Source organism: Periplaneta americana, chromosome 2 (genome assembly GCF_040183065.1).
Source record: "Periplaneta americana isolate PAMFEO1 chromosome 2, P.americana_PAMFEO1_priV1, whole genome shotgun sequence".
NCBI classification, from domain to species: Eukaryota; Metazoa; Arthropoda; class Insecta; order Blattodea; family Blattidae; genus Periplaneta; species Periplaneta americana.
The window spans coordinates 47,274,816-47,382,103 of NC_091118.1; the positions used below are offsets into that span (position 1 = coordinate 47,274,816).

At 34.6% G+C, this 107,288-nt stretch overlaps 2 protein-coding genes across 3 annotated transcripts; one reads left to right on the forward strand and one right to left on the reverse strand.

The window, feature by feature from the left end:
* Positions 1-5,997: 5,997 nt before the first annotated feature.
* Positions 5,998-93,605, reverse strand: alpha-Cat (catenin alpha). Of its 2 annotated transcripts, none has more exons than XM_069816765.1 (19): positions 93,453-93,605; positions 88,891-89,029; positions 87,489-87,678; positions 83,199-83,365; positions 81,520-81,729; positions 79,941-80,117; positions 75,102-75,305; positions 61,750-61,865; positions 59,864-59,981; positions 57,588-57,837; positions 54,638-54,838; positions 53,948-54,099; positions 50,096-50,165; positions 41,881-41,948; positions 39,733-39,914; positions 36,760-37,000; positions 31,904-32,020; positions 11,713-11,905; positions 5,998-6,240 (listed from the first exon to the last, which is right to left on the reverse strand). In XM_069816765.1, the coding sequence occupies exons 2-18, from the start codon at positions 88,990-88,992 to the stop codon at positions 11,741-11,743; spliced, it is 2,730 nt and encodes a 909-aa protein (XP_069672866.1). In that variant the 5' UTR covers positions 88,993-89,029; positions 93,453-93,605; the 3' UTR covers positions 5,998-6,240; positions 11,713-11,740. The 2 variants fall into 2 exon arrangements, with proteins under 2 accessions (XP_069672866.1, XP_069672859.1); XM_069816758.1 differs by lacking the exon at positions 50,096-50,165 and adding an exon at positions 48,728-48,800 and having other exon boundaries at positions 6,103-6,240.
* Positions 93,606-100,695: 7,090 nt separating this feature from the next.
* Slbp (Stem-loop binding protein) lies at positions 100,696-106,787 on the forward strand. Its single transcript, XM_069816779.1, has 5 exons — positions 100,696-100,977; positions 101,130-101,810; positions 102,338-102,493; positions 103,798-103,932; positions 105,319-106,787. Exons 1-5 carry the CDS (start codon positions 100,853-100,855, stop codon positions 105,494-105,496), a joined length of 1,275 nt encoding a protein of 424 aa, XP_069672880.1. The 5' UTR covers positions 100,696-100,852; the 3' UTR covers positions 105,497-106,787.
* The last annotated feature ends 501 nt before the right edge of the window (positions 106,788-107,288 follow it).

Sequence of the window (107,288 nt, forward strand, 5' to 3'; positions counted from 1 at the left end):
GCATCCGCATTCTCGTTTCCCAGGATTCCACAATGGGATGGTATCCATTGGAATAAAATTCTTTTATTGAGTGATATTAATTGAGAGAGCATTGTAGGCAATGTTATGTAATTAACAGGAGGTCTTTTTTATTATTATTTATTTTTTGGAAGGAGGTAGGACAAATGAAGAAACTGGAGATAATTTATAGTTGAAATGAATTATTTAGTTTGGAAATGAGGTTTTCCTAGATTCATCTCTTACAAATTCGGAACAGAGTTAGGTTATAATAAGAAATAAATGCAAACAATGAATATGAACTTATTTACTTTATATAAAATGTCTGACATATCCAAGTCTACATAGCTCATTCATACAATACTGCCCATCAAGTCACAAAGCAACCTCTCCAATGCAACAAAGATCTGATATGTTCGGTTGCTTCTTGATGGCAAAATAAGCTCACAGTAAAAATATATCTCTACTTCTTACAGCAAGTAATCCTTCTGACTAAGAGGCAAGAATAAAAAAATATCTTAAGTACACTAATATATTAAATAAATCTTAACATGAAATAAAAGGAGACAGTTTGCAACTTCTTGCGCTCTCTATAGCTGCTTGTGCTGCGGTTTTTTACTAAGTGAATCACATTAGTAAACTGAGCACCTCCCAAGAAATAAAAATGCTGCTTTATTCATTAATATTTTAAAATCACAATACTTCCAGCAAAAACTATACCTACCATCTACATGACTAGCCTACAATCATCTTTCTGAATGGAACTATTAAAATAATTCTTCTTTTTTATTAATTTTTACATTAATTACTACGAAATATGTATATAGAAGTCACAAAACGAAATGGACTTCTATCTGTGTAGGATAAAGTTAACTAATACCTACAAGGCTGTTCAGAAATCGATACTCCAGATTTAATGTGTTATATTTAATGACAACACTCACAATAATGTGTTTTATACAAGTGACTATATTATATAAGATGCTATCATTGGAGACAGGCGATTTAACATCAGTAGTGCACTTCTATGTTCAACAGAAGCCACTAACAACTGTTCACCAATGTTGTGAAACATTTCTGTATTCATCTATACTTTATAATGCATATAATTTTACCACATACCTTCGTCTGATTTTAATACTCAGGAAATTTGGAAGTTGAACCCACAAAACAGCTCATGTGGGTAAGGTTTATTGTTGTTATTTTTCGTTATTCTTGGTCTCCATATGAAAATGCTGACATAACCTCCAAATAGTCCATGACAGCACGATCTTTCTCTTTTCATGTTTTATAATTCACCATGTTATTATTTTATCGACAGTTTCTGCAGTTTGGAGTACTGATGTAATGGGGAAGGACCACAACATCAAGCAGTATTAATTTAAATTACGCAATACAATTTTAGATTAGGAATTTGGATTAGGAATGCTGTACTACTGTCTGCTACAATAAGAACATTTTTATAATGAGGTTTAGGCTACATAGAATTAAGATGCTGATTTTGCTGCACATACTCCTTTTGTAAAATGTGTGTGAACTATGTAATAAAATGCTGATTGTTTTACTTTCAACATATTTATATTACATTATATATATCAACATAAAACTGACAGCTGATATAATATACAGTATTGAAAGCAAATATGCAAAAAAAAATTGAAGTTGAGGAAGCAAAAACCAAAAAGAAAAATGAATTTAAAAAAAAGGAGAAATGAAGAATAAATAAAAAGAAAACATATCGTATTTACTCGCGTAATTTCCCCTAAAACATTTTTAAGACATATTTTTCAGAATTTTATTTCTCTCGCGCAATTTCCCCCTTCCACATTAAAAAAAAACGGACACTCCTTTTCCTTTCAGGAGTGCCTTTTGTTAAGATTCTAAATACTGTAAAAATATGCATTATTAATTTCTTCTAGTACAGGGAAAAATGCTGATGATTTCCCTGATGGCACACATGATCTGAATTTATTCTCTCATTAAAGTAGTAGAGCGTAAAATATATGTACGTTTATTACCTTTACGTAATTTGCAGGGGCATAAGTTAATTTTCATACAAATATTTTAGGAGCAAAGTTTAACACGGTTATCTGTAGTCAGTCAGGACCAGGCTAACGGCATTAGAACTGATACACACCAGTACAAAGAAATGCTGCAATACTGCTCAAAATTTTAACTGTATATATTGTTATTTAGTATTAAGTATTGATTTTATTAATATATGAACCAGTGGCAAAGCCAATATTTAAAGAGTGGGTAGACAGAAAGCAGTACATTACTATGTTATCGATGGAGAAAATTATATTCCCATCGCTAAATTATATTTAAACAGTTCTCAATACAAAAGTTTCATTCATTTTGTCGCTGAAAAATTGTTCAAAGTAATTAGATCTAGCTACGCTCAATTGGCAACACTGACTTCAAGCATAGGAAAGTTTGAATGTTCTTGTTGGCCGAGAAACATGCCTCCTAGCAATGTGGAGGGGGTGCTAGAATTTCTTTCTGCCATCAAAGAGCCTCATGCTGTTTTCCATTCCCCTCAAACCCCCAGTAAAGCCATGACTTTTGAAGAGGCTAGCAAACATTTTTCTCACGGCGGATCCTTGTCACTCGGTCCAAGCACATCTGTCATTTATATGTGCCACCATCTCGTGGTCAATGAGAGGAGAACCCAGTACAAACAGCTCATCTTCACAATCACAACAATTATAGCAGATAAATTTTATTGCAATATTTATATTTTTTAATCATGATGATATTTTTGGATAGGCATTGCCTCAATTACCTCCAGGTAGCTTCTGATATTAACTGTATTCGTTGCATAATCCTCACACCCATGCCCCCCCCCCCACCAATTCTTCGCCTCCGAATTAAAAAAAAAAAACGGGAGAAATTACGCTATTAAATATGGTATATGTACAAAGATTTCAATTTTCGTTTCCACGCAATAAATGTTTTAAAAAATTTGGCTCCTTGCTATACTGGTATATATAAATAAATAAAATAATGTAATACAATTACAAAAACATGTATGTGAATTATATATGCGTATTACTCTAAGAATTAACGTATTTTGCAAACAAACTGAAAAATACAGAAGTGAATAACAAAAGCAGAATGGCCTGTCTCCACTGCTTACAAAAACATTTACAAAAAGTTAACATAAACAGCAAACCTTCAATAAATCTGGAGCCTATTTTCTTAAACACCCAATGCTTGTAATACTGCGCAGCAAGTTTTAAATATTCTATTACTTCGAAACATTTATAAAAGTATCAACACTCAACTAGCCCTATACCCAATACACTGCTCACTGTTAAAACTCAAATTGGACCCCAATAATTACTCAGAACTGGAAGAAAACAATATTAAAGATCTTTTAAAAGATATACTAAAAGAGTAGTAGGCCTACGTTGTATACAATCTTTCTCACCTCAAAAACAATAATTATCAAAGAGGCAAGGAAGAGGTTAAGTGGTAACATGATAAAAATCTGATCTGTGTCAAATCATCATTGAACAACGGATCCAGATTGCTAATACTATACATATGTAAGTGTACGAACTATATGAGAAAGAAAAGAGCACGAGGTTCACCAAAACACTGAAAGGACAGGACAAGAACACGTAACATTTTATTCAGACAGCAATATTTCTAGGGGAAGGAGGAGATATATCATTGTATCTACTGCCTCCCTGATTTGTATTATTTCTTGTATATTGGTGGTGAAACTGTAGGTCATTGTTATAATCACATGTTCCATCCTTTCTCATATATACATCATATGTCAGGTGTAAGAACATCGCAGAAGACATTTCACACAGTATTTACTCACTGATGTTATACTTAACCAATAAGTACAGATTATTTAGCAACAGACCTAATGGCATTGCCATTAATTCTCCATCAAGATCTTTTATTTGCTTGTTAATAATATAAAAACTTGAATCGGCATTTATTAAAGGATATCACACTTAGAAAAGAGTTTCTGAAAAACTACAGTCCAACAAAGCTATTATTCCCTCTGTTCCAAAATATGGTATATAAAGATGTAATTAATTCTGTTCCAAAATATGGTATACATTTGTTAAAGTTCTCAGTAATACAATGTAACTTTAATACATCTTCTAGATACTTATTTATTTGATAAATTAACATAAGAAAAACATAAAAATTAGGTACATTTTATTCTGTGTGATGTCAAATTAATAAAATAAAAAACAAACATTGTTTTGAGATAGGCCAATTATAGATTGACAAATCGAACTGAAACCCTGACCAAGTTACTATGTGAGCGCTGGCTGTCTTGGGGAGGAGCAAGTGAGAAAGCATGGGAGGAAGGGAGAGAGCACTATGCACTATGTACTTGCAGATCCACTCACAGTTTGTCAAACCTGCTAACAAAAGCATTAAAAGGTTGACTAGTTGCCTGCAATGCTAGCATAATGGAACCTTCCTAGCCCACAGTTGAGGCAAAAATGAAGAATCCGTTATTGTGGTAATACTGGAGAGTGGTTCTTCTATTGGTCGCGATGCCCACACACACCCTCTCAGATATTTACATGGTGATTGGTGACTGAATGACGAGGAGCGAGGGGGAGAGAAGAAAGAAAGAGAGAGATTCCAGAAGTTGGTGTGTTTTACGGGGTTTCACTTGAAGTTGTCAAACTATAACATAAAAATTGCACTAAATTACAACCCATTTTTGTAAGACTGTTGAGCCTTAGATGTTCTATTCAAAATTGACTGGGTTGGTGTTACGTTTTCTGCACCAGGAACACCATAGCAGGTGTTCTGTTCATAATGAACTATTTAAATATTATAGTTTGATGCACTACAGAAGACTAGAAACATTCACAACTGCACTGTCTGATAGTCCTTTCACTACTGAACAGAATATCACACCGCAAAACATTTCATGCATGCATGCGCAATAATCAAACTTGTTTTGTTTGTTACTATACCATATTTTGGAATGGAGGGAGTATATTAAATATTAAGTCAAAGGTAAAGTCAACCCCAAGACAGGCAAAATTGGCTCAGAGAGTGGTGAGACAACTGATATTTAATGGCAGTAGGGATGTCAATCCTATGTGTCCACCGCCTTTACCCCAAGAAAATGCCCTGCACCTGGTACTTATTTCTGTCAGAGACTGAGTAGACTCTAGGGCCATAGTGCGGCTGGAAGGATTAGATCACTGAAAAAATCCATGACCCCATCGGGAATCGAATCCACGAGTTTCTGGCTTGCATATTGAATATTAACAATTCTCATTGGAGCCTGAGATAATCATGTTATTATAATTTTTGTTTTCCTTTCTTTGCAAAGGGTCTTTCACATGATAGAATCTGTTGGATTGCTGTTACCCATTTCATCGCCATGCTACTGTTACTATAGCAACCTCGCTGTCTACCGCCATACTAACTACAGTAGAACCTCGCTAATTCAAGCTTCAGAAATCCGAGGCACCTATATCATACGCATGCTTGTTGCCGTAATGTGGATCCCCGCTGCCATAGGTCATGTCTCTGTCACAACAATGTCTGTTACTCAAGCGATGGCATGATACTGCCACGCAAAAACAATGCAACATTCTGATGCAGAAGTTGCTTAAAGATTTCTTAAAAAATACTCTCAATATGATTGGTTGGTTGGTTTGTTTCTAATGCTCGGCACAGTGGAGTTCTGCCATTTGCCTTCTTGCTTCCCAGTATTGTAATGACAGATCTGTAGCCGTTAAACTTTTACAGTTCTTCAGGTGTGTCTTATCCATTCTAGGTGTTATCTTCTTTACAAAGTAAACAATTAGGATTAGGAAAAATATTCATTTTATATAGATGAACAGCCAAACAGTTCAGTCAACAGACATCAGCAAAATACTGCAATTCATGTTAACCCTTCTATTATCAATTCATAATTTAGTAGAATTTGCACAAATGCTGTGATTGCTAAATAATCTGCATGTTATATTTATTTCTCTACAATCAGGATAATTGATATTCTTAAACCTGACATTCAACTGTCTTACCAATTTTTTACCTTCCAACATATGGAATAAAACTCCAAATTCTTTTGGCTGAGTCACACAGTCTTATGTGAACAGCTCTTCCACTTTAGGCAAAGTGAACATTAATCTTCATAGGATTACATCTTTATGAGCTGGACTTCAAGTGAGATCTCACTTCAGGAAAGGATTCAGCTGGCATCCATTTTCTGGATACAAACTCATCCCATGCAGTAGGCTTTAAAAACAAGAAAGCAATATATATAGCACTGAATAAACAAATACAAGGTGTAATCAATACATTTCTACCAGTAGCGGCCCGTGTTTACAAAGGTTGGCAGTTCTGCATGAAAAATAGTGTATTTAGCAAACGCATGCTGTTTATTACATCTAAATCAGATAATTTGTGTAATTACAACGCCTTCTCAAAGTTGACTGTGCCCCCGAAATTGTACTCCAACTATCCGCGCACCTTACCCACCTTATGTGCTACACCTCTCCCACGTGGTACAACTACACTTAGTGGAGATATGGTCCATATGTTGATACCGGAATGAACAACCATCAGGAACTTTCTATCGTTTGAATGCTTTTAACTCCTACCGAATTTCGTTACGCAAACTTTTCTAGCCTACTCCCGTACCAGCAAACGGAATTATAAGAATTGAGCGGGGAGTTCTCTATGCAATTTCCCTTTTAATTTAGAAAATGGTTGGTCGTTTAGGTTTTCATTTCATTCATTTTAATATAAAATACTTCCTTAGACACACTGACTAATCACATCACACCACCCACAGTACTTAACACACTTGAACTGTAATGATATATAGTAAATCCAGAAGCCTATAACGCAGGTCATAAAGAGATGAGGGTGTTGACGGTTCTTTTGTATATTCAGAGAGAGCTGCTTCGGTTGCAGCTCTAATGGGAGGGCGAAGGAAACAAGTTTTCTGCTGCCCACTACCCTATGTTGAGCTCCAGGAACTGCCGATCACAGAACCGAAAACTACACTACAGATAAAATTCTCGAGCAGTTCAAGGCTCCTACAGACAGTAAAATCTCGAATCGAAGGAGAATGAATTGGGAATATAAATGAAACAATGAACTAGATTACATGTTTTACGTTTTTAATTTTACAGGTCCATGTAAATGGCGGTTCTGCAGTTCTTATTGTACAGTCGCCCCTGATCTCTAGACTGAATTTTCCAGGTGAGAGTACAGCTTAGTTCTGCAGTGGGTTGCAGCACTTCTCTTTGGTTCTGTTGTATGGAGTACTGTTTTGTTTGCATTGTGAGCTGAACTACTTCAGCTGTTTTGAACATGTGCTGCTGGCTATCTGTGATTTTCACTGTGGCAAATTTTGGTAATCAGCATGTGTGCATAAATTTTGTTTTAAGCTCACAAAACAATTTCTGAAACATACGAAAATGTTAAAGACAGCTTTTGGGGTAAAGCGTTTGGAGTCATACCCTAAATCTTACATTCTTCAAGAATATGTGTTATCAGTGGCGTGTGGTGATAAATAATCCTGGTGGTGCACAAATATTTATTATGATTATGATTATCGTATTATTATTATTATTATTATTATTATTATTATTATTATAGGTACTAACGACGACATAACTACTAATATATGTTATATAGATATAGATAGCAAAGTAAAGTGTTCAATTTCTATTGCAGCATAACCGTAAATAATATTGTTTTCGCTATATTGCGTTTTATAACACAGTTCACACGTTCACAAGCATTCGATACGTGTGTCGTCTCATCAGCCTTAACTACTAAAAGTCAGCAGCTTTCTTTATTTCTTTGAAATCTCATCATGGCATACATCAAAATGGCTTGAAGGACTTTGTTCTGTATAGTGTTTGATGTGCTCTTAAACACTGTTCCTCTTTCCAAATGTTCCTTAAGAGTGCGTCTAATTCAGAACTAAAATTGATCAGGCCAAGAAAAATACTAGCGTTTAAAGATGAGTTTCCCTCTTCGTGACCTCTTAAAGCAACAAAACCGCACGCACATATCTGTTCTTGGTAACTTTATCATTGTGAAGTGCAACAAACCAATTGTGTCTGTATGTTTGTTTGACCCAACACTGCTAATTTAACATTATTGTTGAGTGTGCAGCTGAAGAATCGTGTTTTTATTTCTTTCATTCATGTGCTTCAAATCAATCATACCTACAAAACGATAATCAAAATTATTTAGTTACTACGCACAGTCCTACATTCAAACAGAAGAATAAATACAATTCATAACACGTAGCCTACTTGTTTTTGTCAATGAATGTTCGCCGCCGAACAATAGGCAAGGAAAACAAAATATAGCGTCTTTTATATTGCAGCCACATATTGTATTTTTCGTAAGTCCGAATGTTGAATTTTCTTGTCACTTCTCTATTACTATTCTTCGTCACTTATAATTTTAATTCCTGTGTACGTCTACCCATCTTTTTTATTTTTATCTTTTCGTGTTAAGTTCTTACAGAAAATTACATATTTAAAAGATTTTGCACACTATTCATTGTAATATTTATGATAGAACGGGCCAAACAGCGACTGCAGAACACATCTGAAAGTGCTCCTAACCCCTCTTACGCACATTGTACTGGCTCCCTAACATGCTCCAAAGCCTGCCAGTGAAACTCTACTACTGCGCATGCTCGAATGGAACAGTGTGCCGCAAGTGTCGAGTGGTAAACCTAAGTCCCAGGTGTCAACAAGACCAGTACACGCGCAGCGTTATTTTTAAATAGTACCGTATTATAATAAAAAATTATGTCGCTCACATAGTCTACTGCAGCTCATTGATATAACTTATAAAACGTGTGTTATTTGAAGAGGTGGTGCACTGCTCCTGTGCTCCTTAAGAGAAATCGCCACTGTGTGTTATACATTTGAGTACTGTAACACAGATTTCACAGATGGTTTAACTGTGAAGTTAACAATTTCTTTTGTAAAAATTTTACTAAATTCACTTAACTCGTTCTCCCCCATAGAGTCTTCAAATGTTATCTCAGATGTTATTAAATGTCATTTCCTTTATAAGTTTTTCTCATGTGTTTTTTCTTCAGACTCTAAAGAATAACCGAATCTGATTGGTGCGGCTCGACAAAGTTACCAATAGGAGTTTTGTCAGGATCCGTCTGTGCTTAACTATTTAACAAATATTAGTAGTTTACAATATTTGTCACATTTATTTTATTTAGTTTTTTAACGTTTTCGGCTTGAGTAAGCCATCTTCAGAAAAAAGTTTTATGCCTATAATATACATGAAGTGGTACATATGTGTATAGTACAAATAAATGAAACAGTTGAAAATATAAGTCTCTGTGGAGATGTGTGAACATACAATGATTAAAACATTACTGTATTAAAAACAAGGCCTATATAAGCCACGATCAAAAGTTATTAAAAAGTTATTAAATACTAAAATTAAAACCATGTGCGATGTGGTTGCGATTGAAATAGGTTGGTTTATCTGTAGTAATGTCCAGATCTGACTAGACCAAACACTTGTCTTCCCACCTCCAGCGTCTATAGGGATGTCTTCACAGCACACATGATATTGATTCCCCATATTCTAGTCAGATCTGGACATTACTACAGATGAACCAACCTATTTTAATCGCAACCACATCGCACATGGTTTTAATTTTAGTATTTAATAACTTTTTAATAACTTTTGATCATGGCTTATATAGCCCTTGTTTTTAATACAGTAATGTTTTAATCATTGTATGTTCACTCATCTCCACAGAGACATATTTTTCAACTGTTTCATTTATTTGTACTATACACATATGTACCACTTCATGTATATTATAGGCATAAAATTTTTTTCTGAAGATGGCTTACTCAAGCCGAAAACGTTAAAAAACTAAATAAATAAATGTCATAAATATTGTAAACTACTAATATTTGTTAAATAGATAAGCACAGACGGATCCTGACAAAACTCCTATTGGTATTGTATCTGCTTATCGGCCCTCACCATGCCTTTCAAATTTTCGACAAAGTTAACTTCCTCTGTGTGGCTAGCAATCAAAAGGATGCTGAATGTTAACCTTCAGAGAGCAACGATAATGCCAACAACCCCAGTTTTCCTCCAATCATCATTATGGGTGATGAAAGCTGGATTTACGCCTACAATCCAGAAACGAAACAGAAGTCCAGCCAATGGAAAGGTTCAAGATCCCTATGACAAAAAAGGCAAGGTAGGTCAAAGGCTACATGAACCCAATGCTGACGTATTTTTTCTTACCAGAAAGGAATTGTTCACATGGGGTTTGTTCCTCCAGATTAAACAGCAAATGCTGCTTTCTACATCGAGGTCTTTAGTGCCTATAGGAGAAAGTGAAGAGGAAGGACCTCTCAAATGACGCAACAAAACGTAGCTGCTACACCATAACAAAACATCTGCCCACAATGCCATTAAGACTTTTCAGTTTTTTTTTTGGTAGGGGAGGGCTAAGAATATGGTTGAGGTAATCTAATCCCCCTATTCGCCAAAGATCAAAATGAGACTAAGGCTGAAGATTCCAGACAGTAGACAAAATTCAGCTGATACCTACTTCCAGGAATCTTTTAGTCAAGGCAGTGTGCTGAGATCACTGTCCAGCCTTAGAAGAAGATGATGATAGTCATTAATGTCTGAGGTATGAGAATATGTTTTCACGCCATCATTCTGGGGATATATCGACAGCACCTCATATACTGGTATTACTTAATACTACTTTAAAATCTGACTACAAGTAGAAACTAAAGACTTTATTTATTACTTATATAACTAGAGCCCAGATGTTCAGGCATTTATTTTGATTAAAACAGGCAGGCATATAGGCACTAAAAAGTAGTAAAAATAGGCATTTATTATTCATGGAAACAGACAAAAAATAGACAAATACTTAATAAACTATCCTTGGTTACATGTCATAACAAGATGCTTTTTTAAGTTGTCAACTGTCTTAGTGAGCCGCCCGTCAGAGAGAACGTTTTTCATGGCGGAAAAAGATCTTTCTATTTCTACTGAAGTGATTGGAGCAAACTTAAAACAACTTATTTCAGAAGGACTGTCTATACTTTCTTTCAGAGACCGGGAAACACCGACTGTGTATTGTCTCAAAAAGAGGGATATGAGAAGGGATTAGAGACTTCAAAATACGCGTGACTTGTGCATGCAAGTGACAATAGTAAAGGGACCTGGAGACTTGCTTTTAATATTTACGTCATCCCTTTTCTTTCGCTGGTAAACCCAGAAGTGACCTGAGCACTGAGGGTTATACTGTTCAAAGATCAAACAGACATATAAGATGGAAGTTTACGACTTCTTGGAAACATGTATTGCTGGAGAATAAGATTCTCAGCAAATATTTGTGTAAGGTGAATACATATTTTTAATTTGTACAACTGTTCTTTTTTGTTTTTTGATATAATTTATGTGCGGTTTATTTTAAATGCATTAAAAATATAGAAAATGTACAGCAACAACGTAAAAAGGCTAAAAAAGGCATTTAACCTTAAAATAGGCAATGAGAGCTAAAATAGGCAAAAAAAAAGGCAAAATAAAAATTGGGCCTATCATCCCCAAATGTGTGGAAACGTGTTTACCTCTCATGGGTCAGGCATACACTCAGTTTAAAAAAAGGCATTTTGCCTAACATCCGGGCTCTACTTATAACACTAAGCATTTTTAAATGATTACCTGATGGATGAGAAGATATCAATTGCATTTAGATAGACTCAGTTGGACTCTGGAATTCACTAAGGGCTTTGATAGGATTCTGAGCCTTCTTCTGAGAACCCTTTCGCACCTTAGCACGGACTTCCTCTGGTTTCTCAGGCCTAACCAGAGGCTTCTTTTCCGGAGCCTTCATCTTCCACACCACAATTGGTGACTGCAAGAGTAATGGTACACAGTAGTGTCATGAAATTAGGTATCGGTACATAGATTAAAAAAAATATGAGGTTATGGTAGAGCAAATAATACAAATGTAAATGCAATGATCTTTCATATCAATAAACAACCTTATACATACATTCAAAAATAGTATTATAAAGGGGTTTGATACTTCACAATCATATTTGGTAGAACAGTAATGAACATGTATTTAATAATACTGCTAAAAATACTGTTTTAAATTTTCTAGAAATTAGGTTCAAAATTTGTTAGTAGTATGTATGTTTACTCTACTTGAATATGGAATCCTCTAATTTTAATGTCAAGAAATTATAGTATTTTTACCTCTAATTATAAAGAAGGAACTAATTACGCCACATTTGTGAGCAGTAAAAGATGACAGTGTACAGCTCTGACCGAACTATGTGCCCATAAATAACAAATTAATATAAATGAGGAAGACGTGCATCCTTTACCAACATTTGAATAATAAAAAGGAAATGTTACACCACAAGCAGAACATGTATCACACTTCAAAACCAGACAAGATAAATAATTTCCTAACTTAGAACTTCAAAATACAGTTCTTACACATTAGAAATGGAAGGACAAATTGTATATTCTGTAGCTTTAAATTTAATGTAATAAATCTGGATAATTGAACAATGTCAGGACATTAACCACAGAACAAACTAAAACAATTTTTATATTCTGGTACATCACAAATACTAATGACTATGTTTAATTGTTATATTGTTTTTAACTCCTGAAGTTCTATCATAACTTTGTCAATTTTACGACTAACAATGCCAATAGTTTTCCTTTTATCATTTTGATTATGTACTTTCAAAAAATTGTTTTCTTTGTGTATTATTTCAGTCCAGCTATATGCCTCATTTAATGCAGCATTAGTCAAACTGACCAGTGTCTCAACTTCCTACGATGACAACCAGTGTTCAAATTTTGACGATTCAAGTGGAATTTGTGGTGAACAAAAATGGTTTTGGGATAGGTTTTATCGAAGCACTCCCATTTTCCCATGCCATGGCCCTACCATTTCTTAGAATTCATAATCACAGTCATTAATACTAAAAGCAACAGAAAACTGCTGTATTGTATGACTTTACCGGAAGACCAACTATGTAATATTTATAAGGTTAATTTTATATTAAGATAGTAACTGAGAATCCTGAAGTTAGTGCTGACAATTGACAAGGGATCCTTTTAGAATCATCATGCCGAAAAATCTCTTAGAAAGTCGTACTTAAGTATGTAAGAAAGGAGATAATACAAAATATTAGTCGTCATTATGAACTACTGTGTAAGGTGTTACAAAAACAACTTAAAAAACAGCGTAGAATCTGTATTTGCCAAGCTACTAGAACACATGATCGACATTGCTATTCATGATTCTTCACCTTTCCTCATTACCACGTCTGCAGACAAAATACACTGTACTTTATCAATATTCTTGTCTTCGACCTTCTTTTCCACATTATAAATGACGGTTCAGGGCAATACTACCATTACTGGTGCTGCTAGTTACGACAGTATTGCTCTGACCCAATGACAAGTATTGGTAGAGTGGTGGGAAATTCTCACAAGTGTTCACAACACAACACACCTTTCATAACAGACGTTGCTATAATTAAATTGTCACTTAACAGTTGCTAATCTATCTCAATCTGTAGCATAAGGTGCGACCTATATGATTTATCTTCACTATACCCTTTTTCATGCGACTTAGTTCATGAAGTGTGCTGTTTTTCAACTGCCCAGAACAACGCCGAGTCATTTGTGCTCAAGCAATGTTGCCTGATTGTATTCTTAAGACCTAGTCGCTGTTAGTGGTGGTCATTTAAATATTGTAGCCAGTAAGAAGATAAGACGTATGAACTAAGTCGCAAGAAAAGCATTATAGCAATAAATGGAAATGCTAGGTCTACTCTATTATTGGGGCAACACAATATTTTATGCTATATTTCACACTTTTTAATTTAGTTTTAGTGTATATTAATGAGAACATTTTTGTAGGTCACTCTTGAAATTTTCGAAGGAGTTTCGACATGATGTTGCAAAAGGATCAGTTGTACTATTCAAGTAAAATACACAATAAGAATATCCAGAATTCACTTAGAGATTAAAGCAGTCCTTTACATATTCTTACATAGCCTATAAAAATTTTTCTGTAAAGAAAGGAAGCTGTTTGATGTACTGAAACATGAAAAAAATATCAAATGCTGATTAATGACTCTGCATATATTTAACTAAAGATTAATTATTCGGATAATTTTTTAAACTAAAATATTTTTAAGTACACTTGCATGCAAAATAAATTTTGTTTGTGATTCAATTATATGCAAATACAATTACACAAGAGTAGAGTCATAAGACGAAATGAAGTTAACAAATAATTAGTAAAGAAGAAGTCTCTATCTGTATTACACTAGTTACAAACAAGTCTGACGATACCGTTAACATTCAACAATCTGATTCACAATTATACATAATATCCAAATTTATACATGTAGTTCTGGCGGACTCTGTACATGACTGAGGAAATGTTCTTATCGAGAAAGTGAACAGAAATGATTATATACATTTTTCCCAAAAACTCCTTATACTAAAATAATAACAGGTATGGGTGATGAACAAACAACAGAAAATTATCAGATAAAATTGCACTGCACTTTTTTGAGGCACATTATATTTTACGCAAGAGAAATTAAGTTCCACAATGGACGAAGTACGATGTAAAACATGTGGAAAAGATATGACTAGCATTAAAACAGCACAAGTAACTCATCGTCTAAAACAAACTTTAATACAAGTACATGAGAGGATTTAACTACCCAGCAGAGAGAGAAAGAGAGAGCGAAAAAGGTGGAAGGGAGGGGGGGAGAAAGAGAGATGGATGTAAGAGAAGGGGGAGAGGGGAGGAAGAGAATGATGAAAAAATATAGGGGGAAAGGGAAGGGAGGGGAAGAGGAAAGGGGGAGAGAGGAGAGAGAGAGAGAGAGAGAGAAAGTGTGTGTCTACCTTACAGAAGTACAGAATGTTTCGGAAAGAATTAAAAAATTACAAAACCAATTTCCTGCCCCAGGAAAAAAAAGGCATTTTCGACAAAATACTGTTCTCAAGAACACATCCACAGCTCCTATATAGAGTCCACATAAAAAATTAGTATAACATCTTTTACAAAGTCTCACGTATTCTACAACAAACTATTTTAAAAAGCTGCTTTAAGCACAGATTAAATTAAAGTCTGGAAATCTAATACAACAGAGTAGATGAAATTTCAACTTCGTACACATCATGGCATTTTGCATAAAGAAGAGATTTAGAGACGAATACCAAAATGTATTTGTATTACGAGGGGGATCCAGGAAATAACTACCGTTTTGTTGTAATAATTAAAAAAAAAAATATTTATTTGAAAAAACAAAGTCTGTTACATAACTGAAGCTTCCTTTACTTCTCTACATAATCACCACCTACATTTAAACATTTGTCGTATCTGTTCACTAGCTTTAGAATTCCCGTGTTATACTCCTCTGCCGCCAATTCATTAAGCCAGGTGTTCACTGTCTTCTTCAACTCTTCATCACTTCCAAAACGCATACCACCCAGAAAGTCTTTCAGCTTAGTGAAAAGGTGAAAATCGCTAGGAGCAAGGTCTGGACTATAGGGCGGATGATCAAAGATTTCCCAACCGAATTGATCCAGCAATTCTCGAGTTGAAGCAGCAGTGTGCGGGCGGGCGTTGTCGTGAAAAAGCACAACTCCTCTTAAAAGCATTCCTCGCCGTAGTTTTCGTAAAGTCTCACAATAACGATTTGCATTGATCGTAGTGCCTTTTGGCATGAAATCCAGCAAAAGAACACCTTTGCGATCCCAAAAGACAGTAGCCATGACTTTTTGTGTTGAGAGAGTCTGTTTGAATTTTCTCGGTTTCTTGGGTGATGAGGAATGATGCCACTGACGTGATTGGCGCTTGGTCTCTGGGGTGTTGTGAGACACCCAGGTCTCATCACCAGTCACAATTTGATCAAGAAAGGCGTCTCCATCTGTGTGACATCGCATCAAGAATGTCAATGCTGAGGCCATTCTCTGAGTTTTGTGTTGGTCACTCAGTTGCCGTAGAACCCATCGTGCACAGATTTTGTGGTAGCCAAGATGTTGCGACACAATTTCACCAAGCAAACAACGAGAAATGTCAGGAAAGGCAATATGCAATTCGTCGAGTGATGTGCACCTGTCTTGCAAGATTCTGTCGTTCACTTTAGTCGTCTGTGATGAGTGATGGGCATCCGGGTCGAGTTTCATTGTGGACATTTGTTCGCCCATTGTTGAACATTTTGCACCATTTTCTCACATTTCTTTCATTCATTACAGTATCACCATACACTTCGTTCAACTGCCGGTAAATTTCTGCAGGTTTCAAATGTCGGGCATTCAAAAATCGAATCACACTCCTCACCTCACAGTCGGCGGGATTATCAATCACGTTGTTCATTTTGAAGTAACACAAAATGCACAATGGCGACTTGTTGCAACCAGTACTCACAACATTATGAGAACACATGTTAAGGAAGCCAGCTGACCTTCAAACAAGGAAGGGGAGTCAGCTGCGCGGCGGGTATGCGCGAACGGTCGTTATTTCCTGGATCCCCCTCGTATATAATACTACATTTAAATTCAGTTTCTTCTCATGCTTTCCCTTCTCCTCAGCTTTCTTCTCATTTTTTCCCTTTCCCAACCTACTGTTGCTACTTTTATTTGGTCTTTCAATAATGCAAGAAGCTACGGGTATGGGTTCGAAACCTATCTATGGCATCATTGGTCATTAATGGCGAAAAATTCGCTCCAGTGCTGGGGATCGAGCCCGGGACCCCCAGTTTTATGCACTGGGCACTCTAACCACTGAGCTACACCGAGGCTCACTCCACAACAGTGGATCGAATCTTTCTCCTTTGGTATTTTCCCTTAATGACCTTACTCCACGCACTGACTGGGGTCCCAGGTGATCCAACCAATTCCTTTTTCTCTTCCTGATCAGTTTCAGCATCATTCTTTCTTCAATCACTCTTTCCAACACAACTTCATTTTTTATTCTGTTTGTCCATTTCACATGTTCCATTCTTCTCCATGTCCACATTTCAAATGCTTCTATTCGCTTCTCTTCACTCGTCGTAATGTCCATGTTTCTGCCCCATACAAGGCCCCACAGTCCACACCTGTGGAGTAACAGCACGTCTGACCACAAAACCACGTGGCCTGGATTCGAATCCTGGTCGGAGCAAGTTACCTGGTTAAGATTTTTTTCCGAGGCTTTTCCTCAATTCAAAAGGAGCAAATGCTGGGTAACTTTCAGTGCTGGACCCTGGCATTATCACCTTCATTTCATTTAGACGCGAGACACTAAATAACCCGAGATATTGATACAGCGTCATAAAATAACACAATAATAATAATAAATAACACTCCACACAAAGCACTTCACTAGTCTCTTCCTTAGTTCTTTTTCCAGAGGTCCGCCGAAGATGCTCCTTTTTCTATTAAAACCTTCCTTTGGAATTGCTATCCTCATTTTGACTTTTTGGCAGCAGCTCATGTTACTGTTCATAGTACACCTCAAGTTTTTGAAGTTGTTCACTTGCTCTACTGTCTCATTTAGAATTCACAAGTTTACTTTCTTTATTTTGTGCAGTTATTAATGTACTAATATAAATTAGAACTTTAACTACACCACTGCCCAATTACATTGTGGGGTTTCATGGGGTGATTTGTGACCCACAATGTAAGACAGCTGAACTATGACTGATGGCTACAGATTTTCGTCAATTAACTAATTCTTACTCTGGGTGAAATCCAAAGATATATGCAAATGATATCTGGGGAGCATGTACTTTTTTTTATCGAGAGTTATGATGTATGTTTTGCAGGTGGAGTGATAGTTGTTGATGGCATGAAGTCTGCTTGCAAGCTGTTGCATAGCTTAAAATGGCATTATAGTATATATAATATCGACTTTCCATGCTTGTACCCGGGTTCGAATCTCAGCAGGTCCAACTGGAATTTGTAGTGGTACAGTAAAACCTGTTCAAGACGGAAGTGACATGGTCCTATTTTTTTTTCCGTTGTGGACAGGTTTCCATATTATTCAGATGTGAAATTAAAATGGAATATTTTATCATTCTTATACATGAAAAACAAAATGGCATGCCGCAAACTGCAAGACACTACTCACATTAAATCAGCCTTCTGTCGTTTATTCCATTGGTGAATCATTTTGATTAAAATATCATTTTCTGTATAAATGTTATCATGATTCCCCATTAGTCATTAAACACTACTAACGTTCACTAATCTCATTCAATTTAATATCTAACACTATACTATAATACTGGACTGTATATCACTGCACATTATTAATTTGACTAGGAGCCATCCATTAGAAGCCTTCAATTTTGGTTTATCTAATTTCTTTGACAGTTCAATGGCTTGCTTTACAGAATAGATCCAGAAATTGGCATGTTCTTTGAAAGGTCATGAAGAACCCACTCCCACCACAGTTAATTTATATCCACATAAACAGTTTCTTTCTGGTTCCTTTTATGTCATCAATATTGGACACAAGCCACTCACTCATTATGATCTTTATTTTTTAAAGTGTCACACCTGAGTTTTCCACAACTGAACTCCAACATTATTTCACATACACTTCGTTTCTAATCTTCCTTTAACTCGATAGCTTTTACTTCATCACTTAATGTTAATTCCACATATTACGCAACTTTTTTTCTTTTTTACCAGAAAATCACTACACTTCCGCTCTGTCTAGCTACGACAGTATATGGGTGTCAAAATCTTTGAAGGGACTCATCTGCCTAGTCAACAGGGTAATAAAATTTATGACCAACAGGCCAATACATCCTCGCACCCTCTAAAATTTTGCAAAGAAAACTTTTCATCTTAGTGACCTACATATTTCATATATTCCTTGAAATCACACTGTGTTTCAAAATATAGTTTACATGACATTAAAGCAGTGTATCCAAAATATTATTTCCGTTTTGAATAGTAGCAGAGTAGCAGGCAGTTTCCGTTTCCATGTTGGACATTTTCCGTTTTATTCAGTAAAAATTACACATAATAGATACGAATTTCGCCGGGACCAATAAACTGTTCCGAAATAGACAGGATTCCGGATTATTCAGGTTCCGATTTGAACAGGTTTCACTGTAGTAAGTTTATGCAGAGTATTCCCATTTTCCCTGCCAAAATTCTATCATTGATCCACTCATCATCATCATGCAGTGCCATATAGTTCACCTCCCATGACGCTAAAGTGGTGATAAAAAATAAATAACTATAGTTTCAGTGTGTCACTCCTAGATAGGAATGCTTGGGAGAATGACACAAAGTAAAATACCTGCCATTGAAAAAAAAAAAAGTATGCATACGAGATAATTACACTTTCTCTTAGAAGACTGATGTTGATAATGGTCCTAAAAGGCAAAGAAAATGCTATAGTGTATTTTCAAGCAGAAGGAATTAAACAATAACACACAAGTTATGAAAAATGAATTCTGCTGTTAATGAGCCACATTGCGCACACAGCACAGTGCATGCAGAAACAAGAAAGCTAACCAGGTTCACGCTGTAAAGGATAGCATATGACGGAGTGATGGGGAAATAAAAATACGAGGAGTCACGCTTCATAAAACCCGAGTCAGTAACTTCCTACAATCAAAACAGAAACAGCATCTCATTCATGCAGCTTTCAAAATTTTCAGGCCATTTGTATAGCATGACTGACAACAGCATTAAGGAATGTCAGGAGAAATCATAGTATAAAGGAAAAAAAAAACTTCCACAGCACTTCGTTGATCACTAATCCAAAGGATTAGTTTGAAATCAATCTGAATAACATCTGTGAGAAAACAATCAGTTAATAACTGACATACAGTTGGCCTGCATTTATAGTATGTCAAGAGACTGAGTAAAAAGTAATCAATTATGAACTTTTGAACACACTGCAGTACAATTCTCCTCCTTTTATTTGGGGTAGGAGGACCTGTCTGCTAACTAGAGATGGGATAAATTGTTCTTTTTAAGAAACCGTTTCGACTGTAACTGTTTCATAAACGAAGATGTTCCAAAATAACAGTTTCATAAGAATATGTTTAAAACATCGGTGCCAACTGTTCCAACCTCTCATCTGCTTCGGGAACATGTTTCAAAGCCCTTGAATCGTCTTTAAATCAGCTGTTTAGTGTATTATGACAACGAAAGTCATTTTTCGTAGGTTACTGTTAAGGGTACAGTAACTAACAACAATTCAAAATGAATCGATTTTAGTAAAAATAATGCATATAACCCTAGGAGGGTTTAATAACGATGACATTAGCCAATGATATTTTTCGCGGTATATTAATAATTAAAACTTTCAGAACAGCCCCGAGGTTCACTCAGCCTCCTATAAAATTGAGTACCGGGTCTTTCCCGGGGGTAAAAGGCGGTCAGAGTGTGGTGCCAACCACACCACCTCATTCTAGTGCCGAGGTTATGGAAAGCATGGGGCTCTACCTCCATGCCCCCCCAAGTGCCTTCATGGCATATTACAGGGATACCTTTACCTTTTACTATGTTTGGGAACCATGAACATATTCTTCATCAATGGACAGCTAATAATTAATATCAGATTTATTAGGGAATTTAATTCGTACAATTAAATTGCGCGATCCTATATAGACTACTGTTGAACGAAGGCCGTGTGGAACATGGATGATAATATTATATCTACTTTCGATTGGAGGTCAATGATAGCACTACACGTGGCCTTTGCAGACAGCAAAAAAGATAGAAACTGTTTAGAAATTGAACTGTTTATCTCTTAGAACCATGTGGAACGTTGAAGTGATCACTGGAGCAGTGTAACACTCTTTGGAACAGTTGGAACAGGTTATATCACGAAACTGTTTCAATTGTGAAACAGTTTCAAAAAAACTCTTCCAGCTTTTATTACCCATCTCTACTGCTAACCACCCCTGAATACAATGCAGAAGTAGTGGCTCAATTGTTAGGATTGCAGGCCTACACTGTACCAGAAATTTAAAGAAAAGTTGGACTAACTTTTATTACAAATGTTTTGTTGCTTAAATTTAAAAGCTTTGCATAGATCTTCGTTGTTCAACAGAAAAGTAAGCAAGCTGTGCTCTGCTATTGCTCACGAGATATACAAGACCAGCAAGCTTTGTAATGCAGACCGAAATATTTCTATAAAAGTATGGAAGAGGTCTCAACATAATGCTATCTAGACCATGGCAACTGAAATAAAATATTGTTTTAAAAGACGTAAATATAAATGCAGAGCTGAAAAGCAGCAATAAAACTTTTAAGATTTTATAATTAAATTTAATTATATAAATGCAATTTATATAGAATGAGTCAAACTTAAGTTACCAGCAATCTTACCAAGCAATGAGGTTTCTCTTTTAAGGTAAGCGTTCACTACATCATATCGCACTCCTCAGACAAATCGCATGCAACAGATATTTTAAGTGCAGTGCGTTCACTGTAACGGCTCTACTTTATCGCCTCATCGGATTCCCTATCAGCTGTTTAAAACATATGTCATACAATATTGACACTGCTGAAAACAGAGGAGTTGAGGTTAGGTCTATTAATCATGAGTGTTAGCGAATAAAAATTTGTAATTGTTTCATGCTTCTTAATTGAAGAGGAAGAAACAAAAGATATATTGGTTATATAATATTTATATAAGAAACGACTTGATTACTGTTAATGGGAATGCCTCAAATTATATAATTCTTCGCAGTTTTCTACAAGCAAAATAAGTTTTCCATCTGCCATTTTGGCGTGATACTGAACATGGCACAATGTAATAATAACAGTTTTGAGCAATTAAAATTGATTTATTAAAGAAGGCCATGATCGCACGCATTGGTAAAGTTGCTCATCCGAGAAACGTGGACAGATTTATCGAGAGCCGATGCGTGCAATACTAGTAGTGAATGCAGTTACATAACAATTACAGCAAAGATCGTCTTTTTCCAATCCATGCGATTTGTCCGAAGAGTGCGATACAATGTAGTGAATACCTTTACAGGTCGTATATGGGTTTTCCTGATTAGTTGTTCTCTCTAACCCAGTGCAGAATACGATGTATGGGTTTTTTCTTGTTAATTGTTTGTTTCAAGTTCAGCAACACAATTATTCTGCAGGCATTTTGCATTGTCGTTTTCCATTATACTTCGCGACAAATGTCCTGCATATGACTTTCTATGGTTTCACAACTCCCACGAATGAGAGAAGTATAGCACTGCCTAGTCAAGGAGTATCACTATCAAAAGAAACAAATGACGCTCAGAGATATTTTATTCTGAAATCCATTATCCTGTCAGGTATAAAGAGAATGAATTTCAAAATTCACCCAGAAAAAAAAAAATAATAATTTTAGCTCAAACCACTTCCTCTGTACAATTATTATAAATACGCAGGTTGTAATGCAATGTTCAAGCAGCAACACAATGAGAAAATGATTTCTCTCTCCTCTCGGATAGGACAGTGATATTATTACATAGCAATGATCTACTGTTGTTCTCACAATATGCAGGAGGTTTGTGTGTCTGAACTGTATTGAGAAAGATGTATTTTCAACCCTAATTAGATACACAGTAAAACAATGCATTTTCCTCGTTGAAACACGCCTACATTTCAAATAATGTTTCTTCTTATCGAGAATAGAACCTGTTTCTCTCCTCTTATTATTTAATAATTTAACATTCCCATGCTTATGTAGCCCCTGAAAAAAGCCAGGGAAATTTGCGTAAACACAACTACTTTTTTTTCCAGCACATACGTTTCAAAGAAGGAAATGTGTTCTTATGCTGGGTATCTAACTATGAGTCAATGTACCATTTTAGATAATAAAGACCAGCTACCATACACAATGTCCCTTTTGGAAAACTTCCGTTGATTCTGTAAGAACTTAGATTTACATTTGAACTAATTTCTTATGCACGTCTCTGCTCTGTTTTTCTTCGTTTTGTTTGTTTATTGCGTTTTCTTCTGTTTACAGATCAAGTATTATAACAACTAATCTGTAACAAAGATATATTAAAGGGGTATATTAGGTGCAAAATAAATATTCTTTCCTAGATCCAGCTGCTGCCTGGCGGACTTAAGACCAATTCACGTTACAGGAGATCAATAATTTTTTGTGTCTAAGACTGTACGTCTTTTTCAATAAATAATACGAAATATTTATTTTCAGTCAGTGACTTTACATTCTATATATGTGAGGTGCGAATCCTTACATTACATGAATTTAATATTGTATGAACGTTTTCATCGGTTTCATACCAACATTATCAGATACAACATTTTATACAGCAATATCATCTCTAATAAGTACATATGTCTCTACAACCAAAATACAATGTATATTAATGAGCATACAACATGATAAAAACAACATAATTTAGGACATCAATATATCTCTTTTCTTGTGTGACTACACCCTACTGTCAATTGATTAAAAAGCACACGTATGATTACAATACATGTACATATATAAAATTGCAGGTCTTCACTGATAAAATAATAAACCATGCTGTACGCAGTCTTCACACAGTCTTCACATAGCCTCTGCACAACCAACATCGAACGAATACACATGCTCGTATACAAGTAAGTTTCACATATTTGCTTTCTCAAACTGACTTTTCCTCAGATAACATAGTTCAAAAGCTTGATTTTACGTATTCACTAAAATTATAAACACTTTTTGTTATTTATTCAATAATACACGTAATTTATCCACTATGTAACTTAGTTAATTACCCAATCTAACAGTATGGAATTGTTCTTGTCATTTATTATTCATCTTAACTTAAATCACATAGATACAAAACCCCTGATACATTTGTCTTATCAATGTATTAATATGTTGTTGTTGTTGTTTTCTAATGCCAGGCGTTTGACAATAAAGTCATTTGACCTCTTGCACTCCAATATTTTTCAAAGATATTATCATGACTAGCCACTGAAGCACAGATTTTGAGGTGTTCCGAATCCATTTCTTGGTTTGAGTTGCACAATGGGCAATTAGGGGACTGATATATTCCAATTCTATGCAGGTGTTTGGCCAAACAATCATGGCCTGTTGCCAATCTAAATGCAGCTACAGACGATTTTCGTGGTAAATCGGGAATTAATTGTGGATTTTGATGCAGAGAGTTCCATTTTTTCCCTTGGGATTGAGTTATCAAATTTTGTTTGTTGAAGTCTAAGTATGTAGATTTAATAAATCTCTTCACAGAGTAATACGTAGATTTAGTAACAGGTCAGGTATCTTTAGCATTCATTCAGGAAGATATAGGTGGTTCTTACATATGGATCTCTGTAGATGAAACCTCAGACTCTATGAATAGATATATAGCAAGTATGATAGTAGGGAAACTTGACCCTGATGAACCTTCGATTCTGCACCTTGTATCTTTGTATGTGTTAAGGAACTTCCGAAAGTGAATAGCTAAACCATTGCTTATTTTGTAAACAAAGGCCTACAATCATTACACATCTTCCAGCTAAATTTGTATGCTGACTTTCACCTTACTATAACATTCCACAACAACTACAGTATTTGGACATCGTCTGTAAATTAACCATGTAAGTTTCTATCTACGCAACACGTCATATGAAATTTAATTAATTTTATAAAGTTAAGTCATTAACTTAATAATATATATACTTAAATTGATCCAATAATACACTTATCCAATGTCTTATCTTCTTCATGGGATTTAGTCACAATGTCATGATTTTTATCTTTAACAAACTCGTATTTGACAATGAATTTTGATTCTAGTTTATTTATTTTAATTACCTAACTTTATTACTTCTATCTTAGATTGAAGAGTATCACCGGTCATAATGCACGTTCAAGCATATGCCGCCAATCAACATCAAAAGACAACCTAATATTGAAACATATCATCTGTTACAAATGACGTCCACAACAACTTTGAATAATTAGGTCTCCAGGCATAACCTCAATTTATACATTATGACGTATATACATCTTTGGACGGTGAAAAGGCATGTAGTAGTGAAAACAAGAACATGGGCACAAACAAATCAGCTAGTATAGATCAAAGACTGTAATGCATCTCTTCACATAATATAGTATATAGTTTTTATTTTTATTTTATTATTTTATCAGTGAAGACCTGCAATTTTATATATGTACATGTATTGTAATCACACATGTCCTTTTTAATCGTCGACCTGGTTGGCAAGTTGGTATAGCGCTGGCCTTCTATGCCAAAGGTTGCGGGTTCGATCCCGGGCCAGGTCGATGGCATTTAAGTGTGCTTAAATGCGACAGGCTCATGTCAGTAGATTTACTGGCATGTAAAAGAATTCCTGCGGGACAAAATTCCAGCACATCTGGCGATGCTGATATAACCTCTGCAGTTGCGAGCGTCGTTAAATAAAACATAACATTTTTTTCCTTTTTAATCAATTGACAGTAGGGTGTAGTCACACAAGAAAAGAGATATATTGATGTCCTAAATTATGTTGTTTTTATCATGTTGTATGCTCATTAATATATATTGTATTTTGGTTGTAGAGACGTATGTACTTATTAGAGATGATATTGCTGTATAAAATATTGTATCTGATGATGTTGGTATGAAACCGACGAAAACGTTCATACAATATTAAATTCATGTAATGTAAGGACTCGCACCTCACATATACAGAAAGTAAAGTCATTGACTGAAAATAAATATTTCGTATTATATATCATAGACTTTTCTGAAAATTAATCAAAATGAATTGCAAAATATTTTTCAATACAGTTCAGACAATTCACTAATGCAAACAGAAAATGTTGATCTTGTTTTCTAATACCAGGCGTTTGACAATAAAGTCATTTGACCTCTTGCACTCCAATATTTTTCAAAGATATTATCATGACTAGCCAATGAAGCACAGATTTTGAGGTGTTCCGAATCCATTTCTTGGTTTGAGTTGCACAATGGGCAGTTAGGGGACTGATATATTCCAATTTTATGCAGGTGTTTGGCCAAACAATCATGGCCTGTTGCCAATCTAAATGCAGCTACAGACGATTTTCGTGGTAAATCGGGAATTAACTGTGGATTTTGATGCAGAGAGTTCCATTTTTTCCCTTGGGATTGAGTTATCAAATTTTGTTTGTTGAAGACTAAGTATGTAGATTTAATAAATCTCTTCACAGAGTAATACGTAGATTTAGTAACAGGTCTGTAAGTAGCAGTGCTGCCCTTCTTTGCTAAAGCATCCGCATTCTCGTTTCCCAGGATTCCACAATGGGATGGTATCCATTGGAATACAATTCTTTTATTGAGTGATAATAATTGAGAGAGCATTTTAGTTATTTCTGCTGTTTGAGATGAAGGTGTGTGTTTAGAGACGATTGATAGAATAGCTGCTTTGGAGTCTGACAATATAACTGCATTCCTAAATTTATTGATGTGGCATAGAAGATTCCTGAGACATTCATTTATTGCAATGATTTCACCATCAAAACTTGTTGAAACTGAAAATGTACACCAGCAGAATTGTTACCAGCTTAATGCAAACAATTAACAGGGAAAACCCACACATTGTATCTTGCACCAGGCTTAGGGAAAACAACTAAGTGGGAAAACTCAATGTGTTGTCCATCAAAAAGCAACCTCTTGGCTCGGTAAGAATGTCGATCAGTTAGGGTTTGATCTACTCTATATTATTAACGTTATACAATTCAGAAATTCTGTTGTAACTTGAATAATTTGAATAATTTCAAGGAAAAATTGTTCTGGGGCCAGGTATTGATCCCGGGACCCTTCGCTTAGCGCGCAAATGCTGTAATTACTGTAATTGTGTGCACTCACAGTTGAGTTCTGGAGTCTTGTCAGCTCATATGAGTTGTGTGGATATAAAAGGAAAAATTGTAACGGTGTCGTGTATGGTTCCTGGGGTAGCTCAGTCGGTAGAGCGTTCGCACGCTAAACGAAGGGTTCCGGGATCGATACCCGGCCCCGGAACAATTTTTCCTTGAAATTATTCAAACCTGCTTTACAGGGAGCTACTACCTGAAAGCTAGATTTGTATCTGTTGTAACTTGTTTATCAAATCACTAACATCTCTGATTTTGCATGCTTGGTTATCAAGAATTGGTTTCAATTTTTTTTTATATCATTTCTCTTGATTACAGTTAACACATTTAACATGAGTTTCGCAACTAGCAACACATTTCTTAGATACTTTAATGAATTGCATATGGAATTTAGAACATAAAAAAAATTCTTGACAGCATAGTGCTCCTTGTCTTTCATATTAATGAAGCACTTTATTTGAAAGTCATTTTCGTTTTGTGGTGCTTACAATAAAACCATATTTTTTTAAACGTAAATTATGAATTCTAGATAGTTTACTAGGTAACTAAAGAGACTGTAACTCCTCATGCTGGCTGGAAATAGTAATTTTTCAAATTCCCTATAAAATTGTACCTTTAGAAAAAAATAAAGACTCGCATTTTCCTCTTTTCTGACCTGACAGAAGGTGATTTACATGGTACACAACAATACACCACAGTTCTAAATTTTCATAAAACTATCTCAAACATAAATAACATAAATAATGCATACTAAATACTGATGTGACATCTGGTGGCTACGAACCCAGTAGGGATTTTTTTAGTTCAAAACTAGCATACCTTTCCCATCCAAGAGTATCTTGTAGGCAAGGGCCTTGCTTGGAGGTGTCAGCTATAAGTGTGGTGAGAGAGACAGCATGTTAGATCATAATCACGGGCTGCAGTTTTTGCAGTTAACTGAGAGGCAATTATTATTATTAGATGTCTATACTATCTATTTCAAAATTTAGAATTCTAATAATCATTTACTGAAACATTAGCCTCAAAGTTTGCAATGTTTCAATGTACAGTAGTTACAAATATATAGCACGAAGCAATTAAAACACGAAAAACAAGATTGGTTGAACAAAAAAAAAAAATCTCAATTCTCCAACAAAAAATTCCCATGAGCCACCACTGTCATGTAGCCTGTTGGCTTGTGTCAACTTGTCGTCTAAGGGCTCTGCAGTTTCACACAGAGTTGCCACCTGGCCCAGACTTGGCGAGATTATTTCGAAAGCACTTAGTTTGTTCTGTACCAACCTACTTACCATCGAATGTTATTTTGTCCCACTAGAATATGTTTCATAATCAGCAAAAACGAGGTACTATGAAGTAAAACCACCTATCTTAAACCATTATTTTGTATTATTCTTTCACGAAACAAATATTTTTTAGTCTTCAACAAAAATAGGCCATCCTCATTATACAGCGGTACAACTAAAACAAGCGTACCATTCATATATGGTTTCAGTAATGCCATATATAACCTAAGCTTTCCATAGGTTAGCGGTCAGTATGTCTAAAGATTTAATGTCTAATACAGTAGTCTAATTCCTTAGGTCTAATGACAGAAGGTCTACGAAAGCAGATCTAATACCAATAAGTCTAATGTAAAATGAAATTCATTACAACTGTTTAACTTACAATCATGTCCAATATCTCTATGTCTAACTTCCAATATTGTCTAATATCAATATGCCTAATGTAAAATGAAATTCGATACAACTATGTTTAACTTACAATCATGTCCAATACCTCTACACCTAACTTCAAATGTTGTCTAAGCTGTGAAAAGTAAAAAATGTGCAACAGATATCGACTCCTAAAATGTTTGAATAGAGAAAATTATATATTTACAGGCCTACGCAATAAAAATTCAACACAGGAAATTATATATTTGTATACAGTAAAAATGACATTTTTATATCTGTGATCATGATACATAATATACTGTCATTCCTGCAATAACTCCTATGAGACATATTTATTGATTTTCAGATTTTTGCTCTATTAAATAACTAAAATAGTGATACAACAAATAATAAAATCGCCTATATGTAATTATATTTCTTTCTTTCGAAAATGTAAGAATTCACAATCTCCTATCTACCACTGCTATAGAATGAATAAAATGCGTTTTTTCTTCCTACTGAAAAATTTTATATTTTGCACATAGGAGTTATTGCAGGAACAACAACGATACTCATATATTGAAAAGGTAGTTCAACCCTTCTAATTTTCCTCTAATGGTTCAGTTTGCAATTTGAGCCCAAAGCATAAGGTTCTTAGAAAGAGTGATCACTTACTGAGATTATTGAATAGACATTGTTTCCAATTAGGCAATGGTTTTTTCGGATCAGAGAGTGGTAACACTGATAATATATTGATAGTATTTAGGAGTTGCATTTTAATAAAATTATCCCGTTTTTCAAATTGCACCATCAAGTTAATGGACATGTTACTAGAGTATTAGATCATACTTCATTAGACATTACTTGTGTTTAGACTTAATTCAAAATTAGATATTTTGGCATGAAAACTTTTTCAATTAAACGATTTTAGACACCAAATAGACATTGTTTCCAATTAGATATGTCGATATTAGACTATGCGTCAGTAGATATTATTTGTGATTAAACTTAATCCAAAATTAGATATTTTGGCACGAGACCTTTTCCATTGTTCATGGATAAATTGTAGACTTATTTTTCATTAGACGTAATTGCTGACCAGACATTATGTACTTTAGACCTCGTACATTTCGATGTACTGCTGACCTAGTGTTGATACTGCCAAATTAATTTAAACTAGCACTTGCACGTTCGTTCATTCTATAATTTGATTAAGACCAGTAGTGTATACCGATCCAATTTATCACCATCTTACATACGCATACTTCATACTTGCGGCACATTTCTTTCGTACATTCATTCTTAGCACTGCGCCCAAGGTTTGAGGAGAGGTGGCAACTCTATTCTCACGAGATGCTAGCCTGTTGAGACAAATCTAACAGGGCACTTTGTGAGCAAGAAACGGCCTTACGAATTTTGACATACTAAGCATTTCTATTACACTTCAAAAACCCAATGCCCTTAGGATTAATCCCACAAACTCAGAATCTAATGGTGGGTATGGCCATCAATCACAAAAGACGAATGATGCATTCCTTAATACTGTTGCAGCATAATAGTCTTCTTTTAATTATTGTTATATTACAATTTTTGAACATGCTAATATATATTAACAAAGTTTCTGATAACGCAATAATGCCATTACATCTGGATGTAACTAATTCCTAAAGCTACAAAACAGATATGCAAAATGCTGGAATTCATTTGTTGGTTGGCTGTTGCTAACATCTTCAAGTGTAGTCTTTCAGTGTACAAAATTTCATATTCACTTTTTTCTGGACTGGGACTAGGTCTACTTGGTTAATTTAGTACAAACTAGCAATTCAGTGCGTTGGTTAAGAAACCTTAAAAATATATATTTATAAAAATAATATTTGTGGACTATTAATGTAAAATGTTGAAATGAAGACTATGTATACTATTTTAAATAGCAAGCCAATTTGTATTTCAATGTCATTTGTCAGATATAATCTTCTGAAAAAGATAATACAAATATAATTTATATAGAGTGAACCACAAGTGATATCATTAATTACAGGAGGTTATTCTTTGAGACATTTAAACAGAAACGTTTAATAAAATTATTTTGCTTGTTTTTGCTTCCTTCTGGAGATAAAAATTGTTTTATACGAAACATTTCATAAAGTGTTTTGAGAAAGCCAATGATTTAATTTCCAATATGCTCAGTCAATTTAAGAGAGAAATGTATTATGATAATAGATGACTGAAAGAATTTTAGTTTTGTCCTTTAAATGTGTAGAAATTTGATCCGAACAAATGTAAAACTGAAAAATTCCTTTCAAGACCGGAAAGTTACATTTGTTACAATCAAATTTCTACACATTTAAAGAACAAAAACTAAAATTCTTTTAATCATTTATTGTCATAATCCTGCTCTCTTAAACTGACTGACAATATTGGGAATTCAATCAATGGCTTTCCCAAAACACGTCATGAAATGCTTCATGTAAAACAATTTTTATATCAAAAGGAAGCAAAAACGAACAAAATTGTATTATTTTTTTGTTTGAAATATCTCAAAGAATAACCTCCTGGAATTAATGACAATACTTACCATTCACTCTGTATTTGTGGCATATTTAGCAGCACTATAATTTGTTGAAATAAATTATATTTTTAACAGCTAGTCATTCTGTAATTCAGTACCATTTGTTAAATATCTTTAAAAAAACTCTTAAGTAACCTTTGTGGATGATTTAACAATAATGTAATCTAATAAAGCACTATTTTTTAACAGTAAAGAAGCCTATTCTAGACTATACACACACTCACGCACACATACATATATACACCGAATAAATAATTGATGCATTTGTTTTGGAAGAGGGGATCAGTGAGTGGTAAGTTCTTAAATTCATCTGAGAAGTTACTCTTTAGGGGTGGGGGGGGGGAGATATGGGGAAAGTTGATAATAAATTGCATGTCTGAAGTAGGGATATGAGTAAAACTGAATTCATTACCCTAATGATGGAATAATAGTAACAGGGATGCATGAAAATGAGCAGAATTTTTAACAAAATCACAGGAGCTCTATTATTCAGGAACAAGGATTTTTTTTTCTACATGCTGTAAGCCTGACAGAGGCTCTCCAGCTCTACTACCCTGCTAAAGAATCCCAAGTGAAGGATTTTTATTGCCTTTGACTGGATTATAACCGTGAATCTCGACTATAATGACCTTTTTACAAGTTTCATACCATTAATTTCCAGCTCACAGTCACCCTGATCGAGTTAATTGACTTTCAGAGAGCCCCGCAAGGCATAACAAAACAAAAAACTCACTTCTTTGCAACCGATCTCCAAGTAACAAACGAATGCAAGCAGCTCACACAATATATTTCATCTCATATGAGAGCATTACTTACTGCGATGGTGCCTTGACGTGGATATTTCGTTGATGCAACATACGAAGACTTCACAGTTAGGACGACAGCATTCATCAAATTCTTTGCTGCCTGAATAAGTGATGTTGCACTATCCAACTGCAGAAACAAATAAAGAGAAGTATTAAATACCAGCAGAGTTCATATAGGTCAGTTTCTGTCAGATGCGTTTCCAATTCACTGTGGGCTAAAGCAAGGAGATGCACTATCACCTTTACTTTTTAACTTTGCTCTAGAGTATGCCATTAGGAAAGTGCAGGATAACAGCGAGGGTTTGGAATTGAACGGGTTACATCAGCTGCTTGTCTATGCGGATGACGTGAATATGTTAGGAGAAAATCCACAAACGATTAGGGAAAACATGGGAATTTTACTGGAAGCAAAGTAAAGAGATAGGTTTGGAAGTAAATCCCGAAAAGACAAAGTATATGATTATGTCTCGTGACCAGAATATTGTACGAAATGGAAATATAAAAATTGGAAATTTATCTTTTGAAGAAGTGGAGAAGTTCAAATATCTGGGACCAACAGTAACAAAAATATATGATACTCGGGAGGAAATTAAACACAGAATAAATATGGGAAATGCGTGTTATTATTCGGTTGAGAAACTTTTATCATCCAGTTTGCTGTCCAAAAATCTGAAAGTTAGAATTTATAAAACAGTTATATTACCGGTTGTTCTGTATGGTTGTGAAACTTGGACTCTCACTTTGAGAGAGGAGCAGAGACTACGGGCGTTTGAGAATAAGATTCTTAGGAAAATATTTGGGGCTAAGAGGGATGAAGTTACAGGAGAATGGAGAAAGTTACACAACACAGAACTGCATGCATTGTATTCTTCACCTGACATAATTAGGAACATTAAATCCAGACGTTTGAGATGGGCAGGGTATGTAGCACGTATGGGCGAATCTAGAAATGCATACAGAGTGTTAGTTGAGAGGCCGGAGGGAAAAAGACCTTTAGGGAGGTCGAGACATAGGTGGGAAGATAATATTAAAATGGATTTGAGGGAGGTGGGATATGATGACAGAGAATGGATTAATTTTGCTCAGGATAGGGACCAATGGCGGGCTTATATGAGGGCGGCAATGAACCTCCGGGTTCCTTAAAAGCCAGTAAGTAAGTAAGTATTAAATACCAGTATTTTTATTAGAAACTTTCCTCATTAGAGAATTGTCACGAGGACAAAGTATACTCTAGCAATTTGTTTGATTTTGTAAAAGAAAATTATTATTACATTACAGTAGAACCACAGTCTAGTATATACAATCACAATGCTTGAGTTGTTGAAGTTGCTAGGAACAACAGACTGTGCAGGTACTATTTCGCATTGTCTGTAATGAGGCGATAGTAGCGATCCTAGTGGTTAGCAACTATCTATGGATGCATATTTACTATATACTAAGCTTCGTGACTGTATATACTAGACTGTGGTAGAACCTCTATTATCCGTGGTAATGAAGGGGGTGGACTGAGATAACCCATATCATAAAAGATTTTCATAAATTAAGTGCATAATACTTAGGCCTATAGTTTCGTAATTTTCTCCATAGTCTTGTGTTTAACATGCTAGTTAATTGACCAAAAGTTCTCTAATTTAAGTCTGGTTGTCATGACAGGTTTTAAGGGCCCAAGGGAACTCCTTGTGATGGTTGTCTCAGCGAATATAGGAGTAGAGGTCTCGTGTTATAGATTTACACACTTGTACTGTATACACTTTACCCTTGTTTTACTTGCATTAAATAGCGCACAGTTGTAACGCCAATCTCGTATTCTGATTCAATATGAGATACTGTACAGTTTATCCTTTCCCAAACTACTCAATTATATTATTTACGCTTTTTTTCGATACTTAGCATAACAAGTTTTCTTTTGATACCCATGGAAAACATTTTACATATAAGTTATACAGTACGGCAACTCCAACAGTAGAACAAGGACTGATTGGTACATGGGTTTTACAATGGGGTAATTTCCTTGAAAGCAGGTAGCAACTATTTTAAAAGTTGGGAAAAACACCCCCACCCATGAGGAGAGAGAGAGGGAGAGAGGGGCAGATGGGGAGACGAGAAGAGGGGAGAAAGAGAGGGAGGGAGAGGGGAGGGGAGGAGGGAGAGGGGGACAAGGGGAGAGGGAGAGAGAACAATCGGATAATCAGTTGATCGGTTAATAGGGTGACGGATATTCGGGGTTCTACTATATATAAGCCTTATCTAAAACTGATAAGAATGTGACAAGGATTTAAACAAATTTACAAATACTGAAATACAGACATTTACAATTGTAAGTTATATCAATGGTTTCTTAGAAAAGCTATGGATCCTTCAAGAGCTAACAACACAATAAATTTGAATGAATGGATTTTTAGATTATGCATTTGTCAAAATAATTTTACAAAATGAGGAATAGTTCTTCTGGTTCGTATCATACGGCCTATTACTTTAATTTCTCTACGTTTATATTTTTCTAAATAATAGGGAATGATGGGCTCGTAAGTACTTTTCTTTTCTTTGTTAACATCATCAGATTGACCACTGTATCTTTCAAAGCGAACAGATCACTAAGCTAATATCAGAATTGTTTTTATAGGCCATATATATCAATTTATATTGCTTCCATTTTCTGCCAAACTAAATAGTTCCTCATGTACTGTGAATTACGATTCTGTCAACCAAAAAATCTTCATCACCACGGAAACGGCAACAAATAGGCCTAGATATAAAAATAGTATATGAAATGTATCACCACGGAAATGGCAACAAATAGATATAAAAAGGTATATGAAATATATCACCACGGAAATGGCAACAAATAGATATAAAAATGGTATATGAAATATATGTAGGTGAATTTGTGTATGTAAAAATATGTATGTGAAACGGAGTATGCCAAGTGTCAGTAAGTGAATTGCTTGTAGACTGAATGACAGTGTGTCAATAGACAGTATGTGAGATGTCTTGTAGACCAAATCCTGTCTGTGAAGAGTCATGTAACCGAATCCTACATATTATGTCCTGCTTGTGAACAATTTACTGCAAACAGAAAATTAATAAAACGAGTGCATATTGTACAAACATTCCTTAAGTTTAGTACAATAGTTTGTCGGTAGTACTGAAAAGCTATAGAGATCAGAGGTAACTTGGGGAGTTTCGTGTCTAGATGTTTTGGATTAGCCAAGTATAACAAACCCAACACTTTAGGTATGGTACTAAAGGGTGGCTATAAAGTCTGGAACCATAGGAGAAATGATGAGCAGCGCATTTCCATATGTTCATCACCATTTTCAGCATACTTCCTAAAACATTTTACCATGTTTCCTTGAATCCACTTCAACTTGTGAGAATTCAGAGCAGCCGTTGTGATAGTTATCCTTTTCCAGAGATGATCCAGATTCCTCATTTTTGCAGCATATACCCGAGCTTTAAAAATTTTCATATGGCAAAGTCAGATCAGGTGACCATGCAGTCCATTCCACAGGGTGATCAGAAAACAATATAAAGCACTACGGTTCCAGAATTTATAGCCACCTTGTACAGTAGAATCACTCTTATCCAGCACCAAAGGGACCAGGCTAGTTCTGGATACGAGATTTTGCCGGATAATTGAAAAAATATCAGTATATACAAAAAAAGTTCATATTTCATGGTGCCAAATGTTGAAACTGCAGCTATGTGAAGCTTATTTCTCTATCACTTGCTCATAACTGAATAAACATAAAAATTGTGTGAATTTTCCTTATTTTTTTTATTTATTTCAGTAGGTTATTTTACGATGCTTTATCAACATTTTAGGTTATTTAGCGTCTGAATGAGATGAAGGTGATAATGCCGGCGAAATGAGTTCGGGGTCCAGCACCCAGCATTTGCTCATATTGGGTTGAGGGGAAAACCCCAGAAAAAACCTCAACCAGGTAACTTGCCCTGACCAGGAATTGAACCCAGGCTACCTGGTTTCGCGGCCAGATGCACTAACCATTACTGCACAGATGTGGACAATTTTCCTTATTAAAACACATCACACAACACAAATAATACACTAATAACAGGTTCGAATATTCACTGAAAATTAAACTTCGTGCGAACTTCCTAATGTGGCAACACTGACGGCCCGAACATAACTAAATAAACATAAAAACTGTGTGGATTTTCTTTTACTAAAGCACATCACACAACACAAATAATACACTAATTTTAGGTCGAATATTCACTGAAAACGGAAGTTCGTGCTAACTTCCTAATGTGGCAATACTGATATCCAGAATATAATTAAAAAAAAAACAAACATAAAACTGTGTAGACTTTTTTTTTTATTAAAACTCTTAACACAACACAAATAATACACTAATTTTAGATTCAAATATTCACTGAAAATGAAAGTTCGTGCGAACTTCCTAATGTGGCCCAGATTGTAGCAATGTGACAGATTCAAAATTTTTCTTTTTGCACAGCCAAAAGTGCCGTTGTTTTGGTATTGCTGGTTATTTGGGTGCCAGTTACGATGGGATTTTACTGTATATTAAAATTACAGAAAGAGATACTCAAACCATTATAAAACATGTAAATAGCATAATATAAAACAAAAGTACGATCATTAGCCAAATGGTTAGTACACTGGCCTTCCATACCTAAAGCTTGAGTTCAAATCCCTGCAAGTTCAAATGGAATGTCGTATCGTCATCATCATCCCATGGTGCAGAGAAGAGACATTTTATGATGACATTATCTACAGTTTTAGCATATTCCTTTTAAAGGTATGACTAGAGTCAATAATGAGCAATCAGAATACCAGCCAATAAGAAGAAAATGGCAAAGAATATCACATATGTTCCTTACCCCAGACACAATGAGCTCGCCACTGATGTTCTGGACATCAGCCTTTACTTTGGAAGTAATGTTCATCTGATGGCAGTAGAGGGCAATCCTCTGGAGATAGGCCAGTAAATCCTTCTTTGTGGAAGACTCTGGACATTGATCTGCGATCTGGCGTGTCAGCTTGTCTAATTTAGTACCAGCCTCTGAGATCTTCTTTGCTGCATTGATCACATCCATTGTTGTTTTCAAGGGACCGCGACCCCTGTTAAAAGTAAAACCAATACTTGAATTAAGATTGCTGATGATATGGCGTTGTTAGCAGAAGAGGAGATGATACTAAGGGATATGCTACTGAAGCTAAATGACAGCTGTGAGGAGTATGGAATGAAGATAAATTCAAACAAGACGAAGATCTTGGTTATAACCTTAATAATTGTTTTATTAATTGAATATGTACAATAAGACTACAAACACTTTATCACTTTTCAACACAGTATAACAGAAACACTTGCATTCAACATAGTGGGGACTATGTTGAAAAGTCATGAAGTGTTTGCAGTCTTATTGGACATACTCCATTAATAAAACAATTATTAAGGTTACTTTTTGACTCTCCCTCGTAGAAAGAAAAATAAAGAATGTAAACTTGCAAATTGGAAATGAAGCAATGAAATAAATGAATACTTAAATTTACCTGCACAACACAAAAATGTTTCCTTTCTTTTGTTTTCTCTATATCATAATCGTAACAGATGTAAGCGCACTCTTAATGGAAGAAAATTTCAACACTTGTATAAAGTTATTAAAATGTCACGAAAGATTTCACAGTCCCGTAATTTTGGTAAAAAGTATGTATGTATGTATGTAATGCCTACCAACTTCACTTTATGTGATTCGGGTTTTGCATATTGCGGATAGCTGGAAGAACTGTGACCCATTTTCTAGTTGCACACCACTTCAGCAGGCCATGCTGTACATGATGTGTACCGGTATCTGTGGAGAGTTATGTCGTGTACTAGGGTGAGTATATGTGTAAGTGTAGTGTATGGAATGAGGATGATGATGATGAGGAAGGGAGAACAGGAAACCTGGTGCCAGCACGTAGCCTACTCTCCTGTCAAAAAACACCAAGGGGGCAGACTTAACGTCCCCATCCGAATCACTATCAAGTGACATAATATGGCTTCTCTTCATATGCACTGCGAAGAGATTTGGGATTTAACCCAGGCATATTGGTGCACAATGTAGTGATTAGAAGTTGTGCACCGCCATCTCCCAAAATATAAATTTTACATGAAAATTTCTGACCCTGCTTGGAATCGAACCCGGGCTGGTTAGTCTGGAGGTAGACATGCTACCACAGAGCTAACTCGGTGCAGCGATAAAAAGTAAGTTTATAGAAAAATAGTAATACAAAAGAATGAGATTTATTTATAAAGGAACTTCTGTCTCAAATGTTTCATTAATGTTGTTATGGCAAATGAAATAAACAGCTATTCAAGCTATTCTTGAATGAATTAATATGCGTTTATAAATTCAAAGCAGAGAATAATAGTTTTGGTCTCTACAATTGCGAATTACTCTTATTCATTGCTACTATGAAAGTAACAGAAATTGTTTACTGAGGAGATTCAGAACTCTAAATGAATTGATGTATGAATCCTACAATTTGTCACCATTGTGGAAGCTTGTAATCAACTTTGCTTTACAAACAATAGTAGAAATCCAAATGAACTTACCGTTTGGTGAAGTTTCACATCATATTCTTCATTGGTCTGTATTTTTTTTTTTTTGAGGATGAGCCCCAGTGGTGATCAATGGACAGTGAAGTTTACGAATGTTATAGAATTACATGTTATCACAGTTGTAAATTCATTAAAATGAAAACATATTGTTGTTGTTGTTAACTAATACTGAGTTCTTTGCAATAAAGCCTTGCTCTCCAATATTTCTCACACACAGTAAATTGAAAACATATTCTTTATGCAAGATGATGCTTAACTCATATAATCTGATGAAAAAACTACTGACTAATTCTTTTGGAAGTCACATCATAAGCAGACACTTTCAGAACCTCTGACCTCCACGATCGCCAGATTTTAATTCTGTTAACTGACTCTTAGGATATCTAACAGAAAAATTTAAATTATGGTTTATTTAACGATGCTCGCAACTCCCGAGATTATATCAGCATCGCTGGTGTGTCGGAATTTTGTCCTGCACGAGTTCTTTTACCAACTACACTACCTAGACCGATTATCTAAAAGAAAGAGTTGCTACTGCTGTAGAACTGAAGCAAGTAATTATTACTCAGGAATCCAGGATATTCGTAAATATCTTCTTCTGAATACTGTTCACTCCTTACAAGAGAGGCTACTAATGACAAGAAGGAGAAAAATTATAATCATACCTAAATATTACGAAATTAGTTTATATGTGAGTTAACCCCATTCTTTTATGAGCAAAACTGTATTATATATTTTTTTTCTATAAATTTGCTACTTAACGAAGTTAGAAGACTTACAAATCTTTCGTGACTTTTGGATAACCCAACATTGGATTTTGTTGATATAGTTGTTGATGTGAAATAAATAAAAATGTGTGTGTCTATTTTGTACTGAATAGATTTAGAACTATAGCTAGAAATTCACCTCATATACTAATCAAGAAATGAATTATAAGTTCATGTATCATTTTCGACATAAAATACCACCAATTTGATTGATTAATGAGAATATTATAACAAAAAAATACCATAAAATATCTTGTATGTGTTTGCTAATAGTTTCTCAAAGAAGGTGCTAGAGTTTGAACATGAGTAGATCCTGTATGATAGTTTGTGACAAGCAGAGCAGCTAAAGAGTAAGTTTTCTTCAGTAACTTCAGTCTCCTCTGCCACATTCATTTCACCACTGCCCCATTACTACCTCATCTTCGTCTCAATACTCTTTATAGTTGAAAATGGATGTTGAATAAATAATCATACCAACTTACCTCGTGAAGTCTGTCATCTCCATCATGATCATGCACATATGTTTTGCCAACACAATGATATCATTTCCAGTATCATCCCATTTGGCTACTTCACGATCAAACTTCAGTTTTTCACTGCGGAAGTATTCTACTTGCTGAGCTATCTTCTGCTTGTCTTCCTCTGTCATCTTACGCATGGCTTCCTGTAGGAATACAAATAACACTTCACAATATGTCAAACAAGCAAAACATCGAATATAAATTCAATGCAAAAATTATTACCGATTATTATTTGAATTGTCCGTGTGTTTTAATTTATCATCTATCAACTTATGTACATACTGTAGGTGGTTAAAATCTGATCAGGAGTTAAACTTTTATTTGAATTAAAATATATTTACTCATAATAACTCTTGGTAGGTTTGGTCTACAACACAAAATTTTATTTTTCCATCACCATTCTTTTGGCATAATGCAGAAGGGTGATTTGATTAAAACTATGCAAGAGCAATGTAAAAGTAAGAGCCAGAGTTGCATCAACTTCAACTGTCAATTGCTCGGTAACAGTGAGTATGAGGGTAATATAATATATATGCAAAATAATCACAAAATAGAGAGAGACTAGTTTACTGATTGTTGTCACTTTTGAAATCTCTTTACTAACTGCCAATCGCATACTTAAAATTTCTCGCAGATACAATGAGTAAATGTTTTTAATAATAATCTTTATTAAACGCGAATATGTGCAACTTTTAGTCATTTTTATTTGTTCTGGAGGCCTGGCTCAGTATCTCGCAGAGTGAGGGTGATCGTGGAGTAATAGTGGAATGAAGATGATAATGAAGAGGAGATTTACCTCTCACACCCATTTTGTCTACCGCAAATTCCTTCATAATCCAGATGGGGATCGAACCACTCAGTCATGGGCGAGGATAAAGAAATGTTTTTTGCTGTACGTATCTCGGAACTTCTTAGCCTTATGCAGGAGATAAATGTCACTTAAATTTTGTATCACATTATTATTTCAAGTCAGAAATCTTAGAATCAGTTTATTACTTATTATCAATGCACTATACGGGTAATTCACGAGGATTTACCGTCACTTACAGAGCTTATTTCTGAAGACATTCTGAGCAAAAAATGCCACATAAACATTTGTCCTAATCTCAATATTTTCAAAGTTACATTAATTTGAAGTTGTTAGTAAAATACCTTTTTTCTTTAGTTTTAAGGGTAAAAAATTATTACAAATAGAGAATGAACTATTCAGAAGTGTTATTTCTTTAATTGGATAGTGTTCTGAAGCTGAAAATGTGTTGTTAATTGCCTTATACAGATTTTGTTTCTAAATTTTTAACTAAAAATGACATCATTCTTACGTACTTAGCACAAAAATTGTTACAAATCATAAGACTTTAGGAACTTACAGTTTAATTATGCATCCCAATGTACAGTCTTAAAGAATTTACAAGAGTGGCGTGATTTGTAACAATTATTGTGATAAATGCGTAAGAAAATATAATTTTGTAGTTAAAAATAAAAAAAAAAATCTGTACGAAGCAACTATGAAATTCACAACACATTTTTAGCTTCAGAATACTAGCTAATTAAAGAAATGATACTCCTGAATAGTTCATTCTCTATCTATAATATTCTTTTACCTTTAAAACTCAAGAATAATGGTATTTTATAAAGAACTTCAAATTAGTGTAATTCTAAAAATACTGAGATTAGGACAAATGTTTATATGACATTTTTTGCCCAGAATGTCTTTGGAAATAAGCTCCGTAAGTGACGCTAAATCCTCGTGAATCACCCTGTATATACAGAAATGAATGCCAATTCATATTTAATATATTAAAATTGCTATTACAACAAACAAAATAAAGAAATAATAACAATAATAATAATAATAATAATAATAATAATAATAATAATAATAATAATAGGTGGGCCCTTCGACATTTGCAAGTCCAGTCACCCTGTAGTTATGCCCCTGTTACAGAGTAGTAATCTAGTAAAAATGAAGTTGTCTAATCGATAATCAAATGATGTGCATTAATTGACAATGAAATGACCTCATGCTCTCACCATAGAAAACCTTCTCTTTTAGTTTCACATCCCATGCACAGCCTGATCATATTGTATAAAGAAACTGGCACTACTTACTCTGGCTGTGGTGATGCCACTGATATCAGGATACTCATCCACACCATGCTCGCCAGTCTGGGCACTCGCTGCAAGGAAACAACAAAGCTAGCTTAGGACTTGTATGTTCACAAAAGGAGTTACAACATTCCACAATTTTCAAGAATAAAATATACATTGCACATTTCGTACAATGTTGCTTCAGTATCAACTTATCTGCCATCTTAACCAGACAGGAATGCACATCTTCAGAGTTCAAGTGAACTTAACTCAACCAAATACGTGCACCTGATTCAGGTCTTGAAACCGAAAATCTTTAAATCTACTACCAGATTATATTTAACACAATCGCTTCTATCACCGATATACTGTTACATGTATATACAAAGACACATGTACAATGTGTTCTAATGGGTTCTATACAGAAGCTGTGGACGTGTAATTTAGAAGGAAGAAAAAAGTGTTCAAGTACTATTATGTCATATCATCTTAGTTTTCAATATAAGAAGTTTCTGTAAGCGAGTTTACATGCACACACAAACACACAAGAACTCAATGATTAAAATATTACTTCCATGAGTTGTATGTTAAATACATTATACCTATAATCATTATTTAAGAACGTGTATCTATATAAGCATACTTCATTTCTTTTGGGTGTAATGTATCTTTTCAAGTGTAAGCAATGATTATAAAAGAGCTATTCCTGTATCAAAAGACGTTTATTATTTACTCCCTCTGTTCCAAAATATGGTATAGAAAGATGTAATTAATTCTGTTCCAAAATATGGCATACATTTGTTAAAGTTCTCAGTAATATAATGTAACTTTAATACACCTCCTAGATACTTATTTGTTTGATAAATTTACATAAGAAAAACATAAACATCAGATACATTTCATTCTATGTGATGTCAAATTAATAAAAGAAGAACAAACATTGTTTTGACAGAGGAAAATTAACATAAAAACTGCAATAAATTATAACCCATTTCTGTACGACTGTTGAGCCTTAGATGTTCTATTCAAAACTGACTGTGTTGGTGTTACGTTTTCTGCAATAGGAACACCATAGCAGGTGCCCATTTGATTTCTGTACCTAATGAACTATTTAAATACAGTAAAACCTCGATAAGACACGCCCGCTTATTACGCTATCACGTGTAATACGCTTTTTTTTCCGGTCCCTGCACATTTCATATATAACGCCTTTATAAAATACCTGTTTGTTGCGCTCAAGTCCCGCATAATACGCTATTTTTGTGGAATATTTTCGATGTAATTTTCAGCAATGTAGTGTAACAGCAATGAATCATTTTGGCCATTGAACTTACTGGTGCCATTAACCTGAAAAGTATTGCATTCGACCCTTTACCTACGCATTTAAACCTTCATACTATACAATACCCCACCCTCTTGTTACGCTCTCTTATTCGACCCTTTACCTGCGCAGCTTACAGTTACAATAATCCACCCTCTTGCTAATCTTCTCTTTCTCAAGCAACATTCCTCACTCGACCGTAATAAAATTCTGGAAATTTTTGCTGGTCAGTTTGTTATATTTTAGTGTATTGAAGTGTCTGTGAGTGTGATTACAATGATTGTTAAACGAAAAGCGCTTTTTTGTCTCAAAAATTGGAAATCTTACAAAAGTACAATGAAAACAGTACTCTTCATCAGAAAAAACTGTCTGATTCATTAGGAATCCCATCATCGACATTAATAAAAATAATAAAAAATCGCGACTCAATCACTGCTGCGACGTCGGGAGGGTGTAAGCGCAAGAGAGTGAACTGTGGTAAACATGAGGACTTGGAGAACACGGACATGGCAAACAACTACAGTAATGACATAATGGAGTAATACTGTAGGCCTATTACTTTTCATGAATCATGTATTTCAATAAAGAAAAATGCTAATTGTATATAAGTCAACATTAGTATACCCGCGTAATACACGGTCCCGGTTAATACATGGTTTACACGCGGTCCCTTGAACAGCGTCTTATCGGGGTTTTATTGTATTATAATTTGATGCACTATAGAAGATCAGAAACATTCACAATTGCACTGTCTGATAGTCCCTTCATTACTGAACAGAATATCACACCACAAAACATATCATGCACGTATACACATTAATCAAACTTTTTTTGTTTGTTACTATACCATATTTTGGAACGGAGGGAGTATTAAACAAAATTGAGGAATTTTCGAAAAACTACTCTACAGATAATTTTATTTTCTTCCCGACAACAGGTCCACAGCTCCTGTAAATTGTTTACTGCAACACACTGTGTCCATGTGTGTGTCGGAGGGAATGTGTACTAAGGGTGATTCATGAAGTTATACCAGCGCTTATAGGTTATTTCGAATATTATTTTGAGTTCAAAAGGTTGAAATGAGCATTGATTTAATTTTGAATAGTTACTCTGTTATTTTCCAATATGAACTTTTCATAGCTGTGCTTAAGTCTGTTGTCTAAATCTTATACTGAATGGCAGAGAGCGGAGAGTCAGACAAGTCTATGTACACTTAAGCATTTAGATTACAGGCACTGAAGAGAAGAATGAATGTGAATGGCGAACAGATTCCAATAGAGAAGAGGTCGGCTTTGCTGAAGGAAGAAAGAGTAAAGGCTGGTTCACAATAAACCGGGAACGAGAACCAGAATGAAAACGAGAAGTAGAGGACGTGAATATGAAAATTTTTGATTCACAATAAACCGAGAACGTAGACGATTATCCATATCGATATGCATGTCAATAACGATATGTAAAGTCGATATTACGCATTCTGATGTTATTTGTGTATAATTGACCAATGGCGTTCTCTCATGTGTACAAGGCAGCCAACATAAACACAGGTTAACCAACGTCGAAATTTCAACTGAAACATTTCATTAGGTACGGTACTATAAATGTGCTCATGCATCTTTACTATCACAACCTATTTTAAGTCTACCATAACGTAAAATAATTAGTGAAGAAACATTTGTAATAGAACAAAAATGAACACAACAGTAGTTATTGAATTGAAGCATGAATATGTAGTGTGTAATACAACCAATGCAGTAATAAAATATGATTCACTTACGATCGTGTTCAAAGATGCAGCTATTGAAAGCCACGTATTCTCCTTCATTTTCTCATCTTTATACGAGGTGCGCCGCTTATCGTAAACGTGAGGATTTTCCTCAACACTCAATATTAGAATCTCATCAAATAAAACTTGCTCCATGATGTACAGCACAGAACAAAATAATGCATAGGTTATGTCACAGTCTCCTTGCTACAAAATAGCTTTTAGATGGCAATAGAATGAATCTAGTGGGCTGTGATCGGAAACGTGAACGCCAAAGTTGAAACTTGGCCAACTCTCCGTTCCCGATCCTGGGCTCCGGCAAGCTTTTCGTTAATTGTGAATGCTCACATTTAAATGTACACATTTTAATAATTTTACCGTTTTCGTTCCGATTCTCGTTTCTGGTTTATTGTGAACCAGCCTTTAGTCAGCCGACATCGAGAATAACCAAACCAAGAGAAAGAACAGGAATGGTGAAAAAACAAAATTATCCCAACTGCAAGGACAGAACATCAGATATTCAAAGGTCACCACACTGAAATAGGAGATAGTAACAAGGTTAAGAACTCACATGACGATGACCAAGGAAGTATAAACATGATGCCTCGATATAGACGGGAAAGCAGCATTAAACTGCAGAGTAAGAGGAAAGCAAGTCTGCTAAGAAAGCACTTGAATGTTAGGATGAGTGGAACAAGGAGCATGGGAAAAGGAAAGACGACGAATGATGGGGAAAAAGCAATCCAGAAGTTGGGAAGTGATAATAATAAGGGTGAGATTGAAAGAAGTAATTTAGAAGACTCAAATGCAGTGTCTGTTGGGGATATTGAAGATTTTAGAAGTATGAGGATAAAAAAAATCGAGGAATTAAGTCAAATGTTGAGTCGATGAGGATAACGAAAGTGGTGAAAAACTTGGTGGGGGAGAAGAGGTTGATAGAACTGGTATAAACAGTAAGGTATACAGTGAAACTTCCCTTAACGGACACTTCCCAATAGCGGACATTTTAAAATTCCCCTGCAAAATAACATTGGCCCTTATGATAAAATTCTTCCAAATAGCGGACATTCTCAATAACGGATGCGGACACTGAAATGTATCTCCCGACAACAATTAAAACTTCCAAATAATGGACAACGTGAAAGAAAAAAAAAAAAAAAAAAAAAAAAAAAAAAGATGGTTGTAAATTAAATGGAATTCTAACGGGATTCTTTGCAACAATCATTATCGTGGATTTGAACATTCTTGTCCTTTACTGAAGGTAAGCAAGCAGCACAGTTGTTAGTTGTGATACTGTACGTGAGCAGTCCGTACTTTCTTAGTTTTAGTCAAGTTGAGAAAATGTCACAAAAACGTAAACGTTTGTCACTAAAAGAGAACATGGATATTGTAAAGCATAGCGAGAAGGAGAAATTAAGTGTTCGTGAGCTGGCCACAAAGTTTAATGTGGGAAAAACTAAGGTTAGTGATGTTCATTTCATTTACAAAACATTTACTGGTACGATTTCTCTCTGGATGAATACTGTAAACAATCTCACTGTCTACTATACTGTACCATAAAATATAGTATTGAATATGTATGAGAAATTTTAATATACTGTATACATACTAACGATTTTCTAAATAGTGGACACTTCTCAATAGCGGACATTTAATTTTTCCCCGGCGGTGTCCACTATTGGGAAGTTTCACTGTATATGTTGTCGTTTTCTAATGCCAGGCGTTTGACAATAAAGTCATTTGACCTCTTGCACTCCAATATTTTTCAAAGGTATTATCATGGCCAGCCAATGAAGCACAGATTTTGAAGTGTTCCGAATCCATTTCTTGGTTTCAGTTGCACAATGGGCAGTTAGGGGACTGATATATTCCAATTCTATGCAGGTGTTTGGCCAAACAATCATGGCCTGCTGCCAATCTAAATGCAGCTACAGAAGATTTTCGTGGTAAATCGGGAATTAACTGTGGATTATGATGCAGAGAGTTCCATTTTTTCCCTTGAGATTGTGTTATAAAATTTTGTTGTTGTTGTTGTTTTCTAATGCCAGGCGTTTGACAATAAAGTCATTTGACCTCTTGCACTCCAATATTTTTCAAAGATATTATCATGACCAGCCAATGAAGCACAGATTTTGAGGTGTTCCGAATCCATTTCTTGGTTTGAGTTGCACAATGGGCAGTTAGGGGACTGATATATTCCAATTCTATGCAGGTGTTTAGCCAAACAATCATGGCCTGTTGCCAATCTAAATGCAGCTACAGACGATTTTCGTGGTAAATCTGGAATTAACTGTGGATTTTGACGCAGAGAGTTCCATTTTTTCCCTTGGGATTGAGTTATCAAATTTTGTTTGTTGAAGTCTAAGTATGTAGATTTAATAAATCTCTTCACAGAGTAATACATAGATTTAGTAACAGGTCTGTAAGTAGCAGTGTTGCCCTTCTTTGCTAAAGCATCCACATTCTCGTTTCCCAGGATTCCACAATGGGATGGTATCCATTGGAATACAATTCTTTTATTGAGTGATATTAATTGAGAGAGCATTTTAGTTATTTCTGCTGTTTGAGATGAAGGTGTGTTTAGAGACGATTGATAGAATAGCTGCTTTGGAGTCTATAACCGCATTCCTAAATTTATTGATGTGGCATAGAAGATTCCTGAGACTTTCACTTATTGCAATGATTTCTCCATCAAAACTTGTTGTTCCATATCCAAGTGATCTATAAAGTGAGAAGAGACAGCACGTAACACCTGCACCGGCACCTTGTTCTCTGGAGATCAAGGATCCGTCGGTGTATAAATGAAGCCAGTTTTGTGGAGGTACCCAATATTAATTGTCTCTAAAGACAATTGTTTCAGTATTTCAGTGTTTACTTCTGATTTCAGTATTTCTTCTGTTAAATTTAGATTATATTCTATATTTAATAGAGTTAAAGGGTTTGGTTTAATTTGTAAGTTTTCTTTTAAATTCGGGATATTGATTTTCTGTTTTAATTCTTGAACAATGGATATGAAACTTTTTTGAGTTTTCAATCTACAGAGAGGACTGTATGAATGCCAATTGTTTCCTGGTATAAAATTTTGTTTGTTGAAGTCTAAGTATGTAGATTTAATAAATCTTTTCACAGAGTAATACGTAGATTTAGTAACAGGTCTGTAAGTAGCAGTGCTGCCCTTCTTTGCTAAAGCACCCGCATTCTCGTTTCCCAGTTTACAGTTTCACTGTATATGAATTAGTGAATAAATAATGAATAGCAAGAATAGAGTAGGATAAGTACTAAATAGACGATGGACTGAGCAGCAAGAGGGGAGATAGCTGGTGGAAATAGGATAGTTTTAATAAAGTGTACTGCAAATAAGTTTTATTTGTAATGACTGTTAATGATGAAGTCATATATGTGAAAATGAGGTTCACAATTACATGTAAGAAATGCAGTGACGAAATATATATCATGTACCACATCATGTGCACTTAAGTCAATCAAATGGGCCATTTATGCTGCCTCCATAAGTTCTTCAGTGACTCTAACACTGCTAACCATACAACATTATGTTAACTGCTGTTAGGGAGACAGGAAATGCAGATTCTGGCTCACAAGAAGTTTCTCCTCAGGCCAGTTATAAGCAGTCCCATCTGCCTATTCATAATCTTGATTACCAAAATTTCCTTTCATCCATATAAATGAGAGGACGTATGTCCAAAACTTAATATTTTCCTGTACGTCTTAAACTAAATATGCAAATATTTTAAGCAACAATGACAGTGGAGTTTAAACAATCTTACGTCTGCTGCTGGTAGAGTAAGTCTGGTCTTCTGCAGGCTCAAATTCAGTATCTGTGTCTAAGTCTTCTGAAATCTGAAAAACATGCACAAATCTTACTGCTAGGTGACTAAATTCAGCACAATGAGGTACCAATATGCTCTGTCCATGACTTCCAGTGTCTGTCGTATGTGATGGGCATAAAATGGGTTAGTTCCTACTATCTCCAGATAAGGTAAACTAACAAGGGGAGATTTTTATTTTTTACACTGGAAAAGGAAGAAGTCCAATTGAAACACCTTCTGAGCATGTAAACACTCATAATAATTAAAGATCCCACTGATACATAATTCTCACAGTGATTTTTTATTTGCCATGTTATCTTCAGTACAAAATACCCACCATTTTATTTTTATCGCTCTTAAAAAACTGGATCACTCTTTGTTCATATTAAACCTGTGAATCTTCGATGTAACAGAATAGTACATTATGCAACGAGCCTATAATGGTAGTAATTAAGACGCAAGTATGATTGTTTATGAAACGAGCGCAAGCGAGTTTCATAATTTTCATATGAGCGTCTTAATTACCATTATAGGCAAGTTTCATACGACTTTTTATGCTCGACCATATTTCTAACTTGAAAGTATTGAAAATTAGGTCTTTTTATGGTTATGTGCGAACTGACCTGAATTGTGAGAGTGCGCAGACGCGAAAGTATTGAATTTTTTCCGAGGCCAAATGTCATTCACCTTGGCACAGAATAAGAATGAACATTAGTCTGATATAACCTGGAAATTGATTTAGAATTGAAAAACGAGATGACAAATTGAATTTATTTGAATATTATTTACAATTAACGCTAATTATTATAGTAACAGAACATAACCTTCTGCGACAGTATTGGATTTCCAGCCTCCGTGACTTTTCGCTAATTGTCTGTCGATTGCATATCCGAGAATAATCGATATAACTGTACAAAGCTGACTTGTGATTGGCTGAAGACCTGTATTTTAATGAGTAGGTGTACTTTAATGACATGCATTAAAGGACTGCTACCAGGTGTATAATTACTACATTTCGGCATGGTCGAGCACAAAATATAATAACCACTGCTATGGAGAAGCCATAATCTGGAAGCAATACTGGTATATCTCATTACACGAAGAGTATCCTAAAAAAAAATTAATGCACCCAATCAAAACATTAGAGAGATAATAATGCAATAGTAAATAAAAGTTCTGTCGCTTTGCTTTAATTCGAGTTTTTTAAAAGAATTACTGCCATAATTTCAAACTTTTTTCTTATATTTTCTTCCAATGCATGGACAAGAAAGCAAATTCTACCTCATTGAGCTTCTAGATCAAAACGGGGACGAGCTATACTCTTACATTTGCTCCTTGTTTCTATGGTGTAATGTTCATCGAACTCAACATCTTCGGGGTCGAGTTCCTCATCCGTCTGAAGAGAGAAACAATGGTGACAATTAGTCTACCAAACTTCAGTATTCTCTGCTACAAAACAAATTTCTTTCCATGATTCCAAATTTAAGTTTAAATGCTCAATATATCCTTCATTTGAAAATGTTCTATTCCGTATCTGTTAACAGCTATTTCCAGGAAAATGTTGAATTTACAACATACTATTTAATTTGTGGTACAGAATTTGTCTCACCTAACAAATTACCTTAAGATAGTTAAAGGCCATTCTTAGATACTGTATAAAAACAATCCTTAATTGATGTAATCACGTTTGTTTGTTCATTCCCAGTACCCTGAACTCTTAGTTATGAAATATACGAGGATGAATAAAATTGCCAAGGCAAATTGAATACCCTCCTCGAACAACACTGTAACTCTCATATCTGTATCAAGATAGATGAACATTGTCTGGTGAAACTCTCATGACAATATGGAACAGGGTTTAATTGATGACAGCAGCACATTAATTTACAAACGTGCAAGTAACAGTAATATGAGAGAATGGCATAAGTTGTACAGAATGAACCATAAGTAATGTCATTAATTTAGGAGGCTATTCTTTGAGATATTTCAAACAAAAAAGTTTAATACAATTTTGCTCGTTTTTGCTTCCTTTTCGAGATAAAAATTGTTTTATATGAAACATTGCATAGCATGTTTTGGGAAAGCCATTGACTGAATTGCCAATATGCTCTGTCAATTTAAGGGGTTAAGTACAGCTTACAGCAGTAAAATTTTGAAAATATTCAACATATTTTTCCTCCATTATTGTATCTTGTACAATAATGAAAATTGGTATGTATAAAACACTGTCTTTCTGCTATACGAAAAAAATATTTTTACGATAAAAAAAAATTTTTTTTTTCAAAATTCAAAATGGTGGTAGTTCACTGTGCAGTGATTAAGCATTTCCCTCCTAACTCAAAAACTTTTTCATGTTCTCTCTTTTTTATTTTATTGCTGAAACTCATGTTTGCAATATCATGCTCAACTATATTCCTTAATAAATTACATATTTTTTTATTTTGTGTTAGAAGAAAATACTTATTTTTGACCATTTTTTAAAATGAATTTATTTTTTATCAGACAATCTATCAAAGGTAGAGAAGTGATCTTGCATCATATTGTAAATATGACATTCATAAATACACATAAAAAATGTAATCACAGAATGTTGGATAGTTTTTGAGTTATGTGAGAAACGCTTCATCACTGCACAGTGAACTGAATTTTGAAAAAAAAAAAAAAAAAAAAGTAATTTTTTTTAATCTAAAAATATATATATATTTTTTTCATATAGCAGAAGGAAGTGTTTTACACATACTAATTTTCATTATTGTACAACATACAGTAATGGAAGAAAAAAATGTTGAATATTTTCAAAATTTTACTGGTATAAGCTGTACCTAACCACTTAAGAGAGCATTGTTTTATGATAATAAATGATTTGTCCTTTAAATGTGCAGAACTTTGATCCGAACAAATGTACATTAAAGAATTCCTTTACAGAACAAATTTCTGCACATTTAAAGGACAAAACTAAAATTCTTTCAATTATTTATTATGATAATACCCTGCTCTCTCAAATTGACTGAGCATATTGGGAATTCAATCAATGGCTTTCCCAAAATAAGCTATGAAAAATTTCATATAAAACAATTTTTATCTCGAAAAGGAAGCAAAAATGAGCAAAACTGTACTAAACTCTTTTGTTTGAAATATCTAAAAGAATAACCCCCTAAATTAATGACATTACTTATGGTTCGCACTGTATATAACTTTCAGACCAAACAGATGAGAATCTAAACCAAACTTTCAGTATTTTATGGTTAACAACTAATGCTATTATAGTAGAACCTCTATTATCCATGATAGTGAAGTGGGTGTGCTGAACGATTAATCGAAAAAATCAGATAATCCATACTATAAATGACTTTCATAAATTAAATGCAAACTGCAGTTTTGTAATTTTCTCCGTGGTCATGTGTTTTAACATGTTAGGTAGTGCATCAGAAGCTAACTAATTTAAGTCTAATTATCAATGTCGTGTTTTTAAGGGTCAAGAAAACTCCCTATGAAAGCTGTGTGGAAAGATAGGAAAAGTATAAGTCTCATGTTACAGATTTAAGTAATTCTAAACTTCATCCTTGTTTTTTTTTTTTTTAATTAAATCTCGCACAGTTGTAACTCCAATCTCGTATTCTGATGTGAGATGAATCAGTTCCTCTTTTTCAAAACCCTGAATTATTTGCACTTTTCTTCGATACTTAGCACAACAAGTTTTCTTTTGGCACTTGTGGGAGACGTTTTGCAGAGAAGTTAGACAGGTCATTCAAAAGTTGATCATACTGTGTAAGGACAAAGGCTTGTAATAACACTGTCTAGAAAAAATACGTACTAATATGATGTACAGTACTCAATATTTTTTCTGCAGCAAAAAAAAAAGAGAGAGAGAGAGAATGACAGACGGATAATCTGCCAATCAGTTAATAGAGTGATGGATAATCGGAGTTCTACTGTGTTAACAAACTATACTACATGCCGTTACAAGGGCTTTGGTCCACTACATTTCGTCCACTTTTTCTTTTGTATACCGACACATTTGTCCATTTCATGATTTGTCCATTAAATTTTGTCCACTGACCACTTAGCCCATTTTCATGTTTCGTCCATTATGTTTTCGTCCACTGACTATTTCGTACACTATGGCAAAAAAATAGATGACATGAAACATATTTCATTCGGTGAAAATGTAATTTATTTAAATTTATATGTGTTGTTGATGTAAATGCTGTTTGTATTCTAAACATGATTAGTAATCATTTTCTTCTTCCTGAAGATCTTCATCAGGGTTGATTAATTTTTTATTTTTAATCTATATGAAATTACTCTCAGATATGTTTCCAGCCAGCCGCCATTCTTGTAGTCTTCATACCGTGTAACCATTTCCCTGATGCATTCATGATTATCGACGTATGTCTGACTTAATGGTGCACGGACTACGTGTGTCCTCCCAACAATTGAGTATTATAATGTAACATTGGTTGCCACCGACGTGCATATACAACCTCTGCCATAATTTTTAATATCCAAAATAGAGAAGATATACAGTATATTCCTACTTTTTAATATCCAAAGGAAAATGGAACGTATCTAAGAAACAGACGACAATGATGACAATACCTTGTGTTGTATTTTATTGTAGGTGGGAAACACAAATATGCAATCTAAGATAGACGAAAGATTATGGACATAAAAGATGTGGATGGACGTAAATTGTATAGACCAATCGGTTGTGGACAAAAGAAGGTGAACGAAAGGTAATGGACGAAACAAGTTGTGGACAAAAGATGGTGGATGAAAAGCCCACAAACCCTACATGCACATGGTATAATCACATGTTGCTTAGTAACAACGAATCACATTGCATATTACTGTTGTGCAATACGTTATGCATAAAATATCTATCTGCTTCAGACTTTGTCTACTCTGGGATTATTTAAGACAATGTTCAACCTTTTGGAAAATATAGAACATCGATTATTTTTATAAATAATCGTCATATATTTTATATTAACATGTTATCATATTTGTGGGATGTCATTTACTTGGGGAAACCATCTTTATTGTTCCTGAAATATTCTTCAAGACAATTTAAAACTTTTTAGCAAATATGATGTTAATATTGTATTTGTAACTCCTCAGAAAAAAAGACTGTGCAATTTTACTGGAAATGAGACATATAAACTCTCTTTTACATACCCTGTTCATAAGAACAGCACGACGAATTTCCCTCACACCATCATAAACAAGTCTGGATGCATCAATGAATTCATTCTCGTCTACATCTTTCGGTGGATTGGAAGACAGAGCATCTACTGCCACTTCCACACGCTGAGCAAAATTGGGCATAACTGCAAAAACAGAAGACTTACGTTACACAAGACGACGTAGGCATTAAAGTTTCATCACTTTATACAATTTGAATTAAAACAGATAAAATAGCGAAAAAAACTGCCAGATAATAATAATCATCATCAGTGTTCAGTGTGAGTTAAAAAAGTCAGCATTGCAACATGACTTATACTTTCTCATATAGAACAACTGGCAATATAACTGTTTTATAAATACTAACTTTCAGTTTTTTTTAAAGCAGACTGAATAATAAATAAATAAAATAAAATAAAATAAATGGAATAAAATAAAAATTTAAGAAATAATCCACTTTTATTTGGATGCACTGTTTCTATCATAGTATTTTTTGTTCATGCAGCATACGAGTATAATAAGAAAGTAAGACATAATTCCCCAGACAATATATTATATGCAAATAAACAATCAGAATATATCCCACTGAAAAGTATTTTTCAACATAAATACAGAGCTATTACTATATAAAAAGTATTAAAATGTTCGGATAATTGCAGGAATTTGCCATATTCAATTTCATACCTTGATCCCTCAGCACTTTGACTGCTTCAAGTACTCGTTCGGTGTAAATTCCTGGCTCGTAGTTATCCATCTCTGCTCCAACCACATTACACACTCTCGAAGACCTTCCACGAATAGCACCTGCTGTTCTGTCAAGTGTGTCAGCATCGCCTTCCTGGAGGGCCAACACACACTTATTCACATCTTCCAGAATGTGATTCTCTGAAATATGAAACATAAACAAAAATTGGCAATTATGATACAACTTTGGGTTTCTTTACACTAACTGATTTTAATTCCTTACACAGCAAAGCTTTGATTACTCTTGTTTCTACTAATTCTCATTTACAATTTAATACTATTAAATTCGACTACCATAGAAATTTTACCAATCATCAGTTCAGCTTAATCATGTACAAACCCAGAAAAAAAAGGGCCGCTTTATTTTACTAAGTTCAAGATAAAACGCATTGCATATGTACAGTAAACATGAGTGCCTAAATGTATGCTACATGTGGATACACATGCACGCATGCGCACAGAGAGAGAGAGAGAGAGAGAGAGAGAGAGAGTTGGTTTCCCATGTTTTAATGCCCATATTTTTTCCTTGTGGTTCTTGAGTGTGTTTTTGAGTATTTCTGTTTCTGCTCTTGTTTTAAGTATTGTTGAAAGTGATGACTGAGAATTTTATTTTGTTTTTGCAGTTTTGTTCCTTTTTACCAACGAATCTGCAGTACTGTTACAGTACACAATCATATGAGGGAATCATAGATGTGTATTTTCTTTTTCCAATATTCTAATTACTTTTCTTACTTCTACTGCTGCTTTTTTTTGGCAGGATTATTGTTTGATGTTATTAATTGTAGATGCTTTTGAGTCTAACAGAATGATGGCGTTGGTGAACTCTTCTTGACTGATTATGAGATGTTCTGGGACAAAACGTATAGCTTCTGTTTCTGCATCAAAATTGGTTTTATTGTGGCCCATAGGCGGAATAATGTGGGGGGGGGGGGCATGGGGTGGCACTGTCCTCCCCAAACTTGTCTGAACTCTTTTTTTTTTTTCTATTAACGTTAGAAAATATTGAATTCAAAAGATCTTTTTTCCTTTTGTCTATGAATAAGTTTCTGTGCTTAAATTGACGAATTAATGTCTGCAGATAATGCATCTGGACTATAATATTTATTTTAAATTTCTGAATGTTTAAGAATTTCTATATCTCATTTGAGGAATGGAAGCACTATAATGTTTCTTTTGTAACAGCCTATACTCATGTGTTACAAGTCTGCAGGTGTTCAGGCCGCCACTTGGAGAAATATGAATAACATACTGCACAACAATGCAGAAAAAAGAAAAGTGATCCTGGTATATAATGTGTAAACTTAAAGACGAGATTAAATAAAATAATTAGAGTTTACATTTCATATGATATCTTCAGGAAGGTAAGCTCATACAAAAAAGTTTCTGTTAGCACTGTTACGTAGTTTTATTGATGTATGCATGTGTTTCTGTACCTACGAGAGAGAAAAAGAGGGAGATTGTTTTAAATTATGCCCTATTCTAATTTGTAGTAGACCTACAGTTCAAGCCCTAAACAACTCGGTCCGAAACATTGCGGATATGGATGTCATCATCATCATCATCATCATCATCATCATCATCATCTTCCTAACAAGTATTAGGCCAAGTGGCCTGTTACGGTCTCAAACTAGAATTTTCAGTCCATCTCTTCTTTGGACAGCCTAGAGATCTTTTGCCATATGGATGGTAATGAAGCAGTGCTTTTGGAATTCTGCATCGATTCATTCGTTCGAGATGACCCTTCCACTGCAGTTGATATTTGCTGATGAACTGCATAATGGGTTCTATTTGAAGTTCTTGCATTAGGTCCTCATTTTTTTTATGATCCCGGCGAGTATATCCAGCTGTTGCTCTCATAAACCTCATCTCACTTGCTGTTATTCTACTGACATCTTTATTCTTCACAGTCCACGCTTCGCTACCATAGCTTAATACTGGCTGTGCTAAGGTTTTATACAAGCCTATTCTTGTGTGTCTTTGTACTAGTGAGGGTTTCATGATTTTATTAATGATCCCCATTGTTTTATTATATTTACATATTTTTTCAGCAATATCTACTTCATCATAAGGTGATAGTGTATAGCCAAGATAAGTGAAGGTATTTACTCTTTCTATTATTTTATTATTCAAACAGATTTTGCTTGGTACAGAGAATTTCCCACAAAATGACATGATTTTCGATTTTTCAATATTAATTTCCATGTTATATTTTTCACTGACCTTATTTAAATTGTGTACTGAATATTGTAAATCATCTTCAGTTGATGCCATGAGAACTAAATCATCAGCGAAAAGTAAAGCATCAAGCTGCAAATTTCGATTAATTGGAATAAATCCATATCGTGTCTGTCGCCAATCTTGAATGATTCTATTTATATATATAATAAACAAGTCAAGTCTCAACAGAAGCGGATATGGATGTAACACTGAAAATACCTTTATTAAATGATCATATTCCGATATACTGTACCACAGTCAAGCTATAACGGGGGAGGAGGTAAATGTTGTCCTCCATAACCCCATTATATGGGGATTCTATGGTTTAGCTTTGCCCCTCCAAGGAAACGGTTCTCTCTCTGCCTATGTGCCCTACTGTTATATAGTGTGAAAAAAGTGTATTCCTGCTTCTGCTTTATCTGTTCTGTCTACAAGGAATCATCTATTTATATGTGTAGCCATGTTGCTGGATATCGTTCTTCAATTGTCTCTAATGTCATTTGTTTTAATTCTTCTGCATTTGTGTTCACCTTTTGTTTTACTCTGTATTAAATCCAGATGCATATTGTGTTACATGCTGGAGTTAAATAAATAAGATAAGTCTTATTTCAGAAAAAATAATAGTAATCTCAAGAATCAATAACTGAAACCTGAAGTAACAAATGTAGCTTACCTGACACAGCTAAGAAATCATCAATTGTGGTAATGTCATCCACAGCTTCCGTGAGAATACGAACTTGGTTCTCCCAAGCATCACGGAACACATCCATATTTTCTTGGGCCACTTTGGAGCGGGGTCGTGCAGCCAGGATACGAGCAGCATTTATCACTTGTGGACAAAGGTTCTCGATCTGGGCAGCAGCATATCTCACCATCTTCACTCCATCTTCATTACCAGACATGCTGCATGCTAAGTTAGCTACCTGTGAAATGAGACAGCACATTTCTCAGTAATCACAACACACACAGCACCAGATTCAAAGCTGAAACACATTACTTTCGACTTTATCTCATATTTTCTTCTAAATCCCAGAAATGGAACGAAGTTATGTGCGACAAGTGACCATCAGACTGCTCCTAAAACCTCAGAGCTCTATGTACGAAAACATTATTTCGTGGTTCTTATACAGTGGAGCTTCAATTACTGTCATCTACAACTTTCATAATTTTTGCAAGCCCAAACGTCATTTGCTATATGAACTCGTTAAATTTGATTACCATCTAAATTTTAATAATTTTCATATTTTCCAGATCACAACACACACACAAAGATAAATAAATTGAAGAGAAAATTAAATATTTATTTTTATATGACGAGGGCTGGAATGAAAGTAATGGTAACACTTTCATACTGCAACAAAGAAACATTAGATGTGTAATGGGGGTCTAGGACGTTTCGTCACCGGCTAGTTTAGTCACTGGCAGTTCGTCACAATGAAACTTTGGTCACAAGTATTTTTTCGTAACATGTGATATGTTCGTTACAATGACAACTTGGTCGCAGTATTACTTGCTGCCAATATGAATGAATAAATATTGTAATCTTAAAATTTTTATTAATTTTATTATGTTTTCAATATAATATAAAAGTAAAAAATGCCCTGCTACGTTATGTCCAAGAGACCGTAAGTGGCTCAATATATCATCATTGTACTCCCCATATTTTTCAACAATTCTCTGAATTCTTTTATCTAAGTCAATGTATTTCTTCTTTTCTTGGGTGGAGATATGCCACTTGCCATTCTATTACCACGCTGATTTCTGCCATCTCTCTCAGAAGGAGTGCCCGAAGATGATATAGTGAGGGGTGCGCTTTTCCCATTAAAAGGTTGAGTCGCCTATGCCAAGCCTCACAGTTTGTTGTTTTTGGTAATTACATTAAGGTCTTATCATAGCAGTTCCATATGTTCGGTGGGAAAAGGGGCTGTTGTCTCCAACTACGTATTGTTATATGAAAATATCATGTGATACGAATCGCCCAGAAACAAAATTATAATGTGTTATGGATCATCCAGTAACAAAATTGTAATGTGTTATGAATCGTTCTAGTGGCGAAAAATTTGTGGCGAATGATCCGGATCCCGTGTAATGGTACTTTAATAGCTTGTGTGGCAGTCAGATGCACAGACAGACAAAGTTTTGGCATCATTACACGAACCTATGAGGCAGTGATGTTATGTCAGCAAAGAGAATTGCTTTAAAGAAATGTCTACTGAACATAAAAAAAGAGTTGTCGCAAATATGCAATGCTGAAGATTGCTGACAATATCTTTGGGAGAGGTTTGCACTGCCCAAGTATTATCCTACCAGACAGTGGCATGATAGGTACCTACATTTCGCTACAGTGTGATGAATTAGATTTGTTCAAGATAATCTGACATCATTTTGAGATAATGACGACGAAAAATCATTGAAAATCAACCATATTCTCCAAATACAAACCCATACGACTTTGATGTCTTAGTGAAGATGAAAGAATTCCTATCCTGCGTCCTGAGAGTCTAGTATACTATACCATACTTCATGATTATGATATAAGATGTTATGTGCAGAGACACGAAGTATAGTATAATATACTTGTATTGGTGCCTTAACTGTAACCTGCAGAATTTTTTCAGCATTTCTCCTCATGTTAGTGACTTTCTTATAAGTGTAGAATTATACTGAACTTTAAAAATAAAACAACAAATGTCTCAGGACTCAGGAGGTTATGTGACAAATCTGCAATCAGTATGGTTCTTTTTTCCTAACATGAAAAATAATGGTTGTTGAGGGCATTCATTACATTCCCAAAGTTAGACATGCTGTGGACATGGACTGAGACTAATCACTAATCTTACAGACTCTGTCTCCAGTCTCCTTTGGTGAGAAGTTGTCAGCTGAGTCATAACTCGGACATTATATATAAAACCAGAAGAGTGGAAGAAAATACATGTACTTATCACTCACCTCCACAAGTTTGTTGGCATGTTCAGTGAAGACCAGTGCATACTCCTCCACTTCTTTCTCATTGCCTGCTTTAGCAGCTTCAATTAACACCAACAGAGGAACATTTGTCTCCAGGAAGCTGCAGAACAAAAAGAATGCTTTAATTTACCTATCTACCCAGCTGACTAATTTCAGTCTATCCTCATATAAAAGGAATTAGAAATTTCATTTATCAAAAGGAACTTCAGTCACATGTGTATGAAATCAATAACTATGAACATGAGAAGAGGGAGATGGAGGAAAAAAAAAAAAGATTTGAAACTCAGAGAATAGTGATGAGATGTAAACATGAGTAAATAAGAAAAATTATTAAGATGAATGGTGGCACTTTACAATTAAGTCACTAGTGCTTCTCCTCTTGTCTCAGCGTAATTGTTACCAAAATTATCAATTTGCTAATCTTGTAATAATATATCTTCAGCTTCAGAATGATACCTCGTAATAAAGCGATTCTTGTACCACTCCATGCCTGCACTCTTTCATCTCCCTTGCAGTTGAGCTAATGTTTTGTCTGATATTATAATGACGAAGACATGTTTCTTTTCTATCTTTCTGTTACAATTATTCGTTAATAACGATGGAATGAATTGGTTTTAGTTATGTTATAAATTACAATACACTTACTTCTCAACAATATGTTGGTTATATATGAAGTCCACTGTAAATGAAGTGTGTTATTTTCCAATATGTGGATTGGTGAGAATTTATTTTAGTGACTAGATTTTTGTCAGTGTTTTTCTGCATTTGATGAGAATTTTTTCTACTACAGTGCATCTTCACCATCATGCCCACAATGATTGACTGGCCGTGTGCCCGGTGGGAGACAGTGTTTCTGCTGCTGAGATGGCAAGCGTGCTCGTGCAACTTAACTCGTTAAAATATACAACGGAGCTTCATGCACAACATCTAGTTCTCTGATGATCAATATCTGTCATTCTGTGATACTGCATGTTCATGCAGATGAAATCAAACTTCATCATAAAAAAAGATCGATCGGGGATCAAGTTCTTCATTACTTACCTTTTCTATGTATTTACCTAATTACAAAAATTAAGCCCGAAATTGCAATCTTGGGGCTGTAATTCATGACACGATGGAATTCTGTATGGTTTTCAATAATTTTGTTGCCACTCCCACAGATGCTTCAGAAATCCCCGTCTGCTGTGCTAAACGTCTGAGAGACTTGCATAGGCTACGCTCTAATTCCACAACAATTTCATCCAGTTTTTCCTCTGTAAGAACATAGCACTTTTGTAGTCTTTTTCTATCATTTACAGAACCTGTTTCGTTGAATGTATTAAATAATAATGTTTTTCTAGGTGGTACTGCCTATCAGGAAATTTATGTCTGAACTTTCGTCTCGTTGAAGCGCACGATTTTTTATTCTTTTTATTGTATATGTAAATATGTTTCCTTAATGAATATCTGTTTACCAGGACGAAATGATTTGTTCTCTATCTCAACTAAACGAATACTGCCAAAGGCCAAGTTACAGATAAACTGTTTTATTTCTAGTCTTCGTAGTGTTGATAAGAATGGAAATGGTCTTGACTAGCTGCGTCAGCATACATGTCGTCTTAGCAGCAGAAGTGCGGCCTTCCACCAGCAAGTAGCTGGTTAATCATTGCAGACAGGACAGCAAAGACGCACTGTATTTAATTCTCTGTTAAGCATTTTTACATATTAGTAACTCTAATCACTGCAGCCATTACAGCATTAACTACTTAAAACCTAGTAAACCTAGTAAAATAAAGCAACTACAGGAATACAAGAACCTTATAAAATAGAAAATACGTTAATTAGTGAGCAGAACAAACATCTGCTTGTTTGTGAAATGCAATACCCACCTGTCAGAAACATGGTCAACAACTGCTTTCCTCAGTTGGCGCCGCAGATCACGTGTTTTGCGGCACATGTGATCCAGAGCTCGTTCCAAACCTTCACTCTGCTCTTTAGTTCCCATCTGCACAACAGAGCAACCATTTAGAGTTCATTCAATACAACCACACAGAACTTCGACATTTGTTTAGCATTATAATGTTTAAAATTTCAAAAATAAAAAGACAAAAGAAGAGTAATCGAGAATTACAGCTAGAAGTTTATTTCCTGCGGATTTTTTGTTTCACTCTGAACCATCTTGACTTGGCATACTTTTAAACATTACGAGAGAAAAAATATCTTTATTAATATTGCTTTGAAGTGATGGCTCAATATGTAAAAATTAAATAAATTTCAGATTTATTTTCATTATCAGATGACGGATTATCATCATTATTATGTTATACATTTAAATTAAAACAGGGGAAGTATTACTTCCATGGACCTAGTACCAGTACCTTATTTTTAAATAGCTTTTGTATGTATTTATTTACAGAAATATATTTATAGGTAAACGTACATACATAAATAATGCAAATTATAATTCTCATTAGTCTTTCTTTCACATTTTGTGCAGTTGCCAGGAAAGCTATTTCTCATTATTCTGTGGTGCTGTGTTTCCAAGAGGATCTTTCTTAAGTAAATTTTAAGTAGAAACGTTATTTTTATTATTATTAATTAAGCTAAGTTTACATGACACTAGGTTTCCCAACTAATTTTCTGAAACTGATTTCATGGAAGTAATTACATAGGAAGCTCTTTACTTGGAGACATTTGTGTATAGCCTACTGTAGTTTCATGACAACTTTTGTACTTTTATTCACTGCTATTCATTTAAATGCTACAGTAGTAGCAGCGATGTTTTAAAAATTAGAAAAGAAGAAAGAATATAGTCTGAACTAGGGCATGGATAAAGAGAAGATCACATTTAGGATGTTCTGCAACCTTATTAAAAGAGATAGTTGTAGAAGATCCCAAAAGTTATCATAATCATTTAAGATTGACTTTGGAACAGTTAAATTTTTTGCTTATTTTTAATGTCTGAACCAATGAAACCCCACAAACACGTTTGTACTGCATATAAATCAAGACACTTAATAATTTCTTTACTTCCTCACTTCATTTTGTAAATCAATCCACAGATCAGAACGTGTTTAACCTCGAAACTACAAGTTTCATTTCACGAAAAGCTGAAAGCAGCCAAAGCTTTCTAGTGTCGTAACTCAGTGTCACCACTACATTTCACGTATGCACATACAAATAAAAACCAGTTGCGAAACCTAGTGTCATCATGTAAACTAGTCTTTACAGAAACAAAATCTGGAAATACTATTAGTTTCTTGCTGTTAATATGAGAATACGATGTCAGATTTCTTTATTGTAATAGACATACCTCAAATTATGAACATCAAGAGTTTTGGAGCCATCTTCTGAATAGTTAAAATCTCTTTAAAATTTAAACCGTTACAAAAGACTGTCTCGTCAATTTTGTCAAGAAGGTGAAGAACAGTTACGAATGCTGATGGCTACGAATTTTATTTCGTAAACTTTAAAATCACAGAACAATTTAGAGAGCTATTTAACAACGTATTCAGTTGCTAATACCAAGTAAACAGTACAAACTCTTAGCAATGCAAAATCTAATCAATATTGTAAGTTTATTAATAAAAATTCACAAATGTTTTAAGTCTAATTATGTCAGTTGTAGTAATTTTTTAAAAACACAAGTCAGAAAATAAAAGTACTCAAATTGGAGGAGGAGTAAGATTTGCCTGGATTTGCGTTTTCCATAATGAATCACATTATTGTAACATTAGTTTCATAAGCGGTCATTATATCTTAAAACATATTATATCAAAGACTTATTGTATGAGCTGTAAGCTGAACGTATTGGAAGTTCTGTGTCTTTTAAAAAAAATAACCATTTCCTCTACGTAAAATATCAACTAAGATTGTCCAAATACAATACCTATATCGTAAGTTAATTTACAACAGATACATATTTTTCTTGTTATCTCTAAAAGAAAGTCAACCATCCATGAAGCTTCAATGTGTTTCATTTGATTAATACTGAAATCTAAGTTACATGTTTCAAATGTTAAACATAAACATAATTGGAGCCATGTTTGTTAAATTTATTACATCCTAGCTACATCTGCAAGCTCTACAGTATGGTTACCACCACATTTTCAACATGTGACAACACTAAACCAACCACTCACACAACACTACAATCATAATACTACAGCCATGTGTTTAAATACCCTCTGCTTAGCATACAGTGTACAGGTTTCATCTGTCTTATAAGTGGCAGCAGATGATTTTGGTTTATTGGAAAATTAACGTATTTCATTCTACGAATATTATCATTAACATTCACCACTACACTGAAATGACACCAGACTTGTGGTCTTAAACCATTTGCCTTCTGATATTCTAACGTCACTTGGTAACAGATAGTCCCTATTCATGAATCAGGGGAACTATCTGTCCAAAAGATGCATTAAAATGCACTTAGAAAAAAAAATAACATACGAAGCAGAAACAGCAGTAAATTGTAGTAACAATCATTTCTCTCCTCTAACACGCTAACTTTATAACCAAAATCTTCCACTTTTACTAGTAGGGCTCTATAACAATAAAAGAATGTCAAGAAAGAAATGCTAGTTGTACATAGGAAGCGGTGCAACTCTGGAAGAATCACAGGCTATCTGTGTAAGAATACAATACTGTACACATATCACAACTGTGTATTATAGGAAAGCCTTCTCCGTTCTTGAGGCATCACCAAGACATCTAAAGACAACATTGTAAGTGTCAGAAGAGAAACAGTAAGTGTATGTTCAACAGTAACAAAGAAACTTGGTTCTGGACAAAGACGGTTTGTTCACAAAAGTGCAACACAAAGAGGCATTCACATATGATTCCTATAGCAAGTCACAGAAACCAAACACACACACACACACGTGTATACTTACTGAACACAGCATCAGTTACTTATAGTTTAGAGACAAGTAGCGTCAAAGTTAGTCTTTAATGATGAAGAGTTAGATACTTTGTTGATTGTTAACACTTCCAGAAACCTGAAATCATACACTTTACCCGCCAATGGAGAAGAATAAATTTCCTTAATATAAAAAATGTCAACAAAATAACTTCACTTCTATTCACAAGCTCTGCTGAAAGTGAAATAACATTTATTTTGGTTTCTGATCTAACTAGTGTTTTGGAGCTAAATTAGCTCTGTCAATAGTGACAGACTACAAACTACAGAAGAGCTTGCGTTCCAGAAAGACTATGGAGTTCATTCAGTTTATTATGTAATTAAGTAGTGAATCTTCCCATGAGGTAAAAAGTAGTCAGAGTGTGATAACTATATCACCTTCTAGTGCCAAGGTCAAGAAAAACTGGAAGTTCTATCTTTCTGCTGTATGCATTTCAATGGTACTGGTAGAGAAAGAAAGAAAAAAGAAAGAGAAAGAAAGAAAAAGAACGAAAAAAAGGGAGAAAGAAAGAAACGAAAGAACAAAAACAAAGAAAAAAGGACGATGAAAAGAAAAAAAGAAAAAGATAAAAGGGAAGAAAAGAGAGAAAGAAAACAAAAGGGAAAAAACGAAAAGAGAAAGAATGGAAGGAAAAAGAAACAAAGAAAATAAAAGAAATGAAGGACTGATATGAGGAGAAAGCAAAATGAAAGAAGACAGTAAGAAAGATAGGAAAATGGAAAGGGAATGGAAAAGAAAAGGAAAGAATATGGAAAAGAAAAAAAGGGAAAGGGGGGGGGGAGAGAGAGAGAGAGAGAGAGAGAGAGAGGAGAGAGAGAAGGAAAGAAAGTTAAGACGAAAGAAATATAGAGAAAAGAAAAAATAATTAAGGAAAGAAAGAAATAATATTAAAGAAAGAAAGAAATTAGAGAAAAAATAAAGAAAGAAAGAAAGAAAGAAAGAAAAGGAAAAAAAACTGGCAAATTGTTTTTCATTATTTTAAAAAGGTTTAGTTTGGACTACTTCCATCTATGTCAGAAAATTAGTCAATATATAATTTTGGATACCCTTTTGTCCTCTGTTTTCAAACACAGCTCAGATGCTCCCACACATAATGAAAAGATTACAATAAATAAAGGGTGAAAGGTGTTCTTCTATGCACAGAACTCTATTTCAATTTATACTGCAAGGAAGAGCAAAAAACGATACTTAAGTACATTCAATCTCGAATTACATGTTAAACTTTTCCACAACACACGCAATTTTACAAGTCTATCAAAAAAATGACTACGATTTTTTTAAACTGTTAACTAATAACAGAAAAAGCAGATATTTTCAGTGCTGAGTTCAATTTAAAAAAATTAACTTTAATTAAACTTCACAATGATATTCTTTCCTACTTCATTATATTCAGCATTAATACTGCATACAACGTGGTTTTATTTACCAGGTAAATTATATCTATATTAGATTTGAACAACTCACTTGCTACACAAACAAAAGAACAACACTACTTGAATGCTATCTGAAGAAACTGACTTGAGAACTGAGGGATGCAATGGTCAGTCACAACAGTCACGTAATGTGAAAGCTGTCATTTAACACAAAGCCTTGCCTCCAGTCAGCCAGATTTTGTAATGTGTGGTTGTGGTAGTGGGTGACTGCTGATGATCTCAGCTACTGCAGTCACCTCGTGTGAATGTTCCCATTTAAAACAATGCTTCATGAAAAGTTGCACGGATCAATTGTAAAATTGAGCAATTGATCCCTTAGTGAGAAAGAGCCCTATTACTACAAGGAATTTATATCGAGTAAATGTGAAACGGATGAGGAACAGCCAGCAGAAGTGGATAATGAAAAAAAGAATATCTACAATCCTACCATTCCCTATTACCTCAAAAAATACCAGCTAAAAGAGCTTGAAGTAATCGGAGCAAGAAGGTACCGCTACTCTCTTCATGAAAGATGTGTTTAAGAGGCTTGGAATACCTACATCTATTATTCCGATTGTAACCTTAGCTGCATTGAAAGGATCAATTGCTCTCCTGAAGAATCACCTATATTCGAAATCAAACTAAGTTCAGTAGCATTCTTTACTTTTTTTGTAACACTTACCTTTCTAAAAATAGGTATATTTTCACTAATCTCAAAAAAAAAATTATTTGCAGGAAGTTATTTGTAGGAATTTCATTGTTAAAACAAAAATCAATGGTTTTTCATGAACTTGTAAAAATTTCTATGGTTAAGTACTCTTTGTCCCTTGTGGCAGTTCACGAATGGTGAGAAGATATATAAATTAAATTAAATGTCTATTCAATTAACCACAATAAACATCCATATTTCCTTGTCACTGAATTTTGCATTAAGTTTTAATGTTCATGTGTCAAATGTTGAACAGTATGAATAAGTAAAATCAGCAAAAATAGGCAGGGAATTGTATTTTAAAAAACCAAAGGGAATTCAGTAGCTTATAAAAGGGAGAAGATAATTATATCTTCTGAAAATAGAAACTATACTATAGCTACAGCAAGTCTGTATAAATTTAAATACACTCCATAAGCCCTCTGTTAAGAAAAATGCCAACAAACAGAATTACTTAAGGTATGTACATATTATTTTGGCGAATTAAGTTCTCGAAAACTCTACAGTAGTTACAGAGAACAATAGAATATTCTCATTCTTCAAGCAAAATTATTTCTACTAAATCATACTTTTTAGAAAATTTAGAACAAGAAAGAAACAGAGGACTTCACTAAATTTTTTATAATTCAGTTACATTAAAGTGTGTTTAAAATCATTCTGGGCAGAACTGTAAATACAAATAACAGCATTTGGTTCATACAGTGTTAGCACATCAAAGTTATCTTTTTAGAGAGAAGTTCATGGCAGAATCTTTGCAAGTATTTTTATGAATTAAAAATCTGTGTTGTAAGAAGAAGACTCCAGACAAGACGACAGCACAAACTTCAACTAGTAACATAAAAAGAAATTAAACAATCTCACACGTACAACACAGGGGTGCAATGGGGTGCATACATGGAAGAGACCAAACAGTGTAAGTGATGGTAACAGTAAGTGACTATTCATTCTAGGAATGTGCGAACATTTAGAACTTCTAAACAAGTATATCTGACAACAAATACTTTCCCTCTGCCAAACAAACTTACTTACATACAACCAGCAATCTAATGGGTTAACATTTTTATTTTTAACTTACTGGGTAAAAACTGTAAAAAAAACTTTTTAAAAATTAAATTTTACTCAAGAGGTATTAAAATATAGAAATTTCATTGTTCAAAATGTTCAGAGAGTAATTCTGTACAACGGTTAACATATGACTTTGCACTAGCACAGTATACCCAGTGGAGATAAATCTGACCAATTATATTATGTGAACTGCTGTTTAAATCTGAATAATGTTGTAATGGAAGTCTCATTTTAAGAGCCATAAATTATGCGGTCTTCAAAAGTTTTCTACATCCCAATCTGTCAATTTCCTTTCTGCCTTGTTGTCACAGGCCTCTGCAGTCTTATGACATGAGAGACATATAGTCTCAACTGAGGCAATGGCGAAGAGACACATCACAAAGCAGGAAACTTAAATGGTGAGGAATACAATCTTGTAATTTTTGGTCTTAATTTTTTTATGCTCGACCATGCCGAAATGTAGTAATTATACACCTGGTAGCAGCCCTTTAACGGACCTCATTAAAATACACCTATTCATTAAAGTTCAGATGTTCCACCAATCAGAAAAAACATTGTAGCAATATGAAAGCGCAAGTATCGATTATTCTCAGATATGCAATCAAAAGACAACTAACGAAACGTCACAGAGGCTGGAAATCCAATACTGTCGCAGGTTATGTTCTGTTGCTATAATAATTAGCGTTAATTGTAAATAATATTCAAATAAATTAAATTTGTCATCTCGTTTTTCAATGTCTAAATCAATTTCAAGGTTATATCAAGATTAATGTTTATTTTACTCTCTAGATTATATCAAGGTCAATGACATTTCTTTCTCGGAAAAAATCAATACTTTCGCGTCTGCGCACATCTCACAATTTACGAGATATTGCACAAGGTCAGTTCCGCTCCCGAGTCAGATAAGAATAACATGAACACTTATGAATAATTTCAAGTTAGAAATATGGTCGAGCATAAAAAGTCGTATGAAACTTGCCTATAATGGTAATTAAGACGCTGGTATGAAAATTATGAAACTCACTTGCGCTCATTTCATAAACATACTCGCGTCTTAATTACTACCATTATAGGCTCGTTGCATAATGTACTATTATGTAGTATGGAACCTTTGGTTTTACTTCTCTTGCTTGGTCAGATTTCAACTATCGATTCTTGGGTCCAGAAACGAGAACAGTAATCACTACATAACAAGAATTACCCACAATTTTGACATTCAATTTATAACTTCGGCATAAAATGAAACATTTCACTTTTTAATAATGAAAGAGAGGAAAGTGATTATATGAAGAGATATTACGGAATGAAATTCAATGAACACCTGAGAAACGAAAAAGTTTAGACAGAGGAAAATGTACTTTTTCACTCTTGAATAAACACAGTTCAAATAAATTTAGAAATCAAAATGTTCCCACATTCCTGAACCTGGATGTTGACAGTCCAGAAATGCAAGCACACACTTGTAACACACTGGGGTTCATATTTACCCCGCGCTTCCCTCCCCTCGCTGCTTGTAACTGGTTTAGGCCGGGAGAAAAGAAACAGAGGAAAAATATAATAAAAATCAAAGCTTTCAATTATATTCAAATCACAAATTATTCCCTTAACTATTCACTAATAATGAACTAACACATGCTTTCTTTCTGAGCTTGTAAATAAAAATTTAACAGAAACAATATACTAAACACATGTTGTCAAAATGGACTCTTTAAAGAACTCTTCTATTATGTACAACCCCATTAGTCAGAAAATAAGGGAATTCGTGCATTACCTAATGATGTCAAAATGCTGAACGAAGACTTCATCATGTAGAAAGGCACTAAATGATGAAAATCGTAAATACCATATTACAAAGACGTTTTGCTCAAATTAGATTACACCCATCAAACTATAAGTTTCTGTTTCAAAATACAAAACTTTTGTCACTCAATGTTATATGTTGTTCAGGAATTCAGAGCTAAAACCAAAAGCCTTGTCCTAGGCTACAAACATCACGAATATTAAGTTGCATTATTCTCATTCAAAGAGCAGAAATAATTTTAAAAAATCTTCTGAAAATAGACTATAGGCTACTTACCCTACACATACATTAATTTCAATTTTCAGGCTAAAAGCATATTCAGATCTCACTATATTTTTCTTTTTGTAAATATATATATATATCTATATTCAGGCCAAAAACCATATTCAGACTTTCTTAGCCTAAGTACGTCAATGCTACAGTTAAAGATAGAGTCAGATGTCACTATTTCTTTCTTTGTGTTCAGGCTAAGCATATCCAGATCTCATAATCTCTTTCTTGGTCTCCATATTTAATGTTGAGGCCGAAAGCACACCCACCTGCCCGCGCACGCACACACACGCACACTATTTTACTCCGTATTTCTGTTTTCTACAATACAGTAAGTAGTCTTTTTTTTTAATGAAAACAAGAACTCTATAAAATATTTTGCTCTGGATCCTTATCTAGACAGGCTTTGCTACATAAATTTTTATATCGTAGATTTTAGCAATGATATTGTGCTAATATACTGGTACAACTTCTGCTAAACTAAGAGAGTGAAAAGAAAGAAAAATGATATAAAGTGAAGATTCATAAGTAAGCAGGAAACAAATTAAGGAAATCAAGTAAAGCAAAAGGAAAAGACGAAAGATGAAATTGTGGACAGAAGGAGAGAAGGATGGCAATGAATGGAATAAAAAACATGCAGTAAGCATCTTCCAACAGACAGAGTAATATCTTGATATCTAGTCATAAACTGCAGATTGTATGAAACGAGATCGGTAACGAAGACTCAAGTGGAAAATGGTATAACTAAGTATATGCATACAAGATTTAATTTTTGCGAAATTGCAAAAATATCATAAAATTATTTCAAGTTAATAAAGCAAAAATTAATTTCTGATGTTCTCTGAGAATAATATTACTTCTATCCGTACACAGGGTCCAGCCGAGGAATTTTTTTTGTGGGGATACTTGAAAAGTGTTGTACATATCAAGATCACCTACAAGATATTGAAAAGTTAAAGGCAAATATCCGTTGTGAAATCATCTATGTTCCATAGGATATGCTGCACCATTCTAAGCATGACATAAGCTAGAGATGTGAAGAGAGTTTGTGCGTGAATGGAGGTCACTTGAAGGACATCCTTTTCAAAAAATAAATGGCAGATTATGATCACGATCACATTTTGAAAATACAAATTCTTGGGCCAATAAACAACTGTTTATATTCGCACATTTCTCTGTGAGACCCTGTATAATAGGTTTCTTACTTATCCCACTGAATATAAAATAAATTCCTTCAATTAAAATTCATAGCTCTAACAAGAAGTCTTCTCCCATATCTGAATTGTGATTCAAAGAATAAATTAAGCTAAAACAGCATTTGCTTTCTAAAGTCTGAAAGTTCAGCTTAGTGACATCACATGACATTTCTTTTCAACTTCTCATTAACTCAAATTTAAGGGGAAACACATGCATAAAAGTCAGCATTCGAAAATAATTATTTATATATTTGGAGGAATGGGACAGCTTTAAAAATATAGTCAATAAATTGAAAATACAAGTGAAACATTATACTACACAGCAATAATTATGATTGGGGTGTGGGGGGGGGAACAAAATTGTAAACAGTTACATTTAATTTTCAAGAATTTCTCACCTGCAACAAATTTAAAATTCCATTCTAACTTAAATTAATTTCAAATCTATTTACCCAAATACAAAATCAGTGAATTTAAAACAACTCCATTTTTACATTTACAAATCAAATGTATTTCTTCTTTTTGTATAAAATATTTGATGTCTTAGGTGATATAAAAATGCTTAACTTGAACTAACTCGAAATAAAGAATTCTAATCTATATTTTATTTATATTTCATTAATGTTAACTTACTTTTTACATGGAAGAGTATGTCTGCTAATTCAGTGAACAAGGAGTGAAAAATTCATTTCGAAAACTGTGTGACACAGAAGTCAGTTGACAAATGGGAAACATTACTAATTGTGAAACTGAAATAATTATTCCACAAAGTAACATAATGACGTGTTCCCTCCAAGATGTTCGTAATCTGAGTGACTTTATCATTTTTTACTGTTAGGTTGGAAGTACATATTCCCCTTTTGTACTGCTAGAATTCTCCTAAATTAGTTTGGCCGACAAATTTAATTAGTGTCTTCTACGAGGGATAGGGTTCCTTCACATGCTGTAAATGTACAACATGGATCCCATATCTTTGCTTCCCTTTTAGAGGAAACCATGCTAGTGATTTTATTGCCTTTTAAAATCCATCATCCTTTGCCGGCTTTAAACCTGGAAACTTTGAATCCTGAATCCCATCATCACAGACCATCGAGGAAGACTACAGAACAATAACTCCATATCCCAACTTCCACCATATGTCCATCTAGCACAGGTTGGAAAGCCCAAAATAAGGGCTTACAGTAAACCTATGCATGAGTAATAAAAACCTTCCAGAGAGACATACATACAAAATTGAAATTTTTCGTAGACTGACTATATAATGATTTGTGTGAAATAGTGTCAATTACATCATCACGAAGCCACTGTGTCAACATTTTTTTTTTCAATACAAGTGCAATGCATATACGTGAAATGTGGTTAAATAAATATAAGCTTTGTGATTCTTTAGATGGAATATTATCTTTCCAAATATAATGTTTAGTGTCGACATTTGAACACAATTATATAAATGCTGCTGTGTTTGTGAAACATGGATCAAAGCAACATGTCAAAATGGTGCCTATATGATTAACATTTACATTAATAACTATCAATGATCTTTTTAGTATTGTTACTGATGGTTTCTTTCTTGGTAAGTCAAATCATACCAATATTACTAAATACTAAATTCTTTACAATTCTGAATGAATATGAAACAGTTGTGTTACAACTATGACAATACTGTAGCTGCACCAATAATAGAAGCTAGAATATCATCTTTTTATGCCAGAGATCTGTATCCAAATCCCAAAGAGCAGCAATGAAATTTACAGTAGCCAGATATGGTACTGAGGCAGGTTTTCTTGTGATACTTTTGCTTTACCTCCCATCATCGTCATCATCATAAACACAGGTAGAAATGGAAAACAATGTAAGCCATATGACCAAATGATCTATATTTTTGGCACATATTTCAAAGAATGATGTTTATTTCTACAATCGCACAATTATATAAGAATAAAAAATAAATGAACTTTTAATTTTGTATATTTTACACTGATTTCATATTTAAAAGGAACAAAAATTAATATCATATTTGATATTATATGAATTTACATATACCGATAATTATCAATAAGATAATAGAGCAATAATAATAATATAAATGTTCCAGGAAAATGTGTAAATATCAAGATAGAATCATTGGAAATCATCATGGAAATATCCTCCAACAGCGATTTTCAAACTTTTTCAACATGTGGCACACTAAAAGTGTAATTTGAAATCCAGCGACACACTCACATATTCTAAACTAGTGGTTCCCAGCCAGGGGAAATTCTAAGAGTTTTCAGAGGGAAAGTGTTGCTGAATGTTGACTTGTGCTCTGTTCGCTGAATGTTGATTCTTGTGATTTCACTTTCTTTACTACAACTTTTCAATTTTATTTTTCCAATTTTTGCTACAACAACCTTTACTATTCTCATTTTCTTGCAGCACACCAGTTGAAAATGGCTGTCCTACAAGATAATATTGTAGAAGAATTACGTATGCAACCAATTTTGGAATTTATTCAAAATTATGGATTGGAAACATCACATGCTGGGATGGAAAACAACTTGTAATATATAGTATACCAAATGGAATGAATTTAGTAAAAATAAAGAAATTATGGATTGAGACTGTAACATGGTCAAAGTCTAAATTGTAGGATGATGATTATGATGATGATGATGATAATGACAGCAGCGAGGACACATGAAACTTTTCTTTCAATTTCATTACAAGCAACATTATTACTTCTTTTTAATGACTAGTTTATAATATAATTTGCGAGATGTCAAAACATGTCATCAGTTAATATGTTTAGATTTATCAAACCTGATCACTATTTTAGTAAAGAAAGTGATTGCCAAAAAGATAAATTTAATGATACTGATTTAATGTTCGAAATAGCACCAAATTCTTTAATATTTTTATGGGATAGTTACAGCATCTTATTTTTGTGAAGTTCACTTTACCTCATTCTTTCAGATACTATAAGTGCAAAATAACTGATTTTATATTTGGGTAAATATAAAAGTACAGTGTGGTCCAATTGCAACAGGATGATAAATAACTGCATTTTTATTTTATAGTCTCCTAACACCTGTTAACCCTATCTTCCTCCTTTCTCTCTTTTTTCTTCTTCAATAAAGCAATGGTGTAACTAACAATATAGTCAGATTTCGTTTGAAAATAAATAATGTGAAATTATTTTCAATGTTGTGGCTTTTTGATGATACATTGGAAAGACAAACAGTTATCTTTCTATAGAATTTCTCTATTCCCATTTCCTCTTACATGCAAATAGATCCACATTTTGAATAATGACTTTGTATCTGAGGCTTCATTCAGTTAGGGAATTGTAGTTTCCTGTTCATATCTGCATCCATGGGAGAGAAGGGGAAATGCTAACAGCTGCAATGCAGCACTCTTAACTGTACCTTCCATGTGCTTCAATAGTCGATTCTTTCGTTGCAGTAATTATAATTATAACGAACTAAAAAAAATCAACTTGTTTTCCCCAAGTGTGCCTTACATGTGTTACCACCCCTGTTGTAATATGTTTGTATGGGAAGGAAGAAGAAATTACTCATGTTAATCCACCTTGGTAATTTAAATAGACATCTGCATATATTCTGAAGAACTACGCAAGTGAATTCCGCTTTGTTCGTAAGAACTCATAGTTGAAAGTTAATCTAATCGACAGATGCAAATGAACCACACTGTGTGATAGATAAAAAGAAATTTCTTCACATTACCTAAAGGAGTATATAACATAATAATATCACAAAAATTTTGCAAGCACATTAAACTTGCATGGGAAATGTATTGGAATGCATGTGTCAATTAAGCACAACAATTTTGTTTCAGTTTCACAAACAGACAAGGAAGATACTCACGTTGGACATGTATTCTGACAGCAGGTCTTGAAGAGCCTGCCGCACAGCATTGCATTCTGCGACAATTCTTTCTCGTCTCTCATCTCGTGTACAGGATGAGTCGGCCATAAGAGCTGCTCCACTGATGATGCTTTCCAGACGCTCCTCCAGAGATGGTCTGGTACGGACTTCGTTGTAAGCCAATGGATCCATTACAATATGTTCCTACAAAGTCATAAACCTATTAATCACTAGACCACGGAATTTCATGCATACTGGAAAAGTAAAAAATGGATCTTTGCCGATCATGATTTTATTAGTGATGGGACTATTCGAATAAAAAAATACGAATTATTCGATTCTTGTCAGTTCTCGAGATATAGTATATCTCGAATCTGAACAGGTATTCAAATAATTTGCTCAGATGGTAGATGCTGCGAGAAGTGAAGAATGAGACTACAGACTACTTATCAATTATATACGTTCAGCTAACCTCGCCCACAAACATTAGTTGTGTGCAATAAAGACTTGTTCCAGATTGTCTCTGTCTCACCTGATCATCTCTCTTCTCTTTCTTTCTCTCGTCTAATTATGGAACGTCTTTATCGAAAGTTGCAGATAGCTGCAGCATGTGATTAGAATAAAAAAAATGTAAACTCCTGTGCTTGCACAATACACTGCTATAGTGTTATCGTTATCGCTGTCATACTCGATGATGGATAAAAGAACCGAGAAGCAAGAACCTGCCGATGAGTAATGAAATCGTTATTTGAATGATAAAAGTATTTGAGAACTTTTATTCGAATAAATTATTCGAGAGCAGATTATTCGATTCTGCCCATCGCTAATTTTTAAGTAAGATGAAGTTAACTTTAAATTAGCGTGCAAATTAATCCGAACACGACATATTTTTACATTTTCTGTCATTGTTGGCCTCACAGCTGCTCACACCGCTTTAATTGACATCTGTAGTACGTTAATTCCATTGTTGAAGGTCTGTCATTATTTTTTTATAATATGTGACATTTTGCCTGTCGCTTTGTACTTATAAGCATTTCAGTTGTGTTGAAGACTTAATACTGCAATCCTGTGTACATTCTGTCGTCTTCACAAATGGATACAACTCCACGAAAATGGTCTAAAATTATAACATTAGCAGAGCATTCTTCTATGACACAGAGGCAAATTGCTGCAGAATGTCACATCGGTTTGGCTACTGTTAATTCGATCATAAAACGATACAGGGAGACTGGATCCATCACACCCCAGAAAAAAGGAAACTGTGGCCGGAAAAGGAAGACTTCACCTGCAGATGATCGTTTAATTGTCAGAAAAGTAAATTAAATCCTAGACTAACTGCTGTTGACTTAACCCGCGAGTTAATGGCTACCACTGGGGCGAATATTCACATCACAACAGTGCGGCATAGGCTTTTGGAAGCTGGACGAAGGGCTCGTAAGCCTATTAAGAAGCAACTGCTAACTCCTGTTATGTGCAAAAAACACTTCATGTGGGCAAAATTACATCAACACTGGACAGTGAATGACTGGAAGAATGTACTTTTTTCCGATGAGTCTCATTTCGAGGTTCACGGACACCGTGTTTCTTACATACGGAAAGGATCCGAAAAAGTAAGAGCAGCTCATCTCCAACAAGCACCCAAATACTCCCCTAAAGTAATGTTTTGGGGTTGTTTTACACATGAAGGGCCTGGAGCATTAATACCTATCAAGAGAATGATGAATTCTGACAAATATATTCACTTATTGGAAACCAGAATCGTACCCCAGCTGCAAATATCATTTCCAGATGGCAGAGGTGTGTTCCAACAAGACCTGGCACCATACCATACGTCTCGAAAAACTATAGAATTCTTCAACAAGAAGAATATTCAGGTACTCCCCTGGCCAGGCAACTCACCCGACATTAACCCCATTGAGAACTTATGGTCAATTTGCAAAAGAAGAATGCAAAAAATGGATTGTTCTACATAGGAGAAGATGATTTCTGCCCTCATTGGAGTATGGTTTCGCAATGAATAAATGAAGAATATTTGTGGGAAATTAGTGAAATCCATGCCAAATAGTCTCAGAGCTGTTATTAGGAACAAGGGAGGCCACATAGATTACTGAGGTATGCCTTAGATCCTTTTTTTATCCAGTTTGAGTGTTTCTGCATAAGTAATTACCAGGGAAAGGATTTATATGTAAATACATATTTACTTATAAAGCTAATATAATTTATATTTTGCATTATCTTTATGTTTCACAATGTGTAGGGTTGAAAAATCCTACTTTTATTTTCCATATTTTTCCATATTTTAGAGTTTAGTACATATTTTCGTTAATTTCCATATATTTTCCATATTTCATATAAAACAGTCCATATTATATTAGGTTTAACAATAAAACAAAACAAAATTCCATTAACTTTTAAAAATACATTTCAACAATAGAGATTTAAACACATGTTCAGTAATCCCTTTAACATCAGAGTTATTTGAAAATTAGCAGTCCTATCAACAATGGGAAAGTAAGTTACAAAACTGTATTAATTTAATTTAAAATTTTTAACAGACTTCAGTTGTGCAGCTCAACAGTTAAATGCCAGTCAGAGTACACATAGGTTCAGTTTTGTAAATCATACTATAAAGACGGTAAATATGCCAAAAGTACGTCATTCAGTCAATTTAAAATCAAAACTAACAAGTTACATTTCAGAATTTAAAGAAGATGGTTTATCAACTGACAATAAAATATTATTTTGTAATTTGTGTCAGTGTGCAGTATCATCTACACAAAAGTTCCTGGTGCAACAACACATTACAACTAGTAAACATCAGGCCAACAAACAACTAAATTCCAAGCAGAGACAATTGTTTTTAACACAACCAACAACATCGAATGTAAGATCTGAGTTTAACATCGACCTGTGCCGTTCTCTCATCTCTGCTGATATTCCTCTCTACAAACTAAAGAATAAGGTCTTCAGGGAATTCCTTGAAAAATATACTCAACATACAATCCCGGATGAGTCAACACTTAGGAAGACGTATGCTCCATCCATCTACGATGAGACAATACAGAAGATAAGAGATGAAATTAAAGATAGTTCAATTTGGGTTTCCATTGATGAGACTCCCGACAAAGAAGGTAGACTTGTTGGTAATGTAGTTATCGGTTTGTTAAGTGAACAATATTCTGAACGAATTCTTTTACATTGTGATGTTCTAGAAAAGTGCAATAACAAAACTATAGTTAAACTGTTCAACGAAGCTATGGGTATCCTGTGGCCAAAGGGTATTATGTACGATAATGTGTTATTCTTTATTAGCGATGCTGCCCCTTATATGGTCAAAGCTGGACAAGCATTATCTGTTGTATATCCTAAATTGACTCATTTTACTTGTGTGGCGCATGCATTTCATCGTGTGGCAGAAGTGGTCAGAGACAATTTCCCTAAAGTAGATTTGTTGATTTCATCAGTGAAAAAAGTATTTCTCAAAGCTCCCAGTAGAGTTAACGTGTTGAAAGAAATGTACCCTGAAATTCCATTGCCACCAAAGCCAATTTTAACTAGATGGGGTACATGGCTAGAAGCAGTTGAATATTATGCCGAACATATAGACTCTATTAACAATGTTCTCCTTGCATTGGACTCTGAAGATGCAGTCTCAATTGATACTGCGAAAACAGTTACCTGTGACATAAGTGTGAAGAATGACTTAGCTCACATTCAGCATACATTTTCATGCATCATAAAAACGCTCAAAAGTCTCCAAAATAGGCACCTTTCACTATCTGAAAGTTTTGAAATTATAAATAGTACTGTGGAACAACTGAATCGTGGTAGAGGTAAAGTTGCAGATGCAGTAAGAGCTAAGGTGGACACTGTACTTTCAAAAAACCCTGGATATGAAGAACTACAAAAGGTTGTTGCTGTGATGAGTGGTGAATCAACAGTGAAGATTAACTTGGACTTATCCCCAGCAGACATTGTGAAATTGAATTATGTACCAGTTACTTCTTGTGACGTCGAACGCTCTTTTAGTCAGTATAAATCTATCCTCAGAGACAATAGAAGAAGATTCACTTTTCAGCACTTGAAAGAAATGTTTGTAACCTATTGTTATGGTAACAGACAATAAAAATTGTGTTTTGTTGAAACTACATTGGAAGATAAGGTACGTCCATTATATTTTTTGTTTAGTTTGATTAAAATGTACCAATATTTAACGTACATAGTCATTTTTTTATAATTTTAAGTCCATATTTAATTCCATATTTTGGTAAAAATAACTACATATATATTTACATATTTCATATATTTTTAGTCCATATAAATCCGTTCCCTGGTAATTACGTTGTTCGGATTAATTTGCACGCTACTGTATTTTGCATAAATGCATATTTCCAAGATTTTCTCCTTGAAATGCTTACAGATTTTTATTTTGTATATTCAAACGCATAATTAACAACTCTCCTTGTTTTCTCCGATTTATTATCTAATTTCACAATTTCTCTATAATAAAAATAATAATTTTCAAGAAATATAAACATTCTGTGAGAAATGTAAAACCAATGTAGAGGTCATAAAATTGCTGCGACAACAATGTATACTTCCTGCTAGTACATTCTGATTTCATAGAACCATAACTGAATATATTTAAACACCTGCGACAATGTATTGTTGAGGTCTGATTTCATAGAACCACAATTGAATGCATTTAAACATCTGTGACAATAAAGTCACGTGGGATGTAAATTTTCATTTTTTGTATATTAAATTTAAATCAATAAAAAAGATTTTACTGCTTCAATTTCTCTCGAAATCTCGAAACCATTCTAAGAAAATTCTTACATCAAAGTCATCCAATGCTGCAGCCAGTTCACCAGGACCATCATAAGGATGCTGAGGCACAGTCGGTCCTTTCCCTTGAGCCACGTCCGAAATGGTGTTCACTGCCTCACATACTTGCTTGAACACGTAGTCTCTATTTGCCTTGGCAGCAGCAAGTTCGGGGTGACGGACGTAAACCTAATACATCAGAACAAAAGTAAATGAATATCTGTTTGCTATAAAAATTTAAATGTTATACTAAAAAAATTAATTTTACTATCTGCTACCTAAAATTACACTTTCAGTGTCAGGAATATTGAATAGGTGTTGCCATGAATATCAGAAAATTCACTCACTCATTCATTCATTTACTCACTCACCTATTTACTTATTTCATTACTTATTTACTTACTCATCATTTACTTACTTACTCATTTATTTATTTACTTGCTCACTCAGTCACTTATTTATTTATTTATTTATTTATTGGTGCATCAATATATTTTAATTCCTACATCATACCAGTATAATTTACCTCTGACTGAAGTTCTGGCTATGTACATCTATTATCAGGCAGTACATCTCATTTCACTTTATGTGTCAGGAAAAGAACAATTGTTTGTATACATCTGAAGACTGACTAGTGGAATATGTAACTATAGGGATATGTAAATGCAGTTGTAATGCGCATGCGCTAATCTTCTCTCCCGCAATTCTTGTTCATGATGAACACTGAATTTGTAGGGAGTACATCTGTGCCAAAGTGAAATGAAGTGTAATGAAGTGAAGTATAAAATAAATAAATCAATACTTGTAACAGTGTTGTGTGTTTAAGTTGTAACCAGAGTATTGACATGTCTTTACGTGAGAAACAATGTTTGATCATAAACTCGTGGATGAATATTCACCTGAAAAATGGAGGAAATTATGTGGGTATGTGCGGAAAATAGAGGACAAATATTCTTCTTCTTTCTTCTGCCTGACAAGTGTTAGACCACAAGGCCTGTTACGGTCTCACATGAGGACAAATATTTTGACCAGAAGTGTACAGTTGAAGCGGAAATAAACAATGTAAGCCAATGAGAGTCACGATAATAGCGGCCTAGTACCGCCAACTTGGGTTAAGATACAGATTCTGATTGGTGATCGACGTCAGGGAATGCACAAAGGGGAAGACGCAACGAGTGTGGGAGGCCACCATAGCTGCATTTTCTAAGTGGTCTAGCTATAGTCAGCAATGTATTGCAATGGAGGGGGACAGGAACTGGCCACCCTACCCCATCATCTCCTGGCTTAGTTGTCTCACGAGTGATGCCTTATTGGTGTCACTTATGAGGTTCAGACCTGTCTTTGAACAGTTCACTAAGTAATAATCATATAATCGTGAATTAATGAGATGGAGAGGCAAGGGAAGAGAGAGTGAGAGGGAAGAAAGAGGAAAATGAAGGGAGAGGAAGAAAGATAGAGGAAAGGAGGGAGTAAGGATCATAAGAACAATTGAGAATATACAGTACTTTCAGAGATGTCTGCAACACATTACAAAACAAGGTTATTAGGAAGGATTTAACTTTGACTCTTTCTATTGCTGAGAGTATCATACCTTGGAAGCTGTAAGCAGCATTGTGGAATGTTTCTTGAGCACAGCACGAGCAGCTGCCAAGTCATCTCGAAGCTGTGGATCCTTCAACTCCTGTTGTCGCTTCACAGCCAGACTCATCAGTTCTGAAGCATTGCGGCCAAATGTCTTAATGTTGTCAAGCAGCTCCGACTGACTAGAAGCATTCTTCAGCTTTTCAAGATCATCTTCAACCTGAGAGGAAAAGACATACATGTTAAAAAAATGACAACCAATTTTGTTTTATATTACATTAAACTGCATCCTGAGTAAAAGGAGTATGCACAGTGTTGGATAATACATCAACATTTTACTTTTTATACATATTTCAATGCTTCATATTATTATCTCAGTTCTGTTCATTGCACAAATCGCATAATCTAGGTATTAATGTCGCATAGTGGAATCAGGATCATTTCCACTAATCATACAAGACATTTAGAATTTATAACTCATGCTCTTCTCACAGCACACCATAAATACCAATATCGAAAAACGCAATACACAGGAAAGCGGGCTGGCAGAAAGAAAGTGTTCATGTATAACACGTGAAACACAAGCAAGATTCTTCTATATGTAACAGAAATACCATATATCGTCGTTGTTCCTGCAATAACTCCATGTGCAAAATATAAAATTTTTCAGTACAAAGAAAAAAGGCATTTATTCATTCTATGGCAGTGGTACATACAAGATTATGAATTCTTACATTTTCGAAAGAAAGAAATATAACAACATAAAGGAGATTTTATTATTTGCTGTATTACTCTTTAAGTTATTTAATAGAGCAAAAATCTGAAAATCGATATTTAAATATGTCACATAGGAGTTATTGCAGAAACAACGACGATATTCTCGAATAATCCCCGCATATTTTTTGCAATAATTGGCAACTGAAAATTGGAGTGCAGGTATTATTTGCGGCAAGGTTGGTACCCTGACCTTGAAGTGATAGCATGTGTAGCTTTAAGAAGTGTGGGGTTATCAATTCATTGGATGGAACAGAAGACGATATGCTGTGGCAAAATGGCAACAATGATGATTCAGACACCAACAACTCTTTGCCAGCGATGACAAAAGTAATGATGAAAGAGGTCAGTTATTTTTCTATCAATATTTTGCTGGTCTTACTCATGCAAGACGCAAAATTAAAATTATTTTTCTTTTATTGCAGGTGCTGTATTGTCTTGCAACATGACCAATATAATAAATACATCATGTAACAATTTTTCTTTGTACTTAAAGAAGAAAAAAAAAACAAATCAAGATTTCTTTCCATAAAATTAGGTTGCGGGGATTATTCGAAGGTGAGAATTATTCGAGTATATACAGTAATATTTCTGTGATGAAGAGTAATCCAGGAACTTCTAGAACAGTGATGCACAACCCATGGCCTGCGGGCCTCATGCAACCTGCCACTATGTTTGCTGTGGCCGATAGTAAAGTTTCAAACTTAAAATAATGTTTGAGCAGACTTATATTATTAATTGCTATAAATTACAGCAATTACTAATTAGTAAGACATTTAATTATGTCAATTGTATTTATTATTGGAGGATGTCTGTGGCCTCCAAAAGAACATTTTTTAAAATATTGGCCTGCAATATTCATAAGGTTGAGTACCTCTAATCTAGAAAGTGACTGTGCAATCTGAGATACCATACCACTCTTAAAGACTTTAACAGGAGATGAACGTCCACCATGTCTGCCAGAATCAGGAGCCGGGTGACAGCAGAAAGGAGGTTCCTGGCTGCTCGTACCATATTTCCCCTTTTCAATGAAGAACATGGGTCATCTGCAAATTCTCTGGCTGCCATGCTCATGGCCTCCCCTAAAAATTTAAAAAGAGGTTGAGCATATGGCGTTAAAATTACTAAATGTCGATTAACTTACACTAAATTTCACTAACAGCCAGGTCAGATTTATTGTGAACACCTAGTCCCAACAGTCAACTATGTTTGAAGTCTATCGAAAGTAACTATCATCCTCAATATAAACAAATTCATGTGTTACATTCACTGTATTTACATGTATATAAAACCATCTTTTTCCGAATTTTTATGCCAAAGAAAAATTGAGGACGGTTTTAAGCAATAAATAACCTAGGGAATCAAAACATCAATTAACTGATAGAAATCTAGAATGCCCGATAAAAAGGGTGTAAGTCATAAATTGGCGGTTTTCAGTTATGACCTCCATGTGAATACAGAAAATGTAACTTCAGATGGTGTAAAGGGCATATCTCTATCCTTTTCCGTAATAATGTAGATTGTCAGATTTCCAGTCCATTTTAATGATATTGGTCCTCATTTCAAACTTAGCTTTTGCTCTACTGAAAACTTGCAATTTGTAACTTATGCTCTTTTCACAGCACACCTTAAGTGCTGTATATACAACACCCTTGAAAATATATTCTCAGACAATAATAATAATAATAATAATAATAATAATAATAATAATGATAATAATAATAATAATAAAATAATAATCATCATCATCACATATACAGCTGGCACCAGCGTTTTTGGCGTGTGTCCTAGATATATAGTGTCCAGTTTGTGAGCATGTTGCTAGAGTAGCTGAGAATGGTACCACTACCTATACACGTCACATCAGCCATTTGCCAAAAACAGTTGTCTGACTGCGGCAAATGTAAAACACTCGAACTTAACGTTTCCATTACTTTTTCACACGCCAAAAACGGTGACGCGGACTGTACCTAGAGTGAAGGGGAGAAAGTGAATCACTCATTAGGAATGTGGCTAGGTGCAGGGGAGTATGAGTTACTGTTACCAGTCAGCACTTAGTCATTCAAGTATCAACAAGTAGAAGAAGTGCAATTTTATGGGACAAAATTGTTTCACTTACTGCATACAGAATAACAGTAATATTCTGTTCATATCGGTCCAACACGCAAGGCAAACTATCTTTTCACTCAAAAAATTAGAGAGGGAAGGTGGATCTTATTTGTGAGTAAATAGTATAGTAATCATAATTGGTTCTAGGTCTAAGATCAACTGTCACTAATGCGAGTAAACATTTCCATTGGAACTAAGTTGGAATCTTCCAGTTTTAAATCAATTTTGGCAGAAAGAGAAAAGATAAAATTATCTGTATCTGATGGGGCATATCTCCCACAATAGCATGATGTCAATGTTACGTGATTAAACCAAGCAAAGCCATGGAAATGTATGTAGAAGGAACATAGATAGCAAAAGACGAATAACATTCAGAGCATGTCAGGAAAAAATTGTGCCATCACCTGAAAGACAGTGCCACACAATTAGGGAAAGGATGTTTATTTTGCATCCAATTTAGCCATTGAATATGTCTTTGTTATGGATCATTTATAACATTTGATCTATAAACAGTCAGAAAAAGCAACAAACAAATAAAACAAAGGAAAACCGGAGCGGAGTCTTCTATAAGAAATTCGTTAACGTGTAAACCTAAGCTCTTACGGAATCAACTGAAGTCTTCCGAAGGGGACTTAGCATATGGCACTGGTAATTTTTTTGTGACTAAGACTGTGCATAATGGGTACGAGTATGTACGAAGCAAAAAAGGACTGTTGGTTTATTTTTTTCAAGAACTAATTGTACAATATTACATTTTCAATATTATTAGTGTATCTGAGTATTTACTTTATGTTAAATAAGTATATGCGCTGTAATTCTTGGTTTTCACGTAAGTACTATATATAATACATACGCAATACAGTATGAAAATATTATTTTGTTTTCAGAATGAAATTGATTTGAGAGTAGACAGGCAAATTTTGTGTGTACTATTGTAGAACTGTGTTACAAACATTTTTTTTTTTCCAAAACTATCTCATGCAGACATCTCTCTTTAAGACACTTTTCAGTCTGATGACGTGTATATTATGAAGAGTTTTTACTGCATACAATATAGAGTGCACACATGTCCGTGTATGTACAGTGAAGCTTTGATTATCATCATCTTCGGCTATGTTATTTTTACTGACCAATATTTTTTTATTTAATACCATTAAATTTGATTACCGTCAAATTTCTACTAATTGCCATGTTTGCAATATCATGTATCAGATGTTTCTATTACATGATTAACATTTGCATTATCTTGAGCACAGATTCTGTATCTAAGTTTCATTCTCACTGTAATTATTACATGGGCACTTAATAGCGAGTCATCTATTAATTTCAATATCAAAGTTGGTAAAAAAAAATGGCATCCCATTGAAAAATATAACAGAAAAAGAGACAGAGAGAGAATATGTGTGTGTTTGTGACAGGAGGAGAGAGAGAGAGAGAGAAAGAGCGAGAGAGACGGAAGAGAGCAAGGTAGCAAATAAAGGAAAGAGATAGGGAAAAGAAGAGAATGAAAAGGAGCGAGAAAAAGAGATAAGAGTAAGGTTGTTAATGAAACAAATCGAACATTCGTAATTCTACAATAGCCATAATCCATGTATATTAAAAAAAAAGCTGTCAACAAATGATGACTGACATTTTTTAAAGCACATGAAACGTATGTAAAACAATTAGGTACTATTAAAAATGCTAAATGTTTGTACCTCAGCCTTAAAAAAAAAAAAAAAATTGCAGTACCTCATCTGTACTTAATAAAATAGTTGCTAGTAAAACTCTTCTTCCTTGACACTTACCTGGAATCTTTCCTGATCCAGCACCATATTTTACTACTAATATCTACATATCTAGGAAAGTTCAGGATAACAAAGAGGGTTTGGAAATGTCAGCTCATTTGAGTTGTGTGGATACAAAAGAAAAAATTGTGACGGTGTCGTGTATGGTTCCTGGGGTAGCTAAGTTGGTAGAGCGTTCGCGCACTAAGCGAAGAATCCCGGGATCGATACCCAGTACCGGAACAATTTTTCCTTGAAATTATTCACAGAATAAATAGTATGCCATTAAACTACCTAATTTACAAATGTAATCTTCATCTTACGATGTTTGGGTGACGTATATACGTCCGTTGATGTGACATATTAATGAATACTATTATAGTCACAATCATGCCATGGTATGAAAGAAAAATTTCACAACCTCGAGCGGGAATCGAACCTGCGACTTCCTGGTCTCCAGTCAGGCGCTCTACCACTGAGCTATCGAGTTTGTCTCACGCCAAAGGCTCGGAATTATCCTTTCATACTGGCGACCGACGTATATACGTCACCCAAACATCGTAAGATGAAGATTACATTTGTAAAAGTTTCTTTCCAGCCATAAGCAGTGCTGACTAAGATCAGACGCTATGGACAGTACTCTATAACAGAGTCGCCAGTATGAAAGGATAATTCCGAGCCTTTGGCGTGAGACGAACTCGATAGCTCAGTGGTAGAGTGCCTGACCGGAGACCAGGAAGTCGCAGGTTCGATTCCCGCTCGAGGTTGTGAAATTTTTCTTTCATACCATGGCATGATTGTGACTATAATAGTATTTAATTCATTACCTAATTTAATTAATTCATTCATTTATTCATCCTTTAAACATAGTGAATAATAAGCAATAAAAATTTCAAATTTGCTTATACTGTATATAAAAATGCATTGAGTTATAAAAATAACATAGTTATTCAAATCAAGATTTCAGGTATAACTCCCTGTAAAGTGGATTTGAATAATTTCGAGGGAAAAATTGTTCCGGAGTCGGGTATCGAACCCTCTAGAGCGTTGGTACGTTAAACCAAAGGTCCCGGGTTCGATAACCGGCTCCGGAACAATTTTTCCCTCGAAATTATTCAACATAGTTATTAACAGCAAATATTCTTGGGGTCAAAAAAGACCCCAGATAAGTAGCATAAAATTGTAGAGCAGCTAAGTTGCGAGTGTTAAGCAAGAAACCTCATTTAATTAACGATAATTATGATAATTAGAAACATTAAGTAGGTACACACTTATTTGATCTAGAACATACAACAAAATGAATAGAGGCAAACTGAAATCATGTATGTACCTGTCTTGCGGACTTCTTCTACTGCTGATAACATTTCTTGCTTGATATCTGGATTTTCGTAAGCAATCAATTCTCCTTTCTCGATAAAATTTTCTGTTGCCTTTTCCACAGCAGCCACAAGTACATGAGCCCGTTTTGACCTACCTTTCTTCTTTTTCGAAGGACCTTTAGTGTTTACCAATGTTGTAACCTAGAAAATATTGAATAACATTTAAAATAAATCCGATGAAACCTTAATCACTTTTTAAAATAATATATCAGTGATTTTTGTGACGACTTAAAGCTTAATACAACTCGAAGAAGAAGATGAAGATGAAGATTTCAAACTCGAAGAAGAAGATGAAGATTTCATTGTCAAGACATAGGGAATATTTTTTTTTTAAATAAGGAAGAGTTAAGACCAGCGCTTTTTCTGACTGAACGTGCCAGAACAGCGTTCCAGCACCTTTTTGTTGTATGTTTCATCATGGAAACGAGAAATGTATCAATAATTATGTCTAACATAATTTCTCTTTGAATTCCGCTTAGGCCTTGAAAGTCTTAAAGTTGGACGAAGAGGAGGTTAAAAATGGCAAAATTCCTATGTACTGGGCAGTGAACATCTCCCTTTCTCCAAAAGAAAACCATTGGTTAAGACACACACCATTTGTTAAGCCACATTAAACTTTTATTTGAATATAAATTAGCCTTGTATATCCTTTCATGTATTAATGAACTAGTCAACAAGGTAACCTAATTAACATGTGAAAGCATATATATAATTTACATTCCGAAGCGATATAGTGTTAAAAGTTGTGTATATTTTATTTGAAAGTAAGGAGTCCTCAAAAACAAAAAGTGCATTATTAGAACACTATTTTTAGGCACATGAAACATTTATTTTAAAATATATAAGCCCTCTTATAAGGGTCCGCACTTAGTTTCTTTTGCACATAGAATAACCTTGAAATAACCGAATAAATTTACAAATAGGACACAGATTCTGACGACATCTTTTTTTTTGAGTCAGAGACATTGTTTCATACATTTTATGGTCCCTACATCCTAAATCTGCAGAAATGAGAGGTCATTATTTTGCCATTTTCCAATAATTTTTGGTAAGCTTATTTTGTTTTTAATTTATTAGCATAATGAGGTATTTCTTCAAGTTTTAGATCAATATTTACGTTAAAAATAACATTTTATCAATTTTTAAGACTCATATCTATAAAATTTAGTTTCAGCATTTCTCATAAAATTATGTAGGCCTACCTACATAGCAACTTACATATTAATTCAAATTTACAGACATAACCAAATCATATCAGCAAATGTAACCAATAGTAACAAAATCATGGAAAATTCAAGTTGTTTGCCATATAATCCACAGTATACCAAGCACAATCCTGAAATACATACACACCTGCAACACTAAAGGTTCCAGAGTCTTCTCTACAGACATTGTTCGGATCTCTAGGTTTTTGGGATCCCATTTTAGGGTGATTGGGCCAAAGTGATCAGCCATATTTAAAACTCTCTAAAAACTCCTCACCGTCTCTACTCTGTAAAAGAAAGAGGAAAAAGCAATTAGGGCCTACTGTATATAATTCGTGTGTTAATAAACTCGGACAATATAATTCAATTAGATCTCACTCTTCTTTCCTATAGCAAGGTTTCTCAACCTTTATGATGATGAAGTCCCTCTTTTCCGTATATAGGCCTATAACTTCAGTGCGGCCTACTGGCCTAAGGTGTAGAGTAGAATGTAAAACATTGTAATGTGAAATTTGATATAAATTTAAAAAGAAAACAATTTAATTATTTGTTTATTTAATACAAACTGGTCGGATATTTAAATTTTCATAAGAAAACTTTTAAAAACGAATTAAGGCCAGTAAGGGAAAGTACCAAAGGAGAAAGATTCAATCCGGTGCTCTGGATTGAAACTCAGCATAGCTCAGTGCACCCAATACGTAGAACTGGAGATCCCGAGTTCGATTCCTGGCATCAGAGCGAAGTTTTCTCCATTAATAGCCAATGGTGGTATTATTATTATTATTATTATTATTATTATTTTGTTTGCGACCCCAATTAAGGAAGGAAATTTGTGAAACTTTGGTCATTTTTCTAGGGGAAAAAAAAAACATTTTCGATCTTTGCAGAAAAATACAGGTACTGTAATCACCTTTAATTTATGTAAGATTGGCCAATTTTATCAACATAATCGTCCTCAAAATTCATGCTTCTGTTATATTTCACAATTACAAACAGTTTCTCGTGACGGAAAATCGACATTTTAAGTCATTTTTTCCGCATTTTTATTTTTGCTGCATTTACTCACATTCAAATAAACAAATTTCATGCTAAGAAGTTGAAATTTTTACTGCATGTTCTGAAATGTATGGTCAACATAGCTACAGAGCCTTTTTTGATAAAGTATATATTTTGAAAAGTACAAATTAAAATATATTATCTGGACACTAAATAAATTCATTTTTAAACTGACTTTCAGGTCACTTACAGATTGAAAATTCAAATTATGGCTTTGCTGTTAAATTACAAGCATGTCAAAGATGCTGTTCAATTTTTTCAGGCATATAACTTATATTTTGTGGGAGTAGATATATTTTGCAAAGAATAAAAAATAAATAAAACAAGTAGTCCTAATCTCAAAAAGTATTAAATCATTGATACTAATGAAGCTTGGGGACATTAGTATAACAAGAGGTTACTGTATAGAAAAAATTAAGTCTCTAGCTCAGATAGAAAATAAAAATTTCACCCATTTCAGTCTTTAACACTGCTCTCTGGCCCTCCAAAAGGGTCACGGTCTCCTGCTTGAGAATCACCGTTCTAATCTACATCTTAGGTTAGAAGGCAGCACTAAAGCAAAGTGAGGAAAAGGGCGCCTCATCATCAGGAAGGTTGAGAAACACTGTTCACAGAATAGGTGTGGTGCTGGTAAGCACAATAAGACTCAGGCTGTAGTTTTGGCCTTCGGGTCCCTCCTCCATAAAAGAGAGAGAGAAAAAAAAAGCACTGACAGTACAGAGTATCAAGCACGTGGTTTTACTTTCCGGCACCCAATACTTTCCACAGACTAACCTAGAGCTATTCATCTGTTTTATGTAATAATGAATAGGCCTAGATGTATCGTCACCATATTGTCCACATGAACGAAGGTGCAGATGCACTTCAGATGTTTCAAACAATATGACGGTGTGGTCAGATATTTAAAGCTAATTATTTGGAGTTGAAATATTCTGTATTCCCCTTCTTCATAATGCGAGTCAGCATTTCAGAGTTTTTTTTTAATTACTGGTACTTTACAATTTTTCTTTTAGTCGCTTACTACTAGGCCTACCTTATTTAAAATTTCTGATATTCAAATTTTGAAATTTGCGGTTATTAGCGGAGAGAACCTGCATTAAAAATAATAATAATAATAATTATTATTATTATTATTATTATTATTATTATTATTATTATTATTATTATTATTATTATTATTATTATTATCAAGATGCGGTAATTATGAAGATTGACTACTGTGCGTATTTTTAAATAAGAACTCTTGATTATAGGCCAGTTTTATGAGGTGACAAGAATGTTCTGCTTTTTATTTGTCGGAAATGACGGGAAAATGTTTTTTTGTTTGTTTTTTTTTATTAGTAATTTGTTATGATTTATACGGTTGAATTTGGCGGGTTTTGTAGTGATTGGTGGTTCGGTTTGAGTGGGAGTTGTGATTGGCTGCTCGGTGGGTAGTTCGAGTAGACGATCGATTGCAGTATGGTTGGTCGGTGGGTAGTTCGAGTAGACGATCGATTGCAGTATGGTTGGTCGGTGGGTAGTTCGAGTAGACGATCGATTGCAGTATGGTTGCTTGGCGGGTAGTTCGAGTGGACGATCGATTGCAGTATTGTTGGTCGGTGGGTAGTTCGAGTAGACGATCGATTGCAGTATGGTTGGTCGGTGGGTAGTTCGAGTGGACGATCGATTGTAGTATTGTAGGATCTCTCTTTTCTGTGAATGACTTCGATCGAAGTGGATTATCTTATTTGTTTCGTCTGGATGGCTTCGATGGAAGTAGATCGTGTTTTGTGAGGAGGATGTAAAATGAGCGAGGTTCAGTTTGTTGGATTGAGGGAAGAAGAATTGAGTGATTTTTTTAATTAATCATGGTGTTTTATCTGAACGTTGTGCGTGTGGGAATTGTGGACATATTTTGCAAGCAGATTGGAAGAGGAAGTGTTTTAGATGCCAAAGAATGGTTAGTTTTGCGAGAAAAAAAAGGCGTGTGGCTTTTTCATTCTGTGGTACCTTTTTCAGTACCGGTAATAGTTCGTTAGGTATGGAGAAAGTGTGTTTATGTTCTGGTTGTTTCGTGATCCTCCTCGACAAGTTTTTATAGAGCGAGAATTCGGTATCTCTTCAGGGACAGTTGTAGATTAGTGTTCCTTTAGCAGAGAAGTCTGTTTGGACTGAGCAGTTAGAAGTTGTAAAGATAAACTCTGAGTGAATGTTATTGTTGAAATCGAGACTAAAGTGGGAAAGAGAAAGCATGAGAAGGGAAGGACATTCGGACAGTGGATATTCGGGGGCGTAGAGCGAGATAATCCAAAGAATATGTTTGTTGTAGCGGTGGAAAAACGGGATTCAGAGACTTTATTACGTGTGATTAAGGAACTAATTTTGCCCGGTACGACAATTGTGATTGCTGGAGAGCTCATCGCTGTTTAAGAGAACGAGGTTATCGACATTTGACAGTAAATCATAGTATGAACTTCGTGGATCCGGATACGAAAGCTCATACACAGAATATCGAGCGCGCTTGGAGGGAAGTGCGGTCAAGAGTGCCGCGTTATGGTAGGAAGAAAGCCCACTACAACAATGGCTATTTGACGGAATTTCTGTTTAAACGAGCTTTTCCGGATCATCGAGACAGACTTCATGAGTTTTTCAGGGCAGCTTGTATTCTCCATTTCACGTGTAATTGGTAAGTTGTGGAGTTGATAACTATGGATTTTGGGTAATTTGTTTCAAAGTTTCATTTTCGCTTTATTTTACCGTTGTAAAAACGATAGAAATAATTTCAATTGTCGGAAATGATCTATAATAACGTGTTCTTACGTTAGGTTAGTTTAGACTGTAGTTCATTTCCGACAAATGAAAATATTTGTATAGTTTTTACGACGGTAAAATACGGCGAAAATGAAGTTTGGAAAAAAAATTGTGCAAAAGTAGTCACTCTCCATAATTACCATATTTTCTATATAGGATTCTATCCTCCCCCCATCAGAAATCTTAATTCGCATCCTGCGTATAGGTAAGATTTTTACCATAACCTTAAATGCTATCCAATACTCGGGAATACCAATAACCGTAACCATCTGTCACCTACTTTTGTTTTATCCTAAATGAATCGTATTAAGCCTATAATGAAAACTTTAATTACAAATACAAGAATTATTCACAATATTTTTAATATTTCTATTTTCAAGGTTTGTTCCCTACGAATTCTGCTATGATTGTCTTCATTATCTGTCACCTTATCAGCTACGCTCCCTCTTTTCCGAGTAAGCAGGCCTATCTAAGTAAAATAAAGACCGAAGCGTGCAATACCTTCCAACTCCTATAAAGATATAACTCAAGCAATGTATTACAATATAATATAATGGAAAATGTTTCCTGTTTCTTCTTCCCATAAATTATCGTATGGAGGAACCGTAACAATTCTCCGTATGTAACTCAACTCTATAACACATTAAAATTAACAGACACTTGCGACACTGCTTTAATATTTACAATCATTACACATTTCAGTACTGTATATTGTTACATCTTCCATAATATACAGGAAATAAATGCCTCATAATGTTGTATATGATATACACAGCCACAATCATGGATTAACTGTCTCACTATTCTTAACACACATTACTTTTGAAATATAGCCTTAATTTTTGTTGAGCGATCCCTTACCTGAATATAAATTCGTTCCAAAAGTCAAAATTGTATTTATAAAAACAATGCAAAATATCTAATCAAATCGTTCACATACACACATCAATCACATACAAATAACAGCCCTTCCTACACTTCTTTCACATCCTACTCTCTGCTGGGTGGGTCCGTGATTCACAACCCACGGTTGATGACATCTGTCACTGCTCAGAACACAAACTTCGACTTTGCACAGTTCAAACACAAACGCTACCGCTCACGTAGCACTATGAAGCGTAAAAGTAACACCACATCAGAGCCACCTACCACACTATAAAGAAGATCTTCTTTATACAGTACTGTGCACCTATTTTAAATTTATATATCTTCTCACCATTCGTGAGCTGCCACAAGGGACAAAGAGTACTTAACCATAGAAATTTTTAGAAGTTCGTGAAAAACCATTGATTTTATTTTAACAATGAAATTCCTACAAGTACATAACTGCAAATAATTTTTTTGAGATTAGTTAAAATATACCTATTTTTAGAAAGGTTTCGAATATAGGTGATTCTTCAGGAGAGCAATTGATCTTTTCAATGCAACTAAGGTTACAATCGGAATAATAGATGTAGGTATTCCAAGCCTCTTAAACACGTCTTTCTTGAAGAGAGCAGCGGTACCTCTTGCTCCAACCAGAAGTCCGATTACTTCAAGCTCTTTTAGCTGGTATTTTTTGAGGTAATAGGAAATGGTAGGATTGTAGATATTCTTTTTTTCATTATCCACTTCTGCTGGCTGTTCCTCATCCGTTTCGAAACGCACAGTGGGATCAATTATGTATCCAGATCTTGTAGATTCCTTGAAAGCTATTATATCTATGCGCTGTGTACTGCCAGTGACGGAGAGACCATGTACTTCTTCAAAGGTGTTGTAATCGGCATGTTTAAGGGCAGTGGCTATAATTGATCGCACTTGGTGGTGTCTAGCGTTTCGCAGAGCTTCGCCGTGCGGACAGGATCCCAGGACGTGTGCAAGAGTTTCAACCTCGTTGTGGCAATGCCTACAACGGTTGTCCTGAGATCTTCCCGGCACAGCACGTACTGCAGCAACATTTCCAACCAGTCGCTTTGCCCAAATACATTTGTATATTTGGTAACACATTTCTATGAAATTGCATCAGATTCTCCCGAGATGCCGGAACAGGAGAAATACCCACAGTTTCACAGTGTTTTCTATAATCGTCATCATCGTGACTAAGTAGGTCTTCCTCTATCTTGGTGTTCTTTAGGTTGATACTGGAATGCCTTCTTTGATAAACGCGTTGATTCCATTCTTTGTACATGATCTGATTAATTCCTTTGATATACGAGGGTCGTTCAATAAGTAATCAACACATTTTTTTCTCACAACAGGTTTGTTTTATTCTATAGTTTGAAATACGTAACTTTGTACCTCAACTCTTTGGCTACATAAACCCATTTTTCAATATTATCTCCGTTTAAGTTTATGGCCTTACGCAACCTAGATACGAGACTTGTATGTCTTCATGGTACCACAGTCTAGTATATAGGGTAAAATTGCCTATTTCCGTGATACCCCTAATCCCGTGATACTTTTTAAAAATTGAATGTCAATCAAAGCTTTGCCATTCGACCACAGCGACAGACATCTTTCTCGAATGATTACATATTTCGCCTACTTTTGAGACATCGATGAACTTCCTAGCAAGATACCCAATCCTGTGACATTCAGTGAAAAAAACGTATCACGGAATTAGGCAACTTTACCCTACAGTCACGAAGCTTTAGTTGTTGAGGGTACTGGGAACAATAGACTGTGCCGGTACTATTTCGCATTATCTGCGATGAGACGATAGTAGCGATCCTAGTGATTAGCAACTATCTATGGATGCATATTTCCTACCTATTGAGCTTCGTGACTATATACTAGGCTGAGGTACCACTCTACTGGTTTACATCTCAGCCATATACTTACTTCATCAATAACTTCCTGACTGTATCCATATCTCTTCCTTCAGAGGCTCGAAGAGATAGAAGTCTGAAGATGCGAGATCCGAGCTGTAGGGTGGATGAGGAAGGACAATCCAGTGAAGTTTTTTTATCTCCTGTACATACTTGTGTTGGCCTGGCGTTGTCGTGGAGAAGAAGTTTGTCACATGTCTTTGTGGTGCGAGATCGGGGCTGTAGGATGGTTGAGGACGAAGAGTCCAGTGAATTTTTATCTCTTCTCTGGTGTACAGACTTGTCTCCGCACGTTGCAACATTGCAAGAGTCACAGCTGTATGCGGCCGGCAAGAGGCGGGAAATCAGACAGCTTTACTTTTCCTTCTTCTGACGATGACAGACGCTTCGCCCGACTCACAATGCTTTTATTCACTGTCAGGTCTCTGTAGACATCCTGGAAGCGGTTGTAAATATTTGTGACTGTCTCCTTTTCCGCCCAAAAATTCAATAACAGCTCTTTGTTTGGAAGATTCGGAATGCTTGCTATACGTCAGAACTACCTGTAATTTGTAGATGCATACACTCGCTTTGTTGGTTTTCAAAGTTTGTTTATTAATAGTCACAGATAATGGAGAAAAAATGGGAATATAAGGGTACAGTGCATCAGTTATTCATAGATTTCAAAAAGGTATATGACTCGGTTAAGAGAGAAGTTTTATATGATATTCTTATTGAATTTGGTATTCCCAAGAAACTAGTTCGATTAATTAAAATGTGTCTCAGTGAAACGTACAGCAGAGTCCGTATAGGTCAGTTTCTGTCAGATGCGTTTCCAATTCACTGTGGGCTGAAGCAAGGAGATGCACTGTCACCTTTACATTTTAACTTCGCTCTAGAATATGTAATTAGGAAAGTCTAAGATAACAGAGAGGGTTTGGAATTGAACGGGTTACATCAGCTGCTTGTCTATGCGGATGACGTGAATATGTTAGGAGAAAATCCACAAACGATTAGGGAAAACACGGAAATTTTACTGGAAGCAAGTAAAACGATTGGTTTGGAAGTAAATCCCGAAAAGACAAAGTATATGATTATGTCTCGTGACGAGAATATTGTACGAAATGGAAATATAGAAATTGGAAATTTATCTTTTGAAGAGGTGGAGAAATTCAAATATCTGGGAGCAACAGTAACAAATATAAATGATACTCGGGAGGAAATTAAACACAGAATAAATATGGGAAATGCCTGTTATTATTCGGTTGAGAAACTTTTATCATCCAGTCTGCTGTCAAAAAATCTAAAAGTTAGAATTTATAAAACAGTTATATTACCGGTTGTTCTTTATGGTTGTGAAACTTGGACTCTCACTTTGAGAGAGGAACATAGGTTAAGGGTGTTTGAGAATAAGGTGCTTAGGAAAATATTTGGGGCTAAGAGGGATGAAGTTACAGGAGAATGGAGAAGTTACACAACACAGAACTGCACGCATTGTATTCTTCACCTGACATAATTAGGAACATTAAATCCAGACGTTTGAGATGGGCAGGGCATGTAGCACGTATGGGCGAATCCAGAAATGCATATAGAGTGTTAGTTGGGAGGCCGGAGGGAAAAAGACCTTTAGGGAGGCCGAGACGTAGATGGGAAGATAATATTAAAATGGATTTGAGGGAGGTGAGATATGATGATAGACTGGATTAATCTTGCTCAGGATAGGGACCAATGGCGGGCTTATGTGAGGGCGGCAATGAACCTCCGGGTTCCTTAAAAGCCAGTAAGTAAGTAAGTTTATTAATAGTTATAAACATGTTTCTTTTCACTTAGTATTTACAGGATTTAAAGTTCACTGAGTTTGCCTAATGGGAACATACTTAATAGATAATGATGTGTTTTGTTACGTATTATGTTAAAGGTATGTGTCTGCATTTTTTCATAAATCTTTATATTTGGCCTAACTGTATTTACATCCTCATACTTTATTATAATATGTCAATAGTTTCCTCTGTTTACATTTGTATTTATTTGCATAATTTACATTCTTAGCTTGTTTTCTGTAGTTATATTTATTTAAATTTATATTTTAAAAAGTTTATAACAAATAATTCAGGATAACAGTATTGTTATGTTGACTGACCAGATTCAACCTACAACTGGCTTCCTAGGCATCTGAAATATTTATAGAAAAGCACGACAGATAATCACTTGAAATTAAAATGTATATGATATTCTAGACATTTCACGTCAGAGGTGAAACAACATAAACGGGTAAAACATTATCAATTTTCTAGCTACATAATGGTTAATTGATTGGAATAGAGTATTGCGAAAGTACGTCGTTATTTTATTTATTTTTGGTATAAGTAACATTTCTTTAAGTATTTATTTATTTTCCATTGTACGATCAATAAAAAACACGTATGCTTTTTAATTTTTTTAAAGTTATAAGTGGCTGTAGCAAGTACTTACGCGGTATTCTGAAACTCAAATAAAATACCATTTCGAATTCCGTAATCAATGACTTACATCAGTACACTGAATCTTGATCATATGGACTTACTTTTGTATAAATTAATATCGAAAATGTACACGTGACAACGAAACCAAAGCACTAAAACGTCAAATGTCATGCCTTATTTCGCCTCCACTCAGCGTTGCCAAACGTACCCATGCTTCGGCTTGTAACTGAAGATGCTCTGGTTGGATACATCTGAAGTTTGCTGCGCTATTATATATATTTTTTGCGAGTGTCGTTAAAAATAAGTTTTCTCTATATCTTATTATATCGTGTAGTAGTTCTTCTTGGTCGCCTCTGGAAATGTTAGTAACACGATCTTTTATGAAGTTCTTGATCATTTTGGATTTTTATTTTTGTGCTTGAGCTGATATTGTGTTGCTACAGACAATTCCTTTTTTACAATTTTATTCTTCGTTACAAAATAGATTATCGATTGACTTTGAATATTGCGTCCTTCCTTATTATTTTATCGCGACTTTTAATAGTTGCTAAAGGTAAGCGTTCACTAATCCGTACCACAGACGCCTCACGAATCGCATTTTCATTGAGTCCGGACTCTGATTTTTATATTCTTTGTATTATTTTAAATATACATGCATTTACTGATCCGCACTGCAAGAATTGCCTCTTGGAAAATGCGGACGGAATCCTCGGTAGAGCAACTCTTTCGAGGGCCCTGGTGATTCTAACTTAAGTTACCGGAAAATTGGCGTCCAATAACGATGTTTTCTATATTACGGAAAATTACTGAGTGAGCTACGAAAAAAATTAAGCTCTTTCTCCGAGTTACTGTATTATTTTCTGAATGATGGAAATCTATACTTGTTTTTTTTTTTTTGAAAGATGGGACATGACAGAAGCGTTGCGATCGAAAAAACAACTGAATGTCACATAGCGTGGTAGGCCTGTTGCTATGGTAACAACAGTTGAATTGCCAAACTTACAGTTCCCATGTAGCGAATGCTTAATAGCTCTCTTGGCGACATTTATTGTGCACACAATTTTAGCATTGATACGTTTCGTTTTTCATTCTCTGTCGATTTTTGTATTGCTTTCTTACTTCGCGTCAATTGTCAATGAATGTTTTAACGTCAGCCATCTTAACGTCAATTGCTAGCTTCCATCAGCTGACAGCGTGGTAGCCCACATTGGCAACATGGCAGTGTAGTTCCAAGCTCGGCCGCTTAACTGTCATGTCCCATCTTTCAAAAAACAAGTATAATTCCTTCATATCTAGTAACAAAGGACTATCTACCTCACAGTGGACCAATGAGATAAAAATGAATTGCAACGTAGCTGCCGTACGAATTATTTCTGGTGGAAGCCAAGTAATCCGTTACAGAGTATGCAATGAGACAGAAACCATTCCACATGTACTTGGCTTTTGCAGTAAAGGAGAACTTCTACGGAATAACAGGTACCACAAAGTGGAGTTAATTGCCAGTTGCTTTAGAGACACTAAAGTATGAAGTCTATGAAGAGGTGACCTGCTCTTCTACCACTGGGTCATTCTAAAAGAACAGACATTGTGGTCATCGAACGAGAAAAAAAAATGTTACATTTTAGATTCCAGAATACGTTTTGAAAAGCCTTCAGATCAAATCTACAGGTTGATAAAGAAACAACACTATGAACCATGTCGTAACTACATGAAGAAAAAATGAATCGCTTCATAAAGAAAGGGCTTCAGTCCAGTTTAGCTAAGTTGTGGGAAATGACGATAAACTGTCCGGACCGATGCCCCTTCCTTTACAAAACGCTCACATTCCGGACACAATTTCACGATGAAAGAAATGTTGGACTGGTTTCTTTTCTTGATAAAATGATGTGTTGAGCATTCAAGATGGGAAATTCAATGTTAATTCAATTTCGAAAAAAATGTGACTGATGCCCTTTCTTTCTTTATGAAGCGATTCAAATATAGTATTGATAACTGGAAGTCTTTAGTTTTTTTTTTTTTTTTTTTTTTTTTTTTTTACTCTGAGTGCAATCACAAGATTTACAACGAATGTGTTCAAAAGATTTGGACTCAAATTTACATACTGCAACACATTGGTCGTCAAATTATATGTGATTCGTTGCTTATTCTGCATAGCCATTTTGTATAACCTGATTTAAATAAAACATAAAATATACCTATTATGTTCATATGAGGGTAGCTGCCATATTCATAACCGTGTCCGAAGACAGGTCTGAATCTCACAAGTAATACCAATAAGACAGCACTTGTGAGGCAACTAAGCCAGGAGATAATGGGGTAGGGTGGCCAGTTCCTTTCGCCCTCTTATCCATGTTAAGCTAGTTGATGTTTATTTAACCTTTCATTTATAAATATTAATTATTCTTACTGAAAGTTGATTATTATTCCACATAATAGGCTGAATCGTTTTGGTAACCTTTTAAGGACAGCTATCCTCATATTGGATTTTCTCTCTCTATCTTTATCTTTTACAAGTAAGTTCTGAGTTAATTATTGGCATTAATGATGTTATATGCCAGGGTTATTTACATTTATATCTTGCGCAGACTCGTCAATAAACGTTATTCGATGATTAAATATTAAATTAATTTATAATCAGTTAAAAATCCAAAAAAAAAAAAAAAAAGCCAACTTCACTCAATGTACTAAACTTCTGTGATTATGCTGCTCTCTGCAGTGGAAGTGTAGAATATAAAATTTTGGAACGTGTAAGATAACAAAAAAAAAAAAGCTGTAAATAAATAAGAAACTTTAAAATATTAGTAATTGTGTAAATTATTCACATATTGTTACTTAGGTTCATATCTATAATTGAAAACTGCATTCAGTAATGTTTTTATGTGATGGACAAGTTACAACAGTTCATTTAATATCAATGTTTATGGTGTCGAGATTAAAATGTTATATGTGACCGCGATGAGGTGAATATTCCCGCGTAATTTTGTGTTGTTGAAAGGTAATTTTTATAAATTTTATGTTAATTTGTGCAAAATCGATGAGTCCGGGACTTGAAGTGTATGGTAAAGTAAAACATTCAGTGGAAAGTTCAAGTATGTCTTTTAAAAGAGGAGCAGATTGGGAAAACCAATGCAATGATAGGTATGTTATGTATTTGGTTAATAAATTAACTGAAACTATTTATAAACGTTGCAGTACTCAGATGTAATGTACGTAATTCATTTTGACGAAAGTAAATATGTTGTTATAGGTTATGATCATTCGAATGTAGATAACCAAATTTCATGTTTCAGTCCACGAAGTAGTAATGAAGAGAAGAAAAACAAACTCCGTGATTCAAGCAATTCTTACTGGGATATTAGCTTGGATACATCAAAAAGTAAAAGTTGGGTCGAGTTAATGGAAGAGGAAGAGGAGGAGGAGGAGAATGATGGATTAGAGCTGAACACTAGCAAGATTTCCATGCCAGTAAGTGAAAAGCAGAAACCAAAGGATAATGAAACGAATGAGGCAGCAGGTGAAACCGTAAGTACTAGTGTAAAGATCAAAGAAGAGATAATAGACGAAGACGAAGATGAAGCCTGCTATACAGAAGAATCTTATATCCACGAAAGTGATTTAGTGAGCGAAATAAAACAAGAAGATTTAGACGAGGATGATGAAGTGAGACAAAAAAGTACATCAAATGAATGTAAACAAGAAAAGAACGGAAAAGAAGCTGATCACAATACAACTGACAAGAAAACGAATAAAGAAGTGAGTAGAAGTTCGCTAGTAGAAAGTGAAGAATTTAAATTTAAAATTAAGAAAGAAAATGATGATACGTCTTCATCTGTTGAATGTAGTGCAGGAAAAGATACTGAGCAGAATGAGATTGCTGACAAAGAGGAGAAAGTGAAAGCAAAAGAAGAAGTCAATAGGAAAAGAGGTCGGGATTGGTTCATTGACAGAATACCAGAAAAAGTACCTCACAGGTAAGGATGATACAAAGAGAATTTGTAGTTATATCCATAATAGATTATTATTACTGTACAATGTTTAGTTAGAATATAGACCTAGTCTTATATTGCTCTAGGTTAGGAGTCGTTCAGAGTGGTAACAGGCAGTATTTATAAATTTTGAAAGAAAAGCAACCAGATACAGGTATGAACTATTTCAGGAACCTCGTACTGAACAGTATACGTTCGAAGATAGTGAATGAATGTTTATATGCAGAGGAACAAAATTGTAAATTTACATGTAGGCTAATTAGAGGAACACAATTGTAAAAGTACTAATTTTATCCCTGGGAACTCTAATTATATAGTAATGATGAGCTATAAATAGGTTATTTACGAGTAGCTTGTTAATCATGTAACTTATATATTTATGTAAAATTCGTGATTAAGAAATGGTCGATACCAAACGGTCCTCAGGGGAAAAGTTTTACTGATCTCTTTTATGTTTTCTTAATTGAATCAATTCCATTGTGATGGTAATATTAATGTGTTACTTTCTCTAGGGAAAGTGAAAAATCTGAGAGTCATCAGAGTAAAAAAAAGAAGTGGAAGAAAATTGAATATGAGACAGACCCTGCGATTCTCTCAAGAAGACAGAAACAGATTGATTATGGCAAAAATACTGTTGGCTATGACCGTTACAGACAGATGGTCCCTAAGTAAGTATATTGAAAATATGAGAGGTAGCTTACACTTTTTTCCGTTTACAGTACCGTTATTTTTTTAATATACACTAACCGGTACAAAAAACGCAACACTTAAATTTCTTTGAAAATTAAGATTTATTTTATATTTCTGAATATTCCTGCACTTTTATGATGCAGTATTAAGTTATAGTCAAATTTAAAATTCCGTTTATGGAAAAAAGTCTATTTATATAACAATTTAATTGCATTTTTGCAAGAAGGACATAAGTAACACAAAGTGTTTACACTGTTTTGTTTCGAAAACTCATCCATTACCCACTCTCTAACACTTGTTTTTTGTTTACTGCACTTCACTGACACTTTCTTCTCACTTTTAGAAGCATGTATTGCCACCGCTCGCATTAAGTCATTCAACCTCTGAAGTATGCTCCTGATCAAATTTGCAATATCCTCCTAAGGAATCAGTTCCCACTCTTCTTGGAGAGCCTCCCACAGGTCTTGTAGGGTGTCGGGTAATGTTGGCGAACCCTTCTTCTTATTTTCGTAACTCCCACTTTTTTATGGCACTTTTCGTTCCGCCATTTTGTGAGCAAAAGAATGAAAATTAGTAGGCTAGCAGTGATCCATATCCTATGCATGTTAGTGTATTAAAATGTATATAAATTGTAAAAGCTGAAAAATGAAACCGAAAATGCTGCATATACATAGTTTTAAAATAACACCGCCAAATTGACAATAGCACTGAAATCTTTAAATTTTAAAGCGAATTTTCCTTAAAACAAAATGCTTTCATGGGACTCTAGCTATAAGATATCAAAAGTTAGCCATAGAAATGAACTGCAGTATGTAAACTTCAGTCTGTTAAGACATTTATTAATTATATCAGTGGAAGGAGTAATGTTATTTGTCATTAATAAATGCTTCCAAGAAATATGACTTCACAGTCTTACACTAATTCAAAGATATTCTCCAAACACATCGCACTGCAGAAATTTCTAGCAGTGGAAGAATGAGATGAACGTGTCTCTAACTGTGATGGATCCAGTATTAAGTTTCATGTAATGACAATAAAAACTAATATAATAGCACTGGGTATTAGTACCATAATAATTACTGTTTTTATGATTATGAAAATTCAGGGAAAGAAATTTGTTAGCCTTGGTTTGATTCTCATAATTAGCACAAAGTACCCAGAAATGAAAATCAGTTCATGTAACAATAAAGCAAGAGCACTGTATAAGTGATATCAATTATTCAATATCTTAGCATCTGATATTTAAAGAAAAATATTCTGACTATAAGTATTTCATTTTCAGGGATAAAAGGACCAAGAAACATCCCAGAACTCCTCCGAAAAATGTCAAATACAGTCGACGGGCTTGGGATGGCATGATACGAATTTGGCGGCAAAATCTCCACTTATGGGATCCCCCATCTGAAAGAAGAAAGATGTGAGTTTGAACCATATTTTCATGTTATATTAATTCGTTTTGCACTGAAAATTATGAGGACAGTTTTAATGTTAAACCTTTCTTGCATATGAGTGAATGATGAAGAGTCAAGTAGGTTACTATTAGTTTATATAATTTGAAGTTATCTGAGTAAGGTCAACACACAACTTAACAGTGTTATAAAAGTTCTAAAAAAAAAAAAAAAAACCATCTCTAGACTTGTATAGATTGATCTCTTTGCTATGGCGATCTGTTCACTTAAGTTGGGTCCTCCAACTAGTGCTGAATAGATGACTGCGATCACCTGATAGCAAATAGACACTAGGAAGATTTGATGTTTCTTCTGGAATTAATGATGATTTGTTTAATCGTTTTCAGTTATTTATGATTTTTTTTTCTTTTCCTTCTCCATTGTTTTCTCTTCTTCCATTATAAATTATTTACCTACCATTTATTTAAAAAAGAAACAATTTTATGGTAAGCTTTGTCTTTTAGGCAGCCTCCACTTGGAGGAAGCTGAATAAAAATATTATAAAGTTTATTGAAAATAAATATATATACTTGTGTGTGAAAATATATATCGTAGTTGTTCCTGCAATAACTTCTATGTGCAAAATTTAAAATTTTACAGTAGGAAGAAAAAGAACATTTATTCATCCTATGGCAGCCGTACATAGGAGAATGTGAATTCTTTCATTTTCGAAACAAAGAAATATAATTACATATAGGAGATTTTATTATTTGCTGTATCACTATTTAAGTTATTTAATAGAGCAAAAATATGAAAATCGGTAAATATGTCACATGGTAGTTATTGCAGGAATGACGATATATATATATATTTTTTTTTTCCTCCCTATCATCTCCCCAGGCACATCAATGCAAAGAATGTGTTTGTGTTGTGTAAATCTTTAGATACAAAGGAGCTGTGTGAATTTTTGTAGCGATCATAGGCTTGGAAAAGTTTGAGAACCACTAATATAAAGGAAAATTTAAAACAAGAGTTTGCTGATTTTATGTTACTGGGGCTAAGAGGGATGAAGTTACAGGAGAATGGAGAAAGTTACACAACACAGAACTGCATGCATTGTATTCTTCACCTGACATAATTAGGAACATTAAATCCAGACGTTTGAGATGGGCAGGGCATGTAGCACATATGGGTGAATCTAGAAATGCATTTAGAGTGTTAGTTGGAAGACCTTAGGGGAAGCCAAGAGACATAGATGGAGGAATAATATTAAAATGAATTTGAGGGCGATGGGATGTGATGCTAGGGACTAGATTAATCTTGTTCAGGATAGGGACCGATAGTGGGCATATGTGAGGGTTCCTTAAAAGCCATTTGTAAGTTGTAAGTAACTATGTATGTTTGCTGTGTTTCAGGTTGGATGCAAGTGATACACTGTCAGACATCTCTGTTGATCTAAGAAGTCAGACAAGTGATGATACCTCAGACAGTGAGCGCCGAGTGAGGGTGAAGAGAAACACTCAGTCATCCTCGGGGTCCCTGGATGAATCATCAGACATCTTGCAGTTGGATGACAACTGTACAGATATTTGAAATCAAGATGCGTCCACTGTGGTGTACATTTTGTTTTGTAATAACAGTTGAACAGTATTGAGTGAGCTTTCATTGCCCGAACTGGAATTCAGCTTTTAGTTTGTAAATATTTCAATGTGTGATTGCTAACTCTTGGTGTGTTTAGAACTCATCAGAGTCTGTAAATACAGAAGAAACTTTATTAGTTGGGGTTACTTCTTTATTATATTTGGGGAAAGAACTGCATAGGTCAAAAACAATAATAAGAGATAGTTTTAGACTTTTAGGAAAACAGTTTGTTACAGATATTTTATTCTGTTTTGATATTTCGACCAAAGATTCAGGCTTTCGTATTTGATCTTTGGGTTTTAAATTATTTTTCCCCAATATTCACCATCAGAACTGATGCAAAATAAGATAAATAATGGATGTATATAAACCATTACAAGATACATCAGAAATACAAATGGAAATATCTTAATTTTTTTTAATTTACTTTGTTTAAAAATGAGATTTATAGTATTTGATAATTTCACATTTTATTTTGATGCATTTTCTATATGTAACCCGTGTTTAAATGTAAGAGGGCAAGTCGGAAAGTAAGGTTCCAAATTGTGACACATTTTCCTACAGCTCATTTTGCTAGTTGCTACTTCTGCGAAACATTATGTGTATATGTGTGTGTGTGTGTGTGTATCCAATGCCTGCTCACTTCACTTATATGATTCGGTTTCCGCATGTTGTGGAGAGATGGCAGGACTGTGACCCATTTTCAAGTTGCACACCTCTTTGATAGACACGCTGTGCATGATGTGTATCTGTGGAGAGTTATGTCGTGTACTAGGGTGAGGATATGTGCGAATGTAGTGTATGTAAATGCAATTTTCTTTGCCGAGGCAGCAATTTCAACAGTTGTGCTTGTTGCACTTTGTGATGCAATGCAAATTCATAACACTGTAAAAATGCCGAAGTGTCAATTCACAGTTCGTTCTAAATGACTAACAGTTCTTAAAATCCCTGATAATTTTTGGTGGTAAATAATTTTAATAGCATAGTAATGTGACTCTACATTGCCTTTGATATTTTGTCGCTATAAATTTAATGGCTATTGGAATATTACTTTCTGACATTCCTTCGTATTTACTGTCCCACATCTTATATACAGTATATAATATGATTTGATTTGAACCTTTGGTATTTGTGCTGAAGAGTGGGATAAGCAAAGAGATGTTTTTTAAGCATCAAGTTGTTTGTTTTATATCGCACTCCTTTTCATTGCAGTGAAGTGCAATAAATATTTATCTCAACCTGACTTTTAAACTGTAATTATTCCACTGTTTTCCGTAAGAAAAATAAGCACTTATGTATTTACTCACAAATAGGACCCCAATGGATATTAGACCCCCTCAAGAATTTTTATTAATAAAAAAACAGTTTTATAGTGAACTATCATCAAGGATGACTTCTTAGTGGGATTTCAGTTTCTGGCAGGTAGATGCAACTACACCATCTTTGTTTCTCTCATGCATCTTTGCTGATTTTTAAAATGGCTGCCTTTCCCCACCTAGCGATATGTCAGGATGACTTGATCTCTGATGTTTTGACAGTGAGCAATGTATTAAATCTTAGAAATTAAATAAACTAATAAATACAATTTAAAAAAAAAACAATCTCTTGTATTATGTAATTTCTCATCCTACTTCTTTCTGCACATCAGTAGGTCTAACCATATCAAGATACGTATATATTAGACCACCTTCCACCCTACATTTTGGTGAGAAAATTTTGTTAAAAAGGGGAGAGGGTCCTATTT

Bases quoted from the DNA above. Each gene is read 5' to 3' on its own strand.
- alpha-Cat (XM_069816758.1), bottom strand. From the start codon at position 88,992: ATGGCTGATCACTTTGGCCCAATCACCCTAAAATGGGATCCCAAAAAC. The intron at 87,679-88,890 runs GTGTGTATGTAT...AATATTTTCTAG, and splicing joins TGGAACCTTTAGTGTTGCAG to GTTACAACATTGGTAAACAC. The intron at 54,839-57,587 runs GTAAGCTACATT...TTCATATTTCAG, and splicing joins TGATTTCTTAGCTGTGTCAG to AGAATCACATTCTGGAAGAT.
- Slbp (XM_069816779.1), top strand. From the start codon at position 100,853: ATGTTAATTTGTGCAAAATCGATGAGTCCGGGACTTGAAGTGTATGGT. The intron at 100,978-101,129 runs GTATGTTATGTA...TTCATGTTTCAG, and splicing joins GAAAACCAATGCAATGATAG to TCCACGAAGTAGTAATGAAG. The intron at 103,933-105,318 runs GTGAGTTTGAAC...GCTGTGTTTCAG, and splicing joins CCATCTGAAAGAAGAAAGAT to GTTGGATGCAAGTGATACAC.